General features: G+C 40.3%; 5 protein-coding genes across 6 annotated transcripts; 1 reads left to right on the forward strand and 4 right to left on the reverse strand.

Moving 5' to 3' along the window:
- Window positions 1-13,133: 13,133 nt before the first annotated feature.
- LOC138623156 (sodium-driven chloride bicarbonate exchanger-like) lies at window positions 13,134-45,161 on the forward strand. The gene is given in 32 exon segments (XM_069702485.1): window positions 13,134-13,895; window positions 14,162-14,316; window positions 14,540-14,661; window positions 14,949-15,107; window positions 15,431-15,492; window positions 16,205-16,990; window positions 20,510-20,530; window positions 20,565-20,638; window positions 23,905-23,969; window positions 27,080-27,161; window positions 30,782-30,934; window positions 31,047-31,185; window positions 31,632-31,792; window positions 32,047-32,232; window positions 34,034-34,122; window positions 36,773-36,930; window positions 37,060-37,147; window positions 37,955-38,101; window positions 38,224-38,327; window positions 39,690-39,864; window positions 39,967-40,100; window positions 40,374-40,619; window positions 40,751-40,856; window positions 41,172-41,333; window positions 41,585-41,698; window positions 42,284-42,445; window positions 42,533-42,784; window positions 42,901-42,969; window positions 43,973-44,146; window positions 44,660-44,779; window positions 44,871-44,935; window positions 45,080-45,161. Coding segments are annotated over 32 exon segments (5,298 nt in total). The 5' UTR covers window positions 13,134-13,203; the 3' UTR covers window positions 45,156-45,161.
- Window positions 45,162-48,646: 3,485 nt separating this feature from the next.
- gcgb (glucagon b) lies at window positions 48,647-50,285 on the reverse strand. Its single transcript, XM_069702408.1, has 4 exons — window positions 50,220-50,285; window positions 49,995-50,100; window positions 49,164-49,319; window positions 48,647-48,932 (listed from the first exon to the last, which is right to left on the reverse strand). The coding sequence occupies exons 2-4, from the start codon at window positions 50,087-50,089 to the stop codon at window positions 48,812-48,814; spliced, it is 372 nt and encodes a 123-aa protein (XP_069558509.1). The 5' UTR covers window positions 50,090-50,100; window positions 50,220-50,285; the 3' UTR covers window positions 48,647-48,811.
- A 552-nt stretch (window positions 50,286-50,837) lies between these two features.
- On the reverse strand, window positions 50,838-59,591 carry fap (fibroblast activation protein, alpha). The gene is made up of 26 exons (XM_069702409.1): window positions 59,476-59,591; window positions 59,214-59,295; window positions 58,757-58,846; window positions 58,554-58,648; window positions 58,389-58,463; window positions 58,214-58,266; window positions 57,952-58,024; window positions 57,619-57,739; window positions 57,380-57,534; window positions 57,116-57,213; window positions 56,621-56,750; window positions 56,440-56,478; window positions 56,250-56,348; window positions 56,082-56,152; window positions 55,933-55,986; window positions 55,603-55,727; window positions 55,386-55,436; window positions 54,421-54,519; window positions 53,679-53,748; window positions 53,396-53,590; window positions 53,158-53,212; window positions 52,970-53,069; window positions 51,888-51,946; window positions 51,703-51,775; window positions 51,445-51,518; window positions 50,838-51,254 (listed from the first exon to the last, which is right to left on the reverse strand). The coding sequence occupies exons 1-26, from the start codon at window positions 59,476-59,478 to the stop codon at window positions 51,153-51,155; spliced, it is 2,241 nt and encodes a 746-aa protein (XP_069558510.1). The 5' UTR covers window positions 59,479-59,591; the 3' UTR covers window positions 50,838-51,152.
- A 700-nt stretch (window positions 59,592-60,291) lies between these two features.
- ifih1 (interferon induced with helicase C domain 1) lies at window positions 60,292-72,689 on the reverse strand. The gene is made up of 16 exons (XM_069702468.1): window positions 72,197-72,689; window positions 71,684-71,855; window positions 71,231-71,377; window positions 70,611-70,661; window positions 68,594-68,820; window positions 67,773-67,983; window positions 66,032-66,249; window positions 65,332-65,433; window positions 63,234-63,357; window positions 62,889-63,104; window positions 62,275-62,531; window positions 62,038-62,187; window positions 61,744-61,905; window positions 61,466-61,659; window positions 61,281-61,374; window positions 60,292-60,890 (listed from the first exon to the last, which is right to left on the reverse strand). Exons 1-16 carry the CDS (start codon window positions 72,629-72,631, stop codon window positions 60,693-60,695), a joined length of 2,958 nt encoding a protein of 985 aa, XP_069558569.1. The 5' UTR covers window positions 72,632-72,689; the 3' UTR covers window positions 60,292-60,692.
- A 279-nt stretch (window positions 72,690-72,968) lies between these two features.
- LOC138623151 (voltage-gated inwardly rectifying potassium channel KCNH7) lies at window positions 72,969-111,665 on the reverse strand. Of its 2 annotated transcripts, XM_069702470.1 has the most exons (15): window positions 111,275-111,665; window positions 110,707-110,937; window positions 100,468-100,623; window positions 94,659-95,099; window positions 93,170-93,381; window positions 91,145-91,570; window positions 88,159-88,558; window positions 87,756-87,955; window positions 85,085-85,337; window positions 82,549-82,754; window positions 82,286-82,373; window positions 81,966-82,127; window positions 80,603-80,759; window positions 78,016-78,196; window positions 72,969-76,951 (listed from the first exon to the last, which is right to left on the reverse strand). In XM_069702470.1, exons 1-15 carry the CDS (start codon window positions 111,348-111,350, stop codon window positions 76,604-76,606), a joined length of 3,537 nt encoding a protein of 1,178 aa, XP_069558571.1. In that variant the 5' UTR covers window positions 111,351-111,665; the 3' UTR covers window positions 72,969-76,603. The 2 variants fall into 2 exon arrangements, with proteins under 2 accessions (XP_069558571.1, XP_069558570.1); XM_069702469.1 differs by lacking the exons at window positions 72,969-76,951; window positions 78,016-78,196; window positions 80,603-80,759; ... (1 more) ...; window positions 82,286-82,373; window positions 82,549-82,754 and having other exon boundaries at window positions 85,137-85,327.
- Between the last annotated feature and the right edge of the window lie 32,514 nt (window positions 111,666-144,179).

Consider the following 144,179-nt stretch of genomic DNA (forward strand, 5'->3'; position numbering starts at 1 on the left):
CTCTCTCCTTTGGACATTTGCTGCCACAGCTAGTAGATTTGAAATAGATTTAAGAGCTGTACAAAAAATGAAAGAGGACAAAAAAAGGAGAAGGATATGGATTGAGACGGAGAAGTAGCAGGCTGATTACAAGGTGTCAAAATTGCCAGGAGCAAGAAGGTGAAAGCAATCAGGGGTGAGAAGAGTGCAGCATTCGTGAGGGGCAACTAATTATCCATCTCATTTGTGGAGAGAAGCATTTGAAGCAGCTCTAGCCCACTGAATGGTGACAGATTGGTGCGGAGGAGAGGGGAGGTGTTAGAACAATGGAGCCCAGCTCACCATCATTACTGCATGCTAATCAGCAGTGCTTCTGCACCACCAGTCGGTGCTGCAGAGAGATCGGGGAGACGGGGAAGTCACCGGCTTCAGGGGACGACAGTCACTTCCAACTAAGGAAGAGAGGGAGGAAACTGACGGACAGGATAGTTGTTGGCACTCTACCACTGCCTGCTGGAGCTTGTAGGTTGTCCTATGCAGAGACTCCTCTCTGTGGTCTTAACAGCTTGTACTTGCAAAATTATTGTACTGCTGAGAGTGCTGAGTGTTTTTAAGTGCTTATGGAGGAGAGATAGGGCACGATATGGTGTGAGGCACAATATACATGAGTAACGGCATCAATTAACTTTAATGAAAACGAGGAGAATAAGATTTGACGTGAAGTCTTTTTTAGTTGAACTTTAATACCTTCTAAACCCAAAGGTTTGACATTTTCAGTTTGCACTTGGTGTCTAAAACATTATATTAAAGATAAAATAATACAAATGAACAATAACAAAAACAACTAATAGAGTAAAGTAAACAGTAAAAGCATAATTTAAATGACCATTAAGAAGCACATAGGAAACTATTTTTAGAGATACAGTAATTGACCTCATTTTCTGAGGAAGCACTGCAGAAAAATGCAGAAACAATCAAGTTGGATTCAACATTACTATATCATAAAAAGGATGCACGTATAACAAAGAAATGTTTATATGGCTGCCACACGTCTCTTAGCATGCTACTGGCTTTGCAAGTTACATTCACCTGTTCAAAGTGAATCCAATGATATCCTGCAAGCAGGGCGGATACATGATAGTGTTTAAAGATGGAGAACACAGCCATGATTTACTGCTTTTGATCGAGGACATTAAAAATGTAGTCACTGATTCTGTCAACATTTTCACAACCTCAGTCTAAAACATTAGTTTTGTTCAATCAAATACGTGTAATATTCAATGTTGACTAACAGTGGCACAATTAGATGAACAGCTGCATTATGGATGGCACAATTAGATTAATTGTGCCATCCATAATGCAGCTGTTCACAAAAGAGGAACCACAAAAGCAAAAATATGACATTGAAACAAACAGATTGACAGAACTAGATACACAAGTATTATCATTGGACAACAACTACTATTAATTCTGATGCTTTTTTGTTCGTTTACATTGATAATGGTTGCAGACACCACTTATTTTCACAAAAAAACCTTTTCACTTAAGAGTGAAAAAAGCTGATTTTTCTGTCTTTTGTTTGTAAGAGTAATTTTCAGTCTTAAACTAAAGATCTTCATTCTGTGTGTAAACTTACCTGCATTTAATGTGGTCTGTTTGTCCTTTACAAAAGTATTTTTTTGTCACTTGTAAATATCTATTATCCATTACTCATTCTTTCTTCCTGTTTTTTTTTCTTATCCTTTTTTTTTTTTTTTACTATTCATAATTTACAGTATGTATAAGTTTCTCTCTCGTTTTCTTTTTCACATCACATCTGTGTTTGGTTTGTGACATTAACTGATATTAGGCAAATAGTGCTTATGATAATACTAATAATTAAAATATCTCAACTGAATGAAACAATCATACCTTTTTCTGTATTGGATAATAATTGAAGTAGACAATAGACAGATGAGGCACCATTCCACTAAATCATTATTTTCAACAGTTACTTCTTTAAATATTTAAACAATGTTTATTAGATCGTGCCATCACCAAGAAGATGTAACACGAGCGGGGAAAAAAAGAGAGATTGTTACAGGGTTTAATCAAATCGAAAACAACACAGAGAGATAGCAAGTGGATTAAGGTCACATGGCTTCAATGTCCTCTTCACATCAATGTCATTTAGATAATTAACAACTTAGGAGAGAAGCATATTCAACTGTCTGTGCACTGGTCACCGTTGGCATGAGAGACTGCCAACTCTCATGGCGTTGCGAGCTCAGAGTATCACCTCACAGTTGTCTTGCCATGCGTTGGGCTCCTTGAGCTCCCTGTGCAGAAGTGGTGGAGCTGACTTTGTGTTCGATTAAATGTGTTGAAGCCATCGCTGCCTGTGCTAAGTCTCAGAACAGCCCCTCTCCATTGTGTTTGTTTCAGTGCTGGTCTGAGAGCCCTGATTTCTGGAGCAGAGATTTGGCAGTCACAGCAAGTGATGACAGAGGCAGTGGTGAGATCGCACCCAGAACCCCAAAGGAGGCTCACATTTCAGGCGGATGAGGTTCGTTCAATACACAGAACGCAAAAGCACTGATCAGTGGAGTTGTTCTGAAAATCACATCGTTCACCAGACACTACTTTTTTATTTCTACATGGCGAGGGGAAGGGTGTTGGATATTTCTAAACTTCTGAACTTTTTGAAGACATTTAGCTGCCAATTTGAAATAACTGTACAACTGAAAGTCTGGTTCTCAAGGTGTCATCCTCCTGTTATCTTATTGTCGCTGTTAAATCAGTGTAGGTTGTTTTTCTCCTTGACACATGGGGGTGGGTTTGAGCTCGGGGATGTTTGCAGAATGGTAACTTGCAATTCAAGGGTTAAGGCAGCATGAAAGAATCCATTCTCGGTTTAATGACCTAGCCTTGCTGGGCGAGGACGACAGGGAACACGCTCTTGACTTGTACTGAATTTGCCAATTAACACCTCCAATAACAGGCTGCCTCTGAACATCACCAGTGTGGAGAAAGGAGGAGCAACTCTCATGCTTTGTTTTTCAGCCTCTGATCCTTTAATGATAAGGTCTTTGATTTCTTCATATACAGAAATGTATTTAGCCTTACACACAGTTTGGTCAATTTTCTGTAAGGATTGATGCATTAGCTTTGAGATAAACCCTTAATTCATGAGCTGCGTGCTCACTAACTATCAGACTGGCAGTGCAGTTGGAAATATCTGCTGCTTGAATCCTATCCTAATCCTGTAGTTGGGCATTCTATTTTTCGCACAGCCATATGGCAATGTGCAGCTTCAATTAGACACATGGCTGGTATCTAAGATACACCGTGCTCGATTAGCTTCGTCCCCTCTTATTGTTATACATGAAAATACAAGACAACAGTTCTGTCCTTGATAGATGTATCAGGAAAAGATATTTCCCTCCAAATAAGGTCCCCAATCTAGTCACCCCTCTGGTTTCACACATGCTTATCAGACTCCCAAACAACACCTAGTACAGGTGTGAATATCAAAATCCCCAGTGAAAATCACAGTGGGAACTCCTGTGTTGTCTTTGGAGTCCTCTTACATGCAGCAGTGGTTTTGCATTGGGGCCGAGATACGGCTGGCTAGCAGCAACTGCAGAAACACCTTTGGCAAAGTGTAACGTGGACCTCCTTACACCAAATGTGCTTAATGACTGAAAAACCACCACCCCGATGTAATTGAAAAAAGGTGCCTACGTGTACAGTAGCTGGTTATTGCCCAGTACAATCACACCGTCACAGTAGTTTCACAATTCATTAGGCAGTACTTTTGCAATATACAATAATTGAAAGACGGCTGCATAATTGATAGCAGTTCACACCATAGGGAAAGTGCAGCGATCCATCTAATGATAGCAATAAAGTGTAGTGGGTTGGGATGAAGATGATACCACTTGAGGTGTGAGCCGTGTACATTTGTGATGAGAAAGGGCTCGTCATAACACTTTGTCAACATAACAGCTACAAACACTGCGAAGATGTTAGTCATGTTCACGTTCGCAGGACTAAAGAGATTCACAACGTCCTTCCTCGAGGTTAGCAGATCATCGCTCTTATTCTCATGCTGACCATCTTTGTGTCATGTGTAGAAGAATACGAACCTTGTTAGAGATGCTACATACGAATCAATTCATTTATTCAGTGTTAAGAAACCATCTGGCTTGATCAGAGCTGAAAGTCATCCTGGCAGGCCAGTTTCCTGACTGACACCTCATAGAATTAGTGGGAGGACGGCTTAAATTACTGTCTTTGCTCAGCTCAGTCTTCACGGCTTATCATCTCGCTGTACTCCAAGCTCAGTTATGAACTGAAAAGTCCTCCACGAGCTCCGGTTACCTCGAGTCTTTGTTGCAGCATTGAACAGATTCAGTGTATCTGGTTGTTTATTAGTCTTAGATAGTGAGATATAACACTTTTTGTGTTCTCTTTGTGGAAGCTGTGAAAATGGCACGCCATATGTAATACACTTGCTTGCTGTTGGTCTTGCCAATTCCCCCAAGATTGATAATTCCTGTGCCAGTGCTCACACTCTCTCTTTGTCCTTGTGATTTGATTGAGCTTGTTGGATTGGTTTCTTTGTGATGCTCTGTCTGCTGTTTAGTTGTTGATTTGATGTCACTTGCAGTCCGGTTAAAGTAACCATTTGAACCAGAACATACGTGTTCAGTTGTACCTCCAAGCTACTGATAAAACTGAAAATTAGAAGAAGAAAAAAAAAGTCACATAGTAAACAGGAAACCAAAGCAAATGAGAGAAAGATAGAGATAAACCAAAGCATCCTGCTGTAATCTTTTTTTCCCCCTCGTCTAATTCTGCACAAAACAAATTGGCTGCATATTTTGTTCACACCTTGTGTAACATGGGGATAGCAAGCGCAGTTCTCCCTCGTCATACCTGTGACAACAACCTGCAAAGTGCTCCCAGTGCCCTAATCTGCAAGGTAGAGACCTGCTGCTGCCGCATGTAGATGTTGTTTTCTTTTTCCGTCCCTGTGGTTTTTACATTTACACACCCACCACAATCACACAAGGTAAAACAGAATATGTGAGTGTCTCACAAGCTACCAATTTTTTTCCCTCAAAAACATGTTCGCGTTCAGTAGAAAGCAATAAAGGCATACTGATGGTGTTTGATTTGGAAATGGCAGTCAGACTGTGCTTTTAGCATCAACAGATGGCCAGTAGATTGGTTTAAATGAGTAACACCACTGCCTGCTTTAGAGTTGGCTCAAGTAGTAGAGTAGTGTACTACTGTCTTATCATATCTCCTTGTGTGAATGATGATGTCACCGTGATAGATGCTCCTCCAGTGGGATCAGACCTACTCAGTGATGCCTGTATAGACCAGCTCTGGGAGATCCCCGTCTGGCTGCATTATTCAACAATACTCCTTACCTCTCCCAGGGAAAAGGGACTGTTGAATATTTGAAACATAGATTTGATTTTTTTTATTTTTTTTTATTTAAGTGTATAGATGTGGATGGGAGAAGGGGAAAAAAATAGAGATGGTGCCAGTCGGTGCAGCCTGGATGGTCACCAAGGCAACTTGCCGAGTTTCTCTAACTGATCTACGGGACTTCTTGGCTGTATCACTGGGGGACGTTTTGGAAAAGTGTGCTACTTCGTGCGCCTTTTGACTGCGACTATGAGTTGACAGATCATTGATCATTTCAGTTGCACAATTATGTGTACCAGTTAGTTTAGAATTTCAAAATCCCTTCAACATTTATCTGTTTTGTGGCTGTTTCTTCTCTCATCCCACGTTGCGAAGCGTCTCCAGAGCTCAAACTGCACTTCAAGTTTCCGTATCGTGCTGTGAAGGCCAAAATATTCAAATAAGTAAAAGGTTGTGGGTCTCCTCTGGAATCTCGTGCTGTTTTGTTAAATTGAATGACTCAATATTTCAGTCACAGCATAAGAAAGGAAATCTGCTCATTGATACCATACCAGATATTGTGCCAGACAGTGATAGCCTATTTTCAACGGCAGCGTAAAAAAATCCGGGAAAAAAACACAACAAAACAAAACATGGCTGCAGAACCACTGCTCAGATCCTGACGAGCCAAGCTGAGTATTGATCCATCTGGCTCTGAAGACACTGTCATGTCACCTTTGCATTTAAGTGTTATCTTGTCAGCTTCAAATGATCTAGCTGTCAGATCTGGAAAAAGCCGGCGTGTGTGATGTTGCTTTGTCTCTAATGTGCAGCTGTTGCAGCAACATACTGTTCCAGCACGGTATTTGAATCCAGTGGTTTCCTTTTTTTGTATGTTAAGATTTGTTTAATCTGCTTGAGTGATGATTTAGTTCTACTATGTACTATTTTACATGTGTGTCTGTGCACCTACGTCAACAGATGTGTGGCTATTCATAAAATATTTCTGCATGATGCACGACAGTTGAGTCTGAAATCCACTGTCCGTTTTCATCCTATTCTTACCTTGGTGTCATCCACTCAGATAATTAAACAGACAACTTATAATGAATGTTATCAGAAGCTCATAGCAGCACAAACCAAGTGCAAATTGCTTCAAAATGTGTTCTTTTTTTTTTTTTTTGCAGCAGCAGCAGCAAATGTAACTGATAGTTAAAGGGTGGGAATCCAGACTTGTGGTGAATGGGCACAAACTCTTTTCAACCAAGGTGTGGTAACAGGGTGAAAATTTGAGAGCAAATTCCCACCCTGCTAATGTGGCCTACATCGCCGTAATGATAAAACACCCACCGCACTGCACTCAGCAGGAATTCTCATGTTTTCAATCACATTTGCTGCAAATGTTTTTAGTCATTCTACGATTTACCTTTTTTCTTGTTCCCCCCCTCTTTTCTTCTCGTACATAAATCTGTGGACGGCAGTGTCCAGTGTCTAACTCTCAGTGTAGTGGCTTCGTTTTCAGGTTATTTAAAGAGTAGATGGGTTCCTGAAGGCTCTTTGAGATGCTGCAGCCCAGTGTGCGAGCTGTGTTGCGATAAAGGCAACAGTAGGACATCAGCCAGTAGTTCACACATGTTGGAGCACACGGGTGAAGCTCAGGAGATTTGCTCTTTTTTTGATTATACGGCATTGTCTGTATGTCACTTCTTTCTAATCAGTGTGAAATGATGTCGCTGTATTCTTTTCTCTATACCCTGTCTTCAGCATGTATTGTCCTGGAGCACTTTGCAGCTGCATGGATGAAACATTCATACTAAGACAAACACAAATTAAATGGGTCACTCTTTATTGTGTCCATGAGGCTTACCATCAGCAAAGTTTGTCAAGAAAAAAATGAAGTGGTTTCCATGTGTTTGTTTGTGACAGCGTGGATGTGAGTGGCGAAGACGTAAATCATGTCAGATTTATTTTTCCTCTCAACTTGGAACATAGTTCTCTTCCCTGTAGAATTCAGAGCTGATCATTAACCTTTCCTTTAGTTCCTTCCCTTGCCTGGTCACATTTCCTCTCTATTTGGTTCCTGGCCCCATATGCCACTTTCCTATTTCCTGCCTGCAGACAGCAGGGAGTAGCTCTATTATCACCTTCCTAGAGCTGTCTTTGAATGTGAGAGGCAATTCCATTTCACTCAGCCACGGGGAGGAGGAGGAGGAAGAGGAGGAGGAGGAGGACGAGGAGGAGGAGGAGGAGGAGGGGAAAAAGCACACTATAGAGCACATCGAAATTGGTTTAGGTTTACTTCGTATAGTTGAATGTAAGACTATTTAGCTTTTTTTGCTTGTATTTCAGTGATTTGAGGATCTGAATTTGTGCCTTTTGTGAATGTGCAGGTTTTTGTAGTATAGTTTCAAATCAGAGCAAAGGTTAAGTGCTGCGTATCATGTCTGGTTGTTGTGTGAACACTTTATCTCCAACTCCATTTAGACCTCCTCTTTTGAAATATTAACGACCCCGAAGCAGTTATATTACACTACTGTGAAGCTGTGCTAAACATATCGAAGATGTCTCTAATGCTTTCCCTCTCAAGTGTGCTCACTGCAGTTTGCGACATTTTACTCGAAGCCTGTGTTATTTTTGGGCTCCTCTCTAAGTCTCATTCCAGCTTTTATCAGCGTCTCGTTCTTTTGGAACGGTAGGGCTCTTGACAATATTGCTCCTGGATAAATTAAACATGAGTTACGTAGAGTGATAATCTGTGGGCCTCTCTTTTCACACTGCATTCCCAATGAGCTGTGTGTTGGCCTGGTGTTGTTGCCTGTGATTTTAATGAAGATTATTCTTGTAACACGACAGTCGCCTGTTTGCTCCTGTTCTCCCCCAAATATTTTCTCTTCAAACTGAGAATTTTGTTTTTCTTTCAAGAGATCTGAGCACCGTTTGTGTTTTATTTTACATTATTTTTAGTGTAATCAAACACTAGTTTGTCACAGACATTATAATTAAGATATCAAGGTACCAAAAGAGAACGCTGGTTTCTGAGTTGTTGTTTTTGGATTAAACATTCATCATCGTGTCAACCTAGTAATCGATTAAACAATACACGGGCAGAAACAGCTGTGACTGGATAATTAGTACTTCTTTTCTTCCTGTCTAAGCACTGCACTGTAGACTCGCATCAAAAAAGGCTAAGCTACTGGATTGAAGCCTTCTGTTTTCTATTGTTCAGGTTCGGGCTGATGGTGCTCGGGAAAAAACCCCTGAGAGGATTCTCAAAGGAGTAAGTGCACACTTCATGGCATGGCTACTCTTAAAATGGAACTGATGTTTTATAAATAATTTCAAAGTTACAAACATCAGCCTCACAATCACAGCGATTCAATGATATTCATTTGGCATAAGTCAGTTTCATTTCTGCGTGCTTTTCATCAGAAATGGCTTAAAAAGTGGAGTTAGTCTGAATTTTTTATGCCGTGGGCTTACTGGGGACAGTGGCCATGTTCTTCACTTGCAGACATCTGACAGTGCATGGCAGCAGAAATAACAAAATGGTCACAAACCCCAACTGCACTCCCTGGGTCACACAGACTCCTTCATATTTAAACAGACTAACAACAAACCAAACAGTTGATAACAGGTCAGAAGCAGGTGATAAAAGAAGTTTTGGTAGGGACATTAGCCCTTGAACTAACTTTGCACATCCTGACATTATTCCTCGCAATTTAAGGCAAATAATACATATGATAGTGCACGAAGCAGTTGTAGGCATTGCTCTCAGGGACTGCAGCACCCAGAGGAGCACAATATCTCCCAAATGTTGCTTTGCTGCAGACTTGGTATAAGACAAAATTCACACATCTATAATTATGCATGAATTTTACATATCATCTTCTCTATTCACATAGTTTTTTATAATGGGGGAGCTCAGCGGAGCGGTGTAGAGAACTCATAAAATCATATTGTTATTTCCATAGAGTGTGTTAATTGCCGCGCTGTCATGGTCCTGTGATGTAGAAACAACCAACGGGGATTGAAAAATAACTTACAACATCATGCGCCTTGCCATCTGCCTAATTTAAGAGATAAATAAATATGGTAAACAACTGCATCCAACATAAAATAGCATAGTAATGATCTGTCACAGAAGTGTTGATATAACCTTGTGACAAATTGTATGTTGAATAATAAAAAATGTGGTGAATTTGAGTTGTTTGCGTTAATCAAATAATAAATCATAATTACTATGAATAAATGCATTGCCGATGGGATTTACATTTTACATAATAAAAAAATGCAATGCTTTATTCTGTCGTTTCCATCTCTGCACTTAAAAGCTGAATTGTTTTGGAAGGCAGTTTAAATGTATTATTTTAATAAGAAATTAATTACAGGATCTATTTAAATTGTACAATACCGCAGGAATACAAAATATAATAATATATAATAAGAAATGAACCTGTCTTGAAAGGCAGGATTTAAATAGAATCATGTTTCTTTTACTGTACTTTGCTCCTGATAAAAAAACATGTATGTTGTTTTGGGTTAAAAATCCCTACAGAGCAGTCCTGGTATGGAAAAGCACAGCAGCCATGTCAATTGTATTTCCACTGAACCTCATGATCACCTGTCCTGAGGTTAATTTGCTGTGAGCTTTGTGGTAAAGAATCACGTTTGAGTCGGGTCTGACTGGGCGACCCTTAAAGGACATTAATAATGAGCAGGTGTAGGAGTGCACTTCTGTGTAGACGCGTGTCTCGGTGTGTCCAGGGAGGACGGCTAATAAGGGTTTAAAAGCCACAACTGTCCACTGCGCCCCTTAGCAGGCCTCCAGCTGTCTTTTCTGTCAGAAAGCACCCTGATTCCCTCTGACAGAGCAGATCACTGATGGCAGCAAACCACAGGGGGCAATAGTTATGTTAGCATAGCACAAAGCACCACAACACTTGATCGGATTAGTCATGCTAGTTCATTAAAGACTTAAGGTAAATACAGGTTTTGTTGTAAAAAAAAAAAAAAAAAAAATCAGAGCCAAAAAGAAGGGAGTGAATCCTTTATTTTGATTTATTGATGGAAATTGCAATGTGACGTCTAGCAAACAACATATAAATAACTTAAAGGCCATCTTAAATGCATTCCCATGAAATTTTTAGAGCCGCTGTAATATAAGCCACTACCTGTCACGAATCCCAAATAACCTTGGCTCTATCCTCTTAGTTCAGCCCAGTGTGCCTCATTCCTTATTACTGGCCTGACAAGGAAATGTTTACCCATCCGACAAGAGACAAGCCATTTCATAGTCAGAAAAAGCAATTTCACCTGACTGGAGCAGCACACTATGTCCCCATATCCTTGCTGGCTATAATTTTGTTGTCATTTTGTGTGCTGTGATCATATCATTGAAGTGACAGTGCTGGGCATTAGGTAAAGTCCCTAAGCTGGTGCTCACTTTCAGGCTTTTTCTCTCCTTGTCATTCACATTGATTGGATTAGACCCAGGTGGTGAGCACATTCCTTTGGCACAACAATAAAAAATGGTGATAGAGTGCTTGAATAAAAACACATTGTTTTATGCTTAAATGAACATGATTAAAAAAAAAGACCTGGTTTTGTGACAGTGATTTTTATAATCATATATCTGAGTACATTAACAGATTTTTGAAGGGTATTTCTATTGAAGCTCTTTATGCCTATTATAAAAACTTTTAAAACACATATTAGCATTTGAATATAATTTTGAAATAAAAAATAGCCATGAATACTATTCACAGTGAGTCGCTGCATTATGCTCAGCTGGAGGGTTAGTACGAGGGAGGAGGCAGAGACCCTAACCTCCCCCGGGGGGCAATGCTGGCCACAGGCCGAACAAAGCAGCCCCCTCCTCTTTGGTTATGTCCACTTGCAAGCTGAGCCAATAAAGAGAGGACTTAGTCTGATAAACAGGTACGCAGCACCTGGGGAAACACACCGAGTTGCTGCACGGGTGATTCAACAATTGGTTTGTGGAAAAAAAAAAGAAAAGCAAGTCCACTTTGCTTATGAAGGATCAGTGATGGAGGTGAACCATGATCCTGTAATGAGTAGAGCACAGTGGCCTCATTTCTTCGGGTACAGACAAGCCTGCGCTCGCATGTTTCACAGCAGTAGACTGCTGGACCCCGTCGCCTTCGTTAACGAGCCCTCTTGTTAGCTTTAGAGATTCGTGGCCGTTCGTTAGAGATTCAAACTGGTGGTTGAACCCACCGATGCAACAGGCCTCTCTTGTTGTTTGCTCAACTTGTGTGCACACTTACACATTAATCACCCTGCAGAATGATTAAACCAGAAGTTGTTCAGTGAAGCAGAAATGATCGTGTTGAGGCTGCACACAGGGATGTTATTATGGCCTGCTTGATATTGTCCACACCTACAAGGACAGAAATGAGAAACACCTATAATTAGTAATATTGCAGTAGATCTCTAAAGAAAATGATGTTGAAGGAAAACCTTTTTGAGAGTAAAATCTTAATAAAGATTTGCATTATGCTTTACTGTTCTGGTGTACCAGTGATCAGAACAGTCAGAAATCCACTGCAATTTACAGGGGCCTCAAAATCATGCGTGGATCTGGGGGAATGTATATCAAACTATTCCCCTTGAACAGCAGTACGTGTTAACTTGGTAATAACCTTGTTAGCAAGTTAAACTGAAGGCGTTTATTCTGGCTGCAGCTGCAGTTTCTGCACCGGACCGAGTCACCGCAGACATTCTGACACTATTTCATCTTCTCAAGCAACAGTGATTCATTATAAGATCCATGCAGTGAGGATTTCAGGTAGTTTTGGAATAGTTTGGGTAAAATGTTGTGGATCCACATTCCTCCTCCCCTTCTGATTTACTGAGCTCTGGCAATTAGAACAATGAGACGAGGTTATTGTTATTTACCTGTGAGACCTGCACCCTCCTGATATCAAATCTAATCTTTTATTTGAATACATCTTCAGGAGTTGTTTTGTTTTTTTTAACCAGTCAGAATTTATAAGAGCTTTAATTGGCCTCTGATGGTTATTCTTGCAATGACTTCTCAGAAAAGGCTCAAATGTAATCCACTAAATTGTACTAAAGCAACAGTCCCAAACATATTTTGTGTCTTAAGCTCTTTGCCAGCAGCCCGTTATCAGTGCACTGGTTCATAACTTTAGTGCATCAAATATTTACCAGCACTGGGACTCATAAACACATCTTCAGTGGGACGCCATGATTTCACGCTGTATCACAAACATTTTAAGGCATCAGATGCGCTGCCTGTCATGGACTGTCATTTTTGGTGTGTTAATAATATATCTTGGGTTCTTCTGCAGACATACTTTGGCACTCATAGCGCATAAATAGGTAAATAACGCGGATGAAGGTAAATACCGCAGCCGGAGGAAGAGAACAATCTTTATGCCCAGAATTCTTTCCTGTTTTTTGGTGTGTTTTTTTTTTTTTGTTGGTGTGTTTCTTGAGAAGAAACAGTCGAAGTCCATATATTTTAATCAAATATAGGCCCATGTCACACTACAAACAAATGACTATGCTCACAGCGCGCTTCACATTGTCCTAATTAAGAGCTGTCTAATTAAATTACAGCCTTGAGTTAACCAATGGCAATACTTGTTTCATTAGCAAAGCAGGGAGAGTGATGGATGGAGAGAAAATCCTTCCTGATTGCAGGATGGTGTCAATTGGCTAAATTGCTGCCTCCGCTACCTCAAGTCATCGCAAGGCGTTTTCATAGTGTTAGATTAGGAAAGGCGTGTGCAAACACTTGTGATATAGGTTGAGCTAATACCGGCTTCCTATTCAGCAATGCAGGTCGAGAATTGCATTTCGCCGGCGAGTGATCTCTCCAAGAAATTTATGAATGTGGGCAGTGGCTTTTCGAGCTCCAATGGATCAGAGCTTTCGTTGCAGGACCATCCTATAATATCTGCAAGTGACAACCTGGAGAGAAGTTCACCTCTGAAAAAAAACTCTGGGGAGATGACGAATCAGTCAGAGGCAGACAATTTTCCCAACTCCAAGGACGCATCGGGGGACGTCCAGAGGGGCAAACTCTCTCCTGATCTTCACGAAGTCTCTGACATCCGTCATAATTTCGATGGATCTGCAGGAGAAAGGTGCATCTTTTCTCCCTCTACGCAGCCACAGTCAGTCGCAGCAGCTCCCAGTGCCATGTTCCCTTACCCGAGCCAGCATGGACCAGCGCACCCGGCTTTTTCTATTGGAAGTCCCAGTCGTTACATGGCCCATCACCCGGTCATAACTAACGGAGCATACAACAGCCTTCTAACTAACACTTCTCCTCAAGGCTACCCGACAGCGGGCTACCCGTACGCGCAACAGTATGGACACACATACCAAGGAGGGGCTTTTTACCAGTTCTCCTCGGCGCAAGCAGGACTGGTTCCGGGGAAAGCGCAGGTGTATTTGTGCAACAGGGCCCTGTGGCTGAAGTTTCACAGACACCAAACGGAGATGATCATCACAAAGCAAGGACGGTAAGAACGCGCACATCTTCTCTGTCAAACACCTGCAGAATTTCTTCTTCTTCTTGTTGTTGTTGTTGTTGTTGTTTTTTTGCCTACATAACTGTGGAAATTTAGAATCTTAAATTCAGCATTTTAAATTCAAATCGCTCATTTTTCCAAAATAAAAAAATGATAACGGTCTTGAGATCACACCAAGACAAGCTTATCTTATCTTTTTTGTAGTTTTCTGTTATCGGAGGCGTTTTCTAAACGTGTTCCTTTTTTTTTTCCCGCAGACGAATGTTCCCATTTTTAAGCTTCAACATCTCTGGCCTCGATCCAACTGCTCACTACAATATATTTGTAGATGTAATATTGGCGGATCCTAATCACTGGCGATTTCAAGGAGGAAAGTGGGTGCCATGTGGAAAAGCAGACACGAACGTGATAGGTATAATTCTTTTTTTTTTTTTTTTTTTTAAGAGTTATGAAATGTAATGCACAGTTAACAATTAAAATCCCATAATAAAAAGTGTGTTTGTATCGATACGTTTTTTTTTACTGCAGTGAATGATTCAAATTCAGATTGAAAATGTTTATGGTCAACACATTTATTTATAAATGACCAGTCATATATATTCTTTGATTTTCTGCTCCTTCCATTCCTTTTGTAGGCAACAGGGTTTACATGCACCCGGACTCTCCAAACACCGGCGCGCACTGGATGCGTCAAGAAATATCATTTGGAAAGCTAAAGCTTACAAACAACAAAGGTGCCTCCAACAACACGGGGCAGGTAATGCAACATTATATTCAATATTTCAATGATATAGCCTACATTTTTATATGTAATATCATTTGGAATTTTTTTTTTCTTCTAATCTTTCTCGTTTATTGCATTGCCTAATTATTATTTTTCATCTGGACTAGTTATTCTCGTTGTATCTGTTTCCTATAAAGCGCAGCAACATGATTTAATGTGATTTAATAACCATAAAATAATAACACAAATTCAGCTAAATCCGTTTCCTGCTTAAATCCTCTTTCCAAACTTTGAAAGTGAGTCTTTAATTGCATCTCCAGATGGTGGTTCTCCAGTCTCTCCACAAGTACCAGCCCAGGCTCCATGTGGTGGAAGTAAACGAGGATGGGACAGAGGACACCAGCCAAGCAGGACGAGTGCAGACTTTCACCTTCACAGAAACGCAGTTCATCGCTGTCACAGCTTACCAGAATACCGATGTACGACCACTTCAGCTCAGACACCGCAAATGTCCCCCAGACAAGCTTCTAAGCAAGAGATCAGATATTGTGCATTTTCAAATACTAGTTATCCTACTTTTGTATTTGAAAACAAAGTAGAACAATATTTGTGAGAATGTGAATAAAGAAACGTCCTCAGATTTTAACAAGACGTTTACTGGGATTTATTCCTTTCTTTTGGCACATTTTCTCACAAAAACAAAACTATATACCAAATAAAACGAATTATTATTTGACGCTGCGTTGTGCTGAATTTCAGACACTCATTTTTCTTCTGTAATTATTGCATCTTTTTTCCACAGATTACGCAACTGAAAATTGACCACAATCCATTTGCCAAAGGATTTCGGGACAACTATGACACGTACGTTTTGTTTTTAAAATGTTCGTTGTTGTTGTTTTATTGTGTTTAATTCCATGCTGCTCGTCCATGAAAAACAAAATCACGAATCAGGTTACTTCTTGTTTAAAAGGTTTTATTCTAATGGCTTTTAAACGATATTTGCTGAATCCTATTTAGACCGGAGGGGCTCGTGTGATTTACAAAAATAATTGGGTCTAAAAATGTGTATCTGAAGCAATGAATTTGAATTTGAATGTCATGCAAATGTTTGACAATATCGGGCTATAAAAACGCGTTCAAATAGAATTCGTTAAAGTTCCGTCGTCATCTTTTTTTATTGATCCCGGTGTCGAATTCGGTTGATCTTTTAATGTAAATGAATATTGATGAGTGATAGAAATATAAACTAAACCGTAACATTCGGACTCAAAACAACGGAACAAACCAAACAATAACTTTTCGTTACTGCAGATGTTCCTATTTTTTTTTTTCTCCTCTCTAAAAGACAGAAGGTCTATTTCGAGCTTGCATGAAGCGGATCTGCTAAATATTTGGACCACTGCAGCTTTCTTCCCTCCAGAAAGGCAGAAAGTATGAGACGTGAGGGTCCACACTAAGTTGGGGGAATAAAGTCGCCTCGATGGGCCCTGTTGACCTATTTCCCTTTAACTTTGAGAGAACCGAGTAAAGCGCAGTGTCTGAATTGTTTCTGTTTGTCTCTCCATCTTTTCAGTGTCTACACAGGCTGCGACATTGACCGCCTAACTCCATCACCGGGTGACTCTCCGCGTTCACAGATCGTGCCGGGTGCGAGATATGCCATGCCTAGCTCTTTCCTGCAGGACCAATTTGTCAGCACTTATGCCAAATCTCGCTTTCACCCTGGCGTGGGGACTGGTCCTGGCACGGAGCGCAGCGTCCCACTCGGCAACAGCTTGCTATCCCCGCAGCAAACCGAGGAGCCCACTGTTGCCACCACCCCGCAGAGATGGTTTGTCACCCCTGCCAACAACCGACTGGACTTTGCTGCCTCGGCATACGACGCCGCTGATTTTGCCGGTAACGCGGCCACCTTGCTGTCCTACGCAGCGGCCGGAGTGAAGGCTCTTCCCCTGCCGACTGCAGGCTGCTCCAACCGGCCTCTTGGCTATTACGCAGACCCGTCTGGCTGGGGAGGACGCACGCCACCGCAGTACTGTGGCGTAAATAGTAAACCCAGCTCGGTCTTTTCCTGCTGGCCCGCCAACTCCATCGGTGGCAGAGCAGGCACCAACTACCTGTCCGAGGAGGGGGACTCCATCACCACGGAGAGGTCACCGATCGGTGGCTCGGAGGAGGCCAAACCCAAAGACATGACATCTGAGTCGAGCTGGATAGAGACGCCGTCCTCCATTAAGTCCATCGATTCGAGCGATTCTGGTATCTTTGAACAGGCCAAACGGAGGAGAATCTCACCTTCTGCCACACCGGTTTCAGAGACAGTGTCCCCGTTAAAATCGGAGCTGCTGGCACCGAGAGAGTGTGAGAAAAACTGCACAAAGGACATTGGTTATTACAGTTTCTACACTCACAGTTAAAAGGAAGAAGAGGCGAATCTATCTATCTATCTATCTATCTATCTATCTATCTATCTATCTATCTATCTATCTATCTATCTATCTATCTATCTATCTATCTATCTATCTATCTATCTATCTATCTATCTATCTATCTATCTATTAATCATAAAACGATGAAAAGGACTGTCACATCCACACTTAATGGCCAAAGTGTAAATTCTTCGACTCTTCAGCTCCGCCATAAATTTGGCGCCTTGTTTCCTCACTGTTACGTCAGAATCACTGTAATTATGAATATAATGTACATAATACTGGACATTTGGTGATAGTGATTGGATGTACACAAAATAGATTAAAACGGATTCATAAGTAGTGTTTTAAAAAGCGAACCTTCTTCTGTTTAAGTAGCCTAAACTGTTAGTAACAAAAGATATTGAGAATGTTCTTGTGTAGCATAAACTGACATAATAATCCCTGTCAGTGGAAAAAAAGAAGTATTTTGTACTTTATCAAAGCTGTAGGCTACCAAAAGTGTAAATGACGTTACCGATCACTACTACATCCATGATACATGTGGTTAAAGAAGTTATAAATGTTGGTAATGTAGACGTAGGGTCTTTTATTTATTTTTGGTTTATTTATTTATTTTTCATAGCTTGTACGCTATGCTGTTGTGAAAATCTCTGTATCTGCTGTAATGTGACTGAAACACAATAAATGATGTCGTCATTAGGACATGCTTTCATTTAATCCCATCCAATCAAAATGGTTTAAATTTGAATCATCTATCGATGGATTAAATGGATTGTTTATAAATGGCTATTTTCCTTGAATGCATCACGTGGATCATCTTTCTAGAAATTCAAAAATCAGGTTACTAAAGCTGGTTATCGATAAAACGTTTCCAAACACGAACAAAAAGTCGGATACTTGATTCTTACTGTGATAATTAGAAGTGATCCCAATGAGCGTGAAGGAGGAAGTCCACCCTCACCGCTGTTCTCCTCCCACGTTGGGAGGAAGTCCACCCTCACCGCTGTTCTCCTCCCACGTTGGGAGGAAGTCCACCCTCACCGCTGTTCTCCTCCCACGTTGGAAGCGTTTGAAATTGGAGAGCGTGTCCTCCTGTGTCCACTGATGGGCCGAAATATGGGACCAAAAAACAACCTGCTCGTGGCCAAAGTTTAATGAGACTTCCACGTGGCAAAAGCGGCACAGCCCCCCAAAAAACCCCAAAACAACAACAACAACAACAACAACAACAACAAAAACCCACCTCGAAGTGAAGAGGGGACAGAATGGGACACTAATGAAGGCAGCACTGAACGGAACCAGACTTTTATATGTCGATGTGTAACTTTTATATCCGTCCTAATTCAGAGGTGGTTAGCAGGGATGTAAAGTACCAGCCTGGAACTCACGTCACATCAACTCAATAATAGGAATTGTTACTACACAGCATTTGGTCGGAAAGTGTAGCCTGCAGTGAAAACGTTTTCTTTTTTTGGTCATAGTTGCAAACACTGAAAAACTGTGAAGTTGACAATTTTTTTCTATTTGGCAAAAAACCATAAATGACACGAAGAGAATCTTCACTGTGTGAAAATGTGCAAAAGATCAGAAGAGATCCGGAACACTGCAGGAGACCGGTTCAACCTCACAGCACATTTTACTAATATGGACTGAAATGTAAGATGTCTTTCTTTTTTTTCTTTTTTTTTTACAATAACTGGTTGCTGATTGATTGATTGATTTGATCTCCTGCAGATTGATTGGTTAATTGCAGACTGAATAACTTAACCTCTACAGATTTATGCCCTGTTAAAATCTTCGGATATTTCATTGCATCATTTGAACAAATATTAAACACCGATGTCCATTTAATGAATTTAAGAATTATATATAATTAAAAGTGATTCATTGTTAACTCACTTAATTGGGATTCAGTGTGAAGGAGAAGCTCCCAGCTGTCGATAAGAGGTGCAGCGTTTATCTCATGATGCTCACTCTGTCAGCTACAGGCCTTCTCAGGGACAAACAGCAGATGGCGATAACTGAATGCAGCTCCTGCACTCAAACTGCTCTTCAGTTGGTGGTCGGACCAGAGCTCTCAGGTTATCACTCCAGAGCCAGCTGAATCTTTAAGAAAACCTTTTCTTTAAAATGGACTATTTTTCAGAAACAAACTTCTATTTGTGACTCAATTAAAGGACTTTCTGCAATTTTCCTCTGGATTCCACGATACATGCTGTGATCTACACCAGATGGCGATACTTTACTATTTTTTTTATATCAGTTAAAGGAACCCATGCTGTTCAAAAGGCTTAAATATTTTCAGCAACATTCAAGAAGCTCTGATGAACTCCAAGATTGTAAACACAAGCAAACTATTCAACAAAACTCCAACCTGCAGTTCGAGGAAAGCAAACAAATTCACCATTTCCACGTATGCAAATAGAGAAACTCCCTATATAAACTGTTGTTTGGCACAGACAGGACAAGAGGCTCTCCTCTTCAAAGTCTGTTCTTCCCTTTAGTAACTTTTATAAAACCGATTCCCTCCCGATGGGCTGTTTTAACAATAATTAGATATTGGCAGAGCACCCCTGGATGAAGGAGGAGCAGCAGGATGGAAATGTGTCAATTACACAGTCACCATGGATTTGCAAAAGGGGTCAAAAGGTGAGGGCCACTGCTGGAGATGACACACATCATCCAGGAGGGGGCCTCAGCAATATGGCTCAATTATCCTGTTGTTGTGATACAGTAAGCATGCTCTTATTGCTTTACCACCAACCAAGGAGGTGGATCAAACCTGTCTGGATCTCAGTGTGTCTTTGGCCCCATTCACCAGTTTTTATTAGCAGTGTGACTTGACTGCTAAACAAACCTTATGTTTACAATTTTATTAAAAAAAACAAAAAAAAACAACAACTTTTCTTTTTAAGGTAAAGCTGCAGGATGCCACAGAGGAAACATTTTCCAGCATAATTATATCCAGAGAATCATTAACTGTCATTCAAAAAATATACAGGCCAGCAATTTACTGATTTACGGATGAGATCATATTTTTTTCATTTGTAGTAATTAAAGAAAATAGTCTGTCAATCACTTTTGATCAGGCTGTTTGGGTTTTAATTTCTATTAAGTTGAAGTTTAAACAGATGTTGGTCTGCAGCTTTTCCTGCTGACATAGTTCTTTGGTCACTGAGTCGAATACAAACACGATATTCAAAGACACCTCAGAAGAAAAGTGGAGAGAAGACCTTTCAATGTTCCCATGTTGTTCATCATATTTCAGTCTTCTCACCTCCGTGCTTGCAGACAAAGGCAGAAGCATGTCATGAGTGACGCGTCCTCGTCAGCTGCCAGAGATGCGCATGTGTTTTTTTTAATGAACGAGGACAGAGAAGCGCTAATCACCAGCAAGCAGCTGACCGACGATGGTATAAACACGTGACCGCTGTGTGGTCGCTCAGTTACTGCTCCACCTGCCGGGACTATACTACACAGTGGAGGGCTCTGCTCCATCTTTACGAGACGGTGAACTGCTGCTGAAGATGGAGACCCCGGATCAGGGCGCCCAGATAGAGCCGCTGCTGCCACCGGTAAAGAGCTCTCTTCTCTTGGGACAAATATTTACTTTTGTAGATTAATATTTCAGGGCGGCTGTCAAAGCTTTATGTATGTGCTGCATACGACTAATGGTAAAGTGTAAAATATGTTATAAAAAATGCAGCAGTTTCTTCAGGGGGCAGATTGAAAATGTTTAGTTTAGCATGTCAGGTGATGAAATGCAGAGCTCCACCTGCGGAGCTCCACCTGCGGAGCTCAGCTCACCTACAGAAAGAGAGTCTGTCTCTGTTCAAGAGGAATGACAGGATGCCTGTTTGCATATTTAATTAATACCGTTAGTGAACCAAAATGTGAATTCATCTTCTAACTCTGAACTGAATCGGGCACCAGAAGACTTCACTGGTGCTTCTTTTTGTTTCATGATGCTGTTTTACAGTTTAACTTGAGTGATTAAGTTAAAGTCCAATTACTTTGTGCTATATATATATATATATATATATACAGTATATATAGCACAAAGTAATTGGACATCACTTAACAAGATGTTGTCTGTTGTCACAGATTTCCTATTATCAGAGTAAATTTAGGCAGAAGTGACCTTTAAACATCATATTATTTAAATGTATTGTGACAAATTAATTTTAAACAAATATTGGGAGGTGAGGCGTCTGTCTTCTACTTACAGGCTGCACTAATCTGTACACACCAGCCATAGATCCTCACAGCGTCCAACTCTATTTGAGCATTTCTTTCACTGAAATGTTTACATCCAACCCAGAGGAATTAAGCTAAAGTCTCCCAGAGGATGTTGACAGCGACGAGGGCTTGGCCTAATTGGTCTTCGCTGATCATTTTGGAGGAGATTTGTTGTCATTATCCACTCTCTCTATATAAAAACAGATTTTCCCATTTAGCTGACGGCTGGCTGAGAGTGTCTTTGCTCTGATGCTACTTTTAGAGGCCAAGTAGCTTTGGCTTTGAAATGTAAGGTTGCAACCTGGACTTAGAAATCTCTGAACATTTATGTCATCTTTGGTTTGATCGTCAGCAAGAGATGTTTGAACGTGAAAATGTTTTAGTTGTCAAGTTTGAAACTTTTTTGATTATACAGAAATATATCCATGTGATTCTGAACCTCAGGTTGAACTCAAGCAACGATTTCTTATCTTCCAGGTTAATTCCTCTTTTGACTCATCAGTCGGGTGTAGAAGTTTGATGAGTTATTCTCTGGACTTTATGGCATCTATCTCTTAAATGTGGAATGTTTTTGTTGCATTCATTTAGTAGACTATTCTTAAATTAAATTGTGATTCATTGGATGTAGAGAATTGGATCAGCAGAACACATTTAGTGGAACCAAGTTAATCAGATTCAACACAACAACCTCATCAATAGAGATTGATTTACAGTGGTGTGAAAAAGTGTTTGCCTCCTTCCTGATTTCCAATTTTTCTGCATGTCTGTCACACTTAAATGTTTCAGATCATCAAACAAATTCAAATATTAGTCAAAGATAACAAGTAAACACAAAATGCAGTTTTTAAATGAAGGTTTTTATTATTAAGGGAGAAAAACAATCCAAACCCACATGGCCCTGTGTGAAGAAGTGTTTGCCTCCTCCTGTTAAAACATAACTTAACTGTGGTTTATCACACCTGAGTTCAATTTCTCGAGCCACACCCAGGCCTGATTACTGACACACCTGTTCTCAATCCAGAAATCACTTCAATAGGACCTGCCTGACAAAGTGAAGTAGACCAGAAGATCCTCAGAAGATAGACATCATGCCGAGATCCAAAGACATTCAGGAACAAATGAGAAAGAAAGTAATTGAGATCTATCAGTCTGGAAAAGGTTCTAAAGCCATTTCTAAAGCTTTGGGACTCCAGAGAACCACAGTGAGAACCATTATCCACAAATGGAGAAAACACGGAACAGTGGTGAACCTTCCCAGGAGCGGCCGGCCGACCAAAATTACCCCGAGAGAGCAGAGACGACTCATCTGAGAGGTCACAAAAGACCCCACGACAACATCCAAAGAACTGCAGGCCTCACTTGCCTCAGTTCAGGTCAGTGTTCATGACTCCACCAGAAGAAAGAGACTCGGCAGAAATGGCTGCATGGCAGAGTTCAAGACCAAAACCACCGCTGAGCAAAAACAACATGAAGGCTCGTCTCATTTTTACCAGAAAACATCTTGATGATCCCCGAGACTTTTGGGAAAATACTCTGTGGACTGACGAGACCAAAGTTGAACTTTTTGGAAGGTGTGTGTCCCGTTACATCTGGTGTAAAAGTAACACCACATTTCAGAAGAAGAACATCATACCAACAGTAAAACATGGTGGTGGTAGTGTGATGGTCTGGGGCTGTTTTACTGCTTCAGGACCTGGAAGACTTGCTGTGATAAATGGAACCATGAATTCTACCGTCTACCAAAACATCCTGAAGGAGAACGTCCGGCCGTCTGTTCGTGACCTCAAGCTGAAGCCAACTTGGGTTCTGCAGCAGGACAATGATCCAAAACACACCAGCAAGTCCACCTCTGAATGGATGAAGAAAAACAAAATGAAGACTTTGGAGTGGCCTCGTCAAAGTCCTGACCTGAATCCTGTTGAGATGCTGTGGCATGACCTTAAAAAGGAGGTTGGTGCTGGAAAACCCTCCAATGTGGCTGAATTACAACAACAACTCTGTAAAGATGAGTCGGCCAACATTCCTCCACAGCTGGAAAAGACTCATCGCAAGTTATCACAAACACTTGATTGCAGTTGTTGCTGCTGAGGGTGGTCCAACCAGTTATTAGGTTTAGGGGGAAACACTTCTTCACACAGGGCCATGTGGGTTTGGATTGTTTTTCTCCCTTAATAATAAAAACCTTCATTTAAAAACTGCATTTTGTGTTTACTTGTGTTATCTTTGACTAACATTTAAATTTGTTTGATGATCTGAAACATTTAAGTGACAAACATGCAAAAAACCAAGAAATCAGGAAGGGGGCAAACACTTTTTCACACCACCGTATGTACATAGAAGGCAGAGAGAAAAGAAAGTGTTTAGACCAAGCTTTAGCTTCGATAAGATGCTGCTGGGCACCAGCGATGATGTCACCACTATAATCTCCCGATGAGAGAGTGGTGGCACTGGGGATAGATGCTCGATCACGAATTACAGCTGTTTGGCACACCAGAGGGGCATCAGCCTGTACCAGACATGGTGTGAGGCAGGGCAGCGGGAGTCAGCGCACAGCTCAGCTTGTCGGCTGTGTTTCACTCGGTCTAAACTGATATTATAGCAGAGGACGCAAAGAGAAAGCTCATGCATTCTGGGAACTTAGAGGCTCCTTGGTTCTTCAAAGATCAGGTAGGACAAGGCTTGATTCAGGGTCTTATAACACATAGGGTTATTGTGTGACATGCTTTTATGATATTAAGGTATCTTTGATGGAAAACATATTCAAATAGCAGGGTGGTTAACGGAGAATAAGGAATGTGAGCTACAGGATAGTTAGAGATTCTTCTTCCTGTCCAAAATGAGTGTGAAAACCTGACAGAAGGGATACGAGTGTAAAAGTTTTGCAGCTTGGAGATGGATGGTGATATTAAGTTGGTCAGAATGAGGGATTAAAGCTGTAGAACACCTTAAATCGGCTCAAAACATTAAAAAAGAAATTTAGGACTAATGTGTCCTCTTACAGGAAGTTGAAGTTTGGGGCCGAAACATTTAAGGATTACAGTGCATTTTGTGCCACATGAAAGCCGGTGCATTTAATGATACTGCTGCCACTGATGGTTTAAAAATTGCCACAGCCATCTGTAGGGATCAGATCCAAGTATGTGCCACTTCCTGTGAGATCACTTCAGCTGTGTGGTTTGCCAGTTCACTAACTAGATTTTGATGGGTAGCGATCATTAGTCTGTGTAGATGTGTCTGTGAATGTGTGCGGGGGGGCAGGAGGAGTTTTTACTGAGGAGAACAAGAACCACTAAAAGTTTTCTACTGATTTTTGTGGTTCTTCAGGTCATAGTTTGCTTTGTTTATTGATCTGATCTTATTCCAGTCAGAAGACAAGTCTGAACATAGTTATATGTTTAAATCCTTGTTTGACCCTGTAAATTGCAAAAAACAGCATAAACACACACAGCTTTGTGTACAAGTCTGTTCATATGTTTTTACACAGAATAACAGTTGCTTCGAGTGGACCTTTGTTTGCAGAGGGATTTACTGATTATGGTGCACTGTGGGCAAAATGTACAAGCTCCTCCCTGGAGACACTTTCCCTAATGAAAATAAAATATATCATTTATCGTCAACATCCTGGACATTAAAAATGTTTTTCAAATTTTGGGCATTGCTTGTGAGCAAAGAACACTTAGTACACTTAGAGAACATTTAGTATGGGCTAATGTGTTTTGATAACAAATACTGGCAGTTTAATCTGAGCGGGATGTTGATCCGTAGCCTGTGTATTTGTAGCCAGATTATCAAAATCAGCCGCGTGCCCTGGCCCCAGCCCATGTGGCACTGCAGCTGTGAACAGCAGTGCCCTTCATTATCGTAATGCTTTGATGGTCAACTGATGGTCAAGATGGTGGATCGGGGAAAAGCTGCTATTAAGCGAGCTAGATAGACAGCTCGCTGTGTCCAGCAATAAAAGCAGTTGTATGTGTGTTTCTATACACCAGCTGTTGCTGCTTGGATTTATAATGAATGATGCTTTCAAATAAGCTTTACACTTAAGTCCAAATCACTGTATCACCAATCAACACCAGTACAGCCCAGTGTGATCAGTAATCATGTCTACATATTAACTGTGTTCAGGTATTTCACAGATTGTTGAGCTATGAAATTGAGTTAAAGAAATCAGTTAAAGGCTTCAAGCTTTAAATGTATTTATAGGTTATTTTTTTAAGATGCCAGTTTTCACGCGTTTAACTGAACTAACTACCTGTAAAACTGCAGATTAGTTGTTTTGTTCACACTTTGGCTTTGTACACATTAAACAAACAAGATTTAACATGTTAATTAGGGAGCTTGTGCTGCTGGGCTTTTGTCACCTTTGTACAGAGCCTGGCTAGTTGTTTCCAGTTCTTATGTGAAGATTGACTTCATCTGTGGCCGTAGCTTCTGAATGGTGACATACAACAGAGGTATCAATCTTCTTCTTTTACTTGTGGGAAGATGATGAATCTCAATAAAAAAAAAAAAGGTTTTTGAGTGTATACATTTTGTATATTCCTTTACTCTTAAATAAATATGTGCATACACATTTTCATTCTTTTACACATTCACCAATCTCAGTACAAATCTGAGTACATATTTGCATATTCCTGCACAAATCTACTTCCACACACACACACACAACTTGAGAGACAGTTTTTACAACTCTCCACACACACTGGTAAATTATTCTGCCACAATAAAACCTATACATATGTGTGGAGGGCTACTGTATGCTGCACAGTAGATATTCTGCTGAAGACCAAAACTGTAAGAGGCAAGAGTATAATGGACTTCATCAACTTAATCTACCATATCTGCTGAATGAGCAAATATCCTCAAGAAGTTTGCCAAAGTCATTTGGTGTGTGTGTGTGTGTGTGTGTGTGTGTGTGTGTGTGTGTGTGTGTGTGTGTGTGTGTGTGTGTGTGTGTGTGTGTGTGTGTTGAGCTCTGGGTTTTGTTTCTTTACAGACTGAAGTGCAGCTGTGGCCGTCTGTGCATTGTTTAAAAATTTCAAAACCTAAATTAATCTTTCATAAAAACTCCTTCAGGTTTTATCCAAAAGGTAAAAGTTGATTTTGAGTTTTGTCCTTGCACACAGTGTTAAACGATAAATAATGATTTCTGCGGGTTTTTATCGATTGCATCTCACCACCTCCTCACTCCCGTCTTCGTTCACAAGTATTACATAAGCCTGCTGACATTCACACCACAGACTGATGGTTTTCTCTGAGATCTGAATATTATCAACTTGGTCCATTGTCTTCGGCTCCAGCTGACCAAGATCAGCCTGCAATGTTATAGCCAGAATACTAACACACTTGACCTAACGTTTTAAAATGAAGTGATTTACTTTGACGTTTGAGCTCGGGCCCCTTTAACAGAGCCGAAGTCACTGCAAAGGAAGCATCTTGCACAGGAGTAGAAGTTTAATTGTAAATGGGTAATTTATTGTTCCCATTATGAAAAGGTTTCTGTTGCACATGAAATTCTTTCCTTTCCAAGATAAGACATGCAATTAGTTTCCATGGCAACTGCTCTATTCAGTTGGATAATGTGTTTGTTCATAATGCCCTGGACTGTAAGGGAACACCAAGTCAACAAACAATTGATTTCATGCTGCTTCCAGGGTGGTATACTGCATGAAATCCTCCACTTCCAGACCTGTCTTTGATACAATACTTTATAACTGTGCTCTATTATGTTTATAATATTGAATATGTGTTTGTGCATGCGTCTGTGTGTCTATCAGAGGAATGATGATGAGGCTGTGGTGGACAGGGGAGGAACACGGAGCCAGCAGGGAACCAACTTTGAGCAGGAAGATCTTGAAGGTACGTGGACGGACACTAAAATGCATCCAGAATACTAAATACATCGATCAGTAAGCGGCTGCTGCAGCGGAGTCCGCCTACTCTGTCCTTACAACTGCAGCTTTCCTCTTGACAGCTTTTTTTTTTTTACAGTTAGAAGATAAGAGCAGCGTGGGAGGCTAAAACTGTGGGGGAGCTCCGTTTGTATCAGTAGTTTTATAATCAGTGAAAAACGGCTAGAATCAAAACAAAGACACACACAGTGAGTAATGTTGAGTAACTGAAAGCCAGAAGCTCTCATCACCTGCAGCTCCTCACAGAATACAAACGCAGATGTACACTTTATAATGCAGTAGACTAAAAACAAAAACAACCCTAAAACGATTTTGAGGTTTGGAGGCTACATGCTGTCGTGATCAGGTCCGTTGTGATGTAGTTCTGGAGATACCAGCTAAAAATCAACAAAACCCTGTCAAATACCAAATGAACCATCATCACTCTAGTTGTTGTTTATAAAGAAACAACTTGAAAACTAGATTGAATTACTGAATAACAAATTAATTTTAAAAAGTTTCAATGGGTGTCAGTAACTTTTACTTAAATTGAATATTCACAATAACATCATTGTAGCAGGTTTTTTTTCTCCCCATAAGAAAATACCTTTTTAAATTCTGGTGTTATTCGTACACTGAGCTTGTTGCCATCGGTGCACCGCCGCTGTGGAGACGATGTGTACCTGCAGCCTCACGTCATACTGCAGTGAGCTGAGCACAAACACAGACATGCTCACTCTCCCTCTCACACCTGCACAGACACACATAATTATCACTTTTAAAAGGTAAAAAGAAAGCCTGCATGAATTCATATCTAAGCAACACAAATTCACAAAAGCCATGAGTGCGAATACAGTGTTTTAGAAACAACACGTACTGTATTGGAATCCAATAATGTAATAAAATGCTCAATGCTTTAATTTTTATAGTTTTTAAATACATAACTATAATTTCATGTGACTCTGTTGATCAAAAATACTATTGTAGTATATATATATGTATTTTTAAATATTCCCAACTTTTAAAAAACTTATTCGAGCACATGTATCATTAATTACTAAACTGTTTGCCAGTAAAAGAGCACAAATTCAGGGAAACTTTTAATGTGCAATGTATGAAGGTCGATACAAATACGACTATTAAGACGGGAGAGAAAGAATCATAATGAACTGGGCTGAACTGACTGTTCATATATAGAAGAAGGCTTTTCCATTAAGGTGCAGTAGATTATTATGGCTTGTTACACTTTCTGTAGATTTTCTATTAGAAAAGAACTACCCACTATTGAAATATCTTCTCACTAAATCTTTCAGCAAAAGGTGCTTTTTAAGAACCTTTTCTCCCAAAAATAACTTGAACAGTTTTTGTTGTGTTCTTGTTGAACAGAATCTAACTTCACCACAAAGAAAAACCCTCAAAAACTATTTTAATGGTGGCAGAGTCTGAAAATGTTTCATTGCACAGCCGCAACAGGTGACATGAGGTTAATGTTCAACGTGACGTTATACAGTGAAGGAAATCATGATTTGATCTCTTGCTGATTTTGTAAGTTTGTCCACTGACAAAGTTATTTTAACAGAGACAGAATACAAAAAAACAATCCAGAAAATCACATCATATAAAAGTTATAAATTGATTTGCATTTGAAATAAATATTTGATCTCCGACCAACCAGCAAGAATTCTGGCTCCCAAAGACCAGTTAGATTCGTCCTCTCACTTTAAGAAAGGACTCAGAATCTCAACTGGTCACCCGTATAAAAGACACCCGTCTCAACTCACCTGTATAAAAGACACCCGTTTCAACTCACCTGTATGAAAGACACCCGTCTCAACCCACCTGTATAAAAGACACCCGTCTCAACTCACCTGTATGAAAGACACCCGTCTCAACTCACCTGTATGAAAGACACCCGTCTCAACCCACCTGTATGAAAGACACCCGTCTCAACCCACCCGTATAAAAGACACCCGTCTCAACCCACCCGTATAAAAGACACCCGTCTCAACTCACCTGTATGAAAGACACCCGTCTCAACCCACCTGTATAAAAGACACCCGTTTCAACTCACCTGTATGAAAGACACCCGTCTCAACTCACCTGTATGAAAGACACCCGTCTCAACCCACCTGTATAAAAGACACCCGTCTCAACCCACCTGTATAAAAGACACCCGTCTCAACCCACCTGTATAAAAGACACCCGTCTCAACTCACCTGTATGAAAGACACCCGTCTCAACTCACCTGTATGAAAGACACCCATCTCAACCCACCTGTATAAAAGACACCCGTCTCAACTCACCTGTATGAAAGACACCCGTCTCAACTCACCTGTATGAAAGACACCCGTCTCAACTCACCTGTATGAAAGACACCCGTCTCAACCCATCTGTATAAAAGACACCCGTCTCAACTCACCTGTATAAAAGACACCCGTCTCAACTCACCTGTATAAAAGACACCTGTAAAAAAATCCAGCTCTTTGACATCAACTGGATTCTCCGTGTTTGGAGGAAGAGAAATGCTGACTAGAACCTGAGAACACTGTCCCCACCGTCCACACCGTCCCCACCGTCCAGCATGGAGCTGGAGACATTCTGCTTTGGGGGTGTCTCTCTGCTGAGGGGACAGGACGACTTCACCGCATCGAGGGGAGGACGGACGGGGCCGCGTACTGGGACATCTTGGGGAACGACCTCCTTCCCTCAGCCGGGACACTGAAGACGGGTCGTGGACGGTCTTCAGCACCACAATGACCCAAAACATACCACGAGGCAACAAAGGAGCGGCTCAAGAAGAAGCACATGAAGGTCACGGAGAGGTCGAGCCGGTCTCCGGACCTTCATCCCAGAGAACATCTGAGGAGGGAGCTGAAGCTTCCTGTTGCCGAGCAACAGCCTGGAAACCTGAAGGGTTTGGAGGATCTGCAAAGAGGAGTGAACAACATCCCTCCTGAGATGTTCAAACCTGGAGACCAACTACCAGAAACGTCTGACCTCTGACCTCTGACCTCGCCAACAACGCTTTCTGCACCAAGTACTGAGTCATGTTCTGCTACGGGATCAAATACTTATTTCACACAATCAGATGCAAATCAATTTATAACTTTTATATGATGTGATTTTCTGGATTTTTTTTTTTTTTTTAATATTCTGTCTCTGTTATAATAAACCTCCATTACAATTATAGACCGTTCATTTCTTTGTCAGTGGCAAACTTACAAAATCGGCAAGAGATCAAATCATGATTTCCTTGCAGCAGCAGTCCGTATATTATATTTATATATTATCTGTCAGTGCTGCACTTCATTTGTAAAAACAGCCAGCATGTCGTAGAAAAACATGATGAAGCTTCATGGAGGAAAACAGAGGAAGCTCCAGACATGATCAGTGACATCATTATTATTTGTAAAGCTTTCTAAAACACACACACACACACACACACACACACACACACACACACACACACACACACACACACACACACACACACACACACACACACACACACACACACACACACACACACACACACACACACACACACAGTAGTTGACCCTGTGCTAACCTCTCTGATGTTGTCTCCAGGCCACAGGACTCTCTACATCGGGGTCCACGTCCCTTTGGGCAGCACCAGGCACCGCAGCCACCGCCGGCACCACCATGGAAACAAACACTGCAGGAGGAGCAAGGAGCGACGAGCCCTCCCTTTGGCGGAGGGCCGGGAGTCTCCTGTTTATGGTAGCGCCCACAGTCATGGCTTTGAATGTTTTAAAACAGAGAGAAGCATTTTGTTCATTCTATTTGACCAACTTAAGATATGTAGTATGACCAGAGCAGCTTCTGTTTCCAGACACTCCCTCCCAGAGGGTGCAGTTCCTGCTGGGCACCGAGGATGATGATGAGCAGCACATTCCTCACGACCTCTTCACAGAGATGGACGAGATCTATGCGAGGGATGGAGATGATTCTGAGTGGAGGGAAAGTGCCAGGTACGCTCGACCCTCCTGTCACCTGATAGCATCACCACACCGTCATGGTCTGATTGAACGGACATTTAGACGTCTCCTGTTTCCTTTTCCATTACATTAAGTAATTGCAATTCATTGTTGTAATTGTTGGCATATTTTTTCTTGTTTCCTTCATCTCGTTGATAGTTGTCAGTGTTAATCAAGATGTTTATTTATCACATGACTTTGCAAAATGATGTTTTTCTGTTAACAGATAAATTAGACATATTTTATTTACAGTAATACCCTGATGAAAGGCAATAAGGAAGGAGAGTAAATGAGTAAACCAGAGAGAGAAAGAGATATAAGATGTAACTGAGGAGAGAGGGACCCAGAATGAATGAGTGTTGTTCCTGCAGCTAGAACAGATGGCCGGCTGTTTGCCGTCTGCTGGCCTCTCCTGACAGGAACTCTAACTCCTGTTTCAGGTGGCTGAAGTTTGAGGAGGATGTTGAGGATGGAGGAGAGCGATGGAGTAAACCCTACGTAGCCACACTGTCTCTGCACAGCCTGTTTGAACTGCGCAGCTGCATTATCAACAGCACCGTGCTGCTCGATATGAGGGCCAATACCATTGAAGAGATTGCAGGTAACTGCTGTACCGAAACACAGCGAGTAACAAAGTTATAGCTTTTGTCAACTTAAGGCATCTGAACTGAGAAAAGTTTGGAACTACTTCTTTTACGGTTACTTCCATTTTAAAGTTGCTTTAAATCTGTATTTGAAGGAGTCATTTGCTTGCCTCTAACTATTTGTAATTTAGCTGATTCATCATTTGTGTTGGATTTAATTTGTTCTGAACCTGAAACCTGAATGCAAATGGCTCGTGTTCCTCCACCTCAGACATGGTCTTAGACCACCAGGAGTTATACTCGCCTCTGGGAGATGAGCTCAGAAAGAAAGTTCGTGAAACACTGCTGAAGCAGCACCATCACCAGAACCAGAAGAAGCTGGCTAACCGCCTGCCGATTGTACGCTCCATAGCTGACATGAGTCGACGGGCATCAGAGCTCCACCTGGACAAGAACGGTGAGAAAACTACAAAGTTGTCTTATATTGTAATGGTTCCCTAAGACAGTGTTCTCCACCCGTAGCTCGGGAGCTATTAGTAGCTCATTACCTGTTTCTGAGTAGCTCTCTGGAGTTTCCCAAAGACTTGCCCAGATGTATTTGGTGATCCATTTCAGCATCTGAGAGACTCTCAGATTGAGCTCATTCATTTTGTCACAGTAGCTCACAGAGGGAACAAGGTTGGTGACCCCTGACCTAAAAGGTTGTGAAAGGGAGAAATTATTAATAAAATAGGACCGCAGAAAAACATACCTTTGGTTTACAAAAATACTTTTTTTCTAAATGAACATTTCTTCTTATGAATTTCTGGCTCACTACCTGTAATTAACTAAAGAAAAAGAAAAAAAAAATCCAAAACTAGAGGAATCGCTCTTTGGTTGAACTGGTCACAATATGTTGACATACTCTACAGTATGCAGGCAGCCAGAGGGAGTTCAGTGTGTATTTGTGGATAATATGTAAATGTATTCCATCTTTTCTTGATTCCTTATTTTGTCCACCACCCACGATCTGCCCACCCACTTGCCACAGAATATATACCCACAGAGGTAAACTGATACTGGTTGTTACATTATGCTCTTTATGAGTTAATATACAATATACTTAAAAAACACATTGTTAAGTTTTCTCATAATTTCTATTGTCACTGGCAATTCAGAGTAAATTGTTCTTGTTAGACTTAAGTCCATGTACAAATCTGTTTGCTGTTTGTCTTCATGGTACAACAGCTATTTGGTTAAATTGTTCTGGGCTAATTTTAGTCTTGTAATTGGAAGCATTAATTGCTCATGTCTTTGCCAGCTCCATTTCATAAGCTTCAGGCATGCCAGAATTCAACACGACAAAATTAGTTGCAGAACTCACCAAACTGTTTGTTAAATGGTTTTCTAGTTTACTATGTGTCTCGGTGGCGCATCATGAGCAATTTATTTAACTGGTGTAGCATTTTCAAGCTGATTTTAAAGCAGCAATCTCTGATAAGCTCCACGTCATGCTTTGTGAGCACATTAGACTCTGTAATTACTGTTCATTTTTCACCCTGCTGTTTAGTGAATACAGAAATTAGGCTAGATAAGCTTGGCAGTGATCACGTTGATGAGCTTGGAGGGTTTTTTTAAACAGCAAACTGCTGAAGATTTGAGGGGTTTTATCCAGAATAGCATCAGAAAAAGTTGTGCTCCAGTATCTCAAAGTGATGAACATCCTTCCTTTGTAGAAAAGATGATCAGTTTAATTCATCAATATTTAGTGAAATCATCAGTTGCTGAATGTGGACGACCATATGTGCAGAAATATGTAGAACTTGCAATGCTTTAATTGATATAATTGAAAAATGAAATCAGAATTCACTTATAGATTTGACAAATTATTGTTTGAAATCATCAGTGAATTTAGTTATTTATTTGTCTTTTATCACTGCATTTACAAATGCACTTATTTATTTCGTAATTCATTCATGTGTTTTTAAATGATGTACTTATCCATTGCTTTATGTTGGTTTTTTCTTCATTTTATTGGTATTTCATTTATAAATTCTTCTCATAACTCTTCTTTATATTACCCATTAAATTCCACTTAATGAAATACTCATTGATTTAGTTTTTGTATTTGTGAACTCATTCATTAATTTGTAAAATATTTTTATAATTTCAGTTTTTATTGTTCAATTCAAAATCATTTGAATTGAACTGGCATTTGAATTTCAGTTGTGTTGGATGATGTTTGAAATCGATTGATAACTGTGATGTGGATTATTCAGGTCAGACGACGGCCGCTCCGTCGCAGTCGGCGGGTCCAGATGGGAAAAGCGACTACAGCAAAGAGAACAGTTCTGTGGACTTCAGCAAGGTACGATACACATGTTGTGAAGTCGCCGTGTAATGAATGATGTTTTTAAAATGATATGCATAATATCAAAGTATTTACATACAACTTTATACTTTATATTTCAGGTGAATCTTGTACCTCTGCTGCTTTCATTAGACTACCACATTGTAGGTATTTAATTAAAAAAACAAAAACATTTACATACAAAAATATGTCTTTTTATGAAATATGACAGATTGTCATATATATATATATATATATATATATATATATATATATAATACCCAACAGCATGAAGTTATTAAAATGTAGCTCCGCTGCTGGCATTACAGTGCTTCATCAATAATGACAATAATACCACTACAAATAATAATAATAATAATAATAGTAGCTGTCATAGAGGTTGTTTTATTTGTACATTTGAAGTATGATATGCAGATAAAATGTTTGCAGGTGCATTGTGAATGCTGGAATTTTAGTTTGGCATTTCTGACAGGATGAATATATGCATTTGAAAAAAGCATGTCATATATGATTATTTAATTGTGTGTTTCGACCAGTAAAATTGAGGGAATTTTTAATGGAGAGGTCATCCAGTGAGGGATTAGGAATATGACCCGTATTAAAAAAAGTCATTCACCACAGATGAGAAATAAAAGCACACAGATGAACGACTAAGATAAAATCCTTGTTGAAACCTTTTGCATTATGTATTACATACATTTAACCTTCCAGCTCAACTGATACGTCCTGTTCAATGAAACAATTATTAAATGTCTTTTGTTTTTCAGGAGGACTTTTTAATAACTCTTGAAATTAATGAGTGAAATCATCCACAGGAGCATTTTTCTTTGACTCTATTCATTTTCTGACAACTTCTATATTTCTAGGACAGATGGAGATGATTATTCACTTGATACAAGAAAGGAATTTGTTTTAACTTGTAACTATTTATGCACATCATGATCCATCAAAGTGTCACAGTGTCTTTTTTGCTGGGGTTAGCTGGGCCGTAAAGCAATGTAATGAACGGTGTAAAGGAACACTCCAGTCAAAACCTGTCATCTCCACACAATTATCTCTGACAAGTCACCACCTCCAAAATTTCCTGTACAACGCAATTTAGTTTTATCAGAATGGAGAGCAGATATAGCAACTGAAAGAGGATTAGTTTTATAGTCGGGGATGGATTTTATAGCCTATTATATGTGGGAAATGAAAAATAAGCCATTCTTATAAATCGTTATGCAACAAATCAAAGTACCATCTTTGTTTTAAAAGTATTTTGTATTATCAGATTCACACATCTGATGTTTTTGACAGTTATGAAGCTCAGATAGCTGGACTAAACAGTATTCAGTTAAACTTCTTTACATTAGGGCCTAATGTGCCCTTATCAGAATCAGAATCAGCTTCATTGGCCAGATATGTTAACACATACAAGGAATTTGACTCCAGTTGTAACTTCAGCTCTTCAGTGTGCAAAAAACAGACAGCCATAAATAGATATATAAAACATAAATAGACGTATATATAGCTAAGAAATAAGTATATACATATATACAGCTAAAACAATGGTGTAATTGCACCTGGTGTAAATGATGCTGATGGAGTTGGGTGTAGTTCTAAAAGGTTCAGTCATTTTGAAGATATTAAGTGTTTAGCAGAGCGATGGCCTGCAGATAAAAACTGTTGTTGTTCCTGGTGGTTCTGGTGCTCAGTGCTCTGTAGCGCCTCCCAGAGGGGAGGAGCTGGAACAGCAGGTGTCCAAGGTGGGATGATCTGCAGAGATGTACAGGCCCGTTTCCTGACTCTGGATGTGTAGAAGTCCTGAATGGAGGGCGGGTCGGCACCGATGATGTTCTCTACAGTCCTGACTGTCCGTTGTAGTCGCTTCCTGTTTGGTGGCCGATCCGAACCAGACGGTGACGGAGGTGCAGAGAACAGCTGAGTAGAACCGGATCAGCAACTGAGTAGAACCGGATCAGCAGCTGAGTAGAACCGGATCAGCAGCTGAGTAGAACCGGATCAGCAACTCCTGGGGCAGTTGAGCTTCCTGAGCTGCAGCAGAAGTACATCCATTGCTGTGCTTTCTTGATGATGGAGGTGATGTTGGACTCTTCAGGTTCTGGGAGATTGTGGATCCCAGAAACCTGAAGGTTTCCACAGCAGACATGGTGTTGTTGAGGATGGTGATGGGGGGCAGTGGGGGAGGGGGAGGGGGCATCCTGCAGTCCACAGTCATCTCCACAGTGTTGAGTGGGTTCAGCTGCAGGTGGTTCTGACTGCACCAGAGAACCAGCTGTTCAACCTCTGTATGCAGACTCATCAGGCCAATGACCGTTGTGTTGTATGTAAATTTCAGGAGTTAGATAGATAGATAGATAGATAGATAGATAGATAGATAGATAGATAGATAGATAGATAGATAGATAGATAGATAGTTTATTAATCCACAAGGGGAAATTTTTTCACTACAGCAGCATTATAGATGCAAAAAAAAGATGAGTGTCCTGCGGTGCAGTCGTTGGTGTAGAGGGAGAAGAGCATTGGGGAGAGCACACACCCGGGATATGAGCGCTGGCCAGTACTTAAACCAGTGCTTATATCAGTGCTTATATTAGTACTTATATATGATTTTTGAAACACTGTACTGTGTGACCTCTTTCAGATAGACCTCCATTTCATGAAGAAGATCCCGGCAGGAGCAGAAGCGTGTAACGTGCTGGTGGGAGAGCTGGAATTTCTGAACAAGCCCGTGGTGGCATTTGTCCGCCTTTCACCTGCCGTCAATCTCAATGGGCTCACTGAAGTCCCAATATCCACAAGGTTCAACAACACCAGTTCAACTTCTGTTACAAATATATATGTTTTTTAACTTTGAGATTTAAATAAGCAACAACTGTGATTCAAATTGAATTTGACCATGACATCAGGATGCCATGTTTTCCCCTTTAGATTTCTGTTCATCCTTCTGGGGCCCGTGGGTCGAGGGCCTCAGTATCATGAGATCGGGAGGTCCATTGCAACACTTATGACAGATGAGGTAAAAATTCACCAATTACCATGTTATCACCCTTAAAGGTTTATTCATTCATTAATGTTTAAGTAAACTGGGTGGACTGGTTTAAATATCAAAGATGCACTTTGCATAAGTCTACAGCACAGCGGACGTCAACAAATTCCTAAAGCGATGGAACACTTCTCTGCATGAAACGCAGTTCAGAGGATTAGTCAGCACTCATGTCCTCCTTTCCGTTCAAAATTTAGGTTTTCATCCATCATGACAGTGGATAAATCCACTTTATTAATGTCTGGACTTTATTATGCCATTTGAAATAAGTAGATTCTAGGAAACCTATTTCCAGCGGAGATTAGTGAACATTGTTGTTTTCACATCCCGGGACCTGCAGATCCCAGGATTTAATATCACAGTCTTACTTCTGTCTATGGAGTTTGTACAGTATAATCTACATCTGGGGTCTCCAACCAGTAGCTTGTGAGCTCGATTATCAATTTGTTATTGTTCACATAAAAGAAGCTGTCTCAGCTGGTTTGGTGGAGCTCAGCTATGTGAACAACTCAGCTCCCAGACATTGTCCTTTTGTCAAAGTAGCCCTCGGAGGAAAAAACGTTGGAGACTCCTGATCTCCATGATTATATGGGCTCAAATTTGTCCAGGGTCCTGCAGTTCAAGCTGCTGTAGACTTTAAACTGTCCATTAGTATGAACACGCTGTTGCATTTTGCAGGTCCACAACACAGTGCAGCACTGTACTGCATGTACACAGCACCACACTCACTCAACGCTATGACTATATACTTACAAGCCAAACATACCTTTCTATTTCCAGGTTTTCCACGATGTTGCTTATAAAGCTAAAGACCGAAATGATCTTATTGCTGGTGTTGATGAATTCCTTGATCAAGTGACAGTCCTGCCTCCAGGAGAATGGGACCCGTCCATACGGATAGAGCCACCGAAAAATGTACCTTCTCAGGTTAGTAAGAATTTAATTAGTTGGTTGCTTTATGTTTTTTTTTTGTAAATGATTTCTACAACTTGTGAATTGTAAGAATTTGGGCTCGAAAAAGAACCTGTTGTGGATTTTTTGTTAAACAGGAGAAAAGGAAGAAAAGTAACATTTTACCAAATGGGTTAGTAGAGGGTGAAGAGGAGGAAGAGCACGGTGGTCATGGGGGTCCAGAACTGGAGCGTACTGGAAGGTAAGAGAGTCACACTTACTGTGTTTTTGGTTAAAGTGATTTCTGATCGCTAGTAGACGAGCCTGAAGTCTGTTTACAGACTTAAAGGAAGTTCTGTAGTTCTGTGTTTTTAAATTGTAGCTCACACAATCAGGACTTTGTTGTGAAATCATGGTACCATCGGGATGGATAAAATAATTAACAGCAGATAATGGCAGGTGTTTTTGATGGATCGATATGGAGGACTTTCTGTTAATAAGATAATGCTTGCACTTTATTAGACCTGTAATGTTCTTTCAATTTAACCTTGTATCACGTCCGTTTTCAATGAATTCTTTTAATTTGGAGAGAAATGTCTTTTCCTACTCACTGCAACCAGCACTTTGTTGCAGAGAATTTACTGGATTACTCAGCATAATAGCTTCATATGCATTACATTTACTTGTTGTTTTTTAGAAGCCAGATAGAAAGAGCCTCCACTGAAGTAAAATAGAGAATGATGTTGTAAGTGTGCTTCTAAAACTGATATTTTTTCAGATCTTAGATTTGTTCCTTTGGTGAAAAACATGCATCTTGGGTATCTGATAAGAAAAATACCCATGTTGGTGTCGAGCACTACAATAATGTCTGCCATGTAGACACATTTAAGGTGATTAAATTAGGCCTATAAAATATAACAAATAGAAGTTTGGATTATTTGAGATAATAAATGTGTCATTGAATGTGACACCAGCCTTAATCTTATTGTAAAAATCTTTTCTAAATGTACACAAACTGTCCTAAAATGGGCGGCACGGTGGTGCAGTGGTTAGCACCGTCACCTCACAGCAAAAAAAGGTTCAGGGTTCGAATCCGGTCCTGGGCCTTTCTGTGTGAGTTTGCATGTTCTCCCTGTGCTTGCGTGGGTTCTCTCCGGGTTCTCCGGCTTCCTCCCATCATCCAAAAACATGCACCTCAGGTCAGGTTACCTGGCGCCGCGCTAGTGGCAGCCTGCTGCAGCAGCTCCCCCTGAGAGCCCCCCTGCTGTAGTGAAGACATTTCCCCTCGGGGATTAATAAAGTGTATAAAAAAAAATCAAGCCAGTAAACTACAACATGTGCACTGTAATGCTGATTGGCTATTTCTGGGGAAACTTGGTCTTTAGTTGCAATCATGAAGTGGTTTCCATAGAAACATCCTATCTCGAGATCTCAATTTGCAGCTCGACTTTTCCATCATAGGGACCTATCACACAGCCAAGAGTTGAACATTGGGAAGGAGGCAGTGGAGGAAAAACACATTTTAAAGGAAAAAACGGTCAAAATAAAACTTTAGTTATATTGTTGTTCCAAAAAAAAAAAAAAAAGTATTACTTGACGGTAAAATAACATTTCTTTTTTTCAGGTGGTTTGGTGGTCTCTTTTTAGACATAAAGCGCAAGGCCCCCCACTACCTGTCGGACTACACTGATGCTTTGAGTTTGCAGTGTGTCGCCTCTTTCTTATTCCTCTACTGTGCCTGCATGTCCCCCGTCATCACCTTTGGAGGACTACTGGGCGAGGCAACAGAAGGACGCATAGTAAATCACCTGCCTTTTCCCAGACATTTACATTTTAAATGGTGAATATCTTTTAAGATACATGTCTAACTAAACATTTCTTTATACTTTCCCATCCCTCAGAGTGCAATTGAGTCATTGTTTGGAGCCTCACTGACTGGAATAGCCTATTCCCTGTTTGCTGGGCAGCCCCTTACCATTCTGGGAAGCACGGGTCCAGTGCTTGTGTTTGAAAAGATATTGTTCAAATTCTGCAAGTATGTATGTAAAAGACCTCACTAAATAACTTCGTCAATTTTATTGGGGCATTTCATAATTTTGTAATTACAACGTCTGATGTTTATCAGTTTGCTGCTGTGTAATTTTTGTCTGTGAACATGAATGACTCAAAATTGTGCCTCCCGTTGCGCATTTCATGTTCCAATTACACAGACAAAAAGGATTTCATTTCATTATGATAATGACCTCTTTCAATCCACCACATTTCAAATGTAGATAATCACTTTTTTCCTCCGTCTTAATCTCCACAGAGAGTATGGCTTGTCCTATCTGTCTCTGAGAACCTGCATCGGTCTGTGGACGGCTTTCCTCTGCATCGTGCTAGTGGCCACGGATGCCAGTTCCCTCGTTTGTTACATCACACGTTTTACAGAGGAAGCTTTTGCATCACTCATCTGCATCATCTTCATCTATGAGGCCATGGAGAAACTCTTCCACCTGGGAGAACACTATCCCTTTAACAAGAACAACAACCTGGACAAACTCACCACATACTCGTAAGTGGACATTTATCTTTGCACAATGTAGAGTTGAAATTAATGAATGAAAGTACATTTCTTGGAGGTATGGTAAATCCCTGACAGATGAGGGATCATTTAGTTACCCAGATGTTCATGTGCTTCCACAGATGTTCATGCGTTGAGCCCTCCGACCCCACCAATGGCACCCTGAAGTATTGGGAGATCAACAACATCACTGCCTCAGAAATCTATTGGGAAGCAATGGAGGTCAAGGTACAACCCAATACCAATAATGAAGGAGATTTATTCGCACAAAGACAGCCTGGAAAGCATATATTTAGGTTTTCTACCTTAAAAAGGCATGCTCTTCCAGATGGAGGAAGCTGAACAGAGGAGATTAAGGGCATGTGGGCTGGATTATATTGGATTACTCAAACTGCACTGCAAATCACTATAAAAGCACATTTTTGCACTGAATTACTAAGTTTTTTTTGTGGACATGAGAGCTCATAAACCTTGTTTGTGAGTCTACTGATGCTGGTGTATTGCTAATATAAATCTGATTAACTGCGCTGGTCTCCCCTGCAGGACTGCGTTGAAAAGCGAGGGGAGTTCGTGGGCAGCGCCTGCGGCCCTCACGGTCCCTACGTTCCTGATGTTCTCTTCTGGTGTGTCATTCTCTTCTTCTCCACTGTGTTCATGTCTGCCTTCCTCAAAGAGTTCAAGTTCAGCAATTACTTTCCCACAAAGGTACAGTACATCATCCAATATCATTATGTTAGTGCACTAACGTTGTGAGTCAAACATAAAGACAAAGGTGCTCACTCTTCATAGCACGGCTTCGGTTTGGTGATGTAGCGCAGTACAGTGGTACACTCTAGTGGTCATAGATAAGTACTGCATGATTAAAAGGGGGGGAACAAAAAGATGAGGAATTATGTCTACTATTGGATAAAAGTAATGAAACAGTTCAGTCATTTTCATCAGGCTTCCTCTTTCAGGTGAGGTCCATCATCAGTGACTTTGCCGTCTTCTTCACTATCCTCACCATGGTCCTGGTCGACTACGCCTTAGGGATCCCCTCACCAAAGCTAAAGGTCCCCAGTGTGTTTAAGGTGAGCAAGACCAGTTCTACATTTTATAAACAGATTGTTAGGTCAGGTGGACAGAGGTCTATTTCAAAGCACTACTTCTATATACATGCTGGAGTTACAGGACCATCAGCTGTGGAGCATTGCTCCTGTCTATGCAGAAAATCTGTCTTTCTGTGCATCCCAAAGTTCAGACTAATATGATCTTAAGCAATCTGTGTTGATCAAATAGTGTTTGGCATCTCTTGTTTTGTTTTGTTTTTTATGTTGTTGTTCTCAACAGCTGGTACTAAGAAGATTGTACCTATGAAATACAACAACTTGTTGAAACTAATGTCTTAAGTCTCGTATTGGCTTCAGTTGAATTTTGGAAAACACTGTTGAATAGCACAGGTACTGTAGATTTGGACTTCCACTGATTAACATCGAAAATGCTTTTAAAGTAGATCTTAATATTTAATATAATGGGGATGAATAAATCAAGGAAATCCTGCAGTATGTAGACATATTTGTGCTGTTTTAAGATTTAAAAAGGGTAATCATATTCTTTAAGTAATGTCCCAGTAGCATGTGATCAACGAAGCTGAAAAAACAATAAATTGTTGTCAGCCAACCAGAGATGATCGAGGTTGGTTCATCAACCCGCTGGGTCCCAACCCCTGGTGGACGGCGGTCATAACGGTGCTCCCAGCTGTTCTTTGCACCATCCTCATCTTCATGGACCAGCAGATCACCGCCGTCATCATCAACAGGAAGGAACACAAACTCAAGGTACTTCTCTGCTTTGACTGCAGACTTAAGATCACCTGTGTGACACCAAAAGTGTTCAACTTTAATCACTGCTGCCTCCCCCTCCAGAAAGGCTGTGGATACCACCTGGATCTGTTCATGGTCGGGGTGATGCTGGGCGTGTGCTCTTTGATGGGCTTGCCGTGGTTTGTGGCAGCCACCGTCCTCTCCATCAGCCACGTCAACAGCCTGAAACTGGAGTCGGAGTGCTCGGCTCCGGGGGAGCAGCCCAAGTTCCTCGGTATCAGAGAGCAACGCTTTACCGGCCTCATGATCTTCACCCTCATGGGCTCCTCTGTCTTCATGACATCAACGCTTAAGGTGGGACACTTTGGCATTCTGTTGTCTGTCTCTGTAGATTATTGTGCAGTTATGATCCCAGTATTATGAAACTCAAAGTGTCACTGTCTAATTGTTTTTATTTTGTTGTACCTCAGTTCATTCCTATGCCTGTGTTGTACGGAGTATTCCTTTACATGGGAGCGTCTTCTCTCCGAGGCATTCAGGTAAAATGTTTTGAGTTTCACTGTATTTATTGCATCTGTTTAGACCGCAGCAGCAGTGCCATCCACATAAACAGGAATATGTCCCTGAGTGATCAAAGTTGGTCAGCCAAATGCTGCGTCTTCCTGTATCAGTTTCTAATCAAAAATGAAAGCCTTCCAGCGTTTTATACACTTTCCTACCACTAGTTTTTACCGCAGCCTTGATTATTTATGTCATTACATGAGAGATCACGAAAGGTTCCTGTGATTGCACATGTAACAGTGCTGAGTGTTATTGTTGAATATCAAACATTAGTTCAATTTAAAGTTAACTAGAGAGTTAGTTATGTTTTGGTCACATTTTCACTCGTCTACAGGATAATAGGCTGTTTAATTCTAGTTTAGCCATGATAGGAGATCGTCTTGGTGATGTCTGGCAGGCAAGATTAAAAGAGTTAATTGGCCTCTAGTTTGTTCCCAGCATTGACAAAACCTGAAAGTTACTTTCCTTTTCTTGTCAGGAGATCCACCTTGTTGCAGATCCATTAGTCAGCAACTTTTTTTTTTTTTTTTTTAGCTTGCCTGAGTTCAGACTTTCTCGACTAGTTAGTCCGAGGTCTCGCCTGTGTGCTCTTTGATTCTGGAGATGCAATGTATTTTTGGTTTATGAAAGCTTTATTGTTTCCTCATAAAAAGCTCTTGTGGTTTGGTTATTAAAACTGGAAAATTTGTCAGTCACTGAGGGAGATGATGATCTTAACCTTAAAGCTGCTTTAATAAAAACTGAAAGTGTAAAAAGTGTATGTTATATGGCAAAACTGCTTCCTGCTGCTGCTCGGTTGATAAGAGCTGACTCGACTGAACATGAAATATTTTTGTAAAAATGAAACGATGAGCTTTAAATGCAACCATCTCCCATTACATGTCTTGAAATTGTGTTGCAATCATTCTCACACTATGCCTAAATCCTTATGCTTCATTATGTTGATGAAGCGCCAAATTGTTTATCATTTTTTCTCTGCAGTTGTTTGACCGTCTCAGATTGTTCGGTATGCCAAACAAGCACCAGCCAGACTTCATTTACTTACGACACGTACCGCTGAGGAAGGTGCACCTCTTCACCATCATCCAGCTCAGCTGTTTGATTCTGCTCTGGGTCATCAAGACCTCGAAGGCGGCCATCGTCTTTCCAATGATGGTGAGTGAACAGTCCAACTATTACATCTTCAGGACTATTACACAGGCAGCAACCTGACTCGTGTGTGAGGGCTTCAACCTAATGCTGCTTTAAGGAAAACAAAAAGGGAAATGTGTTAAACGGTTAATGCCAAGCTTATTAGTAGGGACACGAACTAATGTAAATCAATAAAAGGACTTTTCACTTTCTCTGTGTTGGTTTTAGTTTTCTAAATGTTCCCATTGATGATAATCCACAAGTTTTGTTCACCATTGCACCTCCCACAAATGGTTTGGTCTTTTTGAAGCTCTCTTAGTGAGCTCATGCTTTTAATTCTTAGAATTCAGAAAATGTATAGTTGATGTAATGTCATATAAAGCACAGCAAAAATATCTAAAGCTTCTAGTGTTGCACTACTGTCTGTTCCCTACTCATTTCCATATGTAGCAGTGCATCCTCCTATTATTAATTACTATTATTAACACACAGGATCTTTGTGAATGGAGCTGTTTTGACTTTGTGTCGATTCTGCAGGTGTTGGCTCTGGTGTTTATCAGGAAGTTAATGGACTGCGTCTTCACCAAGAGGGAGATGAGTTGGCTGGATGACCTCATGCCAGAAAGCAAGAAGAAGAAGCTTGAGGATTCTGAAGAGGTGTGATTGCTCTCATAAACCGATAACTGTGCTGTTTTATCAATATTCACAGGCATCTAAACTGAATGATTATTATTTATTCAAACCTCAGGATGAGGAGCAGAGTATGCTGGCAGAAGATGAAGGAGTAGTGCAAGTGCCATTACAAGGATGCAAGTAAGTTTATTACAATGTTAAAGTTTTACGTGTTACGTTTAAATTCTTGCGCAAATGTCAACTGTTTTTTTGAAATGTTATTTCATGAACATTATATGTTAACCTGTCATTTCTTTGATTGTCCTCTGGCTTCTCTTTTCACAGAGGAATACCCATCATCAACATCACAGATGAAATGTCAAAAGCTTCTTTTGGAAATACCTGGAACGCCAACAGTTAGGTAAAAAAAAAAAGGGTAAAAAAACCACATATAGTAGGACTATTTCATTGTTGTATTAACAGAAAAATTGCTCAGAAATGGTGTTTTTAAATGACATTTTAAAAGTTTGTCAACATGAGATACAAATGCAGCATCTGTTTCACTCAAATACAAACAGGGAGCCCTCTGGCCATGAATTGATTAAGGTTAAAGAGAATAACTCCAGTGTAGGAAGTATTTGTATTTATTAAAGCTATGGACAGCAGCTATGGTTAGTTTAGGTTAGTATAAAGACTGGAAACAGGTGGCCTTGCAAGGTTAACAAAATCCACCTACCAGCACCTTTTAAAGGTTCATACATTATATCTATTTAGTTTATTCAAGTCAAAAGGAAACTTTAAAAATCCCATTTTTTTACAGGGAGTAATGTTCAGGATTATTTCTTGGCTGGGAGTTGTGTCATTTTAGAAGGTTGTACTTGTTAATTGGTAAATTTAGAGTCTCTTTTCAAAACACAAGTTTCAATAATTCAATAGATGGAGTGAAAGAGGCCATTCTGCCTCATGAGTTCTTCTTTTACTACTCAAAGAATATTTTTCAGATTATACCTCCGTACTCATACAAGTGCAATCTACTGTTACTTGAATATGTCTTTCACCACTTCTGATGTCCCACCTCAAAGTATTGAAGATATCTGGTTTCATCATGTGCAAATGTTCTTAAAATTCTGTTCTATGAAAAGTATTTACATTTTGTATATCTACTAATTACACTTCTGTCTTTTCTTTTCCATTCTGAAAGTTAAATATACCGTCACAGTATTTCCCCACAACATGAGAGAAGAAGATGAGAAATGTAAGATGAAGAGGACGGAGGACAGTGTTGATGGTGTTGTGAGTATTTGTCACTGTTCCTTCTGTGTACGTAAACTAATCTGCAGCGTGTACTGCAGATGATCAATCCTTTCAGTTTCATCTTGTAAATCTCTGTGTAAGTGAATAACTGTGTTATCTGATCTGTTTTAGACATTTTGTTCATGAACTAATGAAACCTGCTTTTTAATTTCCTCATGTTGTTAATGGTGACTTTTACTTTGTAAATCTGGACACTGTATTGCTTCATTAAATGTCAACTACAAAAGCGCACATTTATGATGCCTGTTTATGGAACACGAGCGTTTTGAATCTCGTTATGATTGTGACTGACGGGCATGAAGGCTTCAAGCTGTTTAATAAATACAGTATACATCTCTGAGGAACCAAATGCAATAGCTGGCAATACTCTATTTATAGAAGACATTATTTAGCTGTATTTATCTTGTGGAATGAAATGGATGTGTTTGCTACAGAATACATGGTAGCCCTACAAATACCTGCAGTATTTTTGCTTTCCAGTGTCAGTGTATTGCTTATAATGTAAATGTAGATTTTATTCAAATGATCCTAATGTGTTTCATGTTTGTATAAAGTTTATTGACTCATAAATAATAACAGACTTAATCCTAACAAACATCCCAGTACAGTTACACTTCTAAAGATTACAAGGAAAAACTGGGGATGTTTTTTTTTTACAAATACCTAAGAAGCAATTTTATTATGTATATCTTGTCCTTGTTCTAAACTTAATACATTTTTATGAGCATTCTTGCTATCTATCTATCTATCTATCTATCTATCTATCTATCTATCTATCTATCTATCTATCTATCTATCTATCTATCTATCTATCTATCTATCTATCTATCTATCTATCTATCTATCTATCTATCTATCTATCTATAGATTTAATGAGATTACTGAGATTTAACATTTTGTAATTGATAATCCATTAAACATGGACTCATTGCAAAAAGCCGTAGTGATCTTATCATTGCTTGATCATTTTTTTCATCTCATCACATCTCTGTAGGTGCTGACTAATATTGGCACATCTAGAGAAATGTTGATTATTTCCTGTTGCCTTTATTAATAAATTTAGACAACATCCTGATATTGAATTCATGCATTAAATCATCACGTCTAATCCAAATGCTCTGCATTTATTAAGCAGTGTTTTGTATCCTTATTTTAAAGTATAATCAGATCAACTGTCAAATGAGGCAGCAGCACATAATGTGTTCATTGGACATGTTAGGGATATGCACTATCAACGCTGCGAAGCACAAATGCACGTTTCCAACCCCCATAGATTTGGCCTACAAACAGGATGAAGTGGGCAGAGGTTTTTTGTAATCAACAGATGGTTTGATGTGCTGCAGATGACAGCTGAGAGAGGTGGCACACCCCAAAGCATGTCAAGCTGCCGGCTCATGTGAATTACTGTTTTGTCTCAGTGCCAGGAGGAACTCAAGAGTGTCGACCCAGTCATTGTTCCCAACGAGTCGGATACTCAGTTGATTGACACGATGTCCTTTCCCTTCATGTAGCCGAACCCTCCATCACTAGGAAATCCTTCTCCAGTGAGCAGCTGACAGGTGACACACATCATCGTGTTACCTGGTAGAAATCCCACAGAACACTTCTCCCAGGAGAGTAACGGGTTTATTGATTTCTGTTCTGCCTCCACAAACAGACGGATTAAGAGAACAGGACAGAAAAAACAGTGGTGCTCGCTGCAGAGTCACATTTTTTGGTCAAACGTTAACACCGACTATAAAATTGGATGAAGACACACAGCAGGTCTTATATTCCAATTTACCACTCAGTTATGTGAAACAAATGCTCTTAAAACTGCTATTGATTCAAATTACTTTAACATATAACATTTTTTAATTCTTTATTCTTTGTTAAGGAATTCTCCTTCATCAGCTCGCTTTGGGAGGGAAAGCATTCTTCCTGCGGTCACTCTGACCTCCTGCAATGTGGGTCGACCTCAGAACACCGATAAGAGCCACTGAATGAAGCGGCAAAAAGATGCAAGCGCCGTTTTGACTAGAGGAGATTAAGCAGGTTTCAAGGTTGAGGGTGATTCCTCTCCTTATCCGGAGATGTACTCATTCAGTGGGGCTTTTAATGGTGGCCAGGGAGTGTTGTTATCTTGTTATTCTGACTCTCCAAGATTAGGAAAATCAACTAATATTTCGGACATGGTCCCCTGAGCCTTCTTCCTGTAAGACCAGCTCCATGATTCCCATCACATCCTTGTAAGACATTATTTCATTTTTTTTCTCTGATAGAGAGCTCTGACTAGACTTGTTAAACTTCTCCATTGGACCCCATTTTTTTTAAAAGAAGGAACTTGTGGGTTGTACACGTTTCTTTATTGAAAACTAAATATGACTTTTCAGAATAATAAGAAAAAGGGATTGAGATCATCTACAGATGTAATTAGTGAACCCACATTTCAGATAAATAATGTGATTTGCTATATACTCTTACAAATTCATGTGAAAAGGAGGAAAATGGCAAAATGTGAAATGCGAATAAAAGAATCAGGATGTGAATGCCTGATAAAAATTCACAGCCTTTATGATTGAGATGCATTTGAAACATACTGTAACTTTTTTGCTTTTTAACAATATTTCCTTTAACCAGTGAAGGCCAACAGGGCTTCTTGTGAGGGGAATTTAATAGCATTACCAAGAAAAAAAGTCATGTACAGATTGTGAAACATATAATGGCACAGAGTCAGTGTGAATAGTTGCATTATTTCTGGGAAATGGCGGCAACCGGAGGAGTTCATTCTCTTCTGCCTCGGCCGGTCTTCAGCCAGGACACAAACTCCTTGGCTGCCTGGTCCTGCAGGTAGGAGCTCACATCGCTGGTGTAGGTGCCGTCTGCATGGCGTCTAAATAGACTCCTGTCACAGTAACAGCACATGTAATCGTGGTGAAGCAGGCCAAGTAACACCAAAACACTACTATTCACATTATCATAAAAGAAATCAGAGGCATCTAGCAATCTACAATATTGATGTATTAAATCCATCCTTGTAGTTTTCCCAATATTTTACAAACCTGATTGTTATATATTTGAAAAATATCATAGTTCATCACCATGTTAGGTGGTTTTGTAAAAAGGAGGCACTCACCTGTTCCTTTTTGAGTTCTTCAGCCACTGGACAAAGTCTTGTGCTCTTCTTGTCTCCAGGTATTTACTGTAGTCGTTGGAAAACGTTCCCTCTGAGTGTCTCTTCATGTTCGGGAGCTCAATGGGCTCGTTGAGCATCGAGTTTTCAGTCAGCAGCCTAAAAAGGACACATTATGGAAACCACTGAGCAGAGCAGGACACTCCTCTGCATACCTGTCACCTCGCATGTTCATGTCCTGTAGCCTGGGATTGATATTTTACCGAATGCTTCTACAAATCTTTATTCTGCCAAATCATTCTCATCCAACAATTACTCATATACTTCATACTACTCATAAATCTGGTATCTGCTATTGAACCTGAATGTTCAATTACACAATGCACTACTGTTGTAAAAAAGATTTAGCTTTAACAAATGCTACAGTTCCCTGCATCCATTGGGGGAAACCTCATTATAAATAAACACTGAAGCATTAAAATGACATAAACATAATACTACCATGAAGGCACTCATTGGATGAACATATTTAGGAATACTTCACATAACTCCCCTCTTATGTAAAGTGAAATTAACGTTTTGTAAAATGTATTTTTGATAATCAAATGTTGTCTGCCAGCATTGTGGATCATTTCCCATTATGCCAACAGCTGGTACTTTATCCATTAATGCAGCATATGGGGCTGACAATGGTGATGCAGTCTGAAAAGTATTCTCTGACTGCACTCTTTCAGAAATGTTTGGCCAACTAAAAACCTGTATACTGCTACCACAAGTAATGATACTAAATAATAAGACCACTGTGAACTACAAATAACTGAATGTTGAACTTACATTGAGTTCCGGTCTGTGTCCTGGTCAGGCACCTGCCAGCTGCTCTGGATGAGGATGAGGAGCAGGAGTCCAGCTAAAGTATGAGCACTTCTCATTGTTTGAGCCTCTGGAAAATGAACAAAGATAGAGACAGAGAAACACTGTGAAAATATTTCAATTAGGCATATTAAACTTGATCTTTAGAGGGTATTCTAGATTTTATAAGGCATGGAAAAAAAATCTCACCTGTGCCTGTGTTTGAGAGTGGGATTGAAAGGTGTTTTGATTGGTGCTCTTCTTCTTCTCTGGCTTCAGGAGCTTGTTTCATGATCCCCTCCTGATGTGCCTGGTCTTATATAGCGGAGCTGAGGAGCGCTCTCCCAGGTGACTCCCCCCGTCACAGAAACCTCAGCTTATCCTCTGTTAGTTTCAATCCATTAGTCAGCTTCCGTCTCAGTCCCCTGAATCTATTTGACTTTGTTTAAAAAAAATAGCAGTTTTACGTAGGTGGTAAAATCTGCTACTTTTAGGCGTCAAACGTGACCTCTGCCCTGTTGAATATATCCACAATATGTTTAAGTTATTTCTCCTCAGTTGGTCATTTTGGATATATTATTTTAATGTAGTATTGGTTTTACAAAATTTGCATATTGAAATAAAGGAATTTGCATTTGTGTTTTTATTCTGAAGAGTGTTTATTTATTTAGTAATATTAAGAAATGTTTATTGGTCATTAAGAGAAACAAAATTCACAGAACTTAATTCTTGTAAATTGCAGTTTATTTTTTACTTTAAAATTTGACACAGTTAATAAGAAAAAAATGGAGAAACTCATATTTCAAAACAATGTTTATTTCACCTTCATTAAAACATTGCAGCCACACAAATGACATTATTCCATAACAAATCAGTGTTTTCAACAATAAATGCATGCAATGGCTTTTATTCTCAAATGCCAAATATTTTGACAAAGTATCACAAATTTCCTCATAAAATATAGAGGCTCAATTGTGTGAGCAATTCAACATCTGTTGCACATAAAAACAATAAAAAAAAAAAAAGTAGTTCAACTTAACACTTCAGAATATTCATAATACTGAAAAACACACAAATTTAAAAAAGAGAAGACAAGAAAAGCTGTAGTAATATTCACTATAAATGCCGTCACATTCTTCACATCTATTTGGGATGAACGAGGCATTTCTGCAGGAAGTGACTCATGAGGGTGTATATGTGATGGTAGGCTGATCCTCTGAGGGTATGGTCTCTGTCAGTGTACCACTGAAATTAACACCAAAATAAGTTTAGTGCGCAGAATACATGATCAAATTATACACATTTTGAATTACACACGTTCAACATTGAATTTTGTGAATAATAATCCATGCCGTTCTTTTTTCCATTTGAAACCTTCATTAAATCAACACCATCAGAGCCAATATTAGACCCACTCCCCTGAGCCAATATTTACCATCGCCTCGAAGTCCACTTGCTCATCCACCAGAGCTCTGGAGATCTGTGCGGCCTGCTGAAAATGAACATTGTCTACAGGAAAGAAAGTGCTTTCACTACGTGACTGAACATCAATGTTTAAGTTTCTATCAAGGCAAACAGAGTCCATTTGTTCACAGCTTTACTGGGTTACCTGGTACCCCGAGGAGAAAAAGGACTACCCTATGTTCAGGTCTTATCAAAAACTGAAATGACTGAAAGAAATGAGTGAACGTACCATCAGCTGTGCCATGAACCAACAGATAGTCTACTGTTTTGAAGTTCTTTGCTCTGGATGTCACGGTAGAATTCTGTAAAATAAAAGAGAAATTTCACAGTTAATAACATACATACATCTCAAGTCAGAAATATGCTGCAGTTTGAACACGTTATTGTAACAGAGCTGACTAGTATGACATATACTTTGTAGGAGTCTGAATTCTCTGTAGGTTTGCCCATGTAGCGTTCAGTGTAAACTGCATCTGTAAAAGAAAACTAAATTTATACCACTTTTATGAAGAGCATACAATACAAACACAGGAATACAAGATTTCCAGAGAGGAAGATATAACAAGTTATAAAACAACATATAAATAGAGATTTGAAACATTAAAGGTGAACTCTGGTGATTTAACGCATCAATGTCTGTATGCACAGGTGTTGGGGAGTAGAAAGCTCTTTGTGGAGAAAGATAAAGTTTGATTGTGTTGGCTAGAAAAAAGAAAAATAATGGAATAAAACTAGAATTACCACCTTACGGTTGTATGCCAACCAGTCAAGTTGCAGTTTACATCCATATCTGTGTGACTCTTATAAAACAGACCTCAAAGGGAATCCTTAAATGTGTTCAGATGCTTGGCCAATAAAGCTGATTGACGGTGGACAATGCTTCAAATATAGACGCTGCAAAAATGCGACAAATTCTAAAACGCTGATGCGTCATGCAGATCTTCAATCTGACATCTTAGAAGATGTTTACAAAGACCACAATTTAAGGTGGACACCCACGATTAGAGTCACTAGTTCGTTGTCCAACCAAATGTGAAATACGGTCGCAATCTCCTGAGTTATGGTGTTCAATAATAAAAGCTTTTTTGGACAAAATTATCACAGTGAAATTGACCTTTTTTGAAAATTGAAATTGACATTTTATATCTCAAAGGTCAAAACCTTTGAGATATAAAATGTCACCCACTCATCATTTTATCCTATTAAGCGTTTGTGTGAAATCTCCTCATAATTAGTATATCAATTCCTGAATTATCACAACAAATGTGTTTTGTAAGGTGACGTTTGACCTTTGACAACCAAAATCTAATCAGTTGAGTCCAAATGCAATGTTTGGTCAAATCTGAAGAAATTCTCTCAAGGATGCTGTTCAGGGTACAGAAATGCAGTGCTAAATTTGTGAGGGGTTCTTTTAAGTTTACATCAGATATGATGTCAAAAAAGAAATACATTGCTCTCAGAGCAGCCTGTAGATTTATACAGACATGTACACTTACCATAATATTCCCACTTGGCCACCGGAGCCACTGCAATCCCACACTTAAAGAGTCCAGTTCCAGCACCCAAGGCCATTGAGGTGACATAACCACCATATGACTGAAGGTCAGAATAGATTAGATTTAGTGAAGGAAATAAAATGTATTTGATAGATGAAGAGAAAACAGCGAGACAAAATACAACTTACCCAGCCCCACATTGCTATTCTGCTTTTGTCTATAAAACCCATGTCAATGAATTTCCTGTAAAACAGAGATCAATTATTATCAAGGAAAAAAAAAGAGAAACACATTTGTGAATCCACTTAATCAGAATTTGCCTGTATCATGACAAATTTATGTACATAAGACAACCTTGCTTCTTGTTCAGTAATGTAAAAATTGCAAATATCTCTGAGGTGACTGAAAGACACCTCACAGACTTACCTCACAGCAGTTATCTGATCTTCCACTTCAAACGTCCCGAGTCGCCTGTAGATTGAATGCAATATTTCATCGCCTTGGTAACCGCTTCCCCTTCCATCAAAGCTGGCGACGATGATCCCGAATGAACTGGAGAGGTACGTGGCCCAGTTCAGCTTGAAGCGATATTCCACACTCTGACTACAGGGGCCAGCGTAACTGCACAGGACAGCAACAGCATAAATGATCAAATCACAACAAAAGATTTCTGGATTTTTAGTAAGAGCCCTGAGGAGTGTTCACTTACACATCAATAAGGAGAGGATATTTTTTAGACCTCTTGAAATTTGGTGGTAACATCATTTCATACCAAAGATCTGTTGGTGGCAAAAATATAGTTAGAAAAGAAACAAGTGATGTTCCAGCCATTACAGAATCTGATAGACATAAACGTTTCTGTTATCAGAGGTCATTCAACTGAAGTTAGAAGTTTATAAGGGACATTTAAAAGGGAGAAAGTCACTTTCCTGAATACTAACAGTAAAAAAACTGTATTTGGAACTTCTCATGATAAAATTGTGTCTATATCTTAAGTCCTACTCCATTCAAGCATTTGTTTTGCTTATAGTTGCTTTACTCGGATATTTCACCTTCACTGTGCACAAAAATGAATGTGCAGAGTTTCATGTGTTTTCAAATTCCTCCGCTGAGAAGGACAAGGATCTCTGTTCTCACCCAGACCCGAGTTTAACGTTTATACGTACAAACATGATTTCGTAACATTACCAACTGGTTCGGAAGTCGATTGTAGCACAAATTTCACTGTTGCACAAGAATAATGTGGAAACTGTAAACTTCCAGGTCACCTACACTCGAAATGAACTTTTCAGTGAAGCAGGATTCTCATTGTTTCCAATAAATATATCTTTTTAAAGATAAAATATTTATTTACACAGAGATAGGTCCTGTTTTTTAAGGAGAAGAAGGAAGAAATGTGCTTTTATGAATTTCTAAATAGCTGGAGGCGATCTAAACGTGTATTGTCTCACCAAATCCTGCCACCTTTAAGGTGCCATATTGCATTGTCGGCATTTGGAATTTGGACAACATATTTTCCAGTTCCTTGTTGTCTTCAAGAGTAGAGAGCTCTGAAAGCAAACAAAAGACAGTCGAACAATTACTGTCAAACTGCAGATTTGTCGTGTGCAAATAAGCTATTAACAAGGGTTCTTCATATCTCAATTCATATCAAAGTGTTGACAATCTTGAGGAACTTTCCTTTCACTGAAACATTGTTCGTAACTCTGAGATCTTCACCAGCAGGTTAAGGTGTGGCATGGACTGAAGTGCCTTTTAATTAACTCTAAACTGCCCCTCCTTTTTTGGGGGCCGCATGAATTACCTAATACCTTGTGTTTGCAGCTGCACCTATATTTAAACCAATCTGTTGTGGCCTGGAGATGTACTTACAGAGGGGAATACATGTGTGAGAGTTACTTAACTACACAGTCTATAAAATATAAAACATTCTTCATTAATTAATCCCCACAACACATTAACCCCCATTCGACAGTTAGTTTTTACATGAGCATTCAATAGTCCAAGTTGACAAATTAAGTGGATGTCTTTCAAAGTTATCTTTCAGTTCTCTGAAGCAAATTCCTCTTTTTTCTAAAATTTTTTTCAGTACAGGAAAACAGGATTTTCACTCTAAAAAAAGCCTCTAACTTTAAAAGATATCTGCTTTGTTGTTGTTTTAATAGTGTATTAAAACCTCACATTTATTTTCAGATTTTGCCCCCCATCATTGAAAGGACATTAGTGAGGGATGCTAGTATGGCCTGCCTGGACAAGGGGAATGATGACGGCAAGCAAAATCTGTTTTAATACTCATAATGACTATTGACTATATGACCAACTTGAATAATTGTTGACCTATCCTTTAATTGAAAATGATGTAATGGTGATGAATAATTTAGTGATGGGCTTGGGGTACGTAGGTAAGTATATGTACCTGCACCTGAACCTCTGTTGTCCATGAGTGTGTAGAGGGGCAATCCAGGTCCTGTTCAACACAAGAGATAAAAAAACAACAACCCACAAATAGTAGTTGATTACACATCAAATCTTCTGGTCTCAGCTCTGATGATTGTTCACAGCTGTTCCCCACCTCAGATAATCCCCACATGGGTGAGTTATTGCTTGAGACAAAACGTGGATGGGTAACTGACCGTAGCAGTCCATTCGGTAGTAAGAGGCGTCAAAGCTGAAGTAAGCTGAGTTGTACTGACACCTGTCCTTATAGAGGTTGCAGGTGAGGCACTCGGGGGCAGATGGGCTGCTTACAATCCCAACCCTGATGAAAACACGAGCAGCAACTCAGGTCAGTTATGTGATTAATAACTGGATTGGATTCCAATTAGCTTAAACTATTGTCACTGTCTGTCTTCTTTCTGGGCTCCAATAATACACAGACATATAGACATTCACGGAAAAAAACGAATATAAGGAATGTAAAATACTGCAATTCAGTCATACCATAGACAGGAAGAATTCCTTACTTGTAGAGGTTTCTGTTTACGGGTATTCCTTTGTGCTCATTACTCACAAAATATCTGTAGAGAAGAATTTACGTCGGATTTATATATTTTTGCTCATATTTTTTAAGGTTTATGCAGTTTTCCCAAAACTATATGGTATCATCACTCACATGGCATCTTTTGTTAATTTGGATATGTAGATAACTTCCCACTTCCCTGAGGTAATAGGTGTTGCTTTGCCCTTAAAAAAAAATGCCTTTAGTAAGTCAATGACACCAAAGACATGATGGCAGAAATCGCAAAATCTATTTTCCATAAACAAAATTAGACGTACTTACATCTTTCACATAATGAATATGTTTGAAGCCCTGAGTGTCACTCATCACTTTGTAGAAACTGAGTTTATCTTCACTGAAGAAGAGAGGCAAAGGCATGTACTAAAGGGAAAAACGAATATTTCATAGTCAAACATCAAATCCAGTTCTGAATAACAATTAAATCAATAGCGGTCACTTTTTGGAAACTTACATGGCCGATCCAGCCTGTCTTGCTTGTTTGCTCAAATTTCTATAGAAAGTAAAGGAATCGGTTGCAGTTAATTAGCATCTAAGCACATACACATTCAGTCAGTATTGGTCGTGATCCTCATCTGATTGGAAACCGGTCATGATTTCCCAACCTGACAGGTAACCACAGAGGTGACAGCTACCTGTTTTTCTTTCCAGCTGCTCCCATCAAAGTCATAGATCTGTACAACCACGTAATTCTGTTTTCTGGTGAGCCACTGCACAGCGACGCGTTCGTCTGTAACCCAGGTCACTGAGCACAAAATGTGATCACTGAGGAAAGGCAACAGGAAGTGACAGGGTTTTCACATGAGGCAGGTCATGAAGATATTAAAATCCAGTAATCTACCTTTCTCATTTTATTTATTTATTTGTATTAATTGTATTGTTTATTTTGGTACATAGTGTTTATTCATTTACCCATGTTGTCTTTAGCCTTTTCCTCATGTGTTTGTAAAACTGTTTTGTATCTGTGCTGTTTGTGTCACTGTGTGGACTGTGCTGACAGGTCATCATTGTAAATGAGAATTGGTTCTCAATTGATTTTACCTGGTTAAATAAAGGTCATATATATATTGCATTTCCCTCTGCTTTAAATGTATGATTGATTTATAATATAAGTTAAAGAATATACAGACCCAGCAGCAACAGCAGCGGGGGCAACCAACTGCGTACGGCGCGATGGATTTGTGGTATCAACCACAAACAGCTTCACTTTGGTAATGTTTGATCCAGCCTATGCACAATAGAAATAAAGTAATACTAATAAATACGTTCATATAACTAGAGTGTGAAGAAGCTAAACTATAGAGTAGGCAGTGTGAACAGAAATGATACTAAATACATTAGATATGTTGTCTGTGAAAACGATCTTTCATATCTGAGAAATCATATGATCCCACCTTTGGGTATGGAACAGCCACTGTTTCAGGATACTGCTCCGATCCATACCAAGAGAACTCCACTTTGTGAACTTCTGTATCATTAAACTCAGCATAAGCCAAGTATTTTCCAGTTGAGGACCACCATATTGCCCCATTTGATGCAAACACTTCCTCTGAAAGTATGTTGGAGAAAATATAGTTATTACACAGGCACACGGATGCAACACGGATGAACTGGAAAAGTTGATGTTGCTTACCTTCATATACCCAGTCAGGGACACCATTGAGAACCTCATTCTTTTTCCCATTGTGTGTCACTTGTACGGTTTCAGAAGTGACACTGGATTTGAGAAAAATGTTAAAGTCCAAGACGTAGGCCTATAAAACACAAAGCAGATGTAATTTGTGAATACAAATATAATCTATGTCCACACTCAAAGTCACAAATTTTGTGCACCAAATATAGTTTTTTTTTTTACCCCAAAACAACAATTTTTGCATCAATTTCAAATGCATTGATACCAAAGTAGTTGCAATATTGTTCACTTTAAATGGAGGCAAGAGTTCAGGATCAAAAGATGTACGCTCACATATTGGTTTCCTTTTGGTGCCCAGGCAAAGTACTGCACGACAGGTGGCAGATTCACCAGTGTAACAAATGTTCTACGATGAAACATGAAAAACATGATGGGTGGTAATTATTTGTATGAGTCCGATGTGTCTGAAAATATATTAATGGTCCTAATAATGTAGGACCACTGAAGATTTGAACAGATTACTATGATAGCATTTGTTTTGCTGTTTGAGTTTCCTGTAATTCATGAATATCGCAACAAAAACAGGCCGACTTACGAACTCTCCCTGTCATAGATAGAATACGAAGCTGTGAATGAATGTCTCCATTTCTGTAGGATTTCAAACACAAAACTTCAGGCTTAATGACATTTACAGAGAGCAGCTTCAAAAGCTGATCTACTATGAAAACAAACATACAAAGCTAACTGGAACACTCATCGGGGCGTCTCACCTTTGTGTAATTGCTTTCGAAAGCGATGTATTTATAATCACCTGACAACAAGTAATCAGTAGCATCCACTTGGGCCTGAAATAACAATGATCATGTAAGCATTTATGTAAAACATGTTACCATTATTACTCAGAATAAATTAAATAGTGTTATGGACTATATTACAAATGTTGAATTGCTCAAATATAATGACTCCTCCTTTGTTTCAGCATTGTGGAGAAAGATATTCCCATCTCTTGCTTTATGCAAATACTCCTTATCTGCAGGCACAAAGGGTGATAAGTAAACTTTAATTTGTAAACAAGGATATGGGAGAGGATATGTTGCCCAACACTACACAGCAAAGGTGATTTGACTGGAGTTAATACCTGATATCCAATACAAATTGTAGGATCTCCATCTCATGGTGTTGTTGAAGTAATCTTCAAGGTTAAAAGGCCTTTTGATGTCACCAGATTCTGAAATGATCCACATGCTACTACTCAAATGTGTTGAATATATCAACATCACAAATGTAAAATCTCTGTCATGCAGTGGTCTATTTATATTGCTTAGACTTTAAACAGTGTGCCATTCCACTGACAATCCCCTTTTGTGTGCTCATTCACAAGCTTACTGCCCAAATAAAATGACCACATAGTAAATACACACATTTAGACAAAACTGAAAAAGTCACCTCTAAATTAATCAATCAAGTGCAAACACATTTTTTTGTAATATAAGTTTGAAGTCTTTACTGTTACACTTTTTCACCTTGAACTTTCACAGGCAGCTCAGACACAAAGAGAGAGAGAAGGCTAGTGATAGGCCAGAGCGTTAACTTACTGCTGTAATAAACTGCTGGAATGGTTATTAAAGTGATGACGACAGCCGCCCCCATCACCCCCCACATCACCTTGCTGCAGCCCTGGGAAAGGTGACACAAAAGTTGCACAAACATCTTCTGAAATCACGCAAACACAAGCAGAGCCTGTAGTCACGTATCCAAAGCTTTACAATAGACCCAGTAAGTAGTTCTGCTCTCTTAAATGGAGTCCCGAGTTGAACAGTCTTCAATACTGAAGCTGATGGTAAATGGATTACTGACCATGATGCAGATGAAGTCGCCGCGACGCTCTCAGTCTTTAATAATCCTTAAAGGTCGCTGACGTGAAGTCTAAAGTCACGTCTTGGACACGCAGCCTGGTGAACATACTCTCACGGCAGAACTCCCGCAACAATGACTTTTAAACTAAATACAGCGACATAAGAAAACTGAGCTCCGTCCCACTTTAGTCGAAGGACTCTCTCCACTTCCCGCTGCATTCCTGAGACGACTCCGACACCAGACGGAGATGCCTCCCTGAAGCCCGCAGCCCAACTTTCCAAGAGCGCACAACTTACTGACATTAGGAAGTGGCTTTTTCATCGAGGCAGCCAGTCATCCACGCAACAAACGTGGGAAAGCAGGAAAAGTTGGCTGTGTTGCAGAAAAATGAACATTTCTCCTGTCAGTGGACTCCATTGAAGTTGATTATTTTACAGTCTAAACTGGATTGAGAGAAACCATAATAATTGTGCTGTTTTTTTCACCGTCTGGGAAAAAGTGAGGTGTTAAGGAAGAGACAGTTGTGAGATTGTGACAGAATTCATAATATAAAAAGAAGCATTAGAAACCAGAAGGTGAACTCAGATATTCCACTTGCATGCTTATGCTTGTTCCACACCATCAGGTCACACAGCTTCTGTATGCTGAAACAATGCTTGAAAGAAATACTTCTAAAAATAGCCAAGCTGCTATTTCATAGTTGTGACTCACTAACTGTTGGAAAATCAACAGCACCTGTTTGTGTGCATGTGTGTTGACAGGTGGGCTCTGAGGGGCGATCACAAGCTCACTGGCTCCATCTCAAGAGACCAGAGGTTTGAGAAGAAAACAAGGATTTTTTTTTTTATTATTATTCATTTTTCCAGTTCATTTTACACCATTCACACAAATACATAGTGACCGGTACAGTATTGTATTGAATCCAACATACTATGTTATCCCCTACACAAGCAATCTCAGCGCAAATTAATTGTTTGACAATGTGTTTATTATTATATTTTTCAATAATACCTTTGCTAATAAAATGGGAAACTATTTTGTCCTAACAGACATATTTAAATCCATCACCATTAGCATCACTTATCTTGATAAGGAAACACTCAAAGCATTGCAAGTGCATGTACCAGTGTGATGGGTACAGTCACTCATGCTGTGCAAGCTGCATAGTTATGATAAGAACACAACAGGAATCAGTGTCGGCTTGATTATTAGTGACTTTACATCGATTCCTCATCGTCTGAACCCTCTACCAGCCGGCTTCCGTGTTCAGCGTAGTCAAAGTCACGAAACTTGATGGTGAGTTCCCCCCACCTGGTGCATTTGCTAATCTTTATTCCATTTAAATCCACCACAAAGTTTTTCACATGGAGGCAGGGGCAATCGATCCCACGGTACACCATCATCGATCCCCAACTCTGCAGCGGAGGATAGACGTTAACACAAAACAGGAGCAACACGGCACTGCAGATCTATTCATCAAGTGAGGGAGGCTAGTTGGTCAAATGGTGCCCAGAAAATAATTAAATGATGGAAACATGGGCTCAAATAAAACACATGTAATCATAATAGCAGCTGTATGTCATGCGACTGTCTGACTCACATTTCTCAATATAAAATTTTAGTGCTGAAAACATTTCACTAATTTCCTACTTTTCTGTTACTCTGATGAAAAAGCTGCACACCAACGTAGAAACTAGTGCGTATGAATGCTGCCATGCTGCATGTATGTTATATGCAAGTAAGCAAAAATCCCAATTAAAAAAACTTAGTGTACCAAACAATTGAAAAGTCTGAAATAAATGTACCTGCCCACAGTCTTTGCATGCTATGACGCCGTTGGTCTCATAATCCAGAAATCGTTTTTGAAGAGAAGTGTTTTCTCTCAGAATGAAAAGATCACTGTAAACAAATACAGCATAATTAATCATCTGAGCACAATTAAAAACAGTTCAGAATGATGTTGAAGTCCGTTTTGAATTGTAAATTTGACCTGAACTGGGATGTAACATTGACTCTGTGCATGTTTTCGATGATCTGGATATCTTCACCGCTGCAGACATGTTTGCTGCAGCTTCGACAGCTAAACTTCACATCAGACGGGCTCTCATTCTTCATGTCCTTCTTCTTCTTCTTTTTATTTCTCACTCTCTCCTCAACTATGGCCTGAATCTGAAACTCGTTAATCTTATGAAAGGAAAAAAAACAAAACATTCTTACCGCAATGTGGGTTTTGGTTGAACAGGTTTCAGAACATTTGAGTGAACATACCCGTTTGTTATAGTCCGCCTGATTTAAGACTCTGATTTTGTCAATGGCTTTGTCCATCATGCTCTTGCGGTACTCATTGACACACTCCTTTTCAGCCACCCCGGAGTTCTTCACATCGACCACGGTGTAACTGCTGCCCTCAGCTCGTCCTCTGCCTTTAGCCTGCAATAGTTTATATATATATAGTCAATAATAAACAACTGCATTAATGTTTTACTGTAATACAAAGAAGATGCTTTAGTTACCGGACATAGAAGTAATGATCATTGACTTACATGTCATCACATCACTGACCTGAATCATGGCGATCTCATTTGTCACATGGCCATATCGGATAACAAAATTGCAGGCTGGTATGTCCAAGCCTTCCTCTGCCACTGTGGTAGCAATCAGCAGGTTCACATCGCCGTTGCCAAACTTTTTCAACACGTCCTTTTGCTCGGCCTGATTTACACAAATTTGTGTAAAAAGGTTAAGAGCAAGTTAAATCTGAAGTGCAACTGTAGGGTGCTTTGTGTGATGTCCACTCACAGCTGTCATTGGTTTGACATGACTTTGGTCTCCTCCTCCAATAACATATGAAGATTTCACGTTAATGTCAGCAAACTTGGAGTTTTCCTGAATCCACTGATCCAGAGCGATGGCACTGCGACGTGTTTTGGTGAAAATGATCCCTCTGGGTTCCTCCCTGCTGCTGAACTCCTGCAGAACTTTAGCTCTCAGCTTTGACAGGCTGTCATTTTCGTACTCTGGGTTCCCAGCGAGCGCCTCCAGCTCTTTCTTGTTGTCTGCAGGACATCGATTTTAAAGAAGTGAGGTAAATCTCTGAATCATTAAAGAATGCGTTTCTTGTTAAGAGTTACAGAATAATTAAATCTCCTGTCTCAGCCATAAGCAGGTTAGCTCATCTTAGCAAAATGACCGGCCAATGTAGAGCTCCCTCCTGTAAATGATGTGTTTAAACTCAAGCTTTGTTTGGCTGGAAGCAACTTCTTGACGTCTTTTTGTTGCTGTAACGTAACCGGGCCACCACTGAAATTTATTTGTATTGAAAGCAAAAAAAAGTATTTTCCCCGATCAAACTATTGCTTTAAAAAACATAAAAACGAGTTTGTTTCAGTTTTCTTGGTGATATAACACAATACCTTTAAACAAGTTGAAGAGGAATCTCTCCGTATCTGTGATTTGGATGTTCTGCTCCTCGTCTGGAGCTGTTTTTCTCTTCATCTCCTCCTCCTGGTATTTGTTCAGGAAACTGAAGGCATCACGCATGCGAATGGTGTTGCTTAGATTCAGGCCCTCGCTGTACTGTCGAAGGTGATCTGCACACACTCGCACTCCCTGATCTTCCTCTTTTGCAGCTAAAATGGAGTGAGAGACATTTTAAGATCCCCACAGAACAACTTGTTGTTATCAGTAAGGAAGAAAAAAAAGGGGGAGGCTGAACAGACAGTTAGTTTCTCAAGATAAGCAAAACAATATGTGCTCACCTTGTCGTTCTTTTTGAACAACCCACTGTTCATAATTCTGGGAGCCAAGGTCACAGGTGGGAGTCAGCTCAGCATGGCTGTGAATGGCATTCATGATTTTCTTGATGACATCACCAAAAGGATCCTGAATTTTTTGGGGGGATTAAAACACTATCAAAAATAAGTACACTACTGATTTAAAATGAAACTAAAGTCATGTTCAACAAAAAACGACCATAAAACAAAGTCCTGTTAAACAAATGTACTATTAGGTGAGGGGATTATTTATCATTTAAGGTTATTTGTGGGTTTTGTTTTTTTCAATATGTAAAAACTATGAATTACCACTTGAAAATGAATCAATAACCTAAATTAATAGACCAAACTTAAAAAAAAAGCATAAAGACAAGACATGTGACCTGATTCAGCCAATGAGCGCAGCCGCGTTGAACCTTGACCTGACTTCCACTTCCTGTTAGCCTGCGCGCAAATGTTTGGTAACTCAGCTAGGTGGGTCTATCACAATAGACCGTTTGTTCCTCAGTGAACGTCCGTACGTAGAGAACCAAAGACAACCTGGAAACACCGGCTGTGGATCAACACGGCTAATATAGCTAATGTTCACGTTACGAAGTCACCGGCCGGTTCGGTGGGACTCCTTCCGGTGAAGGCCCGGTTCTTCACGAGTACAGCGCACGACAATTCAGGAGACGTTTTAAGAAAATCTGGATGGATTATTGTGGATGACTTGAACACTGCGTGTCCAAAGACTACTGCCTGACTCTGGAACCGGTAACCGGAGAACCGGCCCGGACACCGACAGGACGGCTTCAACCACACAAACCGACTCGGTAAGCCGTGATTTCGCTCTCCGTCTATGACGACGCCATTAAAAGGTGTGTAGGACTGTAGGTCGACTGGTCCAGGTGTTGGTGAGTGGTCCAGGTGTTGGTGAGTGGTCCAGGTGTTGGTGACTGGTCCAGGTGTTGGTGAGTGGTCCAGGTGTTGGTGACTGGTCCAGGTGTTGGTGAGTGGTCCAGGTGTTGGTGAGTGGTCCAGGTGTTGGTGACTGGTCCAGGTGTTGGTGACTGGTCCAGGTGTTGGTGAGTGGTCCAGGTGTTGGTGACTGGTCCAGGTGTTGGTGAGTGGTCCAGGTGTTGGTGACTGGTCCAGGTGTTGGTGAGTGGTCCAGGTGTTGGTGAGTGGTCCAGGTGTTGGTGACTGGTCCAGGTGTTGGTGACTGGTCCAGGTGTTGGTGAGTGGTCCAGGTGTTGGTGACTGGTCCAGGTGTTGGTGAGTGGTCCAGGTGTTGGTGACTGGTCCAGGTGTTGGTGAGTGGTCCAGGTGTTGGTGACTGGTCCAGGTGTTGGTGAGTGGTCCAGGTGTTGGTGAGTGGTCCAGGTGTTGGTGAGTGGTCCAGGTGTTGGTGACTGGCAGCAGAGCCCTGAGTGGAAAGGTCAAACCTCCAGCGTTTCCCGGCTCTCCTGGATGTCGAGGCCGCCGGTTAGGGTTAACGGCCATGAAACTTTATGTGCAGAACCGTCACACGGGGAGCTTCTGACTTCTGTATGCTTGGCCGAGGCTCACCGGGAGTCACCAGATCATTAATGAATCCCAGTTCACAAACACGATCCACACACTGCAGACAACTTAGAAAGGCGTCACCACAACCTGGCAACCCGACTGAAACGGGTGGGCGGAGGTTCTCTGCTCATTCAGGCAGGTGTCAGTTTGAGATGGAGGTTTTACACTTTGAGACAATGATACCGTCACTTCTAACTTTCTCACCAAGTTATATTCTACATGTAAATACAGCTGAAACCACAGCACATACTGAGCCAACTTGCTCCTAATGAAACCCTTGGTTTTTTTACACTTGTACATTACATGGCCTCAAAAACTGCCCATGCACAGTAACTAATACGAATCACGTGTAACAATAACTATAGCCAAGAACACATTTTTACTAAGTGCTCTCCAAAAATGAAAAAGGATTATCATAATAAACCCATAAGGAGTAATCAACAAGCAAACAAACATGTTTCTCATAACTGAGGACTAATTTGGAGCAGAGCTAACCCATAGCACCACCAAAGGAAAATCTCCCAAAAATCTGTACCTCTCTTCTGTCTTCAACATTTACAATTATTTTCCTTGGCTCCTTTTTGAATTCTCCGAGGCCCCTTGTCATGATTTTGGAAGCATCCAAGTTTGCACAAATCTATAAAGGAGATAAAAAGACATTGAGTGTCAGAATGAATGAAAATCCTACTTCTTGATTTTAGTGGTACAGAATGTGTTTACTCCATTTCTGTGTGTCCAACAGAGTTAAAACCACGTTGTTGGTTTAAGGTTTTTTTTTAAACTTTTGTGGCAGCGGGAAACTTTATGGCTTCCCTGTGTGCAGAGGCAGTGTGGAACATTGGAAACAGCTTGGCTGGATGAATAAAGATCCTCGATGACTGTGGCAGAAAAACTGTGGCAGGGCTTAAATTAGTAAAAGAAGAAAAAGTGACATGAACAAAAGAATAGGTTTTTATCTTGGCATGTAAATATATTAGGTTTGGACACAGTTAAAGCAAGAACTGTAAAATGGAAATGAATTTATTGCAGAAGAGTAAAAAAGCTCTGCAATAATTTTTCTTCTGCTGATGACCAATTTTTGCTCAGACTGTGTCAGATGGGATATAATAATCAGACTTTAAAAAACCACAGCCTCTGTCGTTGCTATTAGATAACATTAGCTCATATTTGGCCCACGCAGGCTCATATTTCCTAACAATTTTAGGTGCGGACTGAAAGCTGAAAACAGTATTTACGCGCAGTATGTGCTCCTCAGCTTTCTCCATTTTGGTGGCCCCCCCGACCCCCGGTGAGGCAGTCAGGCCCAGGATCTGAGGGAGCGGCAACGGGGCTTTCTGCTCCTTCTTCAGCTTCAAGTTCTTGTGCTTCTGCTTCAGGTAGCGCATCATTATGTGGTTGTAGACGCCTCCTTTCTGAGTGTGGTGACACTCATCTATTACAATCAGTGTCAGATCTACATGAGCAGAAGAGACAAAACCAAACATATAAATGAACGGGCAGTATTTCACTATATATTATTCAATGGTTCTTTGGTAGGACAGTGCTGTTTAGTCTAATTTCTGCTTGCTTTGTTGAAAGAAAAACATTTACAAAGCTGCTCAAATCTTAAAAACAAATACCTACAATTTCCACCACCTTATTTATTTATGTTTCTTAAATAAAACGGGTGATTTCCCTCACAGATTATAGCATCTCTCTGGAAGTGAGATCCTTTCACACAAACCAGCACTTTTCTAGGAACTTTTGACACAGCAGTTTAAGCCACACAATAACACGCGTGTTGGAAAACTGCTTCAAAAATAACTTGAGGTATTCTGTGTTTTATACAAGTAGACGCAAGGTGCATCTTTCACATGTAGAAGTTTTAACCGGAGTAATTCAAATGTGTCCCTGGAGGAAAGGAGTATGGAGAGTGTCAGCTTGATGTATTGAGGGAGATGGAAGCTCTCATGTGAGTTTGATCAGCCACACACTGATGGCTTGAACAGACGTGTGGCCTGGAAACCAGGAGAGAGAAAAAAACCCGACATGCTTTCAGGCGTTTCAACAAACAGCATATGTTCCACTGAGGTGGCTATTCCACCTTGGACTGGTGAGTGCCAACAGGAGTGAACAGCAGAGACTTTGACAAGATCCTGTCAGGGGAGATGCTGCTCCGAGTCCTCTGGGCGGCTTTCTGTTCCAGAGCCTGTCACTGTCTAGAGTTTAAGCCAGGACAGATTTTAACAAAAGATTTTTTATTTTATTCTTTTTAAATGTAGAGCTGTTACGACCCTGTTTACTCTTGAGTGTGCATTAGTCTTTGTGTGACTAAGTTTACTGAAATCAAAGGAAATTATTGGTCTGCGAAACTCTTGGTAGGCCTTTCACAATTATAACATAACCGCCTGATTGTGATTATTTGAGCTGACAGGAATAATGTTGCATAACCCTTAGAATGGTTTCCATTCATGTGTATCAACAGCTGGATGAAACTAACAGACATATTATATTTCAAACTCTAGTTTTCCTATGTTGTTTTTCCCCATTTGAGGTTTGACTCTTAGTGATGTCCTCTCGTTGTGCCCTCTTCTTCTTTATTTTAATGGTGTGGAGAATTAGCCCCACAGTACGTAGTACATGGTTTATTTTGATTATTGGCACCTTCATTGTCAGTATTTTCTTTGTATATTTTAGTGATAGGCTTTGTAAAATAAAGTTGTTATTTAGGTCATATCTGCCCTGTGCAATTTTTTGTTTACAAACCCTAAAAGGCAATTTTAAATGTTTTTTTTTTTTTTATGCCAATAATTGGCTCTTCTTCATTAATTGTATTAAACAATGATTAGGATTACACAATAATAGTGGCATAAAATGAACAGAAAAAGTATTAATCGCAATTGTTATTAATCATCAACTAAAAACTTCATGATTGTGACCCCCTTCCTCTTGTGTTAGATTAACTTGTGTGTGTGAAATCCTGTTGAAAAGTCATACCGCTCAAGTTCACTCCTTCATCCTCTCCTTTCGTGGACCTCTCCAAGAAGTTTTCCAGAATCTGAGCCGTGCAAATGATGATGTCATTTTTCTCCACAATCTCTGTGAAAGAGATTTTGAGCTGGGAGTCTCCGCTGACTCTCTCCACTTTATATTCGTGCTTCAGAAAGGGCAAGAACTCGGCGGAATAATGCTGCTCAACAAGAGGAATCTGCAGGGCACCAGAGCACATGAACTTTTATGATGCTGATGCCACATAGTCAAAAAATTCAACAAATATAAATGTCTGCATTGTTTCTTTTACTACACAGCTCCCGATGATTTAAGGGGGTGTTTGTTTGTGACTACAGATAAATATGTCTGGGAATGTTTCACACTTTGGTTAAGGCAGGGTTTGGTTTCAAATTAGCTTGGCAATGATTTAAAATAATTTTATGGTTCATTTTTACAAAGGGAGAAGACATTCCCTTTTCTGCGCAGTCACAAGTTATTGTTGTGCTCTTTTCAGTAGCGAAGACTGAACCACTATGATCAGCTCCAGTCATATAAGATAACTGCTGTTTTAAAACTAAATAGTTTTATAGCTGGAAAACCTTTAATCCAAAATGGAGGCTTTTTTCCAGTTCAGAGCAGATCCCACATGTGCCAGATAGGAACAAAGTGCAGGCGAATATCTAAACCTTATGGCATGTAATTTGTGGTGAGCTGGCCCACATGTGCAAATTGACTGCATGTTTTCTTTAGAACTGAAATGGACAGAAGTAGGTTAGCATAATAGTACAAACCCATAAGTCAGGTAGAGCTGACTGGGATGGTCGTACCTTGTTCACCAGGATGACCACTTTCCCTGATTGCCCCTCCGCCCTCCTGCTGTCCAGATGTTTTTTGGTAATATAAACTGCAACTCTGGTTTTACCGCTTCCTGTCGGGAGGCATATGATGATGTTTTCCCCCTCCAAGGCAGGTCTAGCGACGTCCATCTGATAATCTCGAAGAACAATATCAGCTCTTTCTGGGCCTCTGGCTGCAGCTCCTAAGTCGCTTCCATCTGCAACGCAGAGCAGCGGCTCAGACAGACGAAACTCGTGTCCATGTCAGCGACTCACATTAAAGACGTTACCAACAGGAAAAGACTGCTTGTGGTTTTGGTAACGTAGTGGAATGTCCTCTTAATGCTGCTATTAAAATGACAAAACATACACATACCTTATACAACTGTATCATGCAAGATGCTCTCCATTCAAAGCTTGAACACTAAACAATTGTTCATTGTGAAATGACCGATTTTAAACCACAATGAACGAACATAAGCACTGAATGGAGGACCCTTAAAACCACGTTGTGTGTCGTTATGGTATGAACACTGTGCACTATAAATCATGTCAGAGAGCCACTATTGGACCATTTTTTGCCTAACGCGAACCATACCGCTGATAGATCTAATAACGCTGCCAAAAGCAGACCAATGTGTGCGCCACATGCAATTGTTCAAGTCAACATATGTAATCTGACCTTTTATGACATCATTATAACGCTAAAACGGGAAGTCACAATAAAACAGGGAACTGCATGTACTTAGAAATGGTCCTGGTGTGACGTCATCACATGTCGCTTCATTCATATTCTCCCTGTTTCTTGTACGTGGCAGCGTTTTGTCTCATTGTTCTCTTTGCAGCTACGTTGATCCACTTTAGTCAGACTAGAAGTTGCCGGCCGGCTGTGACTCATTTGGCCTGTCTAGGCAGCGGATAATAACATGACTAAGGCACCGTGCACAATGTGCACGTCCCCCCCCGCTCTGCTAACCCTTTCCACTCAACTCAAAGTTTCCCTGCAGTTGAGTTCAAAACCTCCCAAAGCTCTTTTTTTGTTGTTGTTTCAGCGCAGACAGCTTTTAATTTTCCTCCTCGGGATTGGTATGCCGGAGGTTAAAGTGTTGTTTAAAGAAACTTCATGAAAGTAAATACAAGTCTGTAGCGATGGCGAGATAGAGCTTTAAGAGCAACAAGAAGTGAAGGGTGGTTTATGTGCCCCCTTAACTTTTAACAGCAGTTTCCGGACAGTACAATTATACAAGAAGGAAAGTAAACAATCACAACACAAACATTTGTGCACATGCCCTGCAGGGTGGAAGAAGTCTTGCATGTAATCTGCTCTGTTTGAACCCTCCACTCTAGTAAGGTTTAGAGCCTTATGCCTGTTGAGAAACTAATATAAAAGAAAAAAAAAATCCTAAATGACTTTCCTCAATTTACAATATTATTTTAAATGCTTCATTAGTCCCGTATTTATCTTCTGGGTTGAATGTACCCTGAAGCAATCATGTCTTATGTGAAGACAATGTCAGAAATGCACTTTATAAGAGCACGCTGGAAAGAGAGGTGATGGCGAAGGAACAGCCATTCAAATAATCCAAATTAAACATGATATAAACCTAATGGTGCAGAGGAAGGCAAGAATCCACAGTGACTTCAATTACACTGTTCCCTTAACATTTCTTTACAATTCGCCCATACAGTGTTGGCATGTGGTTTCAATTTGAAGCGCTTGCTATCCTCTGTCCTCTCTGACCTCTATGTGGTTCATCATGGCACACATGGAACTTATTCATTGGTGTGAAGCAGGCAGGATGGAGAAATGTTCCACCACTGTTGCAGCTACACTCATTCTGCCTTTAGGACACTTCCTGCAGACCTAATGTTCATTTTTCTTGGCTATGACTTGTTTTTTGTGTGTGGTCTACTGGCAGAACAAGAACACTGTTTTTTTTAAGATTACCACCATACTGCAAATACTTAAACATTATCAACCGGGCGAGTGAGGGTGAATCAGTCCCACCTGGCTGCGAGGGCTCCAGGCTGTTGGGCGGCTCATTGCTTGTGTACAGGTCTGAAAAGATATGAACCAATGGAAGAAAAAAAATCACACTCGTGAAAGGCAAGATGAGGCATCCTAACCTTGTTCACTGTGACAGCAGCACCAGCTGCTGGGAAGGCTCAGTTCACCAAAATTGTTAAAACGCTTCATTTCGCTGACCATCCCTTTTAGGGATCTGCAGATAGTTCTAGATTTACTTGCGAGAGCTTAAAGACATGTCTGTTTGGGATTTATGTTGGCTCTTCAATAGAAAGGAAGTTAGCTGAATTTGGTTAGCAGTACTTTTAAATATTGCATTTGATAAAACATTGACCAGAAACAACGTCCCAGTCATTCATATTAATCCACACATCTACTCGTAGGCAGTTTTCATTTCTGAAATAGTGTTGTCAGATATGTGTCTATGGAACCATTACATGTGAAATGATGAGGGAAACATCCCATTGAGATTAAGAGTGACATACTGTAGATGGCATGAATGTCAACTTGTTCAGTATGTACTAAATCTGGATCCCAGATCAGTGCTCATCACGTCAGCATCAATATCTTAAGATATTTGTTTGTCTGGTTAGTGAACAGACCTGCGTCGCCATCCTGAGACTTCTCGGTTTCGCTGATGTCGATAACCTTTGGCTCGTCACAGCTTTCAGCTGCTGCTGGACTCGTCTCGGTGGCAGATTCACTTCCTGCAGCTTCATCTTTCAGTGGAGCCACTTTCTCATCTGATACTAATAAGAAATAGAAAAATACAACACACACAAAAAACCCATTTTGGGATAAAGAATATTATTCTACAAGACTGTAATAAGAAAGTGGCTTTAAGTCTATGAAAGATTAGTATTTATAATTGCTGATAACACTATAATTGTCCATCCCTAAGTTTAATTAAGTTGGATTAAAGATACTGCATGCCCTCTACTTTTGTAGTCGCTCATATGCTTTACACAATCAACCAAACCCTGAGACTTTCTTTGCCAAAAGCCTCATTGTATTTCTTGTAATGGGTGTGTGCTCCAGGAGTAGAAATTAGTCACCTGGTGTGTGACAGTCAGGTGAGCCTCCCGTCAGCTCGTACAGATGCTTGTGTTCAGTGACGTGCAGAACTTTCAGAAAATTGGAAAACCATCCAGGGCGACCTGTAACAACCCTTCTCAGAAGTTCACTGGCTCCACTCATCGCTCCTCGGTTTGTTATTTCAGCTTTAATCTAAAAGCATGAACATGATAAGTGAAGTAGATTTGTTATGCAATCGAGAGTGAGGTGCTGAACTCCCCCCTCTGTAACCAAACTGTTAGGTGCATTGGTCTGCCACCTTGTGGTCAGTAACCGAAAAGACATGCAGGGGGACTTTAGATTCTAAAAATAGTTTAAAGGCAGAAGTTAGAGCTCACATGACAACAGTTTTGCACTTTTGTTTTGTTTTTACGTATTCAGACTGGAGATTGTGACTACTGGAAACGTTTCATCATCGTTCTTTGATCATTATAGCTGATCAACATTAAGATGAACCAGCAGATGACAGCTCACCGACTCAACAGTGTACTTACCATGTCATCGTCGGCCTGTGTGATGAGACCGTCAGCCAAACATTGCCGACACACATTTTCTGTGTTCATGTCCACAAGGCTGGGAGACAGTAGACGAATCAGCAGGACACATCTGTCATTCTCCGCCTCCTCCTCAGGTTCTGGGATCTTTGACTGCATGTAGTCGGCTGCATAGTCACAGCCTGCGTTTAACAAGGCGTCAACAAACGCCGTGAACCATCCGGGGTCATGAGGCCTCTTCAGGACGGCGTCAATGAGGACGTCTGCAGCCGCACTGTTCCCCTCGGTGCGCCACTTCTGTCTGATTTGTTCCTTCTGTTCGGTTTTGATGAAATGCAACCGCTCCACAACCTGCTCCACCTTCATGGCCTCCCGCAGCCTCGGCCTGAAGTCCTTGATGAGGCCCTCCCGTGTTTCATCGGCCTCAGCAGCCATCACGGCTCACTTTACTGACAGCACTGGACTGGCTCCGGTCGGTAGAAACTACCCCACCGGTACGGGGAAAGCGAAACCTTTCAGTTTCGTTTAATCCAAAACTACCAATATTTAAAGTGGCCACTAGATATCGCTATTGGACCACAGCAGTATTTCTAAGAAGCTCTACAAACATGTTCATGTCCTGACTGAGGCGTTTACAGCTGTATTCTATTGATAAGCACTAAGTTTGTAATATTCAAGCTGTGGCCTAACATGACTATTTGTGTCTTTTCTTTTTTACCATCAATATAACATTGTTGTAACAGTATTTTCATGACTTTATTTAGGGATGAATACAGTTATACGGAGATCTGGTGCTCACTTTTCATACCGAGTGTTGGAAAGTAACGAAGTATTGTACTTAAGTCCAATTTTGATCCAAACATATTTTACTTGGATATTTCCATTTGATGCTACTTTATACTTCAACACCACATTTCATTGAGAAATATTGTACTCTGTATTGCACTACATTTATTTGACAGCTTTAGTTGGATTTAATATGAAGAGTTGACACGGTGGATAATAGAACAAGATTTTAAAATACAACACAATGCATTTGATTAAACCAGTTTCCAACCTGTCAGGTCCCATTTCAGATGGATTGTCTTGCAAAATGTATCCATTGCAAAATCTTTTAGTTTTTAATGAAATATTTTGTGATTGCGTTTTGGCATCTATGATGTGAACTCGCCACTACTTATATTTGTTTAATTCATGCTCTGCAGGCCGAGGATTTTTTTTTTTCTAGTTAAAAGAGTACGTAATCTTTAATCTTACTGTTTAGTACAGAAGATGTGTTTTACTTATTTTAAACTATTAATTTATCTCCCCTTTACGCCACATGAGTACCCCCATGTTAATCTCTCAACTCACACTACACCTTAACTCTGTAGTAGTGATATCGGTTAATGTGAAGTTAGCACATGCTCAGCGTTACATCCCTCCTTAAAAGAGCCCATCCCTTGTAAACCCAGATAATATTCCCAATGCAACCAACGACAGCATCAAACATAATACTGTACAATAATCCCTGACCTCTCTGAAGGACACACATTCATCTCGGACCCCCGGAATAATTAATCCGTTCATCTCTTTGTTCTGTACACACAAACAATAAATACACTGTTTAAAAAAGGAAACGCCAGTGAAACAACTGTAACTGTGTTTTCATTTATTGCTCCCACAGCTTCAAAACAAGCATATGCACTACTCTGTTTTTTCTATAGAATTTCTCGTTCTGAATTTATTCAGTTAAAAAAAAAAAAAATAATAATAATAATTTTTTTTTTTTTTTACACCTGGCAATGTGATATATTCATTTTCTACAACTGTCTAACAATAATTTACCTTTAATGTACACTGCCACAAAAAAACGGTATAGGGAAATGATATGAGTTGTTGATTTATGGTTAGTTATACACAAAGATGCTGATTTAGCATTTGGATTGGTTGTATAGGCACAAGACACTCCCTGGAGCCTGTTTATGCACAAGTACCATCTTCCCTCATCCCCAAACATCCTCTAAATCCACCCCAAAAGAGACAAGAATGCTGACATCATTTTATATTGTAATGTGCTACTTTGGGCTCATAAGCAGTGCAAAACAGTAAATATGTAGATATATATATATATATGTCTATATATAAAAAAACAAAAAAACAAAACATGCACTGCTTTGTAGAAATGCCGACATCATACTTGCTGATCGGAGGCCGAGCTCTGGGATAACAGCAGACAACGTTCAAATCTGCATGTTATGATATTTGTCCAGACAAGCATGTATGGTGTGTTTTGTTGGCTTAATGTTGTACAGTATGGGTGCACATCAGTGATTGCAGTAATAATGCACATTGTTTGAAGAATGAAACTGTAGTATGCTTGATACTGTACTGTGTATCGCAGTGCAATTGTCCATAACCCCTGAGTCATACTTCAGAGAAGACAGGCATACAACGAAGGATAAGAAAACCTTTGTAATAATGCTGTATTAAACTAATAGCTGCAACAAATAGTATGTATGGTCTGTTCATTTGCAGGCTCAGGCCTTCTCAATGCTATGATCTGTATATATGTAACCCACTCGGGCTTTAGACTCTTTAAAGGTTCTAATATCAATATCCAGGTTCATCAGTGACTGTTGAGGCTCTCAATGTGGACTGTATCATGCAACATCCTTTGTCCCAGCGGAGGAAGTTCACAGTCTGTGTTTCCACCGTCTGTCGGGTGTTATGCAATGACATCAGCGGCCGGATGAAGAATGACTCTGTCATCATTTTCCTGTTGTGACAGAGTCGCCTCCTCATACTTCAGGTACTCTCACATCTATGAAGGACACGGCAGTGCAGGGCGCTACGTTTGGCTCACATCCTTGTTTCCAAGTGTCAGGCTGCACTGGTCAAAGCAATGAGCTGCCTCCATCCACCATTTATAGTCTTCCGCAGAAGCTTCCATCTCTTTTTGTCCGTTACCTCGGAGTTTAGCAAGCTGACCGATCAATTGCGGCTGCGAGTAATACTGTAGCTGCTCTCTGTTGATACTCGGCGCTGGAGAGATGACCTCCCTCCTCAGACCAGGCATGAAAGGGTTAGAAAAGGCTTGACAGGGCTGTTGGCAAATTCTTGTCTGAACACTTTTCAATACGGGATCAGTTGGTGAACATTAATTTCCCTGTCGGTGTATGGGAGGGTGACCCCCCTCTCTCTCTTGCTTGCTGCAAAAGGACTAGTGGCTTACGAGCGTCACTGCGTCCATCAGCCGACATATTTTGTGTTGTTTTTCTTCTGTCCACACTCGGTACTTCTAAACAGGTGTTGAGACCTTTGTGGTGCTGCTGCCACTCTGACCTTCTCCTTCCACCAGACCACAATGGACGGGGTTTTGAGACTCTGTCCTTGCTGCAAGTCCTTGTATTTTTGGTATCTCTGGATACTTGACAAGCATGCTCAGCTTAACTGGGGGTGTTGAGGAGTAGCTGGCTGGACTCGTAGGGCACTGCACCTCCTGGTGCTTTCAGCCGTCCTACATCTGCTGCACAGACTCGTGAGTTGCGTTGGCCGTGGCCCTGTAGTGGGAGGAGCCAGTCTTTCCCTGGCCGGGAAGAAACCCTCCTTACTCAATGATGCACTGATGTCTGGAGTGCTTGTCACTGGAATCTGTCTAGTGTGAGGTAGATCAGTCAGATCATCTTGCTAAGTGAGCAATGGTGGTAGATGGAGTACTTCTCACTGATTGTCAGGGTCACCAGGCCTTTTTATTTGTGAATAAAGTTGTGAATCTACATAGACTGGTGCTTGTGTTTGACACGGCTATGAACTGAGACCAGATTTCATGACAGTAGGTCACGTGGTGTTAATTCTGGCTGGGTGTGGCCTGGTGGCCCAACTCTGATGTGACCTGTCCCTGCGTGATACAAATCTGTAGTAGGATCACAGGATGAATCGCTGATCCCATCAGAGCAAAAAGCTGCAGTCAAACCAAATTGATTTGGTGTTGCAGGGATTTTCCTGTCACAAACAGGTGAAGCCTTTTAACCAGCATCCCTGCAGATATAGTAGAAGGTAGATGTAGTGATTGAGGAAGTAGAGTCTCCACTGGGTTAAATAGCTTCACCCTGATTAGCCGGGCATCCACATGTAAATTTGTCGAGCGTAAAAGTTTGATCACTATTATGACTAAATCCTGGTTTGACAGAGAATCTGTTACAAAATGTAACTACTGTTATTATACTGCAACAGCAGAAAACGGTCTTATTTCCATGTCCAGGTGTTTTATCCACATGCACAATGAAAGAACATCTAATTTCTATTACCAAGCCACTGCAAATTAACAATAGAGATGTCTGTGCCAGCATGCTGATTAAGAAAAATTGCTACGTAGTAATTACAGCATTACAACAACTATACTAGTGTACAGTGTTGCTGAAAGGTTCAGGGCCCCGGAAACTCGGGGTCTGAAACGGGTCTGTGGAGTCCGGTGGTGCTGAGGTTGGAGTAAGAAGGTGATGGAGAGGGAGACGAGATTTCAGTTGGAAGAAGGATCAGTGCTGACTGGTGGTGTCCTGTGAGCTGCTGCTGCTGCTGCTGCTGCTGCTGCTGTTGTTGTTGTTGTTGTTGTTGTTGTTGTTGTTGTTGTTGTTGTTGCTGCTCCTGCTGTGTATGTCTCTGTACAAGAAATGCTGTAAGGCTGTCCTCCTCGACCGGCACATTCATGTTGGCCAAGCTCAACAGAGAGTCTTTGGATTCCTGAATGGTGCTCTCCAGTTTGTGGTTCGGGCCCTGAAAAGAAGAGTTTCACAATACAAGATAAAGTTTATTCATCCAACATCTGCATCTATTTAATATTTTGTATTACCAAGTAAGAATGCTCACTTAACAAATGTAGAATTATATTTACCAGAAAACTATTAAACTGTGTTAAATACAATTATATAAATAGAAAATACTGTTTGCAAAATTAACAATTAAAAAAAAAAAGTAAAGGTAACCCTGAGGAAGAAATATCCCAAGCTGATCTCAAAAATCAGTATGGGGCCAATCAAGGTAGTTTTTTTTTTTTTTTTAAACTGTACGGTATTGCCTATTTTGAGCCATATTTAGCCCCAATCCTTAGTTTTATGTCACCTGTCAAACCGGTATCATCGATGGACAGTTTGTGGCCGCGTCCAAAAGTGTACTTGGCATGTGGCGCATGTGTGGAGTACAATACTACGTTCAATGCCACTAATTTGAATCAGTACCCAAAATATAAACACCACAAGGAATACAGTGACATCACTAATGCCAACTGTGATAAAGTATAATTGTGATTTTTATTTGTTGTAAATGTTAAAGTTAAGCTATAACACTATAATCTATAATCAAAGTGGAATTGTGATTATGATAAACATTTTGAATATGTTCTTAATTCAATGCTGCACTCAGTGGAATCGATGAGCTATTTATAGACGTCTTTTAGTTTGATGAATGGTTATTTTGTTAAACAACATGAAAATCATTGCTGCACTAATTGGAAATAGGATCAACAATTTTTTGTTTGTTTACATTGTTATTTTGTAAAATTTAAAAAAAAGAAAAAGATCAAGGAACATTTGGATGCAGGACATTTATCTGAACACTTTACAGCATACACAAAGGATTAATTTTAATGTTAATAAACTTGAAGTGTGCACTGTGAAGCTGTTTTATGTAGTAAAGTACAAGTATTGTATTGGGACCCGCGATGTGGGGTAAAAAAAAAACTGGATGGCGACATCCCCAGCACATGGGTCTCAGCACGATACAAGTGAAAAATAACGAGGCTCACTATGTAAAGAAACTGAATAAAGTCAGAATATTCTTACTTGAGTTCCTGTATGGCTGAAAAAATGGCTTGCAGTCAGAGCGACTGGCTGAACCTTCACGGCAGGTCTGTGGTAGTCCGGACTGGCGGTCACAGTGCTGTAGGCAGGAGGTCCCAGAGTCGGCTGTCTCTGCAGCAGCTGCAGGATGGTCTGAATATCTGATATCAGCTGAGACTCCAGCCTTAACAAGAACAAAGAAAGAGTGAGAAGAACAAACTGACAGGACATAATCCCAGCCAAGAGGAGATGAATGCTTAATTCTGACAAGTGTGATCCTGGCTGAGTGTGATAATGACTAAAACACTCACTCAGCTGTACTTCACTGAGCGCTAGATGGAGCTTCTGCTCCTCAACCGTGGACAAATGAAGAGATGGTGAAGGTGTGGAAACACTCTGCCAGAGTAGTAGAAGAAAGACGCTGCTCCTGCTGGGAGTGATAATGAGCTTTGTGTGGGAGGTGTGAGTTCAGCGTTTACTGTGGAAATGACTGCATCATACGCACTTGGTCAATCTAATTATGACTAGATTTCATCCAAGCTCTATATTTAGGGCAACAGACAAAATTGGGAAATGCTGAAAAACCTTTTAATCATCTGCATCTCATCAAATAATATGTGGACTTTGTCAGTCTTTTTATGTTCCTTGTTTCCCAGGATATGGATAGTGAGAGATAAAGTAAAAGCAGTCACACATTCATTGTTAGGACAGCGAACTGAATTTGTTTCAGCTATTTACATGGATCTGTTGCAGAGAATGCCACACAACCTCTCTTTCTGTCATGTTTTTTTTTTTAGACTAGTCAAAAACACAAAACGATAGCGAAGTGCTGCTCATCCTGCAGCCAGCCAGCATTAGGAGGAAAAAAACAAGGTCACCTATAGTGCAATGGAAAGAAATTCTTATTTGTGCTTAATAAAATGAGCTAGCCCAGTATTTCAGGCACCCTGGTGCCACTCTGTGATAATTCCAGCTAAAAATACCACCTGCTGTTCATTTGTGTGCGTTTCAAGCGGCTGCTGGCTGCAGCTGTGTTGTTCAAACTACGGACAATGTGTTTCTTCATGACAGAAAATAATAACAATGAGATGTATGAAGTTTGGAAAGCTAGTGTACTTGCATATTAATTGTTCAAATCAGAACAAGTAGGCTATGAGAAAGTGGCTTACAATATGTTGTTTCTCATTATATGATATTTCAGACATACTTTGTTTTCACTCAGCTTTCTGAGTACTACTTTCAAATATAGAACAGAGCTTTGTACTACTTCATTTTGGTGTTTAGTATACTCTGGTTCTACAGTGTTGTATCCTGTTTTCAGCTTCTGCCAGCTAGTTGCTTTCCTCCACCTACTCATGTACGTTTTGTAGCTTACTTTAGCAGTATGGGAGGTAACAACTTTAGAAAATAAAGCACTACATATTCATTAAGTGAAAGTTAGAACAATTGGGTTCAAATGTAATGATGGGTAAATAAGAATAATCACAAATTTAACTGTTACTTACTTAGAATACAGAGTAAAAAGTTGCGTGATGCCATAAGATGTTTATACATGAAGTGAAATGTTCAGTCACAAGACTCCATTCCTTTTAAATGTTTAAACCAGTTAATGTACCTGAAATATTCAAGATGTCTAAATTTCAGCCTCTTTGGGGCCTTCTTGAGAATTGCATAGACACTCAGGTTTTGTACAAAGACCATCTTTGCACGGGTGAAATATTTCTTTAACATTTGTGGGTTTGATCAACAACGGTGAGCTTTTTCTCCTGGCTTCCCTTGTTGTAGTTGATGGAGTTTACAAGACATAAATAGACAACACAGGTGCATCTATTGCTATACGGTGCAGACGACAGCTGCACAGACGCTTATATGAAAAGTGACTTGTACGATAAAATTACAGTTTCTGATCAAGTCACCATATTGTCTTTTGACCGAGTGGAATTTGATGAAAACAATTTCCAACTGTGCTTGTTCAGTAGAAAATGTGGAAATTGGCTCAGAAACTGATCCAAAAAACTGAGAGCTATTTTAACCAGTTTTCAAACAGTAGTGAAACAATATTTAGATCATTTACTTGCATCAAGGTAGATATTCAATAATGTAAAAACACTTAAGTGCTACACTGAAAATCCTATTAATGCAGTGTTATCAGCCAAATGTGTCAAAAGCAAAAGTACTCACTATGCAGAATGTGTTACTAAATATTCAATCATTCAGTTTATCATTCGGAATTTATTTATGTCTAAATCTGCTCTTTCTTAATCTGGTACAGTTACAATTATTCTGCAAGTGGCCTGAGAGATATAACCTGGCTAGATATAATAACCGCTATCTGATACGGCCTGCAGGCAAGACTGCTGAACTGGCCATCGAAGACAAAGACTTTCTGACGTTATCTCATGAGCAGTGACGAAAATGATAAAAAAGAAAAACTATCATTTAGACTTGGAACAATATGTTGCTTGAAAAGAAGAAAAACAACACGCAGGTATACTTTAAACTGGTAAAGGTCACATTCTGGGCTAATTCATAGTTCATGACAGTAAGATGAAGATCAACCATCTGTATATTGACTTTAAGAAATATGTACCTGTTTAAGTGTTCTTGAAGCTGACCTAAGCGTTGCTCCACCTCTCCGTATGTGATTTCACTGGCAGAATTATCGTCCTCTCTCAGGTCCTGGAAATGTGCTGACTCATCCAGGTAGGCTGTAGGCTTCTTACAGGCCCATTTATCACAGCACAGATCTGGAGAACCAAACCAACACACATGCTTTACGTCCATCCAATGTGGGTCAGCACAACGTCATCACTAAACAAAAACACCACTAAAATAGAATGTAATTAATCTCCACAAGAAAGCTGCGTGTAGGATCTTTGTTGTAATTTATCATGGCTTTGTACCAGGAGAATTATCATTGCAATGTTTTCCAGTGACAAACCAACACTGTTATCTCTGTCGGGCACATGGTAGTATTAGGCCTGCAGTCCAGTGATATGTGCTGAGCATCTTTTGTGGTTTTAAACAGAGATTGTTAATTCTGTGATTAAACTATCTCATGGGATGGTGCAGGTGGCTTTGTACTGGCTCGATGAGTTCTATAGATTCAGTCTGTCACAGCAGATTTATTTCCCCACTTGTTGTTTAGAGAGTCTTATCAAAGGAATATGCCATGTCCATACAAAACACTGATTTTCAAATGATCTTTTGTTATGCACTTTTCTGTAATGTCTCTTTTGGACTAACCTGCATTTCAAATCAGTATTAACGATACCAGCATAGTAAGAGATACTGTACACTCTTTATTATTGAAAATTCATGTCTTTTAAGCTTGGCCCATTTATACAGGCTGGATACCTTCATCTTGAAAATCATGTCTCCTAATTGTTGTCTGGATCATAGTCATGTCTCTATTGTAGAAAAATGGGTCAGTTAATTGGCTAGTGTTGAAATGTACTGGGGTGGTCATGAAAACATCGGATGCTATTAACTACAGTAGCCATGCAATAAAAACTTTGTGAGCCTTGTAATCTTCCACTAACTGTGTACAATAATTGGATGGTGATTATATTTAGTCACCCTGTTGAGTTTTTAGTTTGTGATGGTGCAGATGGACGACAAAATAGGCCATTCAGGGAATGCAGGTTTTCTTACTTCAGTGTTGCCTCTCCTTTTCCACCCTGGAGGTTGCAACTTGATTTAAACCAATGAATCTGCTCAAACCAGCCTTGGGAGCCTGGGGAAGGTCTCGGCCCCCTCCATATATTTTCTCCAACCACCCAATAGGAGGAGCTATTGCAGCATCAAGGACCTGATCCCTCACTGCCTTTCCAACACTGCCATTATGTTTTTGCCCTGCAACAACCAGTAACCACTAACATACTACATGTTTTTCTCAAAACAGTAAAGATGAGACCCACATAATTACAGTCTGTCTGTAAAAGATCTATTACCTTCAAAAGATGGTCTTCTGTCCAAGCTTTTTCCAACAATAAGAACTGAGTCCAGGACTGGTACGTTGAGTGAAGAGGGACCCAGGACCACTGAACATCCCTTCAGGCACGAGTTAGATTCTCCCTCCCTTTGAACATCGTTAACCACTTCCTTGTTTTCTCCTGTAGAACAGCAATCAACTGGAGTCAGTGGAATAACACTATATTCCATACAGAATACATGGCCTCACTGAGCACCACTCACTTAACAATAACAAAGAACAAGTTGCAACCACAAATAGTGCTGAACAAGCTGGTACGGCAGGTTCATCTCTACTGACCGTTGGATTCATCTGGTGTGAAAGAGAGTCTTCTTTTTGTGCTTTTATTGCCCTCGCCATCTGAATCTGATCCTTGGACACTGGGAGGCTACAAAAAACACAATCAGTTAATTGATAAAAAAAAAAGTGGGAAAAACCTTAATTCATTCTGAATCATAAAAAATAAATATATTCTAATATAACTGTAGTAATTGAAAATGTGAATACTTGTTAAACACCAACAATTGAATATTTCGGTCCTAGACCGTTTTGATATTACCTACCTTGGCAGACTCATCTCTGAGGTTGAAGGTAAGCTCCAGGTTGTTGAGGAAGTGATCAGCAAACTCCGGGTACATGTCTAGCACCTCCAGCAGATCTTCCCTCTGAATGGTGCTCAGGTCGCAGTAACTTAGGGCTCGCACATCAGCATTGGACTTCCCAGGCTTGGCCAACAGATGGATCATTTCTCCAAATATGTCATTTTTTCCTAGTCATGACACACATAGATAATGCATGATCTCATCAGGTTAATGCTGTGGCTCACTGATGCTGATTAGATTAACTCATGAGTAAACATAGCAAAATTTGTTGTTTTAAAATACATGTGTTAATGTGGATGTTTTGGCTATCAACACTTTAATGAGGAAGCATTATTAATTGTAGAATTAAGAGAATTCATTAAACAAAGAAATTTGGTCAGTACCATAAAAGTATGGAAGTTCAGTTCCCATCCTTAACCAGCAGTGTCTTCTAAAATTAACAACGTGTATCATAGAGAAGAGTTTAAGTTGTGTTTTCTATGGGGACATATCTAACGATTCCTGGGCTTTCACTGCAGAGCAGCAGATATGTTTGTTTTTGTGGATAATGAAAATCAGACAACTTTTCGTCTTTGTGTAGATGTTCTCCCAAGGCATGTGCATCAGTTGTCTTCCATCTTTGATCTGGTATTTATGCTGAGGAATAACTACCAACACAAAACAACTTTGATGTGAGGGTAGAAGGAGGGTTTGATTGTGATTGACACACTTTACTTGTTTTGCACTTCAAAGGAAATGTTTGTGTTAATAATGGCAATCGTATAATGAAGCCAGTTCTTCAGCACAGTTCCATAAAGACGTAAAAATCTACCTTCGGCTTAGTTTTCAGACTGGGGAATAAAAGCGTTTCCTCTGCTGAAATACGGCTCCATTTTGCAAAGTACATAGAGGTCTGGTTTAAAGGCCACCATGAAAAATCCCTTTGTTGGTGTGGGGGTTCAGTAAATGCCAACAGCGTAAGCAGGGGTTGCAGAGAAAGAGATATGATACGTTGGCTGCTAGTGAGCCCTTCACAACAGGCACCAGACACCTTTCTACCACAGAGGAAAGCCTCACACAGAGAGCTGTATCTGTCCCCTACATGCAGCTCTCACCACACGGATTTAGATAGTCATTAGTGTAAGAGACTAATTCCTCATCTGTGGAACAATGTGACTAGCCTTGTTGGAGTCAATATCATTACAAGAGAAAAATGCTTTAGCACTCTGGGCTGATTTACTACCATGTTAGAGGCCAGAGCAGTTCGATAGGTGAGAGCAGATGAAGTAATGCACAAGATTCCTCAAACAAACTGGAACAAAAAGGAAGCTGATGCTGCATTTTGTTTGTATGAAATGTAAATTGTTCGCTCTATTCGATGAGCAGCTCTTCCAGCGTGTTTGTTAATAATGTGTTTTGTGTGATGCAGCAACTTTTGCTAAGCTTAAACCCCATTGTGTCAGGTGCAGCTTCAGAGAGCATTCATCTCATGAATAATGGCAAATTGAATCCAGGTTCAGCCCGGAGCGCCTAGCAACAGTTCACCCATGAAGAAAAAAATAAATACTTATTATTCTAATAAGAATATTGAGTATTCACTGTCATTATATTACTAAGGCAAAAAACAATTTCAAACAGAGATAGCAGTTGTTTCAGCCAGAACTTTAGCCTTGTTTTTAATAATCCCTACAGCTTTAACTCATTTCCCAGTGCTGTCAAAGAAGTGGCACCTATTTCACTGTGTTCTTTGAAATTGCCAAACAACCTTTCATGTAGCCAGTTAATAGAAATGTCAGTCTCAAACCAGAGAAACACCCGGGTGCTTTCACAGGAAAGGAAAGGTGGAAACCCACATAATGGCACATTCTGTGTTTTTTAACAAGTTATTTTTAATTTTCTAACTTAGACTCTCATACTAAATCAACATATGTCCAAAACAACCATGTACCTGGAATTTACATGTGTGAGATTCGCCTGAATTTGCTTCCATTAGATTTAAAAAACAAAACTTCAATAAATAGATGCTTTATATACTAAAGCAAACTCACAAAATAAACATTGACATCAGAATAATATGCCCCCTCAAACACTCTTTCTTTTTTTTTTTTTCAGCATGACCAAAAACTGTCGAAAAAGGGTTTTTAATTTGTTTGGTGCTGACATTCAACAGCCAGTCTGCTGAGATCCTCAATACAACAGGGAGGCGATGGACTTCGATGGTTGATCAGTTATCTTGGTAGAGAAGGAGGTTTTTTGTACTGTACAGACTCCACTACATTCACAATACTAATGACGGACACCAGCAAAGGTCAAACTAACACAACCTGTCTTGACAAATAGGAGTTTACTCTGCCAATGACGGCTTTAAAAATACATTTAAATCACAGACTCCCAATCAATTAGCACCTGCTTCCCAGGTTACTTATTGTAATTGAGACAACATATCAGATTAACTAAATAATTTACGTCTGGATGTTGCAACACAGCACTAACAAAATCAACAAGGGATTGTATTTACCCAGGATGGCTACCACGATGTCATCTTTCAAGATCTCAATAGAGCCGCGGGACAGAAAGTAGAGAGCAGTGAGCACATCGCCGCCGTGGACAAGAGTGTCTCCAGGAGGTGCATGAGTGGTTTTGAAGCGCATTGCCAAAGCCCTCAAGCAGCCTTTGGTGGCCCCTTGGAAAGCTTTGCAGTTGTCCAGAAGATTCTTGTTGAGGTGAAGGCAGATATCTGCCTGCAGGCAGTCAGGAAAACCTTTCAACACCTGTGGTGCAGAGAAAATCTGTGAGGGAAGTTCTCAAAATATTTGGTCGATATTCTCAGAGAAGTATTTACATGTGTGCAGCGTGTTAAAATCAATGTACTTTTACTAAGAGAAGTTGTAATTAGGCATGATAGTACCACAGATATCTAGACACAGGATGAAATCAAACATGTTATGGAGTCATAGACCCATTAAACACAATGAAAAGTGATGCATTATATTTCCTGTATCGAAAGAGAAAACGAGATCAAATGTAAAAATGGTTTTGATTGATGACAATCATAATGATATCAACATGGAACAACTTCTGATACTGTTGAGTTTTCATGTACCGTGGGGTTCAAAGATCTGAGACCTCATCAGAAATATTTCATATTTCCATGTAAACCTGGAAATAATCAAAAGGTTTATGATATAAAATGAGTATATTAAGATTTTGCACTATTTCCAGGTCAGTAATCAAATTTGTGGTATTGACTTTGTTAACTTCTTTGTACAAAAGTCAGGTTTCCTTGGATTGTATCACTTCTATTGAAACAGAATTCAGATGACAATCAGGTGGATTTGATGAAGCTTTTTCAAGTTTGCGGTCATTGTTCGCCTGTTATACTTGCGCCCCATGTTTTCAGAATAACATTCCTTATAAAGGAGCATTGTGATGGTAGGAAACCTGGCAATAGAAGGAAGTGAAAGTGTAAGATATCAAATTGTAATTCTACGCAAACATGTTTCTCAGCATCAGATCATGAAGGTTTCTATGGGGGCAGTGCATGGCACTCTAAAACACCATCAAAAGATCAATACATCGCACTCTGCTCACTGGGAGATAGAAAAGTAACTTCATTACAGATACAAAATTTGCTAAAGCAACACTGATGTGAAAACAAGGGTGTCTTGAATTGGCCTCAGAGGATAAGTAGCGTCTGTAAACCACTTTTCAGGAGGGGAAACGAAGCCAGACGCTTGGGGTGGACTGAGACATTTCACAGTGGATGACTGGAAAAAAAAGAGGATTTACTCTTGAATCCTCAGCCCCATTCATCCTTTATGGGCGCACTGTGGGAAAAGCATTCCTCATATCACAAGGCACTCTTTGGAAGTTTGTAATCATGCATCACATGGTTTATGCACAAATGTGGAATCCACACCAGATCAATTGCATGCTGTCATCAATGCGAAAAACAAGCTTTTTTTTTTTCTTCTTTTTTTTTTTTAAAAGATCAACGTTTTGCTGATAAGATATATAATCATTTGTAATACGAGTTTTGTATTATTTTGGAAATTAATGCATAATAGGTGTTTATTCCCTATTGTTCTCAGACTTTTGAACCCCACAGTATATCAAATAAAGACCAGCAGGAATTACGTAACCCCCCTTTGAGCTAAACACACAGCACAATGTATGCTCAGTTTTAGAAACACATATTATTGGAGGGAGGAAAAAAACATGCTGTATGATAAATGCAAGCTACAAAAAAGCCACCATTTTTGTACCCTAGATCCATTTATCTGGGGGATTCAAGGATTAGATTCATACTTTTGATGTACAGTATGCATCGCGCTTAAAAGAACAATTGACGGCATGCACAATTATTTCACACAAATAGCTGAAGTCGAAAAAAAATCTCATCTCAACTTTATCTCACTCCTATATAAAGTATATCTCATATTGTTGGGTTATTAAACCCTAAATATTACAAGGTAGATACATGGTAAAAAATAGAGAAAATGAATGGCTAATTCATGGAAAAGTATTTTTTTATTACGCATTTAATCTGCGCTATTATTATTTAGCCTTAAATGGCTTCTCTTGTTTCTTGAAGCTATTGTAAAACAACAATTACAGAAATTGCCTCATTCACTTCTGTTACCATCTTAAAGTTATGGTAATTATTGTTTATTTACTTCAACATGTAATAAATAAATATGCAGATTTTTAATGCATGATAACTGTTATGGACTACAGCGTGCAGTAAAAGTCAAATGAGTAAAATTGTACCATGTATTTACCTACAAATACTGATAAAAATGAGGTTTAAAGCAAAGGATATGACTGATCATATATTTGCAAATAAAACCGTTATGCATTCATAGTAAAACAATTCTGATGACTTCACAGAAATCATGCAAAAGCATGAACAATTCTAATAGCAAGATGGATGATGCGGTTGTTATTTTAAACGGTACTGAAACATTGACCATGATTTAGCCATGAACATTTCAAAAAATAAAAATATGTACCTCCTGCTCTTACCAATGAAGAGAAGTTAATCCAGATGAAAAGCACACAAGAAAAAGAAAGCTCTTTTTAGAATCTTGCACAGATTGAACATTATTTCTATGATCATTCAGTGCAATCAATTATTTTGTTGGATTTCCTTCAGGTGACAGATCAGTGTGTTGATTTCTGTTATTTACCGTCGTCATATCGATGCCGTTCGTGTACGTCCATGAGTGCTGGAAGTACTCTTCCAGCCTTTGCCTCAGTGGGTTGGGAATCTGGTGAAAGCGGATGAATTCCTTGACCCGTAACATTTGAGCATGATAGCGGGCCGTACTCGAGTACAACCTCTGGATGATGGCAGAGACGTTTCCAAAAATACTGGCATACATGAGGGCTGAAATACAGACAGTGATCAGTAAAGGTGAGTTACATACCAGACAGATTTGCATGTTTATTGCTGCCTATCCACAGACACACATTTGAATGAATGTGCACAAATCCTGCTATAAACAGCGCAGTGCAGTGCCAGATGAAAAAAACAGAATAAGATTGTACTGAATAGAAATACTTCTTGTAAACAGACCATAACATACTCACAGCCAATCAACATGACGCATATGGAAAAGATCTTCTCCGAGTTGGTGTTTGGAGAAACATTTCCAAAGCCTACGCTGGTCAGACTGCTGAAGGTGAAGTAAAGAGCCGTGACGTACTTGTCCTTGATAGAAGGACCAGAGCTGGGATCGCTGTAGTTGTATCTCTTCCCTATGGACACGCCCAGATTGTCCAGCCAGCCAATGTTGTGCTCCAAGTAGGGCTTCTCCACATTGCCGATAGCGTACCATATGCAGGCTAACCAGTGGGCAATTAGGGCAAAGATGCACATGAGCAACATGAGCACTGCAGCTCCGTATTCAGAGTAGCGGTCCAGCTTCCTGGCTACACGCACCAATCGCAGGAGCCTGGCTGTCTTCAACAGGCCAATCAGGGTGGTGGTCTAATGTAGAGTAAGGGAGTTTATTAGTAACAGCAATGGTAGTTTGAACATCAGTGTGTCAGACTAAACAGTGTTGGACATTTCTGCACCATACAAAAAGTTCTTATGTTTTCTTTTTATTACCAACAAATCTAAAGCTGTGACGAATCAAGAGTCACTTCACAAACTTAGACAATCAGTTTCCTTAAGGGAGACAAAAAGGCAAAGACCCTATTATGGCCGCTCCTCACTGTTCTTTGGTCAAAGGCAAATTAACAGAGGAGTGAAGACACCACAGATAAATTCTCATTTATTCAACCCGAAGCAGAAGTGTCCCTCACTTGATGAGTCCCAGAGAGTTTTGTAGCTGCCTTTGTGTCTTCAAGAAATGTTTTAACAACTCTCACTGCCATTTCCATTAGTGTGGACGTTTATTTACTTGACAGTTACAGAATGACCTTTGAAAATGAAGTCAATATCTACGCAAGAAAGACACTTTTCTTCTGAAGCAGTTTGCTCATACTATATTCTATTATAGGTAAAGCAAAGGAGAGAAAGAATTCGACATCTTTCTAATCCAGATCTTTGGGTGAAAAAAAATAAAAGTTGTTGAAATGCTAGTTTGAATTTTTCCAATATTACGGCATTGTCATTCACAGTACTGCCAGCACTTTTTTTTGGGGAGAAATTAGCATCTCCACAAGTAAATAAAACTGGCTTTTTAAAATCTTTTTATTTTGCTTTGCTGACTGAATTTGCCTTTGTTACAACAATGCCATGAGCAAGAATATGTGTACGTCTATAAGGTTTGCAACCTTTTTATAGTGTAACATAAGACCATCTTTTGCACTCTTTTTCAATCAACAACGGAGGAAATCTGGCTGTGCCAATGTTGTATGAACTTGACGCAACACATTTGTTTGGTGTCAAGGTCATAACCAATGTTTTTGTGTTTAACACTTAATTTAAATATTAATTAATTATATTTTGAACAAGAAAACTGTACAAGCCAACTTTTAACTTTTTCTTAAGGTGGCTGTTAGATTGGATCAGCGGGAGCATGTGGGATGCCCTGGCAGTCATTGGTTGTTATGGGAGGGTCAATATTAGGGTTTAGGGATATTGGCAAGTCGATTGACAGTGAAACAACCAATTGTCGCAGAGTTTGATATTAAATCTGCATTTGTGTGCTTCTCAGCTGATCATAAAGTAGTCATGTTTTAGTGATGGATTTTATTCTTGTTCTCTATCTAAACCAGAAACTAAAAAAAAAAACACCAAAAAACCTACATTTAAATATCGGCAGTATCAAAAGTTGAATTGAATGATATTAAAGTATTAAATGTACCTGCACAGGCGATTATGTAATATGGCTGTTTAGCAGCTCTCTCTCTGTTCTTCTCTAATGGGAACAACATTTAGGGGTTCAAGTTGGGACAAAGCACTCAACTTCTTTTCCATCAGATTCGCAGTGAAACAGCGTGAAATAAATCTGTTGTTTCTATTTCTATAATAATTGTTCTTCACAAAACACTGCATGATGCCAGTTTTTCATAATGCTTTTCACAATATGTTCAATCTTTTGGTAAGGCTAAGTTGTTTTGAAAGCAACTCGACTACTACTCTAATCAAAAGGTTTATTTAAGCGCTTGTAGGTTAAAACCGTCTTATTAAGCTGCTAAATTAAATGAGCCTTGTGAAAACCATCTGCCACTATCTCGGTTGCTTTTATTTTCTGAATGAGGATGCGGTTGGAGGGGGACTTTGTGTGCTCGGTCTGAAAATAGATGTCATTAATCGCCATGTCATCACAGTATATGTCAACTTATTTAAAGACCTGGAAAAAAAAAGAAGTTAGTATTTCCTCTTTATTTAATAAAAAAACAAAAAACAAAACAATTCCAATTGAAAATCCAGTGAGCTGTGGCGAACAGTCTTGATAAGGTAAATGAGAACATGTTTTACTGGGAAATAACGGTGCAAAATGTCCCAGGACTGTTTTGTTCGTTACTGTCTTGCGATAGAAACAGATGTCCATTTTCCTTTTGATTTGTTGTCATTCACTGAACTGACTCAGCAGCAGTGATGGAAAAGATGATTATGGTTTATAATCAGGAGCTTTTCTGGTGTAATGGAGTGCCTACAAAGCACGATAAAGCCCTGAAGTGGATCCAGAGCCTTAGGGGACATATCCTACCAACAAACAAGCCAGCAGGCCTGGCAGCCAGCCTACCAATGGCCATCTCACATCTGCATGTAAGCTGTGCACACAGCCCCGCTGGCTTGCTCCTCACATAAATGCATCATTGATTGCCATTTGGTAAGCCATTAATCCGTGTAAATGGATTCTAGAATGAGGACCATTCCAAAAAAATACAAATAAAAAAAATTAAAAAAGAAAGAAAGACAGAGAAAAAGAAAAAATAACATGTAATTTCAAGTAATCCTTTCAGAGCCGAGACAGAAAGATTCAGGCTTTAAGTCGTGGCCCAGGGGCACAAGTCTGGAGTTAGAAAATGCTTGGGGGGGGGGGGGATGTGCAGTAAAACTCTGTGGGAGGGTAAAAAAAACCAGGTAAAAACAATATATGAATTAAAGATAACATACCTCATCTGATCCCGAGCCAAAGATAAGAAGGTCAAAGGGTATTGCTGCCACCATGTCTATAAGGAACCAGCCTTTAAAGTAATGGATTGCTATTCTAGCTGGATGACTGACCACTTCCTCATTCTGGTTTACGTAAGTGGTCCTGAAGTTTATGAGGATGTCAATGATGAACATGATGTCCACCATTAAATCCACCACGTTAAGAGGGCTGCAGGAGTATCCGCATTCGCGCCTCTTCTGCTCCTCTTGGTCATTGAGAAGAAAAGCAGCAGAGTAGGGAGTGAGGATTGCTGTGTAGATGACCAGCAGCAGGATCAGCCAATCCCACACAGCTTTGAAGGGACTGTAGTGGAGGATGGTGAACTTGTCAATGCGGGCTGTCTGGAGTTTGTACTCTGGCAGCACATCAGCTCCGAGTGACAGTACCTGGAGGAGAGGTAGGGCAGGGTCAACCTCTTACTTGCCAAAATTCACCGATATTATTAAAGCTTTATTTTCTTTTTTATGATTCGCCCCCTAATAAATTGATTAGAGATGGTCCCAAGTCCACAAGGTGATTTATACAGCTCAGACTTCCAACTGACTGACTGAACTGACAGCAGTTGTGACACCCGATGTGTCCTCTGCAGTCAGACTGTGTTAGGCAAAGGCAGCCATTACGTCTCTGTCCAGGCACCATGAATAATGGGAGTGCCGCAAACTTGTTCTACATTTGCAAGAGGTACATTGCATTACGTTCGGAAAAGTCACTTTACTGTTCAGATGATAAGCTATGTAGGTTTGTACTGAAAGGTATTATTTTACATTTCTGTAAGCAAACATTTGTTTTAATTTCCCCCCATAATCGATCTCTGGCCAGATGGTAAATTATTCAGCAGGAAGGCCACGCCGTCCCCTGCTTTTGGCTTAATAACCCGTGGCATACAAAGAGAGATGCTTCTCTTTGGCATAAACTAGTGTAGGACTGAGGATGAGGGACACCGGGTCTTTCTATTCTTTTCAGCACATTACCCTATCTTCAACGCATGAATTATAGATTTCCCCATGCTAGCAGTCAGGAAGCAGATGCAGCGTTCACATCTCTGCAGTGTCTCCGAACTCCAAATGAAAGTCAGCAGGGAGGGAAAGCATTTAATCACTGTGATGGTTCTTTTTCATTTATGAATGAGAAAGCTGCGTCGAAAGAGGTTTAAGGTTTCTGAGCTTCTGTTTTTGCTTGGTTGTTGCTGACGTTGCCTGCAGGTACTACCAGCAATGTTTTTTCTGTACTGTTGTTTTCCTTCTAAATAAAAACTTGTTGTTATTTGACAGAAAAGTTTAAGCCCAAGAATATGAGCATGTACAATTTTGGCTTTCTGCCTTACATCATGAAACGTGTGTATTAGATAGTTAGGCGTTGACTGATGAATATTAGCATGTCTAGCTCTCCTTGGTATTTGCTGCCAGACTCGTCAGAAAGGAATTATGACACAATATGACCTTTTTTTTTTTTTTTTTTTTTTTTTACCGTATGACAACACTGAATCCATGCTGACTTTTAAAATGTCATGAAACTTTGACTTAAAACGATATTAAATAATACATTTCTTCAAGAAGGGATCAGTGGAATTTTCTTTCACCCTTTCTGAATCAGTTACCTGCAGCTCACTATTATCCCCACTTTCTCTGAGAAGAATGCCTTTTCCAGGATAATGTCACTTCTCCACTGTTGTTTTGGATGTCAGCAGACGGGCCAGGAGCTACCTCACTAGCACATGGAAATACCAGCTGCTTTATTTCACCTGCCAGCAAAAAATATCTAACATGTGCTGGACATCAGTGTATTACTCTCACCCACAACCTGCCTTGGAGGCATCCGAACCATCAGCAATCATCACGGGACACCTACAAACACTGCTAATTGTGTTCTTTGAAATACAGGCCTAATGATGAATAAGAATTGAACCCCAAGTCTCCCAATGGTAGCTGATGAGTTTGACTAGATGCCACAGTACGACCCGTATGATACAAAACTATTAAACCCACCTGTGTGACTTTTTCTGTGACGTTGTGTGTTCTGTCTTTGACCTTTGGTGCTATGATGGCTTTCTCAGATGTCGGAGGAGAATGAGTCTTCCTATCAGTCCCCTCTGAGAAGTTGAGGGCAATCAGAGGCATCTTGTTGATGGTGCTGTACTTGTTGATGTTGGAATCAGAGGTAGAGCCAAGCAGGCTGGACTTCACATGGTTGAAAGGGCCTAGCGGGACACAGCAGAGAGCTCACATGAGTGCTCTCGGTCAAATCATCTTGGTTCACTCAACGACACTGAGGATATACGTTTTGAAAATGCAAATAATCTAGATGTAAATATTGTTTATGAACAAAATAAATGTGCCGATAAAATTCATTTTGTGAGCAGAGTTTGAGATATCGATTAACACTTTATTGAAATAATGATTAATCATTTTTCAGGTTTGTATGCATGAAAGTACATAAGATTAAAGGAGCTGATTTTTATACCTCATTTCCATGTTTTAGGGTTGACATAACAGTAGAGCTTGTTTACTGCAGGTCTATTTATAGCCTCGTATACTTTTCTTACACAGCACAGCTGACTAATGTAGTCTGCCATCAGTGGGGGAACTACAGCGGATTATTTGCTATTTTCTTCTGCAAATGGAAAATTCACAACAACACAGCTGGCTAATATTTTTGGGAACTGAAGTTATCTGTAAACTAGAACAAATTAAAAAAAATTGAGGAAATTGTGACAAGCTTTGAAAAATTTGGACCTATACTGTGTTCTTCTGTTATGCATACATCAAGTAAAGTGTATGCGGCAGAAGTACATCTCTGACTGAAATCATTTTATATGGAATATCATGTGTGGCAACGAAGAGTTTCTGAGCACAGAGAAAGTGTCTAAAGAATCAGATGTTCCTTTTTGGCTGGCTGTGCAGTATCTTTGAACAATAGTTATTTCACTATCAGATAATAAGCATCTACAGGATTCACACAAGTTAATCCACAGGCAATGTTTTGAGTGGCATTTTATGACAGCAGACACGATGTGTATGCGATTACATTATAATAATTATTACTATTATTACATTATTTGATAGACAACTGATGTGACAAAATGACTTCACTGGTCTAAGTACACAATCATGTCACATAATTAGGTGCAGTAAGCCCACTCAACCTTTTCAACCAAAGTGGATTTCTGAGGAGCATTCATGCTGATTGAACAATGAAATCATAGGCGGGAATACATGATTACCTCTGAAATGGTCACTATTGTCTAAAGGCAGCATTTAGTGGACAGAGTAACTAAAGGAGAAACATTTTAAAAATACAAAAGGTTGATAAGAAAAATAACTCTATTTGGCATTATTTTGTTGACCCAGCTATCTTATTAGTGAGTTAACGATTGCCTACATTATAATGCTGTCAATCATAATGTGTTGTTGGGCCACGACAGTATCATGCAGTAATCACTGAGATATGAACTGTAGCACATATTGCAGTACGTACCTTCACCTGTGTGCCGAACCCTGAACATGCTTTTGGAATTAGAGCTATAGCCCTCGATCTCATGGACTGATGAGGCTCTCCTCATGCTGTTAATGCTGTCTCTGGGGAAGGTGTTTGACAGCGAGGTAGAGGACTGGTGTGGCTCTGTCTGGTACAGCTTCTCCCAGGGGAATTTAGGCGATGAATGGTCAAGTGGTTCAGGACCCACGCTGGCCTGGGAAGAGTGGTGGCTGGAGCCTATGAGGGCATGCGTGTCATTGGCCTCAATGGGACTGCAAATGCTCTTGTTGGGTGAGGGGAAGCTCTCCAGGGCCACCGAGTCCTCATCCTCTTTGGGTGAGTCCACCAGGACAGCATCTGGGTCCTCTTGTGGAAGGGATTGCTTGTTGGTATTCATTAGGCTCAAAGCGGCTCGGCGGAAGCGGAAGAATCTACTCCTCCCTAAAAATTGAATTGAGATGAAATTAGAGAAAACCTTGTTAAGTTTTCAGTGAACAGCACTAAAAAATAGGATTGTCCCAAAATCCTTTTCCTACATAATGAGCAATTAGATTCATGGTTGGATAACAGCCCTCTTCAGCCTGAAAAACACGAGACTCACATCACATACCCTCAGTCAAGGGTCAAACATGAAACATGTCTAATTAATGATGGAAATTGTGGATTTTGGTCCTGATTTCATAAGTGTGACATGCTATGATTACTTTTTTCAAACTAATCTGTTACAGGATAATGTATTCATCCCGTTATACACTTCTTGCCAGTTCTGCAACAATTTCTGTAACTAGTGCTCCACATCTTTTATTTTTTTAATTACACTGATCTTTGAAAATGAAGACTAAGTGCAAGAGATTTGTTGTTACTATATTACATCATACTGTCTCTCCTTTTAGTGCAAATAGACGGGAGAAAACAAAACTTTTCCTTATTGTGCCTCCTTTACTTGAGACAAGAACACCTTTTTTTACACAGCCAATTTTTTTTTAAATGGACACTGGCAACAGTTAATGACCCTTGGGACAAAGTAAAAGTTTTGCCTCATTAACAATAGAGAGCGGTGAAAGTGAACCCTGTCTCACTCGTGAGTCCTCCATCCCTCAGCAACCTCCTTATGTAACATCATTGCCATCTGTTTCCATTCCCTGGCCAAATGTGCTGATGTTACAACTACAGCCACTTACAATAGAGGCATGACACTCGACAAGTTTCCTGGAGTGGAACCTGATGGCATTGTGAGCCAGGAGATGGACGACCCTACTGTCTCTTCTCTGCAGGGAGACTGTCTACTGGGAATGCATTGGACTACTGCTAAGGCTGAATGCTTATATAATGCCTTTATAACATATTTCAGTTATAAAAACATCTTTCCATATGAATTAGACAATATTTTATAGTGATGTCATCACTGGCACACATATAATGCCCTAAAATATAGCATGGAACTACATAAAGGAATTTAGCAGTAGACTGTATTATCCAAACTTGTAGTTCCTATATTTTAGTTTGCCAATGTAACCTATAAAAATAGAACAAATGTGTATTTGCGTGTTGTTTCCACAAGGTCTGAAATACACCGTCTATTCCATTGGGGTTCTCTTCATGTGAACTAACTGAACAATTGTTGGTATGAAACGTCCCACAATAGTCCTAATATTTTGACTCTCTCTATTTGTCACCTATAGGTGGTATAAAAATGGACGCAGTACAGAAACCTTCCTGACCATAATATTAACAACCTTTGTTATCATGTTAAGGGCCAATTACCTAATGTTCAATGCTCCAACTAAGATGGTGATCATAGTAACTATTACAGTAGTTATTAAACATCAGCATGTTAGCATTGTCCTTGTGAGCATAGCATGCACCCATAATGCTTTACAAAGCTCCAAGCATGGCTGCAAGCTGTAGGCCCTTAACCTAAACCTAAACTGTAGGCATACTATATTTGTCCTACGATATTTAGGAATGTTTAAAAAAAAAAAACCATAACATTAAGTGCTAAAGAGAAAACGGGGAAGGCAAAGATTGATTGAATACCAAAAAAAACCGCAACTTCAAATTCAGTAAAACTGCATTTGTAAATATCCAAGTAACAATATATTATCACATTTCAGCTGAAATAGTGAAACTAGAAAGGTGTTCCTCAGCCACACAAACAAATGAAACACGAGACATGAATTCGTCTTGAAGACATATAACGAGTGGAATAACTTTTGCCCACTGGTGCATCACGTCAGGGCCCAGTGACGGTCAGGTGTCCAAGCAGAGCCGTCAGGGCAAGCCGTTGTAAGCTAAGCTATATACTGTCATCCAGTCTACACACTATCCATGTGTCTGGGAAATCCACTGCTAAGGTTTTGATTGCCACCTTTCCACTTTGTGTACAAGACTTTTGGTTTTGAGTCTTAGCCTATTTTTATTTATGTCTTTATTCAAATGTTTCAAAACCACATGCTTTACTACAAAATAAATAGTCTATTGTTTCTACACGTCACTGGTTTATTTCAGCCGGTGGCTTTATTCTCAAATGTTATGAAGGAAGAAGGCATGCTGCGAAATGCTATTTTGTTTGTCCAGTCATCTCATTTGTGATGACTTGCATTGACATTGTGATGATTTTTCTCTCGACAGATTAATATTTAAGCAAGAAGCTCTTCTGCGAATGGACATGAAGTTAGCAGCACACTCTTAAGTGTGTGTGTGTCACAATTATGTGACGTTGCAGGTGTCCCTCATCATTGTTAAGGAGTAGTTGGCTCTCCCATTCTGGACTACGTTAAATTTGCTGACGTATGTGGCTTTATGTTCTTGCTTGAATTGAATTGCAGCTCATTACTGTTGTGCTTCCATTTGGTTTTATAGTTATTAGGGTGCAGAGGTATCTTCCTGAGTTGCTGTGCTTTAAACACTTCAGGATATTGAGTTAATGAAAAAATCCCCCCCCGAGTTTCTTGGACACTCGATCTTTTTATAGAATGTCTGTATTACTCATCCTGCTGTTTCTCTGGAGTTGTTATATTATTGCTATATTATTACCTTCCAAAGCTTTCCCTGAACAAGCCTATTATCAGCTCAGTGCTGTCTTCACATCTCTTCAGAGGTGGTTCTAATCTATTTCACACCTTAATTCCTGTGACTCGGATGACTCACGAAAAACTGTCATGTGATCTTAACAGGTCATGCTTGGCCCTAATGATCCTCCTGTGATGATCCTTTTAGCTGTGAATGGTCCAAAAATGGGTCACTTCCCACAGACTTGGTTCACTTGGTTCAGTGATGAAATATTTTCCAAAACAGAGACTCCAGTTGTCCACGATTTAGCACTTCTAAATGCCTCATTATCTTATCGCCTGGACGATGGAAATGTCTCACAAGGGAGACTAATTTCTTACAAGTAAAATACTGAGAGATACACGTCAACCTATATTCTCCCCAAAATATATGTCCAGTCTTGTCAGTAGGATGTTTTACAGCTGAGTGTAACTGGCCAGCAGGATGAGAATCAGCACCTGCGAGTCCATTGTGCTCCTTGAGCCGAGTGAAGGAGCTTCTCATGGTCTTCTTCCAAAGTGAGGGCAAGATATAGAGCGTGAGATTGACAGGAGGATTAAAGCAACAGTGGCAGTGATATGGACAATGTACTGGAAAAAGTCTGCCTGAGCCTGAGTTTTAATGTTTGATGATCCAGCTATGTCCTTAAACTGTGGATAATAGTCCAGAGAATTAGATTTGTGGCGAAGAGCCTGAACAGTAGAACTGACCCTCCTTTATACTGAAGGCACCAGCTGGGATGGGATTTTATTTGAGAGCTCACCGATTCCAGCTGAGTTTCAGAAAAACACAGATAAAAGAGACAGACTTCTATATTTACTCTGCAACTTAAATGTATTTGCACTCAATTTGATTCTTCCTCATTCTTGCCTGTATGTCCTATTTACCTGTTTTGGGTTAGTCACTGACTAAAAACATAATTTAGTGGGAATAGCTTGATGTGAGCATAGTGATGGAGAAACCCTCCAAAAGATGTAAACATTAATGTAAATGATCGTATTGTACGATGTATGATACATTCAGTTGTTGCTTGAACCGTCTCTGAGCAGCGTTTCTCTCTGCTGAGTAATTTCTAACTCTTGTATCTCCCTTCGGGCCTTGAAGGCATGCTGAATTTAGTCAACAGTATGGTTCAGATGGCAGTTTAGGGAACGAGGGATTACTCTCTGTCACACTCAGTATTGTGTGAGTTGACACCTGCCAGTTTATAACCTGCTGTCAACATCGGATCATAATTAGCTCCCCTATATGTCCAAAAATCACCTTTCAGAGGCTCCTACAAAAATACACAGGGCTCGACTATGTGGAAATCTTCTCCCTGATTATTTACAAAAAAAAGGTTTCTTTATTTTTCTTAAAGCAGTGAAGTGTCAAAGTTACTCTGCCAACGAGACGGCTGATTTAACGACCTAATGACCTGAAAGAAATTTCATTTGCAAGAGTGCCCATACTAGTTTTTGTTATCGACACTAATTATGGTCTGAATGCTGTTCAACACAACCAGAGAAATAATGATAATGTGGTGTGGAAATGCTCAATATATAAGAAAATATCTGCACATAATAAAGTCCGGTAGCATGCAGCCTCAATACAAAATGATTGGCACCGCTCTTTAAATCTCATTCAAACCAAGTATAGCATAGAGCTGCACGGTGATGCCCTGCCATTAGTGGAGGGCTGCTCAGGGACAAAGACAATGTTAAGGTCATACTGTAAGTGTGATGTGTGCATGTAGTCCCGACTCTTCGTCTCTTTGACTCCTCTAATCTAAAGTCACATCATATGTTTATCTGTCTCATTTACCCACAGGTTCCTCTGCTGAAGCACCGTCACAAGCAATCAACTCTGATTAGCAAAGTTAACAACAAACACATGACACACACACACACACACACACACACACACACACACACACACACACACACACACACACACACACACACACACACACACACACACACACACACACACACACACACACACACACACACACACTGCATGCACACACTTTACCACAAACAAACACGCAGTACAGCACAATGTCAGAGCCTTGCAGGAATTCATCCTGAGTGAAGTGGATAGCTGAGCTCTGCTCACAGAGATGCTGAATGCCTCCAATCAGAAAGGAGCAGGAATGTCTCAGACTTTTACACCTCCTGACACACATTCAAATAAAACTGAGAGAGATGTGGTGTACGCTCCTCTCAATAAACATTTTCTACAAGATAAGGTTATGTAAGCAGACCATTCCCTCCCTGCATGCACATGGTACATTTCATCGTTGTACATGTAAACAGCATTGTACTGCAAACTAAATAATGCACAGTTTTTAGAATAATAGAGGCTGGCTTCATGTTTGGAAGTTAGACTGTTCATGACGGGGAGCAGAATCTCCCGTGCTTAATTAGTGTCGACCAGATGTAGTGGGCTTTGGGCTGTTTTCACAATTTGATCCATCTAACTATGATACTATCCCTTGTTCAAGATGAGGAAGTCTGTATTTTATGTTACGCAATGTGCTCAGGTTTAATTTTGAAACGTAGAACAATATGACAACTGCTTCACATGAAATGCAATGTTGTGCATTTTTTTTTTTTTGCCCAGAAAATCCTGGTGTACAGTAATTTATTAGGTAAATGCAGATGAAATTCAGACAAATGTAGTGAAATCAAAGTGCTTTTTAGCTACTTTATAATAAGGAACGTATATCGTGGTACATATAGTACGTCACTGATGTAGTGGTATAGCAAATACTCACTTTGGTCTGACTTTGTGGGAGATGTGGGGCTTATCTTCTCCGTGGAGTTGTCACTTCCCTCATCTGCGACGCAATCAAAATTGAAGATAAACATCATCACTACGCCCTCTTCGTTCTTCACTGGGATTATGTGAGTGGTGCACTGAAAGTCAGACCCTGAAAGAGAAACAAAGAGTCAGTGCCAAAACAGCTGATTCATGCATTGCCTGTCTGCTTAGCATTTTTAAAAGGGTTATTGTGCGTGTGAGAGGTTCATAAACAAGCACTGTCACAATCACACAAGTCATTTTAAAGGCCATTATTTAGAATTTTAATTAGACTTTTTTTTTTTTAAATTACTTGCACCTTTCTCTGGTTTCCCATGAACGTCGAGGAAAACTGAGCAGAAGCTAAACCGATTTAAAGGTCAATGCCTGCATGTCAGAGCAGATAAGATAGTTGAGATAAATAAGTATGCCCGGAGGTTCAACAATGTTTAATGTGCGTGCTCATCTGCGTTGCAAGCCTACTTCTGTCATGTTCCAGGCGTGTTTTAATGAACGAGACGGAGCATAAACATTACGAAGCTGGCAGAAGTAGTTGTCAGTGTAATGCAACAGCCACAGCATACAGCAGCATGGTTTAGTATAACAGATCTAACAGTCAGGGCAGATTACAGCCAATTTAAGGGATTGCAGTGTGCACACAGGAATAATCACTAAAAATAAGCATCGTGTGAGGCAGCAGCGCAGAAACCTGGGAATATCACAATTTCTCAACCGCGCTGGTTATAGCTGTGTTAGCAGAAGCTATTAACGCCCGAGGGCACAACAACCCACCAATAAAACTCTCTACTCACTGGACTCTGAACAATAACACAATCTCCACTTTACAGCAAAGGTGACATCCAGGAACAGAGACCATCTCTTCTGCAGGAAAAAGATATGTTGACAATTTCTTCTGTTTTCTCTGAATCTACGACAGTTTTCAGCATGGAATATAAAACTATATTACATATTCAAATAAAGTCTAATCGAATCTTTCTTTCTTTTTTTTTTTTTACATAAACAATAATAAAGGTAGCAGTATATTGGAATTGGGCTATAAAATGAAAATGTCTAATAGTAGCACTGTTCCTTTGTCTGTCATATGTAGGTCTGTCTGTCATTCTGTCTGACTTGTTGTGTCGCTCCTGCTCGCAGAGGACACATATTACCAGTGTTCACTATAATCTCCTCGGGGCTCAGTGTCATCCTGCCAGCAGCATTCATTAGCAGTAGACTTGCTGTCTGACTAAATATAACAAGCTTGGTCTGCCTCAACATGCCAGAGTTCTGTTGGAAGGAGTTCTGCATCAAAACTCCCAGAGGTAATGCTGCATTGTCACCACCGACAGTATAATAATGTGATTTTAATCAGATGGAAAACAACAAAAGTGTTCGACTAGGCCATATTCAGTGTTCCAATGGTATCGAATTAGTTGACCGTAAGAAGAACTACAACATACAGTAGAATACCGTGTACCATATGTGGATAATAGCAGGTGTACAACACACACCCATTTTGACTGGTGTGACGGGTGTCTGGTGATGTTTCATTGTAAAGTAGGAGAGCGGCTTAGACAGCAGCGAGTCCTTCCTCACAAAATCCCCTTTTCATAAAAAGCACTTTCCTGCATTTCCCAGAAATCCTTCACCTAATTCTACGCTGTCTCAGTAAAAGGGAACATATTTGGTACTGACATCGATTCATTCTTTTTTTCAGAGACAAAGGAAAAGTTGGTCAATGAGACAGTATGTTAGAAACAACTTTATGATTAATCCGGAATAAATAAAAAATGTGGGTTATAAAACATCAAACGTTTTTTTTCTCAAGAAAAAAATCTGCACTGACTGATGTTTTCAGTCATTCTTTCAAACTTTATTCTAAAGTAGACAGTAGAGAGAATGTAGAAATGATGTGCAAAGTTCTCCAGCCAGAAAAATACGCTTTGACGACATTATTCAATATGTAATGTGTCCTAACTATCAGGGGATCCCAGGTTTTGTTCATCGCCTCCTCATTTCCAAGTATATCACTAACAGCACAGCGTATTCATGATGACATCACACATCTAATGTCAAGTTTCTAAACTGCATATGCATTGCAAAGGGTGCAAATAGCAGTTTTCCCAGTAAATCTTGGTCTGAGTGTACAATATATTGAGAAGGGTATTGCCAAGGAACAGAAATGTAAGACCTCAGTATAAGATAAATAATAAGATGAATGAGAAGTTATGGTACTTTTTATATGCGAGTTGTCAATGGCAAGTAATTTGAAATTATAGCCTTCAAAGGGAACAAGACACCTCCCTGAATGAGATATCAATGATTGCTTTACTTCAATATATAGCAAGGTGGTGAAGTCAGCTGACTATGGACTTCAACATTTCTATTCCTTATGTGAGAAACATCTCAAGCATGGAAGGCACTTTTCTGAATATAGTAATATAGCTTACTCTAAGTTTTTTTTTTTTTTTTTAAAGATTACATTTTGTTTCTTTGTTATTTGACAGCTGCAGTAGAAGTGTGTAGAACAGTTGATACAGCGAAGGTCGAAACCGGGTACTCGGCTGCTGAGAGCGTTTCCACCCATGTTGTATGCATCCTAACCACTCAGCCATCAGCTTTTCTGATCACAGCAATGAACTGTCCATTAAATATGAATTACGTAAGTTCACTGAATGCAGCAGAGAGCATATAAATTAGAAATAGTTTTTTTTCTTGGCAGCATTCGGGCATCCCTGCTACATGTTCGCATACTTACAAGTAAACATACCGTCTTCATTCTCTTAAAGAGCACTACCAGTGAAAATCAGGTTGTTGACCTTGTTAATGTTTCTTTGGTCTGTCAGAAGACAAAACAACAGCAAAATTAGCAGTCAACGCCTCTGAGACATTAGGGCATTTTTGTCTTTGAAATAACTTCAAAATATGTAATTTTGATGAGTTTCTGGGGGTTTAATCAATGCCAAGACGGGAATTTTAAGTACGTTTTTCTTTATAGAAGACTGCAGATATTACAAACATGTTTTGTCTTGTAGTCAGTTAAAGGAATAATGATGTAGCAGCATTATCAGTGAACTCTCAGGTGCTGTATGTGAGGAAAAATGCTGTAAAACCACCCATCTGAAAAATAGGAGTAGTAAATGAGTAGTTATGTTACTTAGCAGTTAATAGTAATCGTTGTTAATAACAACAGAGACCTAGTGTGCATTTTAGCCAAGAAGTTAAATTCAGCAGAAATATTTCTGGACTGCAGTATACCTTACCAGATGGGGAAACAATGGTCATGCTTAAAGGCTGAGCCATGGGGGTCTCCTCTCATCTGGTGTCCTGCTGAATGTCACCTCTACCAACATGGATCAGAGGAAGGCTTCTTCTAAGCGATACGCTGAATCAGCAGAGGCTGTGTGGATCTAAGTTCGATCTCACAACATCATATTCTCTGTCATTTATGTACACTTAAGTAAACGCCTACCGTGCTCCGATCCTGGTAAACAAGGACGCTCTGTGAGGAGAACAGGGAGAGCTCTTCTTTCCTCTTCCTAAAATCAGTGGCAGTGCACCATGTGATCATCAGAGTTACTGGCCTGAAGAAAGGCGGCCGCAGCCACTGATTGAGGACAACTACGTTATTCATCTTCTTTTTGACTTCCCACAGAGGCAGAGTCCACTTTTCTGCTGGAAAGTATTAAATGAACCCCAAGCTGACTTGATTTGGTCTCTATTTTTATGCAGTTTCAACAATTAGGTTTCATCGCTAATTAATGCTGAAAATATCTTTAGCATTTAATGATATTTGTGTAAACTAACTCATTGTTTATTACTGTATTTAAAATTGAGATAATATCAGACCTGGTAAGAATCATGGGAGCCTAAACCAAATCTCATTATTTGGCAGTTTTTGATAATACAATCAATCAAAGTCAAACTTTACATTTTAAGTCAAACTAAAGCCACAAATATCTGAATAAAAGCTGAATTCATAAGAAAAGGTTCCGTTATTACGTCCACCAGGAAGGTTGTGGTTTGTGGGCAGTTTGTCTGTTTGTCGTATATGAAAGAGACTCGTGGGAGGATGTCGGATGGAGAACCTGTTATATTTACCAGATGCTACACATGTTGATTCTCGGTCCTTTGCGTCACGTCTTCGTTGCACTGTGCGGTGCTGCTCGTCACAGATTTATTGTAGCTCACCAACATGAAATCTGTAAAGTTTGATTTGTATCACATGCGTGCTTTATTCATGCACGCGTGTTCCTAAATGTCTCGCTAGTTTTAGACTTATCGTGCTATTTTAGATCTGCAAGCTCAACAGTTACCAAAAGCTTCTGTCTGCTCCACCTTCCTTCCTTGAAGGCGAGGGTTACTGAACTGGAAGTGCGGCTCTACATCCCATTAGCTGTGGTAACGAAGCACGGCTGCAGCAGCTGAGCTGACCCGGTGTAGCCGTTAGCCGTCCCCCGCCAGGTCGCCAGCAGCGGGGGGGACGGTTTGAAGAAAGCATCAAACAAACCCGTGACGACCAGTCGAGGCAAACGGCCGTCCACCTCCGAGTCCAGTTCTGTTTTAGGGTTCTTCCTGTTAAAAGGGAGTTTTTTCTCCCCACTGTCGCCAAATGTGTCCTCATATGTGACTTGTTGTATTTTGGGGTTCTGTAAGGTCTTAAACCCCCGAGATGATGTGCATTGTGGTTTTGTGCTTTATAGATCAAATTGGACAAAATTTCATACAAAAAATACAGTAGATGTTGGTAAAGTCACATAGTGACAAAACATTAGCTCGTCTAGAAATAGGATGACTCCATTTCACAATCCACGTTCATAGTCACCAATAATCCTGTAATATAATAGAGTTAATACAGCATATGGTTTCATAGGGGAGAACTCGGATATGTGGCCTCAGGTAGGCACGAGCGTATTTTGACACAAGTCTAATAGTTTTAGAGAAAACATCCAGATGTAAAAAGGGGGTTGTGTTTACAGATTTGCGTATCAGAGAGAAGTGGGCCGTCGGCCTCGGCGGAGGTCGGCGCTCCCCGAGCGCCCCGCTAGTTCAGAGCTGTGATGCCGCCCCCTGCAGAGGAACAAACTGCCGAGGGTGACAGAACTTCTCTGAACAAGTGTCATGATAAACAAAACGGTCAGCCAGTTTTAGGAGAAGCCGTATGCTCTTTTCCAGAATCTTTGAGGGAAGATTTCAGATTTCAGATTTGACCTATTTACACGTCATGATACCACTGTGTTTTACATTTGGAGCACAACTGCAGTTTGGAGAATTCCATTACGGTAGTTTTCCTCATGAAAAAATAAATTCATCCTTATGGTCCAGTTGAGAAGGAAGCTTTATGTAACATTAAAAACAACATTTCTTTCAATTCTCTGCCGGGGTATTGTTCATTTTTCATGTTACTTCTCAATAACTTGCATAATTCATAAAAAAGATCTGTATGTCTGCTCCTCTTAAGTTTATTTTTCTTAATATTTTCCCTGCCTGATCATGTTCATGTTAATAAAACCAGCACGGTGGGCATTGATTGGCATCACTGTACGTTTGTTAGTATCACAGTTAGCGGTGTTTGCTCTCTGCACCCCGTCTTCAGATGTCAGTATGCTTCAAAGGACCGAACAGCTCATGAAATCCGTTTGAAGAGAGACTGTTTATAAGTCGGCGACATAAACATAAAATGAAATCCATGTGAGCGATAGTGTAGAACATGTACCGCTGAAGACGGCTGGATATTTAGCTTTTCGGCTATTCAACCTTCCGTGTCATCTCCAGCGTTCAGCACAGCATATTATTATCCAATCATGGTCATAGCTGCTCGACATAGTTAACATCTTTGACAGTAAAGCAGTTTGTATCAGCGAGGGGCTGAATGTTGGTTCATTCGCTGACCTTTATACAGAGTGTTTCCTCGTGAGCCAAGAAATGTTATTTACACCTGCTTGAATGAATGGACAGTGTATTAAGACTAGCTCCCTTTTCATGATGGAAATTTCATTACTGTAGTTTCTATTTCCATCATCAATTATTAAAAGATTGCTGCTTAATCAAGTGATCCTTTGGACACTATTACAATGATGACTCACAGGTCAAACAGAGGTTATCTTAAAGACACATGCATAAATGCATCGTGTATATATTTGTATAGTAGACTCTTATACGTTGTTTAATCTTATTTTGAAAAGAGTAGCTATTTCTCATTTGCTTTTCTATTTTGATGTATCAAGGCTTCATATTAATCTGCATAAGCTGATCTGCTTTAGGAAGAAACATGAGTAATATTTTTTTTGTATCTTTCTACCAATGTGCCAGCCACAACTGCAGCTTTTAACCACAGCCCCACAACTACTGCCTGGTACTCCGGCTTGTATAACGAAATCTGACATGTTTCTCTTTTAGGGTTATTCTGCTTAAGCCAATACACAACATTACTGGGGCATAGCCCGTCAGGACTAGGGCATGCAGGCAGAGGCCATGCAAGCTAACCCTTTGTTTAGGGTCCTTGGGCCTTGTGGCAATATATCTCGCCTCAGTGAGACCGTCGCAAGCTACACAGCCTGGTCTAATTTCATCTTCAATCAGTGTCTTCAGAGCCATCAGGGATAACTAGCAGCTCCAACTTAAACAGAATTTCATTTGTGTTCACATTTATCAATTCATGACATTTTTTTGCATTATATTTTATTCTGTTTAATTTAGCACAAATGTTGGCAGATTGGATGCCGTGGATGGTGAAATGTAAGTTAACATACAGTAACTAATTAGGAGAAAAACACAGATGGTATAAACACAGATGGTATGGAGAGGAAAAGATGAAAATAGCGCATGGATTTCTAGTCCTAGCCAATGCAGAGTGATACCTGTATTATTAGTGTTCAAAGCTCCATTTCTCCTCCTCATGGTCCAATAAATTAGTTTCACCTCCTAATTATGGGCAGCAAGGTTATTTGTAGACATCAAACAGTTGTGATAAAGATACATAAAGGAGGCAGGATATGTCCAGTTTATTGTCCACAGATTTCAGAGGACTCAGTGAACTTCACTGGCTATTTAATAATTATATTTAACTATAATGAAAAAAGACAACTTAATTTACTCAAGCATCTTTTTCTGCATTATGTTCTGTAAACAGAGTTTACATATTGGCCAACATAGATGCTGATAGCGACGTATCTGTCATAGGCCAACATCGACCAATAAAACTGGCTGGCCGATACAGCGCCAGAAATTTACTTTAATTAAGTTACAGCATGTCATACAAACTTTTCACTCTACTTTATGTATATATATATATATATACTGTATATACTGTGTGTATATACTGATGATATATTTGCTTGGACAATCAGATTTCAGAAAACTGTGTTTTCACCTCATCCTGCACCAAAGAGGACTGAGCATGAAAAATGGATGTGCTCTTTTGGAGTGTAGTCATCCAAGTGTCCTGCAGCACGTCTTCTGTTCGCCCCCCCCCCCCCCAACCCCCGTCACTAAACCCTCAGCAGGGGTACACAGCCCCTCGGTCCCCTCGGTCCCCCCGTCCGTCCCCTCCGTCCCCTCGGTGGGGAGTCACCTATGAAACCCAGCACCCACGCATACCACATGTCATTCAGCACGGCTAGCTAAGCTGCCGCTGTTATGTAGCCATTATCCATTTAACTTCTCTCTGCTCCACGGTGTCAGCTTCCTTTTGTTAAGACTCATTCAGGTACAAAGTATTATTACACCCCATGGAATAGGATAGCTTTACAAAGCCATCAAGGGAAAGCATTTATCTCATTGATTATGTATCATAGCTGGTGGAAGACTGCATGTGTGGTAACTTCTCTCACAACCTGTCTTGGTGTTTCACACTGAGGGGAACAAATGAAAAGTGCTAAAGGCCTTTGCTGTGCTCATGGTCACCACATGGTCATGTACTCATGTACTTTTAATTTCTAAGCATACACATAAGCAGCTTAACTTTTTTTTGCCATTTTAGTGAAAAGAGCCAAAGCTTTGTTGCTCCTGATGTCACACGGCTTCCTCAAATCCAGAATCGTACTTTTTAAGATTTCTCCCTCTGGCTATTGACGGGAGAGAAAAGCAAATTACATATTTAGATTCCTTGAAATATATATATATATATATATATTGCATATAAGGCACATCTGAAGATCATAATTCAAGCAATATTTAGAGTGGCTGAAAGTGAGAGAAATAGAAGTCTGGTACCCGGTCTGACATAAGGATGGCTTATTTTATGATTTGTAACATACAGCAGGTGGATGGAAAATGGAGGGCTTTAATACAAAGGATTAGCTGATTTGCATTAGGACCGGTAACTAACTTGTAATACAGTTAGGAGAGGAAACATGGAATACATCCACTTTCCGCCCATCAACTTCAATTTGCAGACTGTCTCAAATCAATAAGGCTGCTGCTCTCAAGGGTGGCAGGAATCTTTCCTTCCCATATAGCAGTGAGAGCGTGAATTGTGTCCTCCATACCAGTTTAATGCATTTACTCTGTAAGCTGCTCATTCCCAGTCAGGGCGCTGTCAGCCCTGACATCTTTATTCATGAGCACACGCGCTCACCACAAATTCCTCTGAGGAGTATTAAGAGTTGTGTCTTGAAACCGTGATGCACACCAGGGAGGATTGTAAAGGGACTTTGAGCAGCGATTATGTTGGAAGGTTTCTGTTGCTCTCATCCGCCACGCTTCAAACATCACCGCCGTTTGGATGGAATTCAGAGCGTGCATGTCAGATGAGAAGATGGGGAACTAAATGAAGTTGCTTTAAAATTCTCCTCGTCGTAAACCAAGCTGCTCTCACGAACGAACCCTGGAGTGTGTTGTGTTTCTGAAAGAAATCTATTTTAGCAGTGTCGCAGCTGGCTTTTGGTTTCTTCATGATTAGCAAAAAGAAGAAGACTGAGCTGAGGACTGCTGATGGGAGATTAAACATGTATCCATGGCCTAGAATCTAATCAAACTCACAATTAAAAATTTAAGCCCTGGCTCCTTATGATTAAATAAAATATTACCCTTTTTTTTTTTTTTTCCAACTTAAGACTCAACATATACCATATGGCTGTACAAGCATAGGAAGTTATCAGTATAGTAAAGAATATGTTTTTAAAGGAACTGTATTGTGCAGAAATTGGAGCAAACACAGGTGCAAAATAAATCTAATATAAAAATAAAGGCACATCCACCAGAGCAGTATGTTAGGATGGAGTGTGTCCAGCTGATGGAGGAAGGTGGTCAAACCGGGGATTTGGTAACATCATATTAATGCTCTCTGACTCATACCAACAAATAAATGACAAACACAAGTCTGCCATTGAAAGGAGAGCATGCGAAGTTGTAATCACATGCGCAGCGATTTCTACAAGTCAGCGGTTTGATGTTCCGTCTACAGAAAGCAAGCGGACACCTTTGTTCCAGGCCACATGACGAAATGCTCCATGGAGCTTCAAATACAGTCAGGGCATCGAAAACATGTAAAACAGAACAAGTACTGAGTGGTGGAATCAGGAAAGAGAAAGCAGGGCAGCAGGTGACCCCCCCTACACCCCTACACCCCCTCCCCTCCACCTCCACCCCCCCTCCACCTCCCCACACACACACACAGCTTCTCACAGTCCATCAACACAAACACTGTTGTTCTTCTTATGACCTGATATAGCATCTATTGTTTTATCCTCCATGTTTCCTATTCTATGATGCATGTTAAATATAAAACTAAGAGGAGACACTATTTTTGTTACATGCTGTGAATCAGTAGACGTGTCCTGTAATTTTACTGCAATATGTTCTCAGCAACTGTATTTAATGTATTTCATATTTAATTATACTTACATACATGGAACCAAAGAGTAATGATATCACTAAACGACCCCACTTCAATGTGCATATTAAATGCAGCACTAATTGTTAGTTCTCTGCGTAATATGTTTTATTTTGCTGTACAAGAATCCTTCTGAAGTCTCTGCACCGTTATCAGGTTATCGTTATGAGGAGCATCAAACAGCATAAACTTGCAGGTAAGAGTTATTTCCCAGCTGACTGCTCTCCCTGTTTTCCTCTACAGGGCTGTACATCTTCTAAGGACTCTGGCTCGTTAGTAACCGGCTGACAGGCCACATCATGAAGTGGGTTCAGGAGGAGGTCCTCTCTCAGGACAACAAAGCTCTCTGCTCTGGAGCTGCCAGGTCAGTGAACTCACCATCCTTCCGGTGGTAGGTGATCTCCACCTTGCGCTCCTCAGACCCGAGCACTGCCTGCGTCACCTGGCTGATGGCCTGTTTGTCGGTCAGGTCACCGTGCAGGAAGTCGCAGGTGCACGGCTTCTGCATGATGTCCGATCTGGAGAAGCCGGTCATCTCGCAGAAGCCATCGTTGCAGTAAATGATTGCACAGTTCTCCACCCTGGCATTGGCTATCACAAATTTCCGGTCTGCATGAAAAGAAAAGAACCAAATATACACGTTTAATATGGATGAACTCTATCTGCTGTGGTACATCTTAATGAAACAAATAAAAGCAATCAGCAATCGAGTTGATGAAGTTCACTCAACCAACACTTTCAATGATTGTGTAGAATAAGAAGTACATTTTGTTCATCTCCTCTTTTGTTTGTCTTCTATAAATTCTGATGGCAAAATCACAATTTAAGGGTTTGACTAATTAGCGTTAAAATAAAGAACCTGAGAATAAATGGAAGTGTCTCCACTGCTTTAGTAGATCCTTCCCAAAAGAACATTTTAGGGTGACCAGATGAAGACGATACTTACTCTGCCCCTCGAATTTCCGTATAATTATTCCCAGGAATGTGTTTTGTGGCGCAACGTGGCCTCTTCTTACAGGCATGTTTCTGCACGATAGTCCACGATGTCCAGTGAACGCGTCTTCACAAGTCAAGCCCGAAGTTAGAAGCGTTGCCTCGGTGATGGTTCCTCCTCGCGCAGCCTCTCATGCTCGACGAGCACTCTTCCCACTTTAAATGACCTTCCCACTTCTGCGACCAGTTATTTATCCCGCTCGTGTACCGGAGCGTGTGAACGCGTCCTCGTCGACACGCGCGGAATCAGGGAGGATCGGTCGAGTTGGAGTCGGTTCGCGGAGCATCTCGTGTTGAGGATGCGCGCGAGCCCGACGTCCTCCGTCGCGGTTTGTTGGGCGCACACAGTGGCCAGTGGTTAACGTGCCAGCGGGAGTGACGTTGCTCTCAGGGGGTTTAGTTCCCTCCGCCTCGGGATGGATAAGTCCCAACCGCGTGCAGCGACACTGAGCATTATCGGAATAGATGCGCTTACAATATGCTGCCCGGAAAAACCAACATGATCCTGCCTGTCACACTGACAACACGTGTATACAGTGATTTTAAACTATACACTATATCCCACATTATTGTTCCAGTTTTTCTTAAAGCTCAGTGCATTCATACAAAAATCCTACTTTGCACGGTAAGCTTTGATGTTAGTAGTAATTAGGAGTGATATTAACATTAGTGAATGAATACCATCACATGCCAGTGGAACAATTCCTATAGTCCATGGTTTGACTTCCACAGAGAACACTTTTTTATTAACAAATGTTAGTAAGTCCTACTATTATGATTCACTAACTAACTTAATGATTAAATATCATTTTTACTAACCAATAAATTAATGAGTAATTATTAAAGAAAAGTGGCTTAGCACTGTGGGAAATATGCTTCTTTGATTTTTTTTTTTGAGTAGCTTGGTTGTGTACTTCTTTTTTGCTAGTCATGGACACAGCCAGTTATTCTCCTGTCTTATGAAGCTAACTGAAGGTTGGCAATTTACATTCAATTAACATGCATGAGTGATAGAAACTAAATGGAAACACTAGAAATTGCAATACTGTTTTATGTTGAAAGCAAGGTTGGGTTCATTCATAACTGAGCACATAAATGAAACTGGTACAAAACAACTTTCACAGACACTCATATTTCCCTATAACACAGTCAAAGGGCCTATATATACACCTACCATGAATTCATAGTGTTTTTACCCAGCTTACATTTTCTAAAGACTGTGTGGGTCTATACAAGGCAAGTGTATTTGTATAACACATTTCAACAGCAAGGCAATTAAAAAAGCATCAAAACATAAGGCAAAAGAAAAGGACATTTTAAAAACAGTGATTAAAGCATTAAAAACGGTCATTAAGACATGAAGCAAACTGAAAACGGATAAACGTTTAAAACATCGTCAGATCTGGTTCAGTGAAAGGCAGCAAACAGAAAACAGGCTGCACTCGACTGACATCTCCCCGACTGCACTGCTAGTTTTGTTTCATCTGTATGGGGGGATGCATATTACAACATTACACCTCAACAATTCAGATTTTGATGATCTCATGTTATTTTCAGCGTAGTTTGATTTAGTTTTAACCCGAGAAGAGGTTTATTTGTCTTATATAGCTGAAAATACTTGTTTAGCTCTGGGGGACTTTAGGCATCATTCAGACGCCAACAGCTTCTTAAAGTTGCTGTCCATGGTGCTGAAGAGGATAATAAAGTCAGGTGATGATGTAAATCCAGCATAGATGTGTTTTTGGCACACGTGGGTTGAAACTTTTAAGCACCAGTCACCCTTTTCTAAAACTGTTTACACAACAGCTGCTGAAGAACCGGTGCCACTTTTAGGTTCAGTTAATGATGCATCTGCTCTACAGTGTGTGTCTGATATGTTCACTGTCGCTCACATTGTGTTGAAGTGACAAGCATGGATATGCTGACGGAGCTGGATGCAGTGCCACCACTGAGCCTTGCTGCCAATTCGTCGTAATGGTCACTTGCGATACTGCAACGAAAAAAGCCTTTGAGTACATTGCCCATAAACTTTCAAGATAAAAGTGCCATTAGTGAACCTTTTTACGGACACAAACTGCAAGTCAATTATTCCTCTTTGTATAAAGACTTTTTAATCTATTGCGGTTTTATATTTGCAAACTTTTCCTTCCCAGAGATTTTAATCCGTATGATACAATCCCGATATAAAGTCTATGAACTCAGCAGAGCCAGCTGGGGAAACACTAATGTAAAGGAGGCAAACCCACAACCCAGAAAACATTTTTGGTTCTCAGCAAGAAATGCCCATGTGATACATCTTTGTTATACAGCCACACTGTTTTGTTAACAGGTTTTAGGCTGTTGTTTCTGGGCTTGTCAGAAGGTCATATATATATAAGTGGAGTAAAATACATTTATGCTGCATGAAAAGTAGAATTTTAATATACAACACAGTATAATATATCTGATTGCACAAAAAAGTGCTCCTTAGGTACCACTTTAATATGTATAGTTTCTCTCTTGGGGCACATTTCATGCTGGGATTGTTTTTCACAGTTAATGATGAAATGAGCTGCTTTTTTTTCAAAACATTTTGTTTTGAAGTTTCTTTGGTTTGGAGATAAGTTGCTGTACAAAGTTTACATTAGCATGAGGGGAGTTTGACTGAGGTGCTGTCCATGGTCCTGCAGGTCCTCTGGGAGCTGATGCATACCTTGATCATATGCAGTTACGTCCTTGCAGCCTCTCACTTTCTCTCTCTCTCTCTCTCTCTCTCTCTCTCTCTCTCTCTCTCTCTCTCTCTCTCTCTCTCTCTCTCTCTCTCTCTCTCTCTCTCTCTCTCTCTCTCTCTATCTCTCTCTCTCTCTCTCTCTCTCTCTCTCTCTCTCTCTCTCTCTCTCTCTCTCTCTCTCTCTCTCTCTCTCTCTCTCTCTCTCTCTCTCTCTCTCTCTCTCTCTCTCTCTCTCTCTCTCTCTCTCTCTCTCTCTCTCTCTCTGTCTCTCTCTCTCTGTCTCTCTCTCTCTCTCTCTCTCTCTCTCTCTCTCTCTCTCTCTCTCTCTCTCTCTCTCTCTCTCTCTCTCTCTGTCTCTCTCTCTCTCTCTCTCTCTGTCTCTCTCTCTCTCTCTCTCTCTCTCTCTCTCTCTCTCTCTCTCTCTCTCTCTCTCTCTCTCTGTCTCTCTCTCTCTCTCTCTCTCCCTGTGTCTCTCTCTCTCTCTCTCTCTCTCTATCTCTGTCTCTCTCCCTCTCTCCCTGTGTGTGTCTCTCTCTCTCTCTCTCTCTCTCTCTCTCTCTCTCTCTCTCTCTCTCTCTCTCACACACACACATACAAACATGAGCACTTTCTTTGTTGTGTTTTCATGAATGGGTTCATAAAGCAGAGACAGAAAAGTTCAGGTAATCTGTGCAGCCTTCTGCCAGGCGGTGAAAAAACAAAAAGGTTTGCATAATGCACAACCTCACTTACAGACCTGAAACATCTGTCTCAGTATTTCAGCTGGAGCTCAACAAACATCTGGCCAACTGAAAGAGAGCACACCGTATTAATACACATAACATAATCATATCCAGAGATCATACATATTTCTCCAATATCAAAATGACTTCCATATTTATAAATATTAAACAAATTACCATCCAACATGTGATTAAGTTTGGGGGATTTTCTGGCATTGCATGCCATCATTTGTTTGAAAAAAATGTCAATACTGTTCAGTATTGATGATACGCATGAACCTTTGCTGGTGTTTGATATTGTTGACTGACTTTGTATTTCTCGTGAGCTTGTGTTCGGCTCTAGATGTGCGTTTTAGGATGAAATAACACTTCAAGATCTTTTTTTGTCTTCTGTTTTATTGGCCTACATTTGAAGCTTGGGGAGGAAACACTTGTGGCAGTATCTGCTCTCTTGTTTTGCATCGCTCTGGGAAAAGAGTTAACTTCAAAAGTCAGCTTGGATTTTAGTGTTTTGATTTTGCAAGTATACTATATCGGATAATCTTGCCGTGCTCTTCCTCCTGTACCCATAAATGAAGACCTCTGCAGGCCACTGCGCTTTGTCTGCTGTATTTGATCAAATCACCGTTGCATCAAACCGGTTCTGCAGCTCGTATCTGTTGCTCACAAAACAGCCGTAGTTGAACCTTTTAGAGGACAGCAATAACTCACCAACAATCAAGTTAGAAAATAATGTTTTTACGGTTGTTTGTTTAACTGTGCATCCTGAGATTCACTTGATTGATTGTCCATGAAAGGACCCAGATTTTAAACTTTTACTTAACGCGTCATGACAAATGTGAGAAATATCGTTTTTGTGTGCATCTCGCATGTAGAAACATCCTTGACTTCTACTGGCATATATGCTGACTGCAGCAAAGAGGAGCAATGGGCGGGTGAGGGGTGATATTAACAGAGCTGCACACAAGGGAAATAATGTTCCACGAAGAGCTGCGTGCCTCAGGTGAAGACGTACTGTGGTGTACAGATACTTCAGCACGCTGCATCACCTCACGCTGCATCTGCACCGTGAGGTGAAATACTTTTAAATCAGAAATGTTCTTCTACCACAGCTATCTCAAGCAGTAGAGGAAACATTGATTGACCTTTAATTGATAGTTAGTGACAAAAGATACGATCATATACATTTCATTTCGAGTGGTTTGAGTGTATTGCATGATGTAATGTTAGGAGGTTTAAATATTGTATCTCAGAGATGACGGCTGTGCAATTTACAGTAAGAAGGATAGAAGTTGAGATCAGTAATCTGATGACCAGAACTGAAAGCACTCCACTCAGCTCAGAGGAACAATATTAAACCCCCAAACCTGCACCATGCAGGTCTTATTATGCTGATGTTAAGAGAGCGTTTACTCTAATTGCATGTTAGCTAATCTTTTATCTTTAACTGGTGCAACTCAAACAAGATGCATGAAAGCATTAAATCTTCCATCAGTGACATGCAGCCGTGTCTGCGAGTGAATAAGATGATGGCATTCATCACTCTGTGGCCTGTAATTGGTCTGTTGGGTTACAATAGTTGTAGCTTTGAGCGATTCTTAAAGGGAGGACAGTACTTTAGTGAAGAAGGAGCACCCAGATTCAAACCTGTGTGTCAGAGAACATCCATCTTTTGAGCAACAGAATTAATGTCTACCTGCTCGGCACAGAAACTGTTTCACAGCTGAGCTCGACTATGTGGAGGGGGAAAGTGGAAACGCAACTTCTGCATAGAAATCAACTGTGTGTCATATTACAAATACATCACACGTTATTACACTAAAAATACAGATATCTCATGATTTATTGAAAAATGTTGTTTAAAGCTTTAAAGGAAACTAACATTTCCAGATGCTATGCAGTTGTTTCGAAAACACCGCTGCCATTCATTTATTCAGTCATTCATTCATTCATTGCACATAATCTCTGAGAATTTAGAGCAATCTGAGCATCGGCAGCAGGATCCAGCATCCAGCGTCCAGAGCCTAATCCAGGTCTCACGGCAGCAGTGCTCTGTCTCTCAGTCTCGCTTTCTCTCTCTCTCACCACCTTTTACTGTCTGCTGCTGTGGCCCAAACACTTCCACCCATGGAGGACAGTTACAGGGCTTACACATTGCTCATATAAACCATTAGGGCCCTGACTCAGAGAGTAATCCACTACTGCAAAACACCAGAGTGCTATTGCTGTTTCTGTGGCTGTGCCTTACCCCATACACCACTGCACACGTTCTGCACCATCTGCCCCCAATGTCAGAAAAAAAAAAAAAAAAAAAGGCCACCCAGCACTTTTGGCTTAGTGAGACTTCAATATCATTTAATCTGCTAGAGGTCAGTGCTTTGTCCCTCAGGTCCTATTAAAAAATGCTAGACCTATCACGCAGGCTGAAAAAAATGGGCTTCAGCAAATGGTTTCTAAGAAATTAGAGGAAATTATGTAAAGCATCAACAGTTCATTTCTCCGGCTGCCTTGTGCACAACAATTGTTTTGAACCATCCCATGTTTCATTAATTGGCAAGGTCAGTAATACTGCAGAATCTGTGCTGAGCGTCACCGCTGCTCGGCCCTGTGCTGCGATCTCTCTGCACAGGGACCATATGTTGACACCCACAAACAGGCTACGAAGTCGTCTGACGGCGAATCGCCACTTGTGCGCCTCGCTTTACCATTCGCCTTTGTCTGGGCCGTGACTCAGCAGTCACCTGTAGCAGGGAATCATCTGTAGGTCAGATGTCCATTGTTGTTTATCAGGCTGGCAGTGGAAGGAGAATTAGTCCTGATACATAAAGCTCACGCAAATCCTGCTGGGGGCAAATTATATTTATGGATTAAACATACGTGGAAGCACTGTGTGAAAATAACAGAAGGTAGAGGAAGTATTTATTCCAGTTAGAGATAATTTCCCTCCGATTACCAAACAAAACATCAACATAACATCAGTCATCACGCACACTGGGAAATAATTAGGGTACATGTAATACAACCTGACATGCCATTGAAAGCTTTCATCTTCTCCGAATGGTAGGAGTTTCCCACTGAGGTCATCAGCATCAGCAGTATGCTGTTTTCTTTTGCCAGTGGCTGTAGCTCTCCAAGGTGACAGCGAAACATCATTATAGATGGTTTACCCTGGGGCAGTCTAATGCCAGGTGACATGCAAAGGCCACCATGACTGGATTTTTCCCTGCTATAAAACAATTCATCTGTATGAATGATTACAACGATGATGCTGACAAAACAAAACCCGATTCCAAATCACTTTGATGACCTTCTGATTTGACTACAGATGAATCATTAATTGGAAATAAATAACATCTCTTGTGTATCTCCCGCCTGCTGCAACGAACAGTGCTGAATACCTTTGAGTAAAGAGTTTAAAGCTGTTTCTGAAAAGCTCACTCGTAATCGCATTTATACACTCACATTAATAGTACTTGATTTGGCAGCTGATAATGATGAGTCACATCCAGTTAGTCAAATGACAAATTATAGAGATGTCTCTACTCCTCCAGAGCTTCTCACTTTTTCCTGCTGTGATTAAATAAATTTAAAATGCTATATATATCATGGTGCATGGCAGTATATTCCTGAAGGACACCGTGACAGCACCGTCACTGGATCTCCAGGAGAAAGTCGTAAAACAAATGTCATCTGGGTGTAAAAGCTCCAGCTATTGCCACCCTCTTGCCAAGTTTTAGGAGGAGCAGTTCATTACCACTGTTGTCAAACTGCTGGCAGGGCTCAATGGGGTGATTACGTCGTTTCAGTTATCCCCTCTGTGATCAAAGGTTTCCATGGAAACTGGCGTAACCCAGCAGATGTGCCATCGCCCCGCTCCGCCTGGCGATGTAGGCACTTTCCCTGTATTCATGTAATGGTGGTGTTTTTCTCATAACTGTTATAAATGTGTGTATCATAACTCCTGTCAATTAACTGCTTTATAATAAGAAATAAACTGGGCGCTGACTTTTTTTTAGGCAGTAGGTTGAGCTGGCTGATATAAACGGTATAGGTATGATTGATTAGGCTTAGATGTGTTCAGTATCATAAAATGGCTTAATAGTTTGAATGTCTATCACTGGTTGGCAGAGCACAGGAGGGAGTCTTACTGTGAGTAGTCTGTTTCCACACCGCCGTCTCTGGAGAGCAGCTAACGAGGAAAAATAAGTACTTCTTCACATCCAAACTTAATGAAAGAAATGTTGTCATGCGTCACCTCGAAGCCAACACACACCTAGCCCAGATTATCTTCGAGTACTTCTAAAGCATCTCATGTGCCAGGAATAAAAATAATGAAGCAAGTTCAGAGCCTATAGAATATTTAGGACAGACAGCTACATGCCTGCCTTTTCAGTGGGGGGATAAGCACCCACCACACTATAGCAAATGCAGGTTCTCCATGTAACTGAATCATTAAGAGTGAAGAAGAGGAGGCACAAGGCTTTGAATCTTGCTTCATTGCTTCTTTCCTGAAAGGCGAAAGTGTTGTTTCTTTTTCTTTTCTTTTTTTTTACCCCAATACCAGCTGCCTGAGCATTTTTTTTTAATGAATATTCCCTTGTGGTGTACTGTACTTCTCTCAGATCTTCACCATCATCCAGTGTAGTCTGAGCAGCACAAATTCCATTATCTGTAATCTGCGAACTAAAAATAAAGCAGAGGTTTTGAATTTTGATGTCCAAGGAATGAAGCACTCGGGGCTGAACTCGGCATTAAAGCTTTAGAAAAGGTGTGAGTCCACGGATGTGACTCTCTGCCTTAGCTGTTTTTAATGCACACACTATATAGTACATTAACAGCAGTTAAGTGTAACAAAAGAGGCTCCAGTTCAGTGCATTAGGAACGCAATAATATTTCAACTTGGATTGAGTTCAAGTCTGCAGTGGGTGGTGTTGAATTTAGTATCATTTATGTATGTTAGCAAAACCTGAACAATTTGAGCTTCATAAATACTCTATGTTAATTTATTGAAATGTGTTACATGGCTTTTTTTTCTTTCTTCCACTTTGTATATAATTTAAGGTAACACTGTGTGGCGTAACATCTCAGTGGTGCAGATTGATATAATACTTGGTCCTCGTAGGGAAGACAAGTCTATATGTGCTGAATAACAGGAATATTTGCTTTTGCGGATGTTTGATTATAATTGTAACGGCCTCTAAACCGAGCAGGTCTCTGAGCCGGCCTTTCTGTAAGTCTGCATGGGACATGTCTTTGGGAAATACCCACAGCAAACCAGCTACACAAATAGCTGCTGCAATACCCTAGAAATGACTTGAGAATCACTCAAGATAAGAGACGATGATTTTTGAATGTTAGCCTACTTTTATTTTGGTATATTAACGCTTTTTTCCTTCTTTTTTCCTTCATGGTAGTTTATAGTTCTTGGTTACATTATTAGTTGCAATTTACTGAAAGAATACGAGCTTTTGAGTGATTTGAGCTCTTTGAGAGTAAATAACCTTTTTATAGTCCCAAAAGACTGACTGAGCTTCCAGAATGTGGAGCTGTGATTGTAATGGCTCTGTGCTGACATCTTGTGGTTGCTACAACAAGTTGCATGCAAGATGTTATGCGTGACGTCTCCAGACTGTATTCTGTGGCCCTGTTTGAACCACATCCCACAACACATGACACAACCATGTGATCTCTATCTAGGAGTCATGGTGTCTTCCCTTTCTATCAGCCACAGTAACTCAACTCCCTGAATAATGTCAAACTGGGATGTGTATTTGATGCAGCGCTGCATCTCACTCTTCATAGTAAAAAAATACTGGACTGCATTACTGTTGTGATTTGTTTTTGTCACCGTCATGAAAAATTCATGTTAAAGTCCACTCAGAGACCAAAGAATGATTTCAAATTATTCAAAATCTAACCTACCAGCAGATAATAAGTAGGATCCCCATGATCCTTCTCTAGTCTGAAACCTATGGAGGTAACTGAATACATTTTGTCATTGTTATATATTCAGAGGCTCGATGCTGTAAGGATTGATTAATATCTAAACCTGACATACTTTACTTGTGACTTTTTTCATGTGCTTTAGTTTAAGTGGTCTCTCATTTACAAATACATGTCTGTTCAATGAGGTACTTACAAGATATAATGTCCATTTCAAGACAAAACATTTTTGGCATAGCTGTAAAAATGTTGCTCATTTTTGTTAAAACTGCGTTTTTCTGCCCGGCTGTGACCCCTGAACTGTTCCAACACATTCAGTGTCGGCGCTAGTTGTTCACAGAAAACATGCCTGCAGCCATTTTGAGGATACTGCATGTAGAGATGCACATTATAACCTCACATCCATGAGCACATGCAGTCAGTTTCTACCTGTGCTACTGAAATATGCTTATAATCTGTAATCTTTCTTCATTTCTTATTTACAGTAAAGTTACTGAAGAGGTTGTGTAATCTTGTTGGTGACCTTAGTTTCAATTAACCCTTAATGGTGTCGTTCAAACAGAGATCAGCCTTTGTAAGTAAAACCATCTGATCCCATAAAGATCACGAGTGAGATTGTTTGTTTTGGTGTGGTTGGAAAATATTTCAGATTTTTATTGGCTTTATAAAGTATATATAATAACTAAACTAAAACTAATATAGTTTGACTTGACTGAAAATGTAACTTTCCACAACTCTTCTTTCTTTTAATTTTTATTCCTACAACATTTTAATGAATTAATTATGTTGTGTTTTTGTGTAAACAAAAAACATGTTTACAACAAACATGTCGTTTTTTGTTTACTTCCAAAATGAAACACGGGCAACATTTGTTGTATAGATATAATCTGAGAATAACCAGCAATTTAAAATACAAAAAAACTAGGGTGATGTTTCATGCATGGTTCACATCCACTTACAAACAAACAGATACAAATAGTTTTGAGCTTTTTAACATCCTCTACATCCCCAACTATGTGCTTAAATAGCTCTGAAAGGGGATCGCTGCATCATTAAGCAAGGTTCTCCTTCGATGGAGGGATTTGCTGAAAGTAAACAGATATTTTTGTAACCTGTGTAAAACAGAAGAGGGCAGTGTTGATCAAGATATAAATAACTAAGAGAATATAACTAGTCAACCAGTTTTATTTGTTCAATTGTTCCTTAAATTTCTTGACTGTCAAACATTCTCCATGAATTGTTGGACTTAATGAATTTAAAAAAAAAAAAAAAAAAAAAAAACAACTGTTTCGCGTGTAACATCTATTCTGATCTCACCTTTTCAAAACTGTTTTGCCAGTTTAATCTACAGACATGCAGCTCAGACCAGTTAATCTAATATCCAAAATACTCTTATGCAACCAAAACCCTTTATATTTGAGGTATAACTCTAGAACACAGACAACATTTGTTAACCTCTCACTCAGGACACAATCATCTAAAACATGCATGTTGTCGTTGAAATATCCTATATTCATTTGACCAAAACCAAGAATCCATCCCAACAATCAGAAGGGCACTTCTGCATGGACTGTGCTACCTTAGACACTGTATATCAGAAATTAATTAGAAGTATTGTAATAACATAAAGAACATAAAATTAAACTAAAATGATTCTAAAAATGTAATCAAATCAATGCTGTATGCATTCCCTCTGCTCCTCTTTAAAATACACCAGCACAGAATCTTTTGTAGGTGTATTTAAAGGTGTCCCGTGTTATCCACATATATCACTACATCCAGGAGAGACATCTGATCTGACTGGTGGTCATAAACTTTTCACCTCCACGAAGAGGACAGTTCGGTGAGTGTGTGCAATGTACGGAAAAGTGTCAAACATCCTTGGAATTGGTTGTAAACCACTCTAAGTAGAAGAGGATGATGAAACTGCACATTGTTCCGCACTGTTACAAAGCACGAGGAAACCTGCCTCGCTGGCTCCTCTCCTCATCTGGCACCATTCTTCCCTTAAGATCATGAGCTAGCAAAATGGAGGAAATGTCAGTTTTTGTCTTACGTTTGGTTTTGAAGAAAATGTAACGGTTTTTAAAATATGCACAATCATAAAAGTGTGAATGCGTACGTGAACAGGAGCAAAATGGAGTATGAATAACAGGTTTGATGGTGGTTGAGTCTGAGTGTGAAAACAGTTCATGAACTTTGAAAAATGGTCACTGGTCACGGAGCATTTTGTGTCAAAGCAATAAAAAGTGATCCACTCTTTGGTCCGTGTTGACTTCTGCTTTGCCGGCTGTGTAAAGAGTTTTGAAAGTGGAGTGAACTCAGTGCAGAGGATCTTTACATGGGAGAGCCTATAGATCGTGACAAGTGCACACAAACAGACATTAGAAGATAACTTGAGACTCAATTCAAGCTTGAGGACATTGTTGGATAGCTTCAGGCTGATGCTCTCAATGATCTGAATGGAAGGACCAAACCTGTGGAACAATGTGGATCAACACACTGGGAACTAACAGGAAGGAAGATGTTCTAGGTTACTCAGAGGAAGTTAGAAGAAATACAGACTGCAAGAGACACAACCTGACAAAAGATATGGATGGATGATGGATGGATGGATGATGGAGGGAGGGACAGATAGGTGGATGGATGATGGATGGATGGATGGAGGATGGATGGAGGATGGATGGATGGATGGAAGGATGGAGGGAGGGAGGGCGGGAGGGAGGATTGGAGGATGGATGGATGGATGGATGGATGGATGGATGGATGGATGGATGGATGGATGGATGGATGATGGATGGATGATGGATGGATGATGGATGATGGATGATGGATGGATGGATGGATGGATGGATGGATGGATGGATGGATGGATGGATGGATGGATGGATGGATGATGGATGGATGGATGGATGGATGGATGATGGATGGATGATGGATGGATGATGGATGGATGGATGGATGGATGATGGATGATGGATGGATGATGGATGGATGATGGATGATGGATGATGGATGGATGATGGATGGATGATGGATGATGGATGGATGATGGATGATGGATGGATGATGGATGGATGATGGATGATGGATGATGGATGGATGATGGATGATAGCAGACAGACAGATCATTACCAACTGTAACTCTTTTAAAAAGCCTTCCTGCAGACTAATTGTACTTTGAAGCCTCTGAAATGAAAAAGGTGGAAGGTGTTAAAAGTCGTTCTTAGGTGATGATAGAAAGTTGTTCTTGAGGGGATGGTTCCATACCTATGTAACATTCATATCATTTGAATTATGAATCAGAGTAAGGAGAACTCTATGTTCTAAGATGATGAATATTTAAAGGATTGAGTATACAGATCATCATATTGACAAAGGAAGAATACTAATGTCCTCTTCCCTGAGTCTGATTAGAGGTTAACAGAATGCAAACTGCATAATTTATTTTCATTCTTGCATTTTTTTTTTGTACTTTTTGATTTGGCTCCTCTTAGGTTTGATAACTTCTTTGTGCAGAAGTCCAGCTCTTCTTATAATGACAATGTTGTGAGGTGCAGAATGCAAATGAGGGATAATTGGTGACATTAGTTTTTAGCATGTCAAATAAAGTTAAAGAAGTATTTCAAGTTTCACTGTACAACATTTCTGATATGCACAAGACCTCATTGGGAACGATCTTCTATTTTCAAGGCCCATGTTCCACTAGTTGACATACGTAGACTGACCGCTGTCCCCACTGACACAGACATTGTCCACAATCTATTAAATTGAATGTTGTATTTAACTGGTTTGCAGCCAGGCCATAGTTACATGCTTTTGTATCATTCAAACTCCTTTCTCTGGTGGAATGTGCTTATTTCAGGGAGAGAGAGGCAGAGGGAGAAGGTGGGAGTTAGAGCCCATGCAGGTGAGAGTGTCTAACAGTGAGGAAATCAATATGATGTAAATTATTAAGAGCTCAGGAATGCGTCTGACCCCTACTGTCTTGCAGCAGGCCGGGCTCTGAAGGCTGGCAGGTGGACGCGAGCTTGGACTCTCCCTCTAACACTCATTAGTGGCTGGAAGCCGGGGCTCCTTGTGAGTGGGAAGGCAGGGATCACAGCGGGGAAGTGATGGCCCAGGCCTCTCACATCCCGGCTCAGCCTTCGCTCTGGCTTTGCCAGCCTCTCCCTGGAAGCTCATTAGTAAGTGCACTGATGCATAAGAGCTAGTCATTAGCTGGGCTTTTTTTCCGTCTTCATCTCTCTTTCCCCCGACACCATGTCTGATCCTGAAGACCAGTGGCAGTGCTGGTTTAAAAGACAAGAGAAGTCCACATTACCGCAGGTGCTCTAGACATATGGATATGAGACAGTGGTAGCCATCAGATTTTTTTTCTTTCTTTTTTTTTTTTTTCTTTTTTTATAGAAGATGTAGGGTGGGGTGGGGGTGTCAATTTTGAGTTTTTCAAATGGAGTCCATCCACAGCCCTTCAAACCAAAGAGTAAACATTAGCACTTGACCAAGGCTTTGGCTGAGCTCCCCTTTCTTCCTGTATGGTTGGTTTTGATCTTGGGTATTTGCTTTTGCTGCTGGCCAGATCCTCTCAGCACCTGATGGTAGCCCAGCTCTGAGTAAATAAGATCTGGGGCCCAGGCCTCTTCGGGGCTGATGGGTAAATAAGGTCTCTGGTGTGTGTAGCGTGCCTGGCAGCAGGGTGAGCACTGGTGTGGAGGCCTCCAGAGACCAGCCATCCCCCTTTTCTATATCTGGCTGTTTAATTCTCTTATCCTCTCTCTCTCTCTCTCTCTCTCTCTAATCCACCTACACACACACACACACACACACACACACACACACACACACACACACACACACACACACACACACACACACACACACACACACACACACACACACACACACACACACGTCCTTCTCAGCAGGCGTTCTGATTAATGGTCGCCGGGTCTCTTCATGAACATTTATAGCTTCCACAGCACTTACATCAGCACCAATGGAAATGAACTTGATCACTTGTTCAGGCAGATTGGACAGATAAGAGAAAAGAAAAACATGTCAGACTTGCGTAGGGAGTCTTTTTTTCCAGTACTATGTCCAGTTATCCACATGTTTTTATAAGCTTCTGTTATGCTTAAAGTTTTCAGGTGGGCAGTGTGAGAATTTAGAGATCCTGTAATTAAATGTGTCTGAACATCACGTAGGATCGAGCTCTTGTCTCTGAGGAACAATTTGGCATTTAGTAAGTCTTTAAATGTCAGAAAGATAAACGATGATGATCGCACCTGTAATAATGTAATTACTTTTTCAATGGTAATCTTCCAAAGCCCACAAACAAATGGATTTCATATACTACTGAAAGATTAAGCAATTTAACACCTGTTGTCTCCATGATTTATTAAAACAGCAAAACAATAGCCATAAGGGACCTGCGAAATATTACAGTCTTTATATTGCTCAACCTACATATTGTTTACCTCGTTGCTTTCCGCTAAAGGAAATAGCTTTTTAGTTTCCTCGTAAACGTGTAATGTTTATCAATCGATATGATGTACGCCTGCTTCTCAGTGGTTGGGTGACGGATAAGTGAAGTTTACATGCTAGAGTGTCATTCGGTCACTGTAACGAGGGTTTTGCCTTTGTGAAAGTTTACTGAGTCAAACCTCACCAGCTTAATGTGATCTGGCACTAGCCATGCTGGATCCCCTTATGCCAATTAATCCAGGTTGTAACTCAGAGACTCCTGCTGACCAATTCACATCCATTGTTGATAGTTTTTGGCTGCAGGAGCCTCAAACCTCCTTGTTAGAGCCAAAAACCACAAGAAACCCACCACCTCTTTCAGCCCCATCATATTGTCTGTTGATTGCCAGCAATTAGTAAAGCCAGGCGGCGGGCTGAGAAATGACAAGATGGGGCACGGCTATTGCAATGCATGGGTGTTGTTGGCTCACACGCCAGCTGAAAGCCTCAACAATGTTTGTTAACCCTCGGGGTCACGACTGATTCACTAGTCCAGACAGAAAATAAGATTTATGAAGCACAAATCAATACACATTCAGACTTTAACTATTGTGCGGCGCCAATCCAGGCAATTCGCTCTATCGGTCTAACATGACACTAATGTGTTTTTATTCCTATTTAACCCAGCCGGTGATGAATCTGCTGGCAGGCCAGAAAGGAGCTGGTGAGGAGCAGGCTGCCCTTGATTAGTCGGGGAACACATGGCAACATGCAGAGGCTGATGCAGTGGCATGTCATGGAGGCAATGACCTATCAGTCTTCAGGTTTCCTGCTGGGGAATGTTTATCCACGTTTATCCATTGTGAGAGAAATCAGCAATTTCCAAGCCGGAGCCTGACAGTGTATCAAACGGACTAATGACGTGTGCTTCAGTGATGATCCCACTCAGCCGTCTGAAGCAAATTAGAATGAATTCAGTTCGTCCAGTTCTCCTCACCAGGAGTGTTCACCAGCCAACCCAACCGTCCTCTTTATTCTCTGTGCCATCGCCTCTGATTTCATTAACATTGCTTGTCAACTGAACACAAAAGGACACACACCTGGCAGAGCACTAACTGCAAACAACTCCAGAGTAAATTATTGTACAGTAGGAATCCTCGTCTCACAAGCTGGCAGGCCAATAATGTAAAATTTGTTTAATGTCTTCCCCGCTTACCATGTTAAAGAGGGAACTTGGAAAGTGACATGAGTGACAGGCGGTGTTCTCTGAGCATTGACCAGCAGGCACAATGGAGGAGTTGAGTCCGCTGCCAAGTTCTATTTCAGGGGCTGAATTCCAATTGATTAGGAGGCTTGTGAAACAAACGCTGGTGACAGAAACAAGAGTACGGACCTGGAAACTGTTGGGCAGAGAGCCAGGTGGACTGCCCCCCCCCTCTCCCCCCTCTCCTTCCCCTCTCTCTCTCTCCCCCTCTCTCCCCTCCCCTCTCTCTCTCCTCCCCCCTCTCTCTCTCCCTCTCTCTCTCCCTCCCCTCCCCCTCCCCTCTCTCTCTCTCTCTCGCTCGCTCACTTGCTCTCTCTCTCTCTCACACACACACACACACACACACACACACACACACACACACACACACACACACACACACACACACACACACACACACACACACACACACACATTAGCAACACATTAGCGACCCCCCCCAACGTGACCACTGGGATAACTTAGCAGCATTATCTCTGCATGTCATTATGTGTTGGTCCAGGTTTTGCTTGTTTCCTTGAATTCCTTTGGTAAAAACCCAGAAAAGTTTGTGAGCAGGACTTCAGATGTGCAGCGTCTGTTTCAAGCTAAAAAATAACTTCCCAGAATTGCATTAAACCTGGTCCTTGACAACGAGTCCTGAATTGTGCTTCAGTCAAGTATAGTTTTGAAGTACTTTTGAGTACTTTCTCTCTGAGCTTCAAACTATCTGAATTTATGCATTTGTGTGTGTGGCGTGGTGAAAGTGCATGAATATGTGTTGAAGGGTAAGTGGGTGCATGTGTCCGTGCATACGCCTGGTCTTAGCAGAGGCACCCTGTAAACCCCGGCTTGTCTTTATAGTGAAGTTGATGATTGGATAAACAGTCTGAGTCTGGATTATTGTACTGGAAAATGAAAGCATATGCACAATTTGCATTTTAATGAGCAAGTGAGCATTATAAAACAAATCGTCCTGGCAACAGCAACTCTTACAATAAAGCTGTGGCTTAATATAGCAATGAAATATTTTATTAACACATTAGTAGATAAGTTGTCGTTATAATTTCATTTCAGAGTGCGTTTAGAGATTATTTGAAATTAGTTTGAGTATATTTTTGATTACCTTGTTTTGGTTTATTGTACGTTCAATATACACCAAGTCATGTGTTGCACCTTGCTCTTTGCAAATCTGCTTTGATTGGGACACGTATGAGGAAGCCATGCAGAAAATTTATGCATGGCTCATGGAAAGTTCAGTAGGCCTGTGCCAAACAAAACGCTGTTCAATTAAAAGGGAAGTAATGGCATCCTATATAATAAAGGATATCTGCGCATACATAAACTGACAGAAAAGCATGATGGCTCATTCATGTCATGCTATGTAATTTAGTTAATGCATTTCCCCTTGCTCTTTAAAACACTTGCACATTCAAATTTGCCATCATAATCTCTATGACAGAGGACATTAATTATGTTCGTCGGCTGATCTCTGTTTCTTCACAACGTCTCTGATTAAAATTTCACACATTGTAATGATGTGTTTCAGAGCTAGAAGCTGTGAAATTTACTAAGCAGTCAGTGTGCTTGAATTCCTATTCTTGGGAGGTTCGTCCAGCACAAAACAAAACAAAACAAAACAACAAAAAAGAGAAGCATATAATCCAAATCAAAGCTGTTAGGTGCTTGAGGAAAAGCTTTATTTACATGCAAATGGTAATATATCTTAGCAACTTGTTCATTAAAATATTGTGTAAATGAGGGAACAACAAAGCAGTAACTTCTCTCCAGATATGTGGGTTTAAATTTCATATTTGGGAAGTTTAATTAAGCAATAGATTATATTTTGAAAGGAGCGTTCACTTTAATGAATCCCCAGAGACTGCAGATAAACACTGCAATGGTATCAAAGCATTCATCTATTTAATGGATGTGAAAATTAGGGATGGAAATAGCTTTGAGCCTTTATTTTTGTTTGCTCGTGGGAATATTTACCCGATAAAGACGACACTTATGTAACCTGCATTATACATATACTTTCATTTTTGGAAACCACATCAATAGCACTCGACCATTTTCAAGGACAAACACTAAACACTTGTTTAAAGCATGCTTTTAGCAGCTGCACCTGTCAAAAACAAATTGAAGCAACTAGGCTTTTCTGCTTTTTTAACCTAATTCCATGTAGAGTTGAATGCGCGTACTTATCTTTAACACGACTGCTGCAGGATCTGATTCTCACTCTTCTGTTTGGCTGAGCTCTTGTTCGCGCAAACAGCATATCTTGAGAGAACCACTGGTCATTTTAGCTTTCTCAATAAGATGTTTGCCTGAATGTGGCTCTATATTCTGCAATCCTGAAACAGTGCAGAGTCAGTGAACCCTGGTACATTGTGTGATGGAGGAGTGCTACGTGCCCAACATTCACCTCTGCGAGGCCGGCTGTTGTTTATCCCTGTAATGTCCATTTTATTGGGAATCTCAGCGAGCCTTCACACTACCTGCTGTGCTCAGCAGTGTGGAGAAGCCGGGGCCAGTGGAGTGGTGGTCAGTGTCTGTCAATCACAATCACAAGGATCAGTTAGCAGCCATCAGTCTGAGAAGCCGTGCCCAGATGTTGCCCGTCTCCCCTCTCCTCACGCTCTGCCTCCAAACGCCACACTCTTCTTCCCCCATTATTCGTTGTGAGCTTTTTACCTTTTACACATCATAAACTAATGTCGTCTGACACTTTTGATTATTTCATTCTGTTTGTTTTTTGTTATTTAGAAATATTGAAAGAAATATATTCCTACAGCTGAAAAAAATTGGCAGATAATAAAATGTTATTTTGAAGCTCAAGGGAGGCTGTTTGTTTCTGTGTTTGTGCTGCAGCCTATAAAGGGGAGGGCTGATGTTGGGGAAGAGAGCAGTCAGAGGTGATAAGAAGGGAACAGCACAATATACTCTAGCTGTTGGAAAACAAACACAAAACATTGATTTTTATCATCTTTACAGACAGCCAGAGCTCACCGTGCTTGATGTTTACCTGACACCAAGTAAACAGCATATTGGACTGCAGACTTCTGCTCTGCATTTCATTTGCTGCCGTGCCCTCAAGTATATGTATGTCTTTGACCTGTTCCCGCCCCTAATTTTCCCCATCACATTCAGAGCAGACCTGCCAACGGTCAGCTTCATTACAGCCAATATCTTAAATCACCTCTCATGTGTTACACACCAGTTTGGAGCTTGGTCTCCTCTGAATCGCAGTCATTTAAATGTTCCTGTGCTGATTGTGGGTGCAGGTGGTAATACATTAAGGGACTGAGACAGCCAGCGGCACAGTGCTGAAAGACCTTTATCCATTTGCACTAAGTTTCCCCTCACATTCGGAGGCATGTCGGTCTAATTAGGCCAACGGTTTTGACTGTGGCCATATTCATATGGGACAGCTCACTTTAAGTTGTACAACAAGGTGATTCTACATCATATATACTCCACCAGGCCAATAGATTATGCCATGATCGAGGGAATTTCAAGAAGAAATTGTACATTAATGAAAGCTGAGAATGGCTGCGGAGACGAATTGCGACGGGGTTACTGCTCTTTTCCTCTCCATCATTTAAGTAAAGTAGGCTCAGATCTCACGAGAGGTGAAGACGTCTGGGGTGCAAAACACCACTTTTTGATTTCTGTGAAAGGACAAATGAAAATATGTTTCAAACTACTTCAACAGAAAGTCTTATTTATAGTATGAACATGTCAATTCTGCGCCCTTAAAATGGCGCTGCCAGTCAAATCAGTGGCATTATTCAGTTTCATAAAACAAACTGGTCTCTGGGTTTGAAGCACATTGAGTTCTCAGTATGTCTCTGTCTCTCAATGATGAGCTCTTCAAGCAGGTAAAAGCCTCAGAAAGCCCTCGGTCCATTTCCATTCTAGCTTCCAGCAGTGTGAGTGGTGTGACAGCCTCTTGGGGCATAGGGATTATTGAGATCAGGCCTCCCCCAGCTCTATGCCTCTGGCCCAGCCAGCCGAGCCAACCCAGTCAGTTCCTCAAGCCCCCCGGTGCCTTACAGAGCAGCCCACCAGGCGCACAGAGAGCAAAGAGGCACCAGGGACCCCTCTAATTGTCCATGCTTTGGGCAGCTCTCTGGCAAGCCAGCATGAAGAAGGCCCCCAGTCCCAAGGCTGTCCCACCGCTCCCCACTCAGCCCTCACTCACAGATTCTAAAGACGATATAGTGTCTGCTTTGAGGCTTTACGTTTGTGAGGCTTTCCTATAGTACAGCTGGAAATTCTGAATGGCTTTGAAATTGTGCTTTCAACACGGCCAGCACTAGTGTTACAGCAGGTTATGTATTCTGTGGCTTTGAGGATGATTAAGATTGATATTATACAAACAGTATTTCTTTTGACATCAGCCTTTCTTTTGAATTCTTTTGACATAGCTGTCATCCGTTATTGTCTGAAGCATTTTGTCTTAAAGAGCCAACAAAATTATATAGATGTAGATATTCTTAGATTTCAGCACAGATTATCTGGGTGTCTTTTTAAATTTTGTGGTAAAGATTATTTTAGTCACTGCTTGCTGCCTATGTGCAGGTACATGTACGCTTTACGTCAGCGGAGCATTACACCTCGGTGCAGCTTGTATAATTAAACTCCTTAGCTGCAAACAACAAGACATATTTTGTTAATTTTAATATATTTCAATGTGTTGTGCCTTGGAGGACACGTTTTCAAGAGCAGCTGCTGTTTACCTACCGATGAGAGCTGGAGGAATTGTGGCGGCCATGGCTGCTGGGAACTGGATGAGGACTGACAAGGCCACCCGTATAAAGGAAGGGGCAGCCTCAAGTCATCCGGGGGGGGGGGGGGGGAAGGGGAGGCAAAAGAGCTGTGCAGCCACAATAATAAGCACACAATTACTTTGATACCTACTGAGGGCTTCTTTTCCATTCATAGTAGGTTATGTGATCCTTTAGTGAATATGTAACCTCACTATTTTCTTCACTAAACAGAATCTCTACATCAGAAAATAATGCTTCTGTTCACGCAGGATGCGCTGCTCACATTATGTCAATGTGTGAGGAAAGGATTCGTAAAAACTGTTAACCATAGAGGAGAAGATTCTGCAGCCGTGCTCTGACAAGGAGGTAGTCAAAAGATGTAGAAAGTCATTGATGGCTCGTGTGCAGCCTTCTTACTGCATGATCAGCCAAATAGAACTAAATGCAATTATGAACCACAATAACATCCAGGCAAGCATGCCATCCTGAGGACTGACAAAACATCACGATTATTGTGTATGTATTAGCAACTCATTAGTAACATACACATTGCACAATATCCTCAGCCACTTAATTAAAGTGATTTCATCATTTACACCTCCTCCTTTGAATGTATAAATAGAAAAACACCCAGTAGCTGATGAATTCTGCATCAAAACCATACATATATGGTTATTGTGGGTATTGTAGCCTCTAATCATACCGTGATGGGTGACTATCGTTACTTTTATTTCACTTATATTATTCAGACCCAAACCTTTTATTGGGTATTCAGGGTTAAAGGTGTTTTGGCAGAGTTGTGGCTACTATTTTTGGCTTTCTCAACGAAATATCTGGAACAAAAAAGGACCAAATGTGCTCGTGTTGTGCATATTGTGCAACTACTGGAAAAAGTTATGAGCTCGGTAAATAGGTAGTTAAGCATGCTGGTCATGCCAGTAACAGCTATGCAAAGGATAGCCAGACAATAGCCCCTAACTGGACTGTGACAGGGTAATTACCGGGCGCACATAATAAAATTCCCTTTACATAGGTCACTCGGAAAGTGTAATTTAAAAAGCGTTATAGATTATTTTTATTGAGGCAATTAAATCAAAAGCAAAAAGTAATTAAGTGTGGAGGTAATAATAGTGTTGGTCAACAGCATTTGTTTTCAGAGAGGGTTTTGTCAGCCTCACCTCTCTGCAGCAAAGACATCATTTAATTTAAAATCTGCAGTTTTATTATGTTAAACCGTTTTATTTTTGGCAATTACAATTATGTTTATAATGCCAGAAACTGAGCAGTATTTAATGAAATCATTATCATGAGTGATAATTGTGAGTAAATGCTAGATTTGAATTATCATCTTCCTCTATGTGCTAAATTAATGAATCGTTACTCTTCATACCACTGGCTCATAATTATGTTAAATTGGCCGTCTTATCAGCAGTCAAAGACTTGGGATTATCAGCGTCTTGACTGTGTGGACTCTGCCAAATTCCTTGTGGATATACGGCTGTTCCCTGCACAAAGAAAAAAGCAGAGATAATATTGGGAGGTTAAACTCCACAATTTTCTCTTAAAAGATGTAAGAAGAGCTATTGCACAAATGCACTCCTGCTTTATGAGGGAAATCAGACTGACGGGTCTGTGGGGCATTAACATCCACTTGACTTTCAGTGCAGCCGATTTTACAAGCCAACACATACATGTAGCTGACACATCAACAGTGTTGATCTCTGCAATTGTGTCAGGTAACTGAATTCAGATGATATGTTAATGTGAAGGGGAAATATGTTGCCCTCGTTAGCATATGGGCCACTTGCATTTGAGGAACTTATTATCATTCAGCTGGCACATTTCTGAAAATAACAGTAATAATCTAATTGTCAGGTGGGGTGGGGGGGGGATGCAGAATTTAATGCAGTAAGGTCAAAGATGAAATGGTAAAAAAAAATGAGGGAAGACAGATTTCTTTTAAATGAAATACTATTTTTTTTTTCTAAATCTAATACATGAATAAAAGGTTGTTTAACCTCATTCGGCGCATTTCATATGTATTCGCTTTAAAGAAAAATCTGGATGTCAATGACTGAAATAAATCAATGTTAAAGAACGCGACCAAACAAAAAAGGAAGAGAGAATTAGTGAAAGAATGAAAACAAAAACATCTGCAGCTTCTTTGCTGGAATATGTTAAACCTGTCGTATGAAACTGTAAACCTCCTTCTGTGTTGGATGCAGAAAATCTTCTGAGGCTGAATTACCTGCAAAACTAAAAGCTTTATGCTCTGGAACCTAATCAGCTGCATACCGGCTTCAACCGCTCGCCTCTCGCCCACCTCCGTTATCACTCATCAACATTCCTGGTGTCATTTATGTGTAAGAAAAAGAAGTGATGATAAGCCTTCATGTGTCCTTTGATTGATCTATAAATAGTAACGATGCAAAGAGAAAGAAGTTGATATGAAAAAAACAAGAAAAACACAGCGCAGAGAATCAAATGTCAACAAGGATTTTTCAAAGAATAGTATTGAAGGTTTCAGGTTGCTGCTGATTACACGTCAAACTTCTGACTTAGTAGTTGTGATTTGATGCAAAACTTTGTAATGTGCTTTTGTTGCATGTCCTGTCATTGTGAATGTGAACAGCAGAGGGCAGCTTGAATACATAAATACCAACTAGAAGGGTGCATCTCTCAGTCATCAAAGGCATGCACTGGTTTGCATCCCCGGGTTCCCAGCGCACAGCTCAGCTCCTGTCTGACAGCTGGCTGGACCGCAGAGAGCCCGGGACTGTGATCAGCATCAACCCTATCACAGGACCACACTGGGGACACAGTGGAGGAAGTGGGGAATAAAGGAATTGTGGAGTGACAGGTAATTGACCAACACCAGCCAGTAGCAGGTAATGTTTTGAAAGCCCTGTGTCAATTTGTAAGTCACATCAAATCTGGAGCTCTCTGTCTTTTTTTTTCTGCTCTCGCTCTCCGCCTCACTCTTTCCTGCTGGTTGCAGAGACTTACAACACCTGCTGCTGAGGAACAAACCTCAAAGACAACACTGTGCTGCTTTTATTGTTAAACCTGTGTTCAGCCATTGTCTGCCCTCCCTCCTGAGCTCCATCTCCCACCCCCTCCCCCCCCTCTCTCTCTCACTGTGGCTGAAGATGAATCTGCCAGCATGTGCCCATGCTCTTCATCACTGTCAGGTGCCCCATGGTGGTCCTCCTCCTCTTTCTGAAAGTGGGCACCAACTGCTGGCTAGAATTATTCCTCACCTCCAAAACTCTCCCCACTGTTTCTAAATAAATGTGTCTGTAGTAAGCGAGGAGTGTTGCTCATCCATCTTTACCGTGCGGTGTGTGCAGTGTGCCGTGTTTACTGAACTAGACAGAGAGCCTAATAAGCCACACAGTAAGTGGAAAGGCACAAAGTATAGAGTGTAACATAATGTATTTGTTTTCTGGCGTTGGCTTATAGCGTGCTAATTGGTTCTGTCCCATAATTTCAGAAAATGATGTTTGTTTCTTCGTATTAGCAACTGTTTTTTTCTTTCCTTTAAAAATCACGCAGCGGCTGTAAGATTTATAAACTTCGTTGTTCCAGCACATTGTAGCTGCTCATTAGCAGACCTTTAGCTCACAGAAAGGGCTCACTGATAGATAAAAGACTTTTTGTTTCACTTGACACTACATAAAATAAATAAATAAAATGTGGAATTACAGCACAATAGATTGCAGCACCGTCTAATTGGTGCAGAGTTTGAATGTCCTGCTGAAGAAACCAGCCTTTATGCTCTAACCTGATGTTGAAGTAGGAGACACCTACACATCATGCTGCATGCAGCTGTCTAACTGTGTGGAGTGATTTCTGTCCTCTGTGTTGGTTATCAGCAGACCATTAAGGAGGATGCATTCAGTTGTTTTTGTTTGAGGTAATTAAGCTCTTCCACATGAGTGATGTCCTTATTGTCCGTCATGCACATACAACTTTTCATTTATCGAAATGCTTTTTGTGCACTTACCATTAAATTCGGAGGGTATATTGACAACACAAAGTAAAACCAAGGAAGTCGCTGAAATAAGGAGTGCACCTGCAATACAACTTAACTAGCAGTTAAGTCAAATGACCTGCCGTACTAGACCTCTGGGTGATCTCTGGTGGAACACATCAGCCAGGATTCTCTCCCTTTTCAGCATGAATCTCATTCCTCAACACAAATGCACATATTAAGTTCCCCCAAGTTCAATTTTAAATGGTTTTGTAATTAACAAGTAAGCCAAGCTTTAAAATGTCACATTTATTGTATTTTCATATCTCTGAAATTCAGTCCTGAAACAGAATGATGTGTGTTTTATAGCAGTTATGATAAGAGGCTTACACAGTCAAAATCTCAATATAGATCATTTGACAAACGTCTTTGGTGGCCACTCGTTAAATTGGTTTCACCCGCATATTTGGGCCTTATTTAAAAGATATCTTTGAATAATGGTAAGCAGTTTAGCTCCTCTGAAAAGAGGAGGGTGAAGCAAATGAACTCCATTTCACTCTGTTTTGTTTAATCTATAATGTTGTAGGTTTTCTGCAGTCTTTTCTCTGAGTTTATAGCTTCTATATTCTCAGACAGATTAATACAGTTTAGGCATACCTATCTTGAATTTAAGGCAGTCTAATACTCCTCGTTGCATATCAAGGACACAAGAACATATTATCTGATCATTCCTTGCATTCATTACATTAATGAATCAAATATGAATAAGTGTTCCTCTTCAAAAAAAATTACCATAAACATTAATATTAATGTTATTATGCGTTGATGCTGAGCTAAAATATAATGACGGGTTTCAAAATGCCAGTTTTTGCAAAAATAAAACCAAAATACTTTTTTTTTTTTTAAAATGATTTCTTTAAATATGCAAATTTGAGAACAACAGTTATGGCAATAATTGTGGAAAACTAATATATTTGTGCAAAAGCAAAACATGTTTCACTAATCATAATTAACATTCTAACAATTTGCTGTCTGTAACGGAGTTGCAGGCAGGTAAGATCTAAATACCACTGTCTGCTTTCTACGTTTCTGCTTCTCACTGACACATCTGTTTGGAATAACAATGTACATCTGCTAAAAATCACTGGGTTAAAGCAGATGCATTTTACTGTGTATGGGAGGCGGGTTTTTTTCTTTTCTTTTTTTTCTGGCAAACAACATAACAAAAGTCCACGGAAAAATACCATGAGATTTCTAGAGGGATAACAAAAAAACCTCGACTATATCTTCCTGTCATGGAGCTACTTGATGCACTGACATCTACACAGTGACCACCGTGTGCAGCTTCAGCTTTTCCTTTTGAGAGAAACATGCAGTTAATCATAAAGAAAACGACACATTATGGCGTACATCTGAACAATGTGCCCTAAATATTCTGAAAAGCTGTTGCATGGTCATTTTTTTGGTACCAAATGCATCAACAAGCTGCTTGTATTTTACCCCTGCTGAAACGTTGGCTGTCAACAGAGCTCCCGTCAAAAGTAGCGGCACCATCCAGCGCCTAGAGCGTCTGGCTCTGTCCTCTTTTTCAGCCCGACCGGTCTCTGGCAGCTGCACGCATGCACACTGGCCGAGGTCAAAGCTGTCACTGCAGAGGGCACTGTCAAATCTCAGCCAACGCTGGATGATGTGGGAGTGCTCTCTACAATCACCCAGATGTTTCCAATCAGCTGGACTTCTCCAATCCTCCTCACACGCTTTCCTGCACGGAGAGCGAAGTGTCAACTGCTGGAAACATTTTATGAAAATTAACAAGAAAATCCGATTAATTGAAAGCTCTGCTGACATTTTAAATAATCATTTGCATTTTTTCTCTAACTCATCACCTGATCTCTTGGCACATTTCCATTCTTTTGAAAGGGAAACGTCCTGTGCTGAAAATGTTTTGTGAGCAGGATTTAGATGGTTTGTGTCAGATATTTAAAAAACAAATATGTAAATATAACATTTAACATATTGACACAATTTCAGGAAGGATATATTCTATTTGCTTGATCCTGTTGATTGTGTGTGTGTGTGTGTGTGTGTGTGTGTGTGTGTGTGCGTGCGTGCGTGCGTGCGTGCGTGTGTGTGTGTGTGCGTGTGTGCGTGTGTGTGTGTGTGTGTGTGTGCGTGCATGCGCGTGCACGCTGTACGAGTGTTTAGGGCTCTTGACCTTTTCCTATTGAACCCTTGTTCATTTCCGTTGCATGTTAATAGTGTTACTCAGCGAAAATTACTTTACTTGCCTTTGAAGCTATTTCCAGCCTGACTGATGACTAATCAGTTTGATTAATATAATTGTAGCGTAACAGATTGTGTATAGATAAATCATAAAAAGCAACATATTTTACAGCTTGCAGTTTGTGATGGCTGGAATGATGGAATTGAATCGTTGTGTTGAATCGTCGCTGCGTAAATACTTAACACTAAATCTATCACCAATATTTGAGACTCTAGCAGAGAACATTTCTGAGACAAGTCGTCCCATTTTGTCTGCAGAGTCAGACAGAAGCAGCAACAGTGTTAATTATTAATAACCGCAGGATAAAAGCGCTGACAAAAGGTGACGCAGACCACTTAACAAACGAACACGCGTCAAATATATATAAAGCAAAAGGGTGGAAGTGTGTTGTGCATTGGAATATTTTGACCTGAGAATAATTAATAAAAGGAGCAATTACTAGAAAATACAAATATACAACTCTGATCACCAAAAAAATGGGCAACTTTTAGGGCTCTGAGTCTCCAGGGTCAAGAAAAGTCAATCAAAATTGGATTAAGTGCAGATTAATGAAATCAAAGACAACATTATTCTCTTCAGTTGTTACTTTGGTTTAGAGAGGAATCTTCTGTTCAAATCTAACCTCATTATTTCAGTTCATGTTTGTGTTCCAAAATAAGTTTGCGTCGAACAAAATACCGCAAACTAATTCAGACCAAGAAAATCTGGGGCCCCGGAAAATGATTTCAGGACAGCCACATGTTTCTGATCGTCATGACAACTAAGATCTGATTCGCTGTCTGCTGTTAGTCTCCAACGGTTATATTCGTAGTTTGCTACGCCGAAAACACTCTTTTACGTCTTTTTCCGAGTTATTGTAAAAGGAACTGTTCTTTTAGTCCTTGTGGTGCTGATAATGAATCTGACATGCGTAGAGGGAGTTGTGTGTGTGATATACATGATGGCACTGTGGAGCCAACAGGACACGAACACAATGCACAGAGTAGGTGGAGGGTGAATAGGTGGCCAGTAGCGACCCCCCCTCCCCCTCACCCCCCCATGGGCCCTGACAAGGTTAATGCAACCATGCAAGCACATTGTACCAAAGACGGTGAACTACTCCTGTTATGTTTCATGGTCAGTGGTTCTGAAACTTGAAATAAATCTTAAAAATGTCCCTTTTTTGGGGGAGTTGCTGCTCTGCAAAAAGCAAATGCATGAAACGTAATGGATGGTATCATTTAATTCTAGATACTTGTACCACACGGAGCAAAAATGAATCATCCTTGACTTCACAACAGCACCAGAGTGAGACAAGGCGTGCCTCAACCATCCAATGCAAATTACCACAATTTAGAGTGTTATATTCAGCGGGAGACCATTGCTAAATGGTCAGACAAGCTAGTCACAGATATTAAAATAAATTATGTCTAATTTGAATTTTAGTCACGCTACATTAACTAATAGAAAGTTATTAACATTTCAAAAGACCGAAAAAAAAGCTTTTGCCTGCAAAATTAACAGTGGCTGGGCTGACCTGTAAGCCATGCAGTCTGATCACTGTAATGACAGTGTAATGGCATATTTACATTAAAATCTGAGCTGCTAATATGGGATTCAAAATGGGAGGCTCAGTCAAGGATTATTTAGTCTGGCCTGCTGGCCTCTCGCTCAGTGTTTCTTTCTTAACTTCGATACAAAGCAAAAAGTTCTCATTTCATGACTATTTATGTGGCTGGTCTCTGGTTTGCTTTCCCCCCTCACCACCTTAACGTTCTCTTTAGTTCCGACCGTTTATCTTTCATCTCCTCTCTCTTCTCTCCCTGGTCTTTAAAGGCAATTATCATTTCACTTCACAAATGTCAAAATCCTACACTTCAGTTGTGTCTTGAGGAGCCTTGTTGGGATGAATGGAATTCTTCACCGACAGAGATGAGTCGCCCTCTCCCACCATCCCTCAACCTTCTGATATTGCAGTCTTTGAAACAAGAGAATTTCTTTGCATTTTAAATATTCCTAATTCATTTCCCCTTACTTTGATATCCTCCAAGAAACTGCCGTGCTTTTTCAAGATAGTGGATGTGAGCACAGACATGATAGGATCACAGTGGTGGAGAGGTTTTAGGTTTAAGGTTTAATTGGTGTGAAAGCAGTGATGGAATGAATTTCTGTCGTGTTGAATACATTTTGGCTTTGAATTAGCCGAGCTTTGCGTGATTGCATGGCTGAATATGAACTGTACCAGCTACAATATCACTAGGCCTGCAACTAATGATTAAACTGACGATTAGTTGAACAATTAATAAATCAAACATTAGAAATACACACAGATAAAGGTCAAAAACAGAATTGCTGGTACTCTGTCTGCCTAAACGACTGATAGTTTCAGCCCTAAATCTTACTGTTTATTACACAATACACTGTTAACAACACATTTATAAAAGATAGCGTCTGATATAATCACATCTGATACATGGCCTCTGGCCTGTTCCTGTGCTGTCTCATTGGACCTCAACACTGTTTAAATATATCCAAGTCAGAACCAATAACTGAATCAACAAGTGTGAACCCCAGAATCTGGTTGTTATGTTTGTATCTGTAATGACCTGCTTCAAAAGCTCATAATGAGTATATCAACATACTGAACATGTTATACAGCATTTCTGTCATTTTAAAGGTCTTCATCATCCTCTGACTCATCATAATGACTGCATAGTTATGACCTTGCCAATATGATGTTATTATGCTAATAATGACCAGTACAACCAAGTTAATTGTAATGAAGACGTTCCCCATGTTGGGGCTATAACTCAGTTCTGTTTTGGATGTTTGTCTCATAAAAACTATATCGGAAAGAAAAATAGGGACTTATAATTGACTTGAATGTCAATAAATTGTGTTTCACATCATTTAGTAAAGGTAAACTAATTTACCCATCCTCAGAAATTTGTGTTTATTTTTATTAAACTTGTAATAGTTTTTTTTTTTAGTTTTTTTTTTTTATTAACCCGCTGTATTAATATTTTATTATCAGTCAACAAATGCATCCTTTTTTCTAACCCACTGACTGCATGGTCCTGTGATATGGTTCTGGCAGACATAAGGACGGTGCTTATCACAGTAGTGGTTGAGTAGCACATCCTCATGTGGAGTTTCCTTTAGTGTTAAAAACAGACAATGAGTCCCTGATAACAAGCAGAGCTGTAATCTTACAACAATTTGTCTCGATAGTTCTGAGCAACATTATGATCCATTAAAACCATATCTGTGAATGATGTGTCCATGTGTATCTGAAGGTAACGCATGCTGTGTAACACACCGGTCATGTGTCTCATCAGATTTCTAATATCTACTACTACAGCTCAGTAATGCTGCCTTCGCTGTGTTTACACTCTGGATGCTTCAAAGGACTTTGTGTTTTATACAAACTCTTGAAGATCAGTACACAGTTCTGCCTATTGATACTAATAAGGGGGAAAGGATGAAATGTGACTGTGAAGTCTGGAAAGGTGCTTTGCTGTCCTTACTTTACCTCGGTGCCTTTCAGAAACAAATCTATTATTGCCGCATGGACTCCGCATGACTGTTGGCTGTGAATATTGGACTCTGACATCCTGCAGGTGGGAGGAGGTGATACGTGTTTAAAAATGCAAAATGACATCTAATGTTTAGCGTTGCTGCTTGTTTCCCAGACCCGGTCGGACCTGACCATCTGCTCCCCTGGTCAGATGGAGCTATGCTTTTGGCAGTGCTCCGAGCTGTTCCATTGGCCTCCATCTCAAAGGACATCCAGTATTATCAGATTTCTCTTCCCTAGAAAAGCTGAGACGGTGGCACTATAAGAATAACAATATGCTTCGAGAAGGGGAGTGGGTGGAGGAGGAGGAGGGGGATAAAATGGTAGAACGGAGGGAGTGGGACAACAATAACAACAAGTTGTCTTGCTAGCAGCCAGATACTGTCACATTACGGATGGAATCACTTCAGAAACGTGGAGAATTAATATCCTAATGAAGCTCGGAGTGGCCATTAGGTGTGTGTAATGTGGCTCCGGGGGGCTGGGATAGATGTCCGGCAGCTTTAGGCCCTTATTTGTGCGCAGTCACCTCAGCGGTTGCTTTTATTAGGGTAACATTAGAGGAGGAAGGAGAATGCAACAGAAAGATAGCGTTTTATTACTGTGGTTCCCAGGGAGCCGTGCTCTACCTGTCACAGGCACACAAAGCATGCTGTTTTACTTCATTTTACAGCTAAATATCTCTCTTACAAATGTTTTCTGTCTGTGGAACAACATTTGGGCTATTATCACTAAAGTGTTGCGGCGTTGCCTGGAGATGAGTTATTTGGTGTAATGTTTAAAACTGTGTGAAAGGATTTCTGTGCAGACAGCTGTGAATACAAATTTCATTCACATTTTTCATTCACATTAATATACTCCATTTCTCTCTTTTTCCCACTTCTCTCTCTCTCTCTGCTTCTTTTGACAGGCCAATTGCATGCCTCTGCTTTTTATCTCCTTACATTTTCGGGGAACGAATTGCTCTCCACTGTCACTGGGCTCTGGCCAAGAATTCATTTTTAGTGGGTCAAATGTTTCAGAAAGTCATCTTTGACAGGAACCAACCAGCACGATGAACACGAGGAAAGACACGGCCTGCTGATTCTTTTTTTTGTGGTTTTTTTTTGTTCGATCACTGCATACACTTAAAGCATGGCAGCCCATGCAGTACACAAAGCACAGGCACAAATTGTCCATGTAGAAATCAATATTGAATTAAAACACTCCCCACTCATGAATACAAAAAAAAGAAAAAAATGAATAATGGTAAGGGGCTATTGGAGCTGCAGGAGTCTACAGTCAGCTAATGAAGGTTATGTTGCATGGCAGAATTCAGTAATTGCAACGCACAAGTGAGGTATTAGACAGGATGTAGCTAATGGAAAACAATCACATTTAACATGGCTCCTTGGTTCTAGCTGTTCAATAAGTGAGCAGCAGGCTGGCTCACAGCAAACCGGAGGCGGTGGGGAGGTGGGGGTGGGGGGTTCACACAGCACAGGGTTTTAATGTGATCGGACTATAACAGACAATCTATTTACAGTGTGCTCTGGGGAGCTAATAAACAAATGTTGAGTAATTTCAGCCAGCAGTAATTACCCTTGCAGCTGACAAGGAGAGTGTGATACTCTCTCCTTCACCTCCGGCTCGGTCCAGGAGGCGTGGGCTCCTCGGAGCCGTCCTCCTCTGCTCGTAGATGTGGCTGCTGGCCAGAACTCAGACGTACAGGATCATTTACTGTACACGGCTTCTCTCTGGGCACCGGGGTGTCACACGCTACACGCTACACGCCACACGCTACACGCCACACGCCATTGTTCTGTTTTGGTTCAGTGAAAGACGGGCAGATACGAATATGACTGAAAACTGGTTTGTAGTAAACGTAGATTCACAGCTTGCAGAAAAAACATGGATGCGTTAAAAAGGTTCCTATATAATCCAATGAAACACAAACACAAGAAGCAGCGTGCTAGCTTGAGGGGTAATTAAACACGTGCACACGGTGTCCGTGAGCATCCTCGCTTTATTTAGCCACACAATAATGCACTCTAACCTCATTTATATATCAATGGTGGAGGAAAACAAATATCAAGTTTAGGAAGCAAACAAATGACTTTGCAGGTTAGATGGGCGTGAGGGCCAAAAGCATCTTTATCCAGAGAGCTCAGACTTGATCCTTCAGTTACGGTGAAATAGATTTTTAT

This window comes from Brachyistius frenatus, unplaced genomic scaffold, assembly GCF_029030835.1.
Source record: "Brachyistius frenatus isolate BFR_SWC_R1_liver_20210118 unplaced genomic scaffold, ASM2903083v1 Contig_42, whole genome shotgun sequence".
NCBI lineage: Eukaryota > Metazoa > Chordata > Actinopteri > Embiotocidae > Brachyistius > Brachyistius frenatus.

What these genes read in the sequence shown, in the direction of transcription:
- gcgb (XM_069702408.1), bottom strand. Translation starts at nt 50,089, where the DNA reads ATGAGAAGTGCTCATACTTTAGCTGGACTCCTGCTCCTCATCCTCATC. An exon ending in GACACAGACCGGAACTCAAT is followed by an intron (nt 49,320 to 49,994) that starts GTAAGTTCAACA and finishes TGTCCTTTTTAG; the next exon opens with GCTGCTGACTGAAAACTCGA. An exon ending in AAGAACTCAAAAAGGAACAG is followed by an intron (nt 48,933 to 49,163) that starts GTGAGTGCCTCC and finishes TTACTGTGACAG; the next exon opens with GAGTCTATTTAGACGCCATG.
- fap (XM_069702409.1), bottom strand. An exon ending in AAATTAACAAAAGATGCCAT is followed by an intron (nt 55,987 to 56,081) that starts GTGAGTGATGAT and finishes TCTTCTCTACAG; the next exon opens with ATATTTTGTGAGTAATGAGC. An exon ending in GATCAGATAACTGCTGTGAG is followed by an intron (nt 53,213 to 53,395) that starts GTAAGTCTGTGA and finishes TCTGTTTTACAG; the next exon opens with GAAATTCATTGACATGGGTT.
- ifih1 (XM_069702468.1), bottom strand. Translation starts at nt 72,631, where the DNA reads ATGGCTGCTGAGGCCGATGAAACACGGGAGGGCCTCATCAAGGACTTC. An exon ending in CACAGGCCGACGATGACATG is followed by an intron (nt 71,856 to 72,196) that starts GTAAGTACACTG and finishes TCATGCTTTTAG; the next exon opens with ATTAAAGCTGAAATAACAAA. An exon ending in AGGCGGACTATAACAAACGG is followed by an intron (nt 61,660 to 61,743) that starts GTATGTTCACTC and finishes TCCTTTCATAAG; the next exon opens with ATTAACGAGTTTCAGATTCA.
- LOC138623151 (XM_069702470.1), bottom strand. Translation starts at nt 111,350, where the DNA reads ATGCCTGTAAGAAGAGGCCACGTTGCGCCACAAAACACATTCCTGGGA. An exon ending in GGTTCGGCACACAGGTGAAG is followed by an intron (nt 93,382 to 94,658) that starts GTACGTACTGCA and finishes GTGTCCCGCTAG; the next exon opens with GCCCTTTCAACCATGTGAAG. An exon ending in ACGGCATCGATATGACGACG is followed by an intron (nt 85,338 to 87,755) that starts GTAAATAACAGA and finishes TCTGCACCACAG; the next exon opens with GTGTTGAAAGGTTTTCCTGA.